Genomic DNA, 121164 nt, shown 5'->3' on the forward strand with positions numbered 1-121164 from the left:
ACAACTATACAATGAACTAAGAACATTTTACAGCCTTTAATCCCATTGAACACGTCGCGCACTCAACTCAATGGTATTAGTTTCCAATAATGTCTATAATATATGTACACGATGGTCATGCAACGTATAAGTAATTAATTGGACTCCAACCCCACTGATTATTAGTAGTTACGTATCTACTATTTTATTTTAAAACAAAACTAAAATCAAATGGGATTAGACTTAAAATACAAAACATTACATACTTAAAAGATTTTTAAATATTCTTCACATCAAAAGATGTTAGTTACAACAACGCTAAATAATTAATAAAGAACTTCCTGCATACAAACCCAATTCAACTAAATACGACGAAATGGGGAGGCAACAAATCACACAACATTACTGTATTTGTTACATTTGTATTTTTGTTTGCGCAGATTTGCACCCAATAAAAGATTTTGAGAGATCGACCAAGTACTAAAATGTTGCACAAGATAATCTACAACGTGTAGCAAGAGCTAATGCCTGATTAGATTGTTCTAAGAGTCGCGGATGACCAAGTGCTGATTAGAAGAATTATGGACAAAACGATGCAGTGGATAAATTAATTAGTAAGTAATACTTCAGATTTTGACATAACCTAGCTACTAGTAAATTTGGAATTTGATCAGTGCAAAACAATTCATACAATTTGATGTTTCCAGATATTATGGTAATTACAAAAATTATATTTAGATTGCAGAATCATATTCTTCATACTTAAAGATTCTTCAGTGAAATGTCTTTAACTTTTTCGTTCCATTTAGAGAACCAGTGTAATTTGAGGTGTTTAAACTTGCCCAGAATGGTTCCAAATATTTTCTTGGAGTTGAGACTTCAGCGGGTGTAATTCCAGAAATTCTTCTGCACTTTAGAGTAATACCAATTAATTCCAGATATTTTCTTACAGTTTAGCGGTTGCCCAATAGGTGTGCTTTTAGTACATCTTATACTTAAAGTTACAACAAATTCTGAAAGAAACTCAAACTTTATTTTTAATTTTTTCTAATAAAGTGAATAAAAAATGCGGTGTAAATATCAGATATACGTTATTTTTTCAATAAAATTTAACCTCAATTAGATTATTATTCAATGATAAAGAGCAAATGAGTGTACACATTAGCATTCGTAAAGTAATCATGTTGCTCCGTCTCGTAAAGTACGCTAGATAAAAATCTGTCGGAAAATCTACCCTATGAAAACAATGCACAGACTAAGGATAATTTCAACAGTAATTACAGATAATAACGTAACATATTCGTGACGGGCACGATGTTTCATAATTGGGGGAACACACACGTGCAAGCGAATTGGGGAAGCGCAAAAGTCACGCTCGAATCATCGCCCGGCGTGCGTTTGTTAACGAGACGTTTGAACTTCTCTCTGTTTAGTCCCAACTTGTGTCTTCACTAAGTAGATTCAAAATATCTCTCGTCTTGAAACTCTTAAAGCTCTTTCTTCTTTCCTTGTACACTCTGATGGATCAAATATACTCATTGTGGAAATTTTCAAATGTTTGAATGGAATCGTTTTAATTCTTGGAATAGCGAATAATTTGTAGCAATCGTGAAAGGAAACTTTAAGATAAGGAGTGTATTGTTTGGTGCAATAACGGTACATATGTCCGGAAAAGATATTGCGTTTGTGTAAACAATAATTTAATTAGTTGTTGGCCTGAACAATACCTATACGTTCAGTGTACGGATTTGTTGCACTTCCATAAGGAACGAGAGAAGAGTTGCGTAATTGGCGCTAACTGTAAACGGCGTCCTCTATAAGAAAACTCGGCGCGGCCGAGAAGGTGTCCTTTCGCGCCGGACCGATTGTAAATTTCACTTTTAACGGCCTCCGTTGGCTCGTTTAGGTGAACGTTCCGATTAGCAAAACCGTCGTCGACGACGCCGCCGCCGCAACCACAGCCGTTTACGCTGGAGTTAATAAAACGTGTCCGACTCAAATATAAAGCAACGAGGAAGTGTGCTCAGGACCTAACTGTAATGTAATTGTGCGGGTTCCAACTACGTAAGTAGACGTACGCGCTCCGCTTCTCTCTCTACTTCTACGCATTTAAATTCGTTTCTCTTCTCTTTTCGGCTCGACGTCTAGGTATTGCAAGTTTGTATGCAAGAACAACCGGTTCAACGCACGCGCCCAACACATACTGATTTAACTACATTAAACATTTTATTCCATTTAAAACATAAACACAATTTTTGTTTGCTTTAGATTTCTGGATGTTAAAGACAATCACATAAACATTTAATTTTTCCTAAAGAAGAAATTATATTTGAAGTGCAAGCTATTCGCAGAATATCTGCAGTGAAAGCAGAAGAATACCAATATGACCAATTGACGAATGTCAAGACATAGCGAGAGTACTTAAAACAGCAAAACCACCAAAATCAAACATAACCGTGAACGAAAAAAGAGCACTACGAACATTGAGGTCTTATATATAATCTAGAGTGCGTATGCCGTTGTCCCCACCACGCCTAAAATGAAGCCAGAACATGGCAACCTATGTTAGATGTACCAACGTAGCGGGAAATTCGAAATTCTTATATATACCTATGCAAGAATTTACATTATTATAAACTGGAAAGGCAGAAAATAATAACCAAAACAAAACATTAATATTTATTGATAAATAATTATTAATTATATGATATTTTAAAAGAACTTAATAATTTTTAGCCATGACTCTCATAATTAACAAACTAAGAAGAAAATATTTAAGGAACAGTCCTTAATAATAAACTTTACTTGAACTTCAATTGAAGGAAGCTTCATTTATCAAGAGAAGGAGCAGAAGGAGTTGTCCCCTTCTTATACCGAGGTCTTCAATTGTTAATTCCAAGTCAACTAACTAGAAACATTTTATGGACTGTTGTAAATAATCGTCCAACTTAGCAAATTATAAAAAACATATGTCAAAACGAAAAGAATTCGAAAACTTTCAACAAAAATCAAATTTTAATAAAAATAACAATATGTTTATGAGAATTGTGAGGTTATAATTGTAGGTACAATAGAGACTTGAAACTATAGCTAAGTTCAGGTCGGTACATCCAACATGTCTGACTTTCTGATTACCCCCACCACCACCACATACGCTCTCTAGATTATATATAAGACCTCAATGACTACGAACGATAGAGGAAAAAACAGAAGTTATTGTCCTACCAGCGGTCAAGGGGAATGCGACCGTGGTTATGGACAGAAATGAATACGATGACAAGATCAGAAACCCTTTTAGACCCAGCCGCCTATAAAAAGATAAAAAAAGACCCAACCGAGAAGGTAGCATGGAAGATAAAAGACCTGGTAAAATCAACAGGAATCCCAGCAGAACTACAGAAAAGCTTATTCGTACAGGCCCCAGTACCCCCAAAAATATATGGATCACCTAAAATCTATAAATCAGAGGTTTCAGTATGCCCTATTGTCAGTGCCATAAATTCTCCCACTTATCGGATAGTAAAACAGCTTGCCAAGATTCTGTCTCCTTCTGCAGGTAAAACAGAGTGATATGTCAGAGATTCCACACATTTTGTAGAATCAATCAGAGTATCAAGCTAGACCCTCAGAATATCCTGGTAAGTTACGACGTGGAATCTCTATTCACCAGAGTCAAAGATGCCGTGGAGGGTGTTAGCCAGAAACTCATTCCGGTGGGTTTTGCCAAAGTATGTTCCAGGACTAGTGGAGTACTGCCTATCGTCGCCATATTTTGGCTGCGACGGAGCGAATTGCGAGGAAAAGTGATATCGTGGTAAGATACGGAACGGTCAGCAAAATACAAAACGCTCTTCCGATAGCCAAAGACAAACTATCCCCATTAAAGGGAGTGGGTATCTATCGGCTATCGTGCAGTAGCGTGAAATATTACGTTGGCCAAACTGGACGTAACAACGAATGCCGCATCAAGGAACACGAGAGGGATGCCCGACTGAGTAAAATCCAACAATCTGCAGTCGCAGAGCATTGCCACAAAGGAGGACACACGATAGAGTTTGACAAAACCAAGGTGCTAGCAAGAAACGGACATGACTTCCAAAGATTGACTTCTCCACACGGATGATGTCGATGAAAAAATTCACAAAAACAACTTAGTTGACAATTAGACACCAATTAGTTATTAACTATCTTTTCATGTATTTATTGTCAAATTTTAACCGATTTCATCTAATCAAAAGTTACGCGATATTACAAGTAATTACTTATTTACGTAAAATACTTTGTTAAATTGAAAATTACACTGAACATTTTAATATATCCAATATCGGGAATGTTCCAAAGCGCAGATTGAAAATATATCCGAGTTAGTGTAAACAAGATGTGCATATACATACTAAGCAAAGAAGAAAAAGGAATATTAATCCTAGATGTCAAGGTTGCACTAATTATTTGATGCAACGAAGAAGATGATAATCAAGGTGAAATTTTTTTAAATCTGAAGATTTTTTTATTTGGCAGATATAACGATCAAAATTAATAATCCCTTCCAAAGCTGATTAGTGAATAAATTAAAACTGAAGGAATAGTTAAAATCCCAAGGCGGCCAATTTACTTTCTTAATGTTCAAAAGCATTATTTCTTTGTATAATATAAACAAACAGGACAACGAACTGTTCAACGTAACTTTCACAAAGCTGATGTTTTTCAAAGCGTTCCGTCTGTATCGCGTGCCAGTTTCTATTTCCTTTTAGCCTTTTTCCGCTAAACTTATTGCCACACGTAATCGGTTAATGTAGCCTCTATATCATACAGGACGTAATTGCATTCTTTAAGCACTGACCAATTTATTGGTCGGTTATTAACAAGAAAACCAAACTCTCAACAACATATTCCAATATTATTTCAGTACATTTATGCTCAATATATTGCGCGGATAACGTAACATTAACTCGGATTTGTTTATAAACATATTAATAATAAACGACAGTACGTAACTTGGTTCAAGATAAATCTATATCCGGTGTCAGGAGAACGAGCACGAGTCGCGGTTATTGTTAACTGTTGTTTTACTTACGTTTCAGTGTAACTGTTAGTAGCAATAAAGGAAGTCATTCGAAGTATTGCAATGGTTCATTTATGTTTATTAGTAATAAGTGTTATTACTATTATTACGATTTGTACATCTCATTTAGAGAAATTAATCTGATTCAATTTAACGTCACTAATATTCGCACATTTATGAAGATACAAATTATAAAGTTATTAAGTACAATTATTTTTTTAATTTTATGGCTATCACTAAACATAACTTTTGTGTGGTATAGAAAGTTAAATTACAATAGAATATGTGTGGCTTTACAGTCACGCTTTATTAGCAAAGAGATAATGTAATAAGTTAATTAGTTTATAAAAAGTCTCGCCGCTCAACCTAATTTAAAGAGAAGTAAAGCGATATAATTTTTTTTCTATCCGAACACTAATAGATCTAATAGACGTATAAATAGAAACTAATTAATATCGTAAAATAATCATCAAACCACTCTTCAAAACTATAATAAGAGCCGCTCCTCATTCATTTCCGCTTCGATAAATCTTTTTTCTATTCATTCGCAATGAGGAAATCGATTTATCTACAATTTTTATTTTAATTTTCCACCAACAAATGAAATTTATCGATAGGAAGTAAAGGTGGAACTTATTTTTACGTCGTCACTGACCCACCAAAGACTTTCTGGGTAACTGTGCGAACCGGCAACCTTAACCTACCATTAAGATGAGATACCTTGACCGCAATCCTCGGTCTGAACCTTAAGCTTCCATATACGGGAGGCCTCAGGATGCCAAAACCGGCCCGTCTCAGTCGGCGAAGAAATTCAATTAATCCAAAAACCGGGACGATGAACAAGAAAAACAGAAATGGTAAAAAAGAAAAATGTAATCCAGGTACCCACCTAATTAACACGTAAACCCAAGAAGGGATTCCTTTCATGAAGTCTTTTTTATACGTCACCATCAGGTAGGAAAAATTCTATTTAAAAATATTCGTTTGTTATTGTCCAAAAACATTTTTAAATAAGAATATGGAATTAAACGATATTTGGGTGCATAATGCCAAATGAACTGAAAGAGGCGAAAGCTATCTAATTATAAATTTAACGCTTTCACGATCTATACAGGAAGTATGAAACATGTTAATAGGTCCTTTGTAGAAAATCGAGGGAGTATTAATTACGTCTGTTTTATTTAAAGTTAATTTTAAATTGCCATCTAATTTCCGAAAAAGATTTTTTTAATGATAATTATCTAAAAAATTCTTATAAAAAATAAAATCTGTAGAAATGTAAAAAAGTAAACAAAATCGCTTACAAACGTCTCACTTACCGATGGTAGGTCTCCGTTAGCGCCGTCGATGGTAGGCGTAAAAGGATAACGAAGAAAAACTACCGCGAGAACGAATCGTAGTCGTCGTCACCGTGGAGTTTGTAGTAGTAGAGAGAACGGAGTAAAGAAAGAGAAAAAAAAAGAAAAAAAATAACAAGGATCGAGAAAATAAAGTTGGTATCAATCCGTTGGACGTCGATAGCGGTCGATCGACAAAAACGAACCCGCGAAAGGATCTGGTAAACACACTGCACGCGACCGACTCAGAGAGACGACGAGACTAACTGAGATATACCTTCACAGGTGAGCCTTGCAAGAAAACTGATCGAGGCAAGGCTGCTGCTGGTCGTCGGTCTGAGACTCCTATCTCCTGCCGAGCTACCGCTTGCTGATGGAGGCACACCGTACATGTCATTCGCGATTTGCTCGCGTTTTCGTCGCGGCCCCTTCTTTCTCCTTTCTTCATCGCAACGATCCGCGAAAGAATCGCCACTCATTGAATCACCCATCATATATCTTAGGCATACACACCATATTATATACTACTATTAAATTAAAAAATTATTCAAACTTTTCAAGTCGCGGAACACTTACGTACGTAAATAGTAATAATGAAAAATATATTTGGTAGATTCACACAATAAACTTTATTGGTATTAATTAAAAAAAATAGTAAATTAATAAATACTTCTACATAATTGGAAAAGACAAACTTTACAAGAACTACAACGGAAATAATATTAATTGTCCTCAAAGTATTAGAACTTACATGCAAATTTTTCACTAAGATATAAACGTTTGTAAGTTGTATATAACACATAAGAAAGAAGATACGAAATAGTTACAATTCAAAGAAAAATAATACATATGTTTCAAAAGAATCACATTAAAAAATCGTAAAATATTTGATTTTATTTATAAAGTAGATAAACATACACTCTAAATAAGCATAAAATACATTATTTAGGTCCCAACATTTGCTCAGGTTTAACCCACTCAGCAAATTGCTGCTCATTGAGATGTCCAAGTTTAATGGCAGCTTCCTTCAAAGTACTCCCATCTTTATGGGCCGTCTTCGCGATTTCAGCAGCCTTGTCGTAACCGACGTGTGGATTAAGTGCTGTGACCAACATAAGACTCCTCTCCATAATCGTTTTAATCGCCTCCGTATTAGCCTTGATTCCACACACGCAATTCTTTGTAAAAGCCATACAACTATCCCCAATCAGTTTCGCCGACCGTAACACGTTCGATACAATTACCGGTTTAAAAACGTTCAATTCGAAATGTCCCGTCGCACCACCGACGGTACATGCCACGTGGTTACCAATAACTTGGGCGCAAACCATCGTGATGGCTTCGCATTGTGTTGGATTTACCTTTCCCGGCATGATACTGCTACCCGGTTCGTTCTCCGGTAAAGATAATTCGCCAAGGCCGCATCGTGGGCCGGAACCCAAGAAACGTATGTCGTTTGCGATTTTCATCAGTGAACAGGCGATTGTATTCAGTTGTCCTGAAACTTCTACCATTGAATCGTGGGCGGCTAAAGCTTCGAATTTGTTTTGGGCTGTTACGAATGGTAAACCTGTTAGTTGAGCAATAACAGCGGCAGATTTTTCCGCAAATCCTTTCCTAGTATTTAAACCAGTTCCAACGGCGGTCCCTCCTAAAGCTAATTCGTATAATCTTGGTAAAGAACTTTCTATTCTATCAACTCCGTAAGCTACTTGTTGAGTATAACCGCTAAATTCTTGTCCTAATGTCAAAGGAACTGCGTCCATTAGATGAGTACGACCTATTTTAATAATTTTATCAAATTCACAAGCTTTTGTTTGTAAAGCGCTTCTTAAAGCCTCTAACCCCGGTAAAGTGCAATGATTTAATTCTTCAGCGACCGCGATATGCATAGCTGCTGGAAAAGTATCATTGCTACTTTGGCTTTTATTAACGTGGTCATTTGGGTGTACAGGAGTTTTAGATCCGAGTTTACCACCCATCTTCTCAATAGCTCTGTTACTAATTACCTCATTAGTATTCATGTTTGTTTGTGTACCAGATCCCGTTTGCCAAATAACTAAAGGAAAATGTTTTTCATATAATTCACCACATATAACCTCATCGCAAACATCGGAAATCGCGTCAGCTATTTTCACATCTAAACCAAACTCCTTATTAACAATAGCCGCAGCTTTTTTTAAAATACCCATTGCTCTAATAACTTGTGGAGGCATTCTTTCCGCATTACCACCGATCGGAAAATTCAATACAGATCGCATCGTTTGACACCCATAGTATTTATCAGCAGGAACTTTAAGCTCACCCATAGTGTCTTTTTCTATTCGAAAATCGCCAGAATAACATCGCTGATACCTTAAAACGCTCCAACACCTATTTAAAATAAATCGTTTGTACAAAACTTTTTTGAAGAACATTTTGATTTTGAAACTTCAACTAATGTCACAAAAGGACAGTTTTTCAGATATTTTTTTGACGTGAATGGACTACTACAAATAACCATCGCTGTTCTACAGCGGAATCTTTATTGGCTGGCATACATTATGTCAATTACCGGAGAGGAAGTGCGGACGTGCGTTAGATGAACGCGGCAGATTATGCGGTGTACATTTCGAGTTCAATAAATCAGTACGCGAGCTGGTAATGTGGAAATCGAGCTTAAATCCTGCTCTCGCATTCGAACGATGCGCTACTCATTAGCTGCTTGGACTCCATGCAATGTGACCTCGAATTACTTATAAGTACATATTTATAGTAACAATATCTTGTAAACTTATCCTTTTACAAAGAACATTATCACTTCTTTAATCTTAAAAAATTCTTCATGACAATTATTCTCTTACAATTAATAAGAAATCTCTTGAAAGATTATAATTTTTAAAATTCGGACCTTGCGCAAAGCACATGGACCCATACATGATGGTACTGGAATGAGGATAATGTATGGATGATACATCTGGAGAAATGCAGGAAGACAGAGGAGTGAAGAGAATTGTAGAATGGACACCACATAGACACGGAGATAGAGGAAGACCAAAGAAGCCCAAAATGTACAGAATACCGTAGTGCTGGGAGAAGAAAAAGAATACATGATTTCGCAGAATGAAGCACAAGGTGTTATTAATGTCATATCAGCTCAAAACTAGTAAACATATATTGCATTGCCTTGGGCACAAGCAAACTCAGCTTAATGCGGCCCATACACGCGCAGGTAAGTGTTAGCACTTGCCTGCACAGGTCGTAACTCACGAGTAAGTGCGTAAGTGTAGGACCTAAAACTGAGAGCGAGTTCAGTTCCGGGCGCGGCTCGAAATAAATCAGATGAGGTTTGATTTTTCGTGCAAGTCCGAAGGTAAGTATGAATGTGTATGTTAATTTATTCGAGTCAAGCATCAGTTTTCTCAACATGTCGCGAAATACATCAAAAAAATATGAGGAGGTTATGAGAGAGTTCATTGACATCTATAAAGAAAATGAATGTATATGGAAATTAAAATCTAAAGATTATACAAATAAAAGCTTAAAAGAAGAAGCTCACAAGAAATTAGTAGAAAAATTAACTGAAGTTGACTCAAACGCAAAAAAAGAAGATGTTATAAAAAAAATAAATTCTTTACTTAGTTGCTTTAGAAAAGAATTTAAGAAAGTTACCGATTCAAAAAAATCTGGGTCTGGTTTTGAACAGGTATATAAGCCAAATCTTTGGTATTACGAGCTCTTATTGTTTTTAAAAGATCAAGAAATCCCAAGGGAATCGGTAGGATTTGATACACCACATTTTTTTGAGGACACTAGCGACGTAAGTTTTGTTTTTCGGTTATATGAAGGTGCTAATGTTTGTTTTTTTTTTAGGGTAAATCAGATGGGAATCGTGATGATCCACAAACATCTAAGTCCGTATCTTCTTGCCATTCATCCAATATCTTCCGCTAAAAGAAGAAGAAATGCTAAAGAAAACGACAATACGGAATCGCTAATAACATTAGTAACCGAAAAGCTTAAAAAAACCGAAGAAGACGAATTTGACATAATTGGCAAAAACGTTGCTGAAAAATTGAGGAAACTTCCTACTAATATAAAGTTATTTTCAGAAAAAATAATAAACGATTGTCTTTTTGAGGCACAATTAGGCACCTTAAACAGGCATGCATATATAGAAATCCCACAACAAGCACAATCATATATTTGTCCTAGCGAAAATTTTACATTAACGGTAACTCATTAGATTTTGAAATATTATATTAAAATTACACGATTTATCATTTCAGAATTTACAACAGCAAAGACAAACCTCTGATGTAACTAATTATATAAATAATTTTCAAGGTTAATACTCAAAGTGTTAAAGGTTTAGTACTTCTGTTTATTTGTTATTATTAAACATTTTTTGTTACACAATATGTTACATTACATAAATAAAAGGAGTGTTTTTGTAAGTTTTTAAAAAATAAACCAATTTATTCATTACTCTTTGATTTAATAAAAAAAATAGTAAACTATAAGCAAAAGTACTATCAGTACAATATTCTGGATGGGTTGCACCAACATTTTTAAGAAACATTTTTTATATTTTAATTCAGTTCAAAAAGTTTACACACTTGACAAAGTAGGATTAATTTTATAAAAAGGGAATATTTATGTTTATTTTATAGCATTTTCTTGCCACGAAACTTTTCCATCAGTCATAAAATATTCCAAAACTGCATTCCTAACTTCTTTGCCTTGGTCCGAAGCATGCCTATTTTGTCCTCGTTTTAAATTTGTAAATCCATGTTCTTCTTCATAAATTAAGGCATCTTCAATATCAGTATAATTGGATCCCAAATAATCTTTGCTTTTTTGTCTAAGAAAATTATGAAGCGCGCAGGTTGCTAATACAACGGATTCGATATTTTTTATTTGCATGTTTATTTCTGTGTGATAAATTCTGAATCTACTAGCTAAAATGCCAAACGCATTTTCAACAACGTTCCTTGCACGCGAAAGACGATAATTGAATATTTTTTTAGGTGTTGAGAGATCTCTTTGGGCAAACGGTTTCAAAAAATCTGTTCGCAAAGAAAATGCCTCATCGCCAATAAAAACAAAAGGTAGCTTAATTGTGTTGTTTGCATTAACAAAAGATGAATTTGGAATATGTAAATTCTTGGATTTTAATTTCTCATAAAAAATTGTGTTTTCAATTACACCGCCATCTGACACACGTCCGTTTATACCAAAATTTATCAGGATAAATTGATAGTTACTATCAACAATAGCTAATAATACTGAACTGAAAAAGCCTTTATAATTAAAAAAATATGATCCACTATTAAGGCTTAACGATTCTGACATGTTTCCCATCAACTGCTCCTAAACAGTTTGGAAAATTCCACCTCCGTTTAAAACCTTCAGATATTATTCTCCAATCATTTTCACTCTGAGGAAACTACAAATGTACATGATTTGAAACAATATTTCAATTAATGATTATACTAAAACTACCTTTACATAGTCTTTTAAAACAATACAAATTGCTTTGCATGTTTCAGGAATTATCCGTCCCAATGCTTGTGCTGATATTATTGTTGTGAACTTCAGATCCTCATAACTTCTTCCTGTGGCTAAAAACCTGAGAGTGGCACTCAATCTCTCATGAGGTGTTATCGCTCTTCTCATTCTTGTGTCCTGATGTTTGATAAGAGGTGTTACTAAATTTAATAATTCAAGATAACTTTCTTCGTCCATTCTTAAATAATTTCTATAGTCGTCGGGCTGCAGTTTTAATTCAGTCAATAAATTAACATGGGAAAATTTGTCACGTTTGGAAAGCCATGCTTTTGTCCACTTAGTACGTTTTGATATCTTTTTCATATTTTGTTTGTTTTTGATAGTAATAAGCAAAAGACCAATTGCAATTAATATTGATTCCTCAGAAATCATCATATGAGAATATTTATGTATAACAAGTAAACCACACTACCACATTAAATCTTCTTCTAAACAATTCCATTAAAACTGAGAATCTGAAGTGAATAATGTATGGCGAAAACTCGCGTTCAGTTTTGCTCGAGAGCTTAACTGTGCGTATTTACTCGCGGACTTACCTGCGTGTGTATGGGCCGTATAATAAACTGAAATCATACATTCAGTCATAAAATTACTATCATATCGATACAGTATGTAAAAATGAATTTTATTCTACTTTTTTTGTATCTAGAGTTGAATTAATTATAAAAAAGTCTGTGACAAAAATGTACGTTCCTTCCAACTAATACAGTTAGAATGACGGTGTTCGCACGAGAATCTGAAGCGAATAGTTCGAGTGAACGGCGGAAGGAGTGTAGTCGCGGAAAACGAAATTAACATTTTGTCACGTTTGGTCATAAGACGTGGCCCGATGGTTACATTGGTTTTTTAGAATGTATACCAACGCTTGATGGTTCTTTTTTACTCGAAGCGTATTGAAACGGATTTAAAGTATATAAGAAATAAAAAAAGTAGTGTCGAACTAGCCCCCGAGCAGATGACGTCGTAAATATGGACGTAAGCTCGCAAATTTCTAGTAATCACGAGCGCGATCTAAATTAATCACGGCGGTTTACGCGCTCGGGTGCGTCTCGAGAGTGTGAATGTTTAGCAGCAGATAGCTTCATGGGTTTTACTCCACGTACCGCCGCCCTTCTAGTTGATCGTCTCTGTCCAGATGGAACGAATACTGAGCTATTATAAAAAAGTTACCACTTAAAACCTCTAATAAAATAACATTTTCATATTTATTAAAAATTCGAAGGAGATATAAGCATGGAGAGTAATTCGGGGTCACGTCCGTATGTAAATTTCGACCATTATTCCCAATGAACAACGTCGCGCGGTTTTAAATGCAAAACTCTTTTGTGTTTTGTAGACGTCAGTGACACTTTTACGCGACAAACACCATTGATCGCTGAACAGGGCACATATCGGCCGTACTCGCACGCTTACGGAATACACGCTGAGTTTGGAAGAAACGGCTGCGAATAAGTAATGAGAATAATCGTCGTCTCTTTCCTTTTATAACAGACCGCCCGTAAACCCGTCACCTTTTCAACCACTAAAAACGGCGCGCTTTGATAAACAAATTGCCAATTAACGCAAGGGGTGAATTTGCAATTATGCGAATCAGAGAATTCCCTGTCAATTCGATCGCTTTTATTAGAACGATCAGGATAAATTATACACTTGTGGTCGTCTTTCACGTTACTACGAATTCACTAGAATCACACAATGATAATTTCTTGGAAATATTTAACTACATTACATCTTAATCTATGAATATTAACGTGTAATACCAATGACAACAACATGTAACATGTAAACCCGAATGATTCTAGTTCTATATATAGAATGATTATTTTTATTTTAATTATGTTTGCCAAAATAAAACATTCATGATGTGAAATTAGTGGAACTTCCGGAAGATTTTACATACAAGTTCCTTGTGAAGATTGGTAAGTATGTGCAACTTGGTGCAACTATACATATAGGAAACTTATAGAAGACTCATTAAATGCAGTTTTGATGGTGACTCGGTGGAAACTTTAAAATGAATTAAGTATTATATACAGGGTGATTCACATAAGAACCGACACAGAGCAGGGACATGTAGAGGACAATAAATTAAGATGATTTAAAGTAACTTACCTCTATACTAAGTTGTACACCTGAGGAGTTATAGGACTTCAAAGTTATTTATAAAATTTGGTTATAAAATTATTTGACAACAAGGTTTTATAACCTATTTGTCAAGTTTGACGTACAATTTCACAGCCGACTACTGAATTTTCGATGATTTTAAGTAGCATTAACGAAATACGTGTCTTTAGTTATTTGAGTTTTTTATGAAAACGACAATGCTTTTTAAAAAATAATAAGAGTAAAAAAAGTTTTAGAATTAAATTCCACATGAAATGAGGCAATAATGTGTTAAATCCACCAAAAGGTTAAAAAAATCTGTCAAAATTTAGGAGACCATCACCCTTAATCAATCCTTTGAAATGCCATAATTGGTCTCAATTTGCTACCAATTAATACCTTCAGTACACTCATAACGTATACCAAATTTGGTTTTTCTAACTTAATGTATTACGAAGATATTCAATGGTTTAAAAATTTAAAACTCAACTTTGAAGGCCTATAACTCCTCAGGGGTACAATTTAGTATAGAGATAAATTGCGTTAAATCATCTTAATTTATTGTCCTCTACATGTCCCTGCTCTGTGTCAATTCTTATGTGAATCACCCTGTATGTTATATGTACAGGGTGTCCCGTTAAGCGTACGGAGCGGCTGTATCTCAATAACGGTAAGGCCTAGAGGTTTGGGAAAAAAATCGTTATAAGCAAAGTGGGCAAGAGAAATAGCTGGAAATTATTTTGAAGTTCGTAATTCGACCGCTAGGGTCGAACAAATAAGAGAGAACAATAATTTTCTTATCTAGAACCTTCTAGAACACTTTATCCAAGCTTAGAACTGCTTCAAAACTACTTTTGAGGCGTGTTGAAAAGCCAACGGATCAATGAAACATCAACAATGATAATAAAACAAAATAAACCGAAACACTTAGAACAACTTCAATTTTTGACAAAAATAGCTCACTAATGTTCGAAATGTCTTACATAAACCTCGATGCATTTATTTAATCTAGTTTCGACGAAAAAAAAGCGCTGCTAAGTCTCTTCCCTGGACACGTTTTTACTGGTATTTAGTGTTTTGTCATATTTTCCCTGGTTATTGGTTTTTCTTGAAAAGTCAGGTCGTTTAGTCTACCCAATAGATAAAGGGGTTTTGCTCGAATCAAGAATGCATATTATGCAAGTTTACATCAGCTTGTGGACAGATGCTTCATGCATCCATAGCATTTGTGATAAAAGGTTTGGATTTGCCCAAATCATATTTGAAAGTCAATGGTAATAGTTCAGTCTGTTATCATAATCGGTATCTGTTAAGGCCTGATGTAAAACAAGGTGGTGGAGATATTATTCTCTTGAGAACTCTTGTGGACAATTGTTTTCGGAGTTCCCAGATTATGTGGGATCACATTGCGCACCAATATGATTTACGAATTCATAGAGACGTCTGAATGGGCTACACGTTGCCAGTTTTCCGTAATCGCTAAGTCAATCTTAAAAACACTTCTAGAGAAAAATGTCTTTCTTTGTCGTAATTGCATTGCACATTTTTGCCATGCAGTTGCATCGTATTCGAAACATTGAAAATAAATCATCATACGCTCTATCATACGCTTCTGCGTTAGTAAATGACATGTTTACAGTTACCATGGTAATGTGATTTGCTTTTCTCGATAAGGTAACTGAATCCGATTGATGGCACTCGAGTTTTTAACATTTTCTTCTATAACTCGAGAACGGGTGGCGATATCGAGATGCGGTTTTCACTAAAATTTAGCAAATTTTAAGGTGACTAAGGGTCTGTGAAGTAAATAGTATCGTTCCATTTAACTTTTCTTCAAAAATCACAAAAATATGTAATCGCTGCAGATAACGTCCTATAGCTCATTTGTTTTAAAGCAGACGGTCTTACTGAAAATATCTTTAAAAAGAGCATAAAATGCTCTTTCAAACAACACCGAAAACATTCAAATCGGTTGAATGGTCTAGGAGATATTAAAATGTAAACATATGAAAACGCATTGGCCTCCCCCTCCCTTATTATGACAGATATGAGAAATATCGCAAAACAAAAGCGATGCGGTATTATCCAAGCTATTAAATGATGTTGTCAAAGTTATAGCTCATCGTCTAAGTTTCTGAGATAGCGGCAACTTTATGTTTCTCAATGGCAGTTACGCCCCCTAGCGGTCGAATTACGAACTTCAAAATAATTTCCAGCTATTTCTCTTGGTCACTTTGCTTATAAGGATTTTTTTCCCAAACCTCTTGGCCTTACCGTTCTAGAGATACAGCCGCTCCGTACGCTTAACGGGACACCCTGTATATAAACAGAATTTAATTTTTTTAAATTTAAGTTATAACAATATATTACAAGTAAAAATAAAAACAAATATTTTATAATTTTGATTTTTATTACAAGCGTAAAAGTTCCCTAAAAATACTCCACTTCCTATTAAAAATTAACACTAATAAGTGGACGATACACACTATTTAGTGACATTTTGTCAATTAATAGAGTAAAATTAGAGCGAATTTTTAATAATTTACACTGATTAGATTAGAAATGTATCTAATTAGAGTCACGACAACATCTAGTTAGATTACATATAATACACTATAATAGAGTAACGATTTTACACTATTTCATAAACACCATCTTCTCACTATTTAGTGTACATTTTTAATCTATTCACCTACACTATATAGTGCAAAAAAATAACTCTAAATAAATTGGACCGATCTGAACCATGTTTTAGAGTTGATTTTTACTCTATATTTTTTCCTGTGTAGGTCTTGTGTTAGTTCTAGTGATAGTTTAATAAAAATATGCAACATAGTTTAATTTATTTACCTTTTGTATTCAATAAAGATTATTAAATTTATTTATACAATACTTTATATTTTTTATGCGTACGATATTTTAATTTAAAAAACGATAATTTTTTCGCATGTACGATAAGTATAATGTTCAAATCTGGCAACACTACTCTCAAGTCTCTCTGTTTCTGAAGAAGTGTTCATCATTTGCCACTCAATAGCTTAAATCTAATTGGTTTCAAAAAATAAAAATGTAAAGGTAATTTGAATGAAATGAAAATGAAAATTCTCGTATCATTTGTACACAACAAAGAATGTATAGTGATTCCGTGAAAACTCGATACAATCTTCATAATACCCTTCATGCATCTACCGAATCATTGTAATTCATGGAAAGCGAGGACAGATGGGGAGATACCCCGAAGATGGATGCATAGAGATGTCCGTAAATACGACGGTTGAAGGCCTATGGGGTTGTGGTTTTTTATAATATTTACGGACCACGTCTTTTGTTCATAGTTCTTCCCATGGTTCCGTAGAAAACCATCTACATTTAGACTGTACGTTGGGTAGATTTTGAGAAAGGATAACGCGGCGTATCGGGTTACGAGATGAAAAATTTACAATTTTGTTTTAAATTTATACTATTCAGGAAAAATTACTTGTTTTTCTCTTTAAGAATATAATCCAAAACGATCGGACCTTAAAACGAGGTGAACGTCTTCATAAAGAGGTAACGTGCCCCCCCGCGATCATCGAGCCCTAACTAACGCCTGTTTACCTCAAATAAACAGGTCGAAAGAACTGCGAAAGCACAACGGACAACGGCGCAATAAATATAGACGAGGGTGCCACCCGTGGTTTGCGAAAAATCGTATATTTTGCACCGCGAGAGGTTTCTTACACACACTCGCGCCTTACAGTTGTTTAATTTAAGCGGGGACACTGACATAAAGGCGCAAACGATACGGTCAGTAAGCCATAAGTACTAGAAATAACCTAACGTGTTTTAGTTACATAATGTAGGTATGTTACACTTCTATTTTCAAGAGAAACGCAAATCTAAAACGTTGTACAAAGTTACTTTGTTATCGGTTTTGTTAGAAAATCAACTTTTATGACACTTGAGTAAAGGGAAAGTGAGTTTAATTTTATAACTTGATCTTCAGAGTTGGTTCTGTGGAAAGATGCCATAAGGTATAAAATATCACAATAAATTGGATAGAACTTTAAACAGTTACCTTGACTATGTGAATCTTTATTTTCAGCATGAACATTTTCCCCTTCTCCCCGCTACTTGAGAAGCGAAAACAGTTTAATTCCTGCTTCAATCTTTCCATAATTTCATGATGGACAGTACAGAAATGATAGATAAAAAAAATGTAAAGACACTTTAAAATTTGAGTTAAAATGTCTGTCCATTTTAATTCAACTAGAAAGTTCCGAGTTTAGTCGTGCGTCTACAGAGTGGATAAATTGCAATAGTAAGAAGCTAAAATAAATATATGTCATAAACAATAGAAATTAAATTCAAATTTTACGAAGTAATGAAAATAACAAAATAAGTATATATTTTCACATTTCTCAACTTTCTATTCAGTCATTTTCAAATAATAGGTAATAAAAAATAGTTTCTATTTAAAATTGCAGTTATCCATAGAGTTTAATATAAATTAATTAAATAGAAACTGTAACTAATCCTTAAGTAGCAAGGAAATATCTGTAAAACACCACAAAACAATTAACCGGCGAGACGATAGCAACAAATCGCTCAGCAACAAACTTTTTCCTTTATATTTCCACCTACTTCTAGGGCCCATATCTTCGTTATCTAGAAAGATAGCGAAAAACTAAAAACTAGCGAAAGAGCAGGAAATTTCCCATAAGTTCAATATAGTTGTAGAGTTTTCTCCCTGTCAAATAGGAAAGTTATTAGTGCAAGCAATATTTGCGTGTTTTTATCGGTAGGGGCTTTTTCAGGTGGGTTTTTCTTACAGACGCTGATAGATATTGGCGGACGAAAACTCGGAATAAGATAGTCCAAGGTCAGCTCTTTCTGAATATATAAGCCATTTATTGAATTTAAATCTGTTAACGGCTGCACAAGGCCGTGAAGTTTGGTAATTTTGAGGTAAATTGAATGCAGCGCGACGTTTCTTATTTTTTCTTGCTCTTATTATCAACATATCGGCGGACGAAAATGGATAAAACGGATAAATTGGTTTAGGATAGAGAAACGACCAAGCTTTCCAACCGTGTGCTTAGTTTTTCGCTATCTTTCTAGATAACCAAAATATTGGCCCGAAAAGTAGACGGAAATACTAGGGAAAAGTTTGTTGCTGGGCTGATAAACGATTGTGCAAACGTGTGATTGAGATGTGTTATATACCGATGAAAAGAGTAGAAAATTTCCCATAAGATGAATATAGTTCTACAGTTTTATCCCCGTCATATAAGAGAGTTATAGACCCAAGCGTGGTTTAGCCGCGGCAAAAATTCATGGCAGCGCGACGTTTCTTATTTTTTTCTTGCTCTCATTATCAACATATTGGCAGACGAAAAGTTGGTTTAAGATAGAGAAACGACCAAGCTTTCCAACCGTGTGCTTAGTTTTCCGCTAGCGTTATAAATAACAAAGATATCCATCCGAAAAGTACATAGATGGAAATACAAAAGTAAAGTTTGTTGCCAACTGTAGGCTCCTTTTCAGGAGCGTTTTTTTTATAGCGCCTACGGATATTGACGGACGAAAACGTCAATACGACGGAATCGGAATAAGATAGTCCAAAGTCAGCTCTTTCCGAATATGTAAACCATTTATTGAATTTCCATCTGGTAACGGCTGCACAAGGCCGTGAAGTTTGGTAATTCTGAGGTAAAATGAATGCAGCGCGACGTTTCTTATTTTTTCTTGCTCTTATTATCAACATATCGGCGGACGATTTATGATAATAATAATAATAATAAACTTTATTGCCCAACAGCGCACCATATTAAGGGCAAAATACAAAAAATATACAAATTATTACAAATTGTACATCAATATAATTACAAGTGAAATTAAAATGCATATAATACATACCTAAATAATAATACAATCAAATAAAAGAGGCAAGAAAAGAGACAGAAAATGCAATGTTTATTCTAGCCTACAACTATCGTTCATGTTCGTGATCATATGTGTTATCGGCGCCCTTTTTTTGACATTTGTTCTGCATAAAGGTGGATAAAAATACAAATGGGACCGAGAATTTATGCGCGGCACCACTATATTCACTCGCGACAACAACCACGCACAGTCGATCTCACCACACATCAACTTTTGCAAGAACGAGGCACTTTGGACCATTCTTCTATCCTGCAGAGAAGGAAGCTTGTGGCGATGCAGTAGATCTAAGTAGTTCACTCCTTTAGGCGGATATTTACCATCCATACGATATGACAAAAATTTGAGAAATCGACGCTGGACTTTCTCAACCATTAGTTGTTGTGACGTGTAAATAGGGTACCATATTACAGAGGCATACTGGAGGCGAGAGATCACCAGAGCCATAAATAGCGTTTTCAGGGTACCAAAATCAGCAAATCGACCCATGATCCTCAGTATGAAACCCAAAGTTCTCCAAGCCTGAGAGCACATCTGCTCAATATAGGGCAAGAAAGAAAGTTCTGAGTCAAACAGCACTCCCAGATCCTTCACCGTAGAGACCCTTGTTAGAGGTATGGAAGCCGCAATATAAACTGTGTCGATTTTATTTAACTTCTTTGTAAATGATATATAAGTACATTTACTGACACTTAAAGAAAGGGCATTGAAATTGCACCACTTCTGAATAATGTCCAGGTTGTTCTGCAGCATCCTAGAGTCATCCAATGATCTGACCTCCACAAAAATTTTCAAATCATCAGCATAAGCAAGCACTGGACAGCGGTAAGCGAGTCTAATAAATCGTTTATATATAGAACAAATAGCAGCGGTCCCAGATTGGATCCTTGAGGAACTCCAGATGTAGGCGAGTAGCCGTCGGAATAAAATCCATTGTAAAAAACACGACATACTCTATCAGCAAGGTACGATTTCATCAAATTTAATGAATTAGAAGACATACCAAAATAGCTCAATTTCTGTAGCAACATACTGTGATCAATGCGATCAAAGGCCTTCTCAAAATCGGTATAAACTACGTCGACTTGTCCACCAACATCCATTACCTCTGCGACGTACTGGGTAAGACAACATAAATTAGTTATTGTCGAGCGTTTAGGCACAAAACCATGTTGGTGAGGCGATACATATGATTGTGTGTGACGATAAATTGTATTAAAAATTATCTGCTCATATACCTTTGCAAAATTAGATAGAATAGCAATTGGTCTATAGTTGGTTACCAAGGACTTGTCACCTTTCTTAAATACGGGCGTGACTCTAGCTGACTTCCATCTCTGAGGGAAAATCGAAGCAGTTATAGAGCGATTAATAATGTACATCAACGGTTTAGCTAACGCAAATCGTACATCACGTACCAGAAAACTAGGTATTTGGTCTTCACCCGCTGTGAGTTTGGAGCTAAAACCCCTCATTACAGCAATTATATCCTCCTCGGTTACCTGATGGATATTAAACGTTGGCAACGTGGGAACTGCGTCAGTAAAATCCCTGGAATTGTCCGAATAAACAAATGAAAAATAGGAATCGAAAGCATTGACTATATCAATCGGAATAGTATATTCATCTACATCATCTCTAACGATCGACGGTATTCTGCTAGTACCTTGCTTTAGTCGAACGAAATTCCAGAAATCACTAGGATCGTGCTTTAAATTATCAGAGGCATGTTGCCAAAAGGAATAGAGGATAGAGAAAAGACCAAGCTTTCCAACCGTGTGCTTAGTTTTTCGCTATCTTTCTAGATAACGAAAATATGGGCCCTAGAAGTAGGTGGAAATATAAAGGAAAAAGTTTGTTGCTGAATGGTTTGTTGTTATCGTCTCGCCGGTAAACAATTATATATAAAATCATTTCAGTTGTGTGGTCGATGTGATCATAAAAAAAGTAAAATTGATATGGAGATTAAGTTAAAATAGTCGTGTAATCTGTATTTATAATGACAAAATATCATTATAGCTCGGTTAATTGAGTTTGACGGTGGTGGTCCTCGATTTTATTATTTATTCGACGATAAATAATAAAATGGCTACGGCCCCCGTCCTCCGCCGGATAGAAGTCGACCCTCTGCCTTCGAGGTGTCGGCCTCGCGGTGACGCGCGTGTGTTATTGCGGGAAATTAATGCGAATGGAATCGAATCCGGAGCCGGTAAATGGGAATCGTTTTGTTCTAGTCGACGTAAAACACGATCGTCCGTTGCGTTCCTCCTGCGGGGCTCGCTTGGGCGTAGGGTGTTAATTATTGTCGCGTTAATGGCCATTCTGGGAGGAGGAGAATCGAACCTCAGTTAACTCTACGTGAAGAAATCGTTGCTAAGGTCCGTATAAGGAAATCAAGAAAAGAAGTTTTTGAAACATTTCTACTCTCACTTTCTTTGTTTTCTATCAACAGATTATTATTTACTATTTATTTACTTTATATTTTATTGCCGCTTTAATTATATGGAATCTAACACACACACAATACTACTTTCATTTCCTGGCACAAACATTCCAAACTGCTCCTCTTCCTTCTAAATACACACCTTCGAATGTTCTTCGTGTTCACCTTATTGTGAATTCTTTAAATTCACTCCCTGGCGCTACGATGGTTCATGTAAATAAGTCAATTAATTTAACTGGTTTAAACTGTTTTAGATTCCGATTCGATTGTTTTAACATGTTGAAATTGGAACCGAAATCGAATGATAATTTCGCGTTTTTTTTTGTTCTTTTGGCGAATTAAAATGATGAAGGCGTTAGAATTTTGGAGGTACGTCTATTGTAAATTAAACATTTTGTGAGTGGGTATTTGGCGTGGTTTTTAAGAGTCTATTGACCTTAGAATTGCGGTACAAACCGCTCGAGGTGAGAAAATACAACGGACCCGCTGACACTATTGGCTATTTATGGGAATTGTTTTTAGATACAGATTACTTAGAAATTGTTCTGTAGCTTTAGGTTTTTTATTATTTTTTGTCTCTCACTTTTGTAATCCCACTGTCAAGACTCTTAATTGGATCGGATAAAACATTATAAATAAATAATGTTATTGGCGCTACGTATTACAAGAGTTGCGTGGAAGGTGGTCTTATGGGTTTTATTTCATGTGTGTTTACAGTTAACTGCAATAAAATGCCTCCAAGCCACCGCATTAACCCGCTTTCCGGCTATAACTTTTCTACCGTTGCTAATTTTAATTAAATTATTAGAACCGTATATACATGGTTTCTCACGTTATAACAATAAATTTTGAGAATAATTAAACAATTAAATTATGCAATTGAATTTCTAGGAATATAACAACGAAATTTTCAGGTTTTCGTAGACAACAAGATAAAAAAATTCCTGGAAATTCAAGGAAGATAAGAAGCAGCTATAAAACTCGCGAATCCTTTGTCTAGAAAGATTTACCAATTGATTGCGCTCTAAATCAACTATTTCGTGAGTTACAAGATTAACCATTAAGTAGACTTCGATTCATTTTTTTCATCCACACCTAATTATGATAAAATTCGAAAATATGAAAATTAGAAGAATTCGTAGTTTCCAAATTGGTTAATAAAAAAAAACGATATTCCGAGCATGATACAGAAAACCTTTTAGAATAAAAGTTGTGGCAAATTTTACCCTTTACACATTACTCACTAACACTTTTACACTCAGATGCATCAATGTCGAGAAAATTCGAAAATATGAAAATTAGAAGAATTCGTAGTTTCACAATTGTTTAACGAAAAAAAAAAACGGCATTCCGAGCATGATGCAGTATACTTTGTAAATAAAATTATTTAATGTTATACAGGGTGACTGGTACATAAACGTGAATATTGAAATACGTTGTTCTAGAGCTCATTTGTAATTGATTAAGCCAAATATGCCTTATACAAAGCTGAATAGTTTAGGAGTTATTTCAATTTTTTGTTTTTTGTACAAGTTCAGTACATACTCTTACAAATCTTAAAATTTAGAGAGTAATAATAGTTTCTTTGGCAATGTATTGACTTTTCTGGATAGATTACACTCTAATACACATTTTAAGTTGAAAAATATTTTAAATATTTCGATGCTTTAAAAATATAGGGTGTGAAATATTCGATTTTTAAGTTAATTTTTATATAATGTGTTTATTTAAAAATTTTGATAATACATTTAGCGTACCAATTATTGTAAAAACTTCTCTGTTTTCTTACATTTCGAATAAGGTATTAAGCATGGAAAAATGTCTTTCTAATTACCCAATAATAAGATAACAAGTGGCGCGAATACAATTTTGACAACCTACCCAATGTTAATGAAAGTCAAAATCGATTACACCTACTATTTATTGTTGCTTATTAGAACTAAAACATAACGTTAATTCAGACAACCATAAAAAATTAAGCAACTAACATTAAAAAAAAATTAACAGAATCATGTGACATAACTTCTAACTCTAACTCAAAAAAACTCAGCGCGAAACACAATTTGGCCCCCCCCTGTTGCAATAAGGAACCAACTGGAAAAAACTTTACCGTCAAGGGAGGTCCAATTACAAGTCTGCTTCAAAAACTGCACCTCTATTCCTAATACATGCTTGAGCCGTTTATCTTATTTCCGACCTTGTTATTTTATTTGTAATTGTAGTTCTTAAAACATTTGCTTCATTTTGGATTCTCTCTATTAATTCATCCCTAGTATTGATTTGTGTTGCATACACTCTTTCCTTCATGTGGCCCCACACATAAAAATCTAGGGGCGTCAAATCAGGACTCCTTGCAGGCCATGGAATTGGACCTCCTCTCCCAATCCAGCGGTTAGGAAATAATTCATTTAATGAATTTCGCACATTTTGCGAATTGTACGCAGGGCATCCATCATGTTGGAAAACCATGTTATTCCTGTTTTCTAAACGTACACGGTCCAGCATTTCTATTAAATTATTATGTAAAAAAATCACCATACGTTGCGCCATTTAAATGATCGGGAAAAAAATGAGGACCAATCAAATTATTTCCAATGAGCCCCATCCACACATTCACATTAAATTTTCTTTGGTTGCTCCTTTCCTTCGTTAGATGTGGATTTTCGTCAGTCCAATAATGTAAATTATGAAGATTTGTTATACCTTCTCTGTTAAACTTCGATTCGTCGTTCCATAAAATCCGTCTCAAGAAATATTCATCCTGAATGTCAGCATTTAAAAGAAACTGGCAAAATTGAATCCTTCGTTCAGGATCGCCGTCTTCAAGTGCCTGGATAGGTGTGTAATGATTGCCCATTTGTCGAAGAGTTGACCAGACTTAACATTGTGATATCCCCAAATTAGCAGCGACGTTTCTTATACTGGATGTGGGTACTTCATCGAATGTTTCCAAAATGTTTTCTTCCACATTAAGTCCTACACGTTCGGCTTTTCTTAAATTGCCAGTCTCAGCTAGACGCCGATAAGTGGCGCCAAATACACTAATATGAGCAATTCGTCGATTTGGATAGCGTTGCTGATATTCTCGATGTCTAAATTCCATGGCTTACTGCCAAAACGTAAAAAAATTGTTTAACCGATGGTTGTTAACCATTAATGAATTGAATTTCAACCGCAGGTGTAATCGATTTTGAATTTTATTCACATTGGGTAGGTTGTCAAAATTGTGTTCGTACCAATTGTTATCTTATTATTGGCTAATTGGAAAGACATTTTTCCATGCTTCATACCTCATTTGAAAGCTAACAAAACAGGGAAGTTTTTACAATAATTTGTATGCTGAATGTATCATCGAAATTTTGAAATAGACGCTCATGAATAAACACTTTGTTTGAAAATTAACTTAAAAACCGAATATTTCACTTCCTGTATTTTTAAACCATCGAAATATTTACAGTATTTCTTGACTTTAAATGTGTATTAGGATGTAATCTATCCAGAGAAGTCGATACATTGCCAAAGAAACTATTATTACTCTCTAAATTTCAAGATTTGTAAGAGTATGTACTGAACTTGTACAAAAAGCAAAAAATTGAAATATTTTCTAAATTATTTACTTTTCTATAAGGCATATTTAGCTTAATCAATTACAAGTGAGCTCTAGAACAACGTATTTCAATATTCACGTTTATGTACCAGTCACCCTGTATAGCAAAGTAAATAAAATTTGAACATAAATAATACATGTAATTCCTTTGACAAATCAGAAAACATTTAACAAGACAGGCTACATAAATCGAGTTTATACACATATGAAAGGAATCGAACGATAATTTTAGATGGAAAAAATAGAGCATTTTAAGTAAGCAAGCAAAAGTGGCGAAGAGCTTCGTGTCGACGTCTCGTCGCTTTCGTTGTCGTCTTGGTCGATGTCGCAACGAACAACATTATGCGCCCGCAGGTTGGTTTACCTACATTTTAAGTGATGCCCTTATTGGGAAGCGCGCAGGTATTTAGGTTGACGGCTGTGATGAAGTGCTCTTTGTCAACGGGCACATTTTCATCGTTGAGAAGAGAAATCACTGCAAATTGAGAGTAAATCGTTTGACCGTTTCATTATTATTAAACGAGAGATAAGAAATAAGAAGAGTTTAATTAACATTTACCTATTAACCAGGTTGGTAGCTGAAGACGAAGAAAAATTTATTAAATAAAATTAAATAAATCATAAGGGGGCGACCCGACCTTGAGAATTTCCAATTGTTTCGCGAATGGAATGCAATCGGGAGGCGAACGCGGCCGAGATGTCGATGGTACACACGGCGAGAGAAAAGTCCATTATTGGCCAAGGCCGGGAACCGTAATTGATTTAATTATTCGCGGGCCGCAATGCGAACTGAAAAAGAAAACGAAAAAATAGAAAAAAATCGGGGCCTGTTATAATTTCCAGTACGCATAGATATTCGAACGCCGCGGACCCGATTAGATAGATATTACTTAGGAGCGGACGCCCGACTGGGGGGTCCACGCGTTCCCCAATCTCTTCACTCTTCTCCACTCCTCTTAAACCCATCACTAATACAGTCCAGGACTCGGCAATTTCAAATCTAATCCTATTCGTCAAGAATTATAATCATCTAAAAATTGTTAGTAATTAAACATTTATTACATTTAAGAAAAAAAATATTTTTACTACTAAAATAAAGTATGTTTTAAGATTAGGCAATAAAAATTAAAAAAAAAAGATTTGTTTTAGTTTAATTTAATTTAATTTAAAAAATTCTGTCACTTGCATTTTTTATTTCATTCAATTATATTAATTTAATAAAAAGTCTGTTTTATAACTGAGTCCGACACTGTTTGGTCAAGTCACAATTACAGAATTGTTGCGTACGACTGCGCACCGGTTATTTCTAATTATTTTAAAAGAAATAAAATATCCACGGATGTTCCTAGAAGCGCGGCATCGGGAGCAGTCGTCTCCTCATACCGCCACAGTGATCCTCTCTCTCAAAGACCAGCTCGCCTTCCCTCTTTAATGCCGTCCATTACCGGACATTACATACGTACGGGCTATCAAGGCACAACTAAAAATGCCTTCCAGCAGAAATACCTCAAGAGCCACCGACGTTTATTTCAGAAAATTATCGGGAAGCGCTCCGTCGTCCTGCGACAACCAGCGCAACTGCTCTCCAATGATATTTCGTCGTCCTGCGAACGTTCAGACGGTCAATGCTACGCACACAACCCGTTCACAACTTCGTCACCGCGCCGTTCAGAAATCCAACCACCACAAAGAAAATCATTATGATTATAAAAATCGAATATGAAATATCAAAAACGAATTTTGAAATGAATAGGTATTGCAAAATTCGCAACAAACTTTTTCCTTTATATTTCCACCCATATCTTCGTTATCTAGAAAGATAGCGAAAAACTAAGCACACGGTTGGAAAGCTTGGTCTTTTCTCTATCATAAATCGTCCGCCGATATGTTGATAATAAGAGCAAGAAAAAATAAGAAACGTCGCGCTGCATTCATTTTACCTCAGAATTACCAAACTTCACGGCCTTGTGCAGCCGTTACCAGATGGAAATTCAATAAATGGTTTACATATTCGGAAAGAGCTGACTTTGGACTATCTTATTCCGAGTTTTCGTCCGTCAATATCCGTCGGCGTCTGTAAAAAAACGCTCCTGAAAAGGAGCCTACAGTTGGCAACAAACTTTACTTTTGTATTTCCATCTATGTACTTTTCGGACGGATATCTTTGTTATTTATAACGCTAGCGGAAAACTAAGCACACGGTTGGAAAGCTTGGTCGTTTCTCTATCTTAAACCAACTTTTCGTCTGCCAATATGTTGATAATGAGAGCAAGAAAAAATAAGAAACGTCGCGCTGCCACGAATTTTTGCCGCGGCTAAACCATGCTTGGGTCAATAACTCTCTTATATGACGGGGAGAAAACTCTAGAACTATATTCATCTTATGGGAAATTTTCTACTCTTTTCATCGGTATATAACACATCTCAATCACACGTTTGCACAATCGTTTATCAGCCCAGCAACAAACTTTTCCCTAGTATTTCCGTCTACTTTTCGGGCAAATATTTTGGTTATCTAGAAAGATAGCGAAAAACTAAGCACACGGTTGGAAAGCTTGGTCGTTTCTCTATCCTAAACCGAGTTTTCGTCCGCCGATATGTTGATAATAAGAGCAAGAAAAAATAAGAAACGTCGCGCTGCATTCAATTTACCTCAAAATTACCAAACTTCACGGCCTTGTTCAGCCGTTAACAGATGGAAATTCAATAAATGGCTTATATATTCGGAAAGAGCTGACCTTGGACTATCTTATTCCGAGTTTTCGTCCGCCAATATCTATCAGCGTCTGTAAGAAAAACCCACCTGAAAAAGCCCCTACCGATAAAAACACGCAAATATTTCTTGCACTAATAACTTTCCTATTTGACAGGGAGAAAACTCTACAACTATATTCAGCTTATGGGAAATTTCCTGCTCTTTCGCTAGTTTTTAGTTTTTCGCTATCTTTCTAGATAACCAAAATATTGGACCGAAAAGTAGACGGAAATACAAGGAGAAAGTTTGTTGCTGGGCTGATAAACGATTGTGCAAACGTGTGATTGAGATGTGTTATATACCGTTGAAAAGAGCAGAAAATTTCCCATAAGATGAATATAGTTCTAGAGTTTTCTCCCCGTCATATAAGAGAGTTATTGACCCAAGCGTGGTTTAGCCGCGGCAAAAATTCGTGGCAGCGCGACGTTTCTTATTTTTTTTTGCTCTTATTATCAACATATCGGCGGAGGAAAATAGCGGTTAGAGAAATGACCAAGCTTTCCAACCGTGTGCTTAGTTTTTCGCTAGCGTTATAAATAACAAAGATATCCGTCCGAAAAGTAGATGGAAATACAAAGGTAAAGTTTGTTGCCAACTGTAGGCTCTTTTTCAGGAGCGGTTTTTTTACAGACGCCGACAGATATTGACGGACGAAAACTCGGAATAAGATAGTCCAAGGTCAGCTCTTTCCGAATATGTAAACCATTTATTGAATTTTCGTCTGGTAACGGCTGCACAAGGCCGTGAAGTTTGGTAATTTTAAGGTAAATTGAATGCAGCGCGACGTTTCTTATTTTTTCTTGCTCTTATTATCAACATATCGGCTTACGAAAACTCGGTTTATGATAGAGAAAAGACCAAGCTTTCCAAGTAGGTGGAAATATAAAGGAAAAAGTTTGTTGCTATCGTCTCGCCGGTCGTTCAAAATAAAATTTGCATTCAAAAATTCAAAAATAAACTATAATAAGTTTGTATTAATTGTATCAACAAATTTATAATTTTTTATCCTCGTTTAAAAAAAAAAATTACAAGGAAAACATGTACAATGAATAAGATCGACAAAAGGAACGGTTAACCTTCACCCAAAACACCTTATTCTGCAGAAAATAATAGGACGTTAAGGATCATGACGCGAAGAAAAAGAAGGAGTAGAAAATAATCCCGTTACAGTTTCGGCTACCTTGACACGAATGAGGGTGTCAGAAGGCACGATGATGACTACGACGAAGAAGAGGAGGTTACACGAAAGCCAAGGAAAAGGAGGCAAACCAGACCCGATCGGGAGCCATCGAGGACCTGCACACAGCGTGAATCATAACTAAACCCGGCCATGTAAGGAGCCAGCGGAGGTTGTCTATAAAAACCGTCCATACACGACCGAGGTTCCACATTCACGCCGCCCGCAAACCAGAAAACGGGATTCCGCCGTTGCCCGAAGTAGTCGATGACGCCTTGGAGAACTTGTCAGCGCATGCTTCGGTGTTGTCGCTCCCGCAAACTTTTCACTTTTTCGGCGACGATTTTATAAGTTTATTTTCATTTTATTTACTTCTTTTTTTTTCTACCGGAACAATGCGAATTCTCGTTTATGTGGATCTCTTCTATGGATAGTAAAGTTTTTGGGGTTGAGCTTACAATACCGAAATAAATTTCAATTAACCGTTTTCCTTTGGCGTTACGCCGCTCCGACCATCATTCGTTCCTTCCATCGTTCGTTGGCTCATTCGTTCGAGCTCAGACGCAACAAGTGAATGAGCCTGCACATGTCACGTCGCATATTATGACCGCGACTTTCTTGCACAATCGCTTGTCACTGACCTACACAATTTCAAGCCATCTGTCCGTGCCGGTTTACCTCGACTTCTCTCCACTGACTACATATAGATACACAATTTTCCATAATAAGATTAAGTACATACACAGTTCTTTTTTTAAGAAAAAAACTTATCCTATAATAAACATAGTTATGATGAGTAACATACTATTATTATGCTTAACATAGATGTAAACTCCTATTTTTCTTTATACAGTGAATTTCACTGAAGATGAGCTAGTTTTAATTGTTATACAGTGCTAGACTGAGAACTAGAATCATTCGGGTTTAGCCGTCTTTAGAGACGTGCGGCTAAACCCAAATGATTCTAGTTCTAGGTATAGTGATAGTTCTACATAGTAACAGTGCTAGTGTAAAACTAAAACTGACACTAGACCTAGAACTAGAAAGTTGCGGGTTTAGCCGTGCGTCTGAAGACTTAATAGCTTTGTTTTGGTTCGGCAAATCTGTAGTTCCGAACGGTTCTGAACCATTCTGCGCATGCGTATTAATAGAAAAGGTGTTTTGGTTCGGGTAGAACTGGTTAAGAACTACTAAATTCTGTGTTTTGGTTCTAAAAACGTTCGTACTCAGGTAGTTCCGAATCGTTCGAACCGATTCCGAACCGTTCAAACAGTAACGGGGCAAAAGTGCGAACTCCTTTTCAGATCAGTAAGTGGAAGTGTTTTGTGAAAACAATTTTTCAAAAAATAATTTTTTTATATTTGGATGGTAAGTAGGTATCTGATAATTCAGCAAACGGATAAATAAAGCTTTTTTAATTACTCCATAGATGTCTGATTCCGAAATTTTTTTGCTATCTTCATCATCGTCTTCTTCTTCTTCTGATGAAGAAAGGATTTCAGTTTGCTTAAACGAAATTTTATATTCTCGTACAAAAAACGAAAATTATTTTGAAACGATTGTCCCTCAATATACGGACCAACAATATCTTGAACATTTTCGGATTTCAAAACATTTAAGTGCAAAATTGTCGACGGAGTTTGAAGCAAGCCACTACTATTCGAAATCTGATACTGGTTTCGATAGAATACCAGCCCAAAAATGCATTGCAATATTTTGCTGGTATGCTGGTCATGAAGCAGCTGGCTTTCGTGATGTTGCTGACCGATTTAATATTAGCATTAGTACACTGCACCAATTAATAGAAAAAGTTGTCTATTTCCTAAGTTATAAATCACCATCCGTTATAAAATGGCCTAATGAAACTGAAAAGCGTGAAAATGAAAAACTCTTCAAAGAAAATGGGTTTTTCGGTGCTATTGGGTGCATTGATGGTACTCACATTAAAATAGATAAGCAATCCGACGATCCCGATTCTTATTTAAATAGGAAGAAGTATTATTCCATTCAAGTAAGTTAATTTCTTTTAGTATAATGTATATTTGGTGGTGTGAAAGAATGAAAGTAACGTTTTGATTCTAGGCACAAGTAGTATGTGATAGTACTAAAAGGATTATTGACGTGTTTATTGGCTATCCTGGATCGGTGCATGATAGCAGAGTTTTTACAACATCACCTTTATACAACAATTTGGCTGAAAAATGTGGGGATTACTATATATTAGGTGACAGTGCATATCCTTGCCTAAAAAGTATAATGACACCATACAGGGATAATGGTCACTTAAATCCTACAGAAAAAAATTATAACTATAAATTTAGTCAATCCCGAATTAGGATAGAACATGTGTTTGGTATTGTAAAGCAGAAATTTCGCCAATTATACCATTTAAAGTTACAAAATATTAACACCATATGTCATTTTATTCGGGCTTGTTTTGTGCTCTATAATTTAAGTTTGGATGATGACGTTAATATAGATGATGTCAATGAGGAATGTAATGGAAATGATAATATGATCATGCACAATGAAGATGATGATGAAAATGAAGGAGACGACGCCGGAAAAAATTTCAGGAACTATATAGCTGCAGTTTTATACAATATTGGAGATTGAAAAAATATTGTGTACATTTTTGTAAAATTTTTTTGTACATGGTATTAATACAATTTTTTTTTATCTTTGTTTAACCTTTAAGGGCCAAGGTTTTCGTAAAACTTGTTGAATAAAAAAAAGATTTTAACTTTATTGGTTTTGTTTTATTGTTTTTGTTCCTTTTACTTAGAATTTGAAAAGTGATATTTGTTTTTTTTTCTTTTTTAGAAAAAAGAGTGGGTACTACATTTACATAAAGTCTTTTAACATAACGTTACCTGACATCCCTTTTTTTTTCTTAATAATGTAAGTACCTGCTCAGGTCATAAAAGTTAATCGTAACAAAGAAAAAGATATGTTTTTAAGGTTTGTTGGTTATAAACTAATATAAACCTTCTCCATTATTAACAGATCTTTATAAAATGTGAGAAAAGTATTTAAAACAACTTTTTTTAGTTGCTTTATTAATTTATTTTCACGGCACCGGTTTCGAGTTTAATAAGATACTCATCATCAGCCGAATGTCAAAATTTAAAAGATATACACTAATGAAACAAAAACTTTATTTATTTTATTTATTTTATAATAAACTTGTCCATTTCAAGTTTTCAATACATTATTTGCAATTGTGTGGTGTTTATGAAAATGTTTTTGTTATATTTTTTAAATTTTGACATTCGGCTGATGATTCTTATTAAACTCGAAACCGGTACCGTGAAAATAAATTAATAAAGCAAGTGTTTTAAATACTTTTCTCACATATTGTTATCTGAACTTGCAACATGGATTCAAACAATTAGATCTTTATAAAACCGAAATTATAGTAAGGGAAAAAACTGAAGGGATTGTTAAAATAATAGATAAGTAAATAAATAATAGATAAGTAACATTTATACACATAAAAATAAATAATAAAAAATAATGTATTGTATACTAAAATATATAAAACAACATAAATACAGAAACATCTCCTACACTAAAATATATATAATCTACTAACTAAATTTAAACTAATTTTTATTATTTTTTTCTCTTTGAAGCGCCAAGTGTTCTTCCAGAATTTCTAATTTTCGTTGTCTATATATTTCTTTTGCTGCCATATACTCAATTTTTTTGTCATAGTACGCTTTTAAGTCGTTTTTCATTTCAAGTAATATGTCATTTCTTTTTCTATAGGTAACTGTTGGTCTAGCTTTTCTTTTCTGTTTTGGTGTTTCGGGAATACTTAACGTTACTGAATTAGGGTCAATTGGGGAACTGTGTTGAATTATTTGCGAGGTAGACGGTGTAATATTTATTATTCTTGATTCCTCGGTAGAGGTGGTTTCACTATGGGGGGCAGTATGTGATTGGGGAAAGGGTTCATTTAGTGGATACTCATTGGCAGCACTGAGTAAAACTTTTGGGTGTATAGATCTCTTCCTTCCTAGGACTTCGTGCATTTCATTTTCGAATTCAAAAATTTTACGCCCCCTACCAGTTTTACGATCATTATCAACTAATTTTTTGTAATTCCTTTCTAAAACTTTCCACCGATTCTGACATTTTACGTCTGTAATAGTTACACCATTTGTACTAAGTTCATTTGCAATTACCACCCACATTTGGTTAATATTCTTTAAATTTGAACTTGTACCAACTTTACTTCTATAAAGCCCATATAGTTTTATGAGCTCCCTTGTATTATTTACATTAAAAAAAAAATCTGAAAGGTATATTTTATTAATTAAGATTTTTTAATTAAAACGTTGCACCCTTACCTTTTTCACTTTCGCAACTCATTATAGAATAAGTATATTTGTTTTATTTAAAAATAAAATCAAAAAATAATAGGAAAAGAATTGAATTAACTTGTTTAAAAATTGCGGTGTTTTACTAACTACATCCACTCACGTTGTGTTACGCTCAAATTTAAGTTAAGAAATCTGGTGCTTTTCGGTTAGTTCGATATCTGACCGCAAAACGGTTCAGAACCGTTCGGAACCGTTCGGAACCATCCGGAATCGACAACGAAAAAGTGAACCAAAACAGAGCTAATAACAATTAAAACTAGAACTAACACTAGACCTAAACGTCACCTTTTTCCAAGCAAAACTTTTCCTTTGCAAAACTACCCAATGCCTCTACTATTAAGCTATGTTACATTTTATGTGGAACAGTGCAGGTGCATAATAGTTTCGTAACTTATATTATGTGTTACTTATAAAATTTGTTTTTTATTTAAATCAATTGTCATTGCCAAATTTTTATAAAAAAACGGTCTGTACCACCCTAGATACCATGTCCTATGACCACGCTTTATAATATTTTCCACTAAATAATAAGTAAGGTTGTGTATATTCTAAACGAAGTTGTCACTGATTGTCACTTTAAAGACGAAGCCACTAATCTCTCGTCACTTGGCTAATATCTACGTTTTGAAATTAAAACTCGTGAGCAATATATTAAGATAACATAATTAAGTGCTATAATTAAAATTTGAATATTGTTTAAAAATCAGAATTACTGGAAGAATCTGAGTCTTCCGCTAGTTGGATGATTACAGAAGGTAAATCAGTTATTAATGAATTTCCCATTAATGTTGTCCAATCTTTTTTAATTAGTTCTTCACAGTGGCGAACACTATTTGCCCACATCTCCGGAGTGTAATGACCAAGAGCTTTTTGCCAAGTCTCCTTGACACGACAGATCTTTTTCTCCGAGCTGGACTGAACATGTTTATTGTAATAAGTTTTTAAGAACGCCCAACATAGTTCAATTGGATTATATTGGCAATTGTATGGAGGAAGGCGAAGAACAGTTTCAATTTCAAAGGATTTTTCAATTTGAGGCTTGTAATAACGGATTATTTCCCATAACGATTTTTTATTTAAGGTTGGTTCAAACTGTATATTATGTTCAGTTAAGCATTTTTTCATATCATTTTTTTTTGTGCAGAAACTTGGAGCTTTCTCGATTTGTTTTGAGTGATATGGAGCATTATCCATTACTACCGCACACTTCGCACCCAAATTATTTAATGCTGGAAGTAATTGATTTTTCACCCATTCCATAAAAATAATTGACGTCATATTTTTATGATAATCTCTGTGCTCCGTGTTGTCACTGAGCAAGAGATCACAATTTGGCAAAAACCCTGACGAAGTGCCTGCGTGCAAGATTGTAAATCTTTTTCCTTCGCCTTGTGCTCTTTGCGGAATACCGAATCTTTCATGTTCATTTACCCGTTGATAAACTTGGGTGCCATTTTCGTAAATCCAAGTTTCGTCAAGAAAAACAAAAGTATACTCTCCGGATTCTAGGTATTGCTTTTTGAAACTATATGTGGTTGTTCAATTAACACTTTTCTATTGCTAATCTTTTTATATTTATATCCCATAGATTTTATAATTTTATGTAATTTTGATCTACCATTAGTAAAATCACATTCATTTCTTGCAAAATTAAGTAAATCATTAAGATTAAAATACTGTTTCTTTTCATGCAACTTTTTGTATTTGTCTTCCTAACTCTTCTTTAATAAAATATAAATTATTATCCGTTTTGTAGTTCATTTTACAACGCCCTTGTGTTTTTGGTTTTTTTACAGTTTGATATTTTTTGTAGATTTGAATAATTTTAAAAACCGTCGTGCTGCGAACCTAATACAATTATGTTGAATATAAATTTAATTTTAAAACTCAAGTGCAATACACATACATCAAAAATACGTGAAGCTTTATCACATATATATTTTAAATTCGTATTTGGTGTCTCCGTCTGTACTTCTTCACAATACCTAATTATAGAGTTTTTTTCGCGTTTAGACAGTTGACATCCCGTTCCACCCTTTCTTAACATTTTTATGGTAGATTTAGCAGCAAAAAAATTATATGAAAATTGTTTTTTAATCAATCTTAACAAATTTGATAGACAGTGGTGGCACACAATTAAAGTAAAAGTCACGACATGCGCTTTTACTTTCAATACCAACTTGACGACACTTTGACAATTGATTTAAATAAAGAACATATTATACACATGTGCCTCTTTTGTTAGTATTCTAAATTGTCAATGAGAAATCATTAAAATCATACAGTTCTCCCATTTTCTTAAGACACAGCTCTACCTCATGGTGAAAACTATCGGCACTCATGTATGTGTGACCCGCCTCAAAATAATGTATTATTAAAGTTTTAGGTTGTATTATATTACATATATGTAAATAGAAAAACATCACTTTATGTAGGTAAAATGATATGATCATCATCATTGTATATAATAAGAGTAGTCAAGAATCACATTTTTTTTGTATATCAGCGATTAAGTAGTCGATTTTAAAAGAACCGCATAAAAAGCAAACGTTCTCTTCGCTACACATATTGAGCTATTAAAAGCGTCGATTTACCAGAAACGACCGCAACGTTCCATCGTATAGGTGGACACGCACAAGTGGGACGGCTGCACGCGTATTGAGCGAAGGAATAAATAAAAATAAAGTCGTAATATAATAATCCCTGCGGAACGCGGTCGCGTACAAGAACATAATATACAAGTGTATCAAGTTTACTAAATTATGGTCATAATACCTGATCCGTTTACATACACCGAATCGTTACCTCATACTACGTTGCATGGTAATTTTAAACAACAAACGCGTTTTACTAGAATCTTTTTGATATCAACACCGACAACAACTTCGTAACAATCGCAAAGAAATCGATGAAAGCCGAAGGTTTTTCATTTGCGGTTAATGCCGAAAGTGATTGTGGATTTAATCGGACCAACCTTTGTTTGGTAGATTTTAATGGCCCAATCTTTATAAGAGGCAGTTAAACAGTCAAAATTGGCGAAGGAACGCCGTGAGGTGTGTATGTATGGTATGAATGAGGAGAACGCCTCGCCCAGTCACGATTTAATCGGAACTTTCGAAAAATTCTTTGATTAATTATCTTTAAGAGTAGTACGATTTTATGTACTATTGGAAATGTATTCGACAATTTTTCTCTATTCTATACTTACAACGCCATCTGTTAAAGATAAATTAAACTGTTATTCAAAGGAACAGATATCATTTTTTAAGAACTTTACATGTTATACAAAACATTGACAACAAATCTTAGTATTAGCCACTAAAATGAATCGCGGTGATGAGTTCTCTTTAAGTTACAAGTCTTTGAAACTCCATAAATGTTATTATTATATTATAAAGAACTAGAGTAACAAATTGTGTTTAACTGCAACATTTTTGAAAAGTGAATTTTTAATGATAAAATTCTTCAAACTAAACATGCTCATCTTGAAAGTAGTAGTAAAAGATAATACTTTTCCGTTGTAAAATTTAATTATTTTAATCATAAAGGCATGGTCGTTTTGTCGTTTCCATCATCTTAAATTAAATCCCAAGCGTTCCTCCACTTGCACGGGTCGTATTTACGATTTGTTATTTACTGTCCTATTAACGGCTAGGGTGATTGTGGCTCATATTGGCACCACCTGGTAAAGCGCCAGAAAAGGATAGTGCTACCGGTACAGCGCTAGTAAATAGTAGTAGCGGAGGCCGAACACAGCGAGGACCGATCTTTTGTTGTTGTCGTACGACAAGAAGTGCGAAGCCGCTTCGCCTTGCGCGGCAGGTGCATTCAGCCGAGTTATTAACTCTGTGATAAATATCAAATTTAATTTTAGAATTAATAAGCAAACAACGCGTTCTTCATTCCGTTCTCTATACATTCTCTACCTACAATATACTTTTAATCAAAAAATCTAATAGGAGTACAACATTCACTTACTATAATTTTATTATTATTATTTTAACCGATACAGTTTCAATATAAACTGTAATTTTAAAATTGAGTAGACTTGTACGAATAATAATAATAATAACAAACGGATTTTCCAATTAATATTATGTTGAATGAAGTTTATAGATTTTCCATTTAATAAGTTCGAGTGCGGATGCAATAGATATCTTGAAATGGACACAAGTGCATTTAAAATAAAAAGGAGATTGTTTAATAGCCAGCGAGAAACGCAATTAATGTTAATTAAACATATAAATTAAATATATACTGTGGGAATATAATCGCAAGTATTGCTCGGATACACCACAACTTAAACAAACGTAAATAATAAAAAGAAAAATTTGTGGGCGATGAATAAAAATAAAGTCGATCCTGCCAGGATTCGAACCTGGAATCTTCTGATCCGTAGTCAGACGCGTTATCCGTTGCGCCACAGGACCTGTGACGTATATTATTTCTAAATACTTTTACAACATTGTAATTAACAATATTTTATAGCGAAAGTGATAAGTGGGAACCTTTAAAATTTCTCTTATGCTTAATTCCTTATTCCTCCTCTTGTACTCTAAATACAATCCCATATATGCCAACTTTCCTAGCTTGTATGATGAACTACTTTATAAGGATTGGTCTTTTCTAAATTTAGCAGGTGAATGCAGATGATGCTTTGCGAGCTTTCTATACAAAATTGAGATTTTGGATTTATTTGTTCCTAATCGCGTCGTAGATCCTCATACCCTCAACCCAACCCCAAAATTAAACGGCTATTAAAGGTGAAAAAGTATTATAGGAAGAAGTGGACGAGAAGCAACCCAGTAAACAAGAAACATCTGTGAAACATTTCAATTTTAACGTACAGTGAATTAAATGAAACATTTTACAAGTACGTTTCATATACCCTGTTTTTCCGCTAGAAGCCGCATTCAATATAAGCCGCGGCTTATTAAATGTTATACATTTTTCATTTTTTCTACATTTTATCCCTACTAAGCCGCACACAAATATAAGCCGCACTCAAATACAAGCCGCTCTCGATTATAAGCCGCACACATTCTGATGTGTTGAGCAGTAACACGTTGGCCACAAATAGAAATTCAATTAAAAAATTGGATAACTGAAAAAAGAAAGGATGGAATACAAGTTACTGGTAAACAAGTTCTGCGACAAGCAACATTAGTAGCCGAGGAGTTAGAAATTAATTTAAAGGATCTCCAAAATGGGTATATAATTTCATGAAAAGAAATGATTTTGTAAGAAGAGTTGCAACATCGGTGGGACAACATTTGCATGCAAATTGGGAGGAAAATTTAATACAATTTCAACATTTCGTAACCGAAAACAAAACAAACATGGACTTACCTAACATTGGGAATATGGATGAAGTTTTGACTTACCATCAAAATTTACTTTTGCGAAAAAAGGCAGTGATGACATAAAAATTGTAACTACTGGACATGAAAAATCTAATTTCACAGTGGCTTTAAGTGTTCTTGCTAGTGGCAAGAAACTGCCACCATATGTAGTATTTAAAAGAAAAACACGCCCAAAAGGAAATTTTCCAAAAAGTGTTATTATTTCGGCTAATGAAAAGGGATGGATGTCTTCGAATGAAATGGAGCTATGGCTAAATGAAATTTGGAATAAACAGCCTGGATCATTTTTTAAAAAGGATAATGGCCTATTAATATTGGACTCCGTACCTGGACATCGCACCGATGCTGTAAAAAATAAATTTAAAAAAAATCAAATAATACCTGTAGTTATACCTGGAGGATTAACGAAACTGTTACAGCCGTTGGATATTTCAGTTAATAAATTTTTTAAAGCAAAACTAAGAGAATTGTGGGAGAAATTTATGATCAATTCTTATAATGCTTATAAAGAAACAGGAAAACCGATAAAGCGAGTGTCTTATGAAGAAATCGTTAATTGGATTGACACAGCATGGCAAAATATTTCTGACGACGTCATTAAAAACGGATTTAGGGAGACTAAAATAAAATTCTACAATGAAGAAATAATTCCAAATGAGCAACTACAAGAAGATGAACCTATAAATGAAGTGGAAGTAAACGATCAGGAAGAAAGCAACGAAATTAATCATGAGGACGATCATTTATTGTATGACTGCCTTTTGTCAGGCTTCGATTCGGATAGACCAGGTCATGAAGAAGACATGGATTTTATGATCTCATAGAATAGTTATCTACCTACATATAGTAGTAGGTACATAATTTGTTTTATTTCTCATAGAATATATCTTTTGTTTTAATGTAGAATATATCATATTGTTTCATTAAAATATATTTGGGTTTTTTTAATTACTTAGATATCTACGTAAATAAACTTTTATTAAAAATAAAAAAGTACTATTTTTGAAATGTTTTGCAACTATTTGCTATATTTTGATATTTAAATTCTAGCCGTCAAAGAAAACCGATCAAAAAAACATTTTTAAAATGAATGACATTTTAAATGGATAAATATAATGTAAATATAATTCTAATAAATACTTAGGTACATTTTGTACATATCTACAAGCCGCAACCTTTTATAAGCCGCATTTCTTTATAAGCCGCGCTTTGAAACCACTTTTTCTTCATACGAAACCGCGGCTTCTAACGGAAAAACAGGGTACGTGACAGAAACGATTGTTACGAAACGTATCTAAAGATATGTATCAAATACATCTCAGTAGGAATATTTATGAAATATCATTAAAATATGTAGCAGAAACGTTTCATTTGAAACATTTCTCTACAAATGTGTCTGAAACATGTCTGAATATCTTCATCAGCGCCTGTGAACGTATGCGCATGTTCCAGGACTCGGTGACTCATCAGCGTCTTGTCACGACTTGTTCTATTGTGTGTTTTGTGCTGTTCAATTCTGTTCTCAGTTCCTTCGAATCGTTTTCTATATATCTGTTCTGTGGCTCGAATATTGGTTTAGAATGGCGCAGGCAAGTTTCTTTATATATCACCACTAGATTTAGTTATTTTTGAATTTATCTAAAAACATTCTTGTTTAAAATGGTGACTTAAATCTTGTGATTGAATTTAACCGAAGAATATTATATTGACACAAAGTTATTCCTTAACCAACGCGATGTATTCGCTGCGACGGCGATTGTTACTCTTGATAATGTTGTCGCCAAGCCGACACAGCGGCAAATGAACATGCACAAACGTGCCCAAACCGACTTTTTCAACTGTCAGGTGACAACGACAAAAACAGTGGTTATTTAAATTTTAGTTAAATTTCTTAGTCTTGAACAATCATAAAAAGATGATGAAAGAGATCCCCAGCTTCTTCAGACTACAAGTAAAGAAGACCTATTTATTTTGTAAAAGTCTTATTGTTATAAGTGAGACCACATGTTGTAAAATTCTTTTTGTAATTCGCGACGGTAATGAAAGCTATAACAGCACTCAAACGGGTGCTGTAATGAGACTCCTTACAGCATCCGATGCTGTAATGAGATTTTAGTAACATTTTATGGAACCAGTTCACGTTGGTGACATTGGGTCATTAATTTTTCTAGTTGTCAATGTGACAATTTTTGTCTATGGATGTTTAAACACGTTCTTAGCATCGAATACAAAGTCCACAATGATGAGGACATTGACTCTGAGCAATTTCTCTTATTTTGGGAGGTGTACATCAAACATTTTTTTCAGGCGAATGTATTTGGTGTTTTGACAGTTTCTAATTGTCAATTCAAAGTTTCTATTTTCAAGTGTTCCGGTGTTACCAACTGCTACATACCTATTTCCCTACATTGCCAAAATTTACTTTATTTTTGTTAAAAAAAAGTATAAAAACGCGAATTACAAAAAATAGCATAAAAAACACGTTTCATAAGACTTAAAGCACTCATTCATTAAAAAACTCGTGGCTTCGCTACTCGTTTTTCAACTTGAATTCGTGCATTTCAAGCGTGTCTTACGAAACTTGTTTTTTAATATACTATTTTATCAAGAAAAATAAACAATTCCAAGACTGTACAGGGTGGGCAAATTTGGGTGTTATTATAGGCTATCTCAGAAACTATAAGAGATACGAAAAAAGTAGGTGCCATGTCCCGGTCTCTTTTTTCGGGACTAACCCAATCCCGCAAACACCAAACCTCTATCTTCTTTTGTTTTTAAGTTATAGCCAAAAAGTCAAATTTTCGTGATTTCAAAAAATGCTCATATTTCGTTTATTTTTGAAATTAGAGAAATGGGGTTGATACGTTCTTAAGACACTTTTTTAAGTAGAATATACTGCCGTTGAAAAATTTTAAAAATATTTGATGATTTTTGAGATACAACACAAAGTTGTATTTTTTTAAATACAAACTATACTTGATTATGATGTTAATGAAAAGAGCATATTTTTAGCTTTTCAATGATGTATCGCATGTATGGTATATTTGCGGAAAATAAGCGTTAATTTTCAATTCCAAAATAGTAAGCGCTAAAGTTCAAAATTTTGATTATAGTAGGCGGGTTCGGAAAGTAATTACTATCTAATTGCTATATCGTTTTGCACGAATATGACAGAAAGTTAAGCTTGTACCATTATGCAGGATTAAGTTGGTTTTGTACCAACAAATAAAAACTTTGAATAGTTGATTTAAATTTCTCAGTGTCTTATCCCTGACTTTGTTCACCAATAAAAAATGATTTGTAGATAAAGTTTGTTTATTAAAAATACAAGCAACGTATTCATTAATGAATAATTAAATATGAACAACAACTTCAGGAACTAAACATTCACAGACTGTGTCATCTTCTTCTACTAAACTTACTGGTTGTAAGGTTAGAACAGTTGGGTATCAATGAATGAAATCTTCGGTAGTATCTTCCCAGTTTTGCCCAACCATGAGATTTAGAAGTTTTTTCATATTCGCAACCTTTTCTTTTGAAATTGGGCAGCGGACTTTCCATTGAAACGATGTTTATATGGGATATGGAGCTTTATCTATCATTTTCAAAGTATCATTTTTTAATTTTTCGCTTTATGTATTTAAAAATAATGAGAAATTTTTAAGCGGGAAACTCCTTTCGAAAAATTCATGAATGAAATGATCAGTAAACTCACGTTACTATAGTAACTAAGTGGCATTTAACGTTTTCTTCGCCTACTATAATTAAAATTTTGAATATTAATCTTTAATATTTTAGAATTAAAAAATAACGCTTATTTTCCCCAAATACACCATGCGTACAATACATCATTGGAAAGCTAAAAATATGCTCTTTTCAGTAAGACCATAATCTATTATAGTTTGTATTTAAAAAAATACAAGTTTGTGTTGTAGCTCAAAAATCATCAAATATTTTTAAAATGTTTCAACGGCAGTATATTCTACTTAAAAAAGTGTCTTAAGAACGCATCAACCCCATTTCTCTAATTTCAAAAATAAACGAAATATGAGCATTTTTTGAAATCACAAAAATTTGATTTTTTGGCTATAACTTAAAAACAAAAGAAGATAGAGGTTTGGTGTTTACGGGATTGGACTAGTCTCGAAAAAAGAGACCGGGACATGGCACCTACTTTTTTCGTATCTCTTATAGTTTCCGAGATAGCCTATAATAACACCCAAATTTGCCCACCCTGTATACATCGTTTGTGGTACATTACTTGTTTTATTGTATTATCTGACATATAAATTGTCATGTAACTGTTTTTGTAAGTTATTTTGTAATACTGATAGTTTCTCTTTACAAAAAGAATTTTACAACATGTGATATCTCCAATAACTAAGATAAAAAAAAAATTTTATATTATTATAATTATTATTATTAAATAATACATTATAGGTATTCTTTACTTGTAGTCTGAAGAAGCTGGGGATCTCTGGCGAAACATCACAAATATATGTGTTTTAATTGAAACAAAGTTTCGTTTGAGAAAAAAAATTCTGTAGGTTATTCATATATAAACAGAAGTAAAAATAATTAAAAATACCACTAATATGATCTAAATTTAACTTTATATTTAAATGACCTACGATGACCTACATAAATTATTGGAATGTTTATGTATTTGTTTACAAATAAGAATTTTATTTTAGTTACCGTTTTAATATATTTTGTATACATATTTACTAAATATATTTAATGCATACCTACTCTTATACTTACTTTATATGTCTTAATCAATGAGAAAACAGAATAGTAGAAATTATTGATTGATAATTCTGAAATTTGGTACAGTAGGCGGTAAGTAACAAGTATCGTACTTCTATTATTATTTTTCCTACCTTAAGGTATGATTTTGTTGCAGCGTCCACCGTCTGCGTCCTGGGTGGTATGCTCAGAAATGCTTCCTCAGCATATGCATATCTTTTGAGGAAGCATGTATGAGCATCTTGTCCAGGATGCAGACGCTATACGTCAACGAAATTATATCTTTACATACATATGTACATCCCTGAAACGTCAACGAAACCTTTCAGAAATTATTTTTAAATGTTTATGATACATACTATTAATGTAATGTAAACGTAAACAAAACATTACAGAAATAATTCAAAACCATTAATGAAACATTTTAGTAGTGTACCGCAATTGTCAGCTGTATGTTGCAGAAACGTTTCAATAGAAACGTTTCAATAAAACATAAAAAGGGTCGGACATTAGCAGTTTCAGACACGTTTCATCTATGTTTCAGAAATATGTCAAAGAAACGTTTCATGTTTCAATAATATGTATCAGAAATGTTTCTGAAACGCAAATTTGTTTACTGGGAATAGTGCTTTCTATTCAGCGGAATATAAAAGCTGAGGAGTTTGACTAAACAGAAAATTTCTGATGCGTATACTTCCTTTAATATTAGTGCTAAACAATCGCTTAGTTCTGATCGCCATAACTTTTGGAGAGATATAAGACAGAAAACAATCCCGTACTAATTACTACACTACACAAACAAGGTGGGATTTGGGTTGAGTTTGTTGATACGGATTCGGGATCAGATTCAGGTTTCGGGTTCCGGTTTGGGTTCGATCTGGGTGTTTGGGGTTGAGTTGCATTGCATAGAATTAGAACTGGATTTCAGATAATTGTATCTCTTTATTTTTCTTATCGTTCGGGAATCAAAGTGAATTTTATACTTATTATTTTATACAATTTTATTTATCACTTGTTTCTTGAGCTATTATTTTTTAAGTATTATTCAAACAACAGAAAGAATTGTTGTGTAATAGTCATAGATCATTAGATAGATTCATTAAGTTTAAAAAGCTTTAATTTTTAACATGTGCATTCTTCTAAATCATCTTATTAATATTACTATATTTTCCGTTAATTTTAATTATTTGTTGATTGAAATGGGGGTTGTCTCCATCCACCAAATTCTCTTTCAATTTCTTCGGCAATTTTAAAGCATAAACGATCCATTTTAAAATTTCCAACCACCTGCAATTTTCAATTTCTTTTATTTTCAATTTCTTTTTCTCTGCGAATACTTACTTGTAACCCAATAGGTAAACCTTTAGAGTCGACCCCAACAGGACAAGAAGTAGCAGGAACACCCAAAGTATTAAAAATCGTTAAATAAGAGGTATCCAAAGTTTTCGAATAAATCTCCGAATGATAATGTGCAACCGTAGGAAATACAGGATACAATAAAACTCCGTTTGATCCAAGTAAATCGCTTATATCATTTCGAAAAGCTTCGATTTCTTTCATAATGTTCTCACGACGTCTTTTGGTAATTAATCGTTGTGCTATTTTATAAACCAACGCAAATAAAATCGTCGTTGGTTGAACATTTGATCGACCGACAAAAGTAAGAATTATTTCTTTAAATAAATTCCTCTTTTGATCATTAAAAACGGTTTGTACACCCGAAATTGATAATAAAGGCAAAAACGCCAAATCAATCGAATCAGACATCCGCTTTAATTTAACCTTTTCTGTTTGATGCCCGTTTAATTTAAACTGTTCAATAACTCTTCTCATTGTTCGAACAATTTCATTTTGAACCACATGAGTCATACAAGCGTTTCCATCAAATTCCATATAATAAATCGTAATAGTTTTTACGGGAACATCTATTTGCGGGAAATTAACTTTCATTTCCGGCTTTAAAATAACATCAAATAACAAATTTAAATCGCAGGCATAACGAGTTAATGGTCCAACTGTGAATGCGATGTTAAATAGAGGGTTTGGTTTATTTGTGTAAGGTATAGTTTCGTTTATTGAAACACAATTTCCGGTTGGTTTATGACCGAAAATTCCGCAAAAATGTGACGGTAATCTTATTGAACCACAAAGATCTGAACCAAGTCCCAATATGGATGATGCAGTTGATAGAAGAACAGCCTAAAAATTGAACTAACATTAGAACTAGAAACATTCTACTTTTGCCGTGTGTCTTTCAAGACTTTCTGGTTTTAGGTCTAGTGTTAATTCTCGTTTTGCTTCAATAAAGTATGCAAAAACCTGGTGGTGAATAGTAACTAAAACTAGAAGCAAAATTAGACCAAGAACCAAAAACATTTGGGTTTAGAAAGGGATACAAAAGTACGCTTATTTTTTAAATTATGTTCTATTTACTTCTCCTCCTGATGATCCACCACAAGTTCTTCTTGTATCATAAGGATTAACTGTAATACCAGTTTGTTTATTACATGTTTCCCAATTTAAACACAATTCCGGTGTATTAGAAACTAATAAAGGAATTCCACCAGCTGTTTTAATTTGTTTAATTGCATCGTTATCGTTTTTAGCAATTTTTAAATGTTTCGTTTTAACCCCACCGTTAAAACTTAAACCTTTTAACCCAACCGTTTCTTTTATTGTTATAGGTAACCCTAAAAGAGGGTAATTACATTTTAATTCATTTTCATTTAACATAGTTTCGCTTAAAAATTTGTCGACATTAATAGCGTCTGTTAAGGCAGCGTCAAATCGTTCTTGTACAATAGCGTTTAATATTGGATTTACTTCTTTTATTCGATTTATATAAGTTTCAATGACATGTTTACTAGATATTTGCTTCGTACGAATTAATTCGCCCAACGTTAATGCTGGTACTAATAATAAATCGTCATTTATTGGTGGGCATTTTTTTGATTTTTTAAAGTATCCAATCCATTTTATGGGATATAAAACAAATCCGAATATTAATGAAGATAACCATAGAAAAACATGTATTATAAAGCGCATTCTTGTTTACGTAAAGTATATAAATTTTCTTTTTCCAAAAATTTTATAGAAGCTTCAACCTATACAAAATTAAACGATTTAACTGTAACTAACGTCTTCTTTACTTTAAATTCGTTCTTTGGGAGAAAGAAATTTAAATGAGACAGTGTAATGAGGTATTTTTTTAAATAAAAAATGTGTTATTGACTTTTAAGAAACCGTAAATGATAGGGTTCTTTATTAAATGTCTACATCAAAGAATTTATTTATAATTTTATTAGGACACATTTTGAGGGATGCAGCTATCGCTAGACAACATCAGCTCTTTTAACAGTGGAAAGTCCTTTACCGCTCTATTTAAAATTCTGTATACTGCACTGGTAATCTCATTACCCGTTCTTTCGTGAAGTGTTTCAGACCAAATTGCACAGTATACAGCCTTAGTATCGTTAAATAATATATGTATGTATGTGCCGTCATGTTAAAGTACGACCAACCCAATATGGACGGTCAAGCATCGCGATCGTTTTGAAAGGTACACTCAGAACCAAAATGTTGTGACGCTTAATTGAAAAGTTTGACATTTATATTTATAATGTGGACAATTGTGAATGCAAGGTTATGAGTGTTGCATTTTAGATTATAAAATAAAGACTTTTTGTTTAGCTATTAATATTTGATTTTATGTCGACATATACAAAACAATATTATACTCTACATATTTATTGATTACATTATAACTTTATAACATAAAATATATTTGTGCTATTTCAAGTTTGTTGAGAAGTAACAATTTATATATGAGAGACATACATTTTTTAAAAACTATTCTAATCTGAATCACTATATGAAATATCACTGTCCGATTCACCTAAATTGATAATAAATCTCTCTTCATTGTCGAATAGCTGATCTTTTGTTATATATTCATTTCTAATTTTCTCTACGTGGTTACATTCTTCTCTCCATAATTCTGGAGTTATTTGATTTACTGCCTCGTGAATTAGATTTTCCATATTTATTAATCCAATATTACGAGAGGCTATTTTTCTCTTCACCATACTCCAAATTAGCTCTATTGGATTCAGGTCACAGTGATACGGAGGAAGGCGTAATACAGTATGACCCTTCGATTTTGCATACTCATCAATTACATACTGTGGTGATGGTTTGTACCTCCTAACGATTTCTAGTAGCTCGCATTTTAACATTTGTGGATGGTATGGTATGTTCATCGATTGTAGCCAACAGACTATATCATTTTTCTTTGATGAAGAAGTAGGAGGCCTATGTATTTGTACTGAATGGTAAGGCGCATTGTCCATAACGATTATTGAATTATCCGGTAAATTTGGTAGCACTTGTGTTTTGAACCATTTTGAAAAGTTCTCAAAATTCATTTCGTCATGATAATCACCACTTTTTGTTTTTGATTTAAATAAAAGGAAACCGTTCTTAATAAAACCCATACTGCCTCCACAATGAGCAATTATCCATCGTTGACCAGTTCCATCTTTTTTCAAAACTCCATGTTCATCAGGACCTTGCCAACATTTCGAAACAGTATAATTTTTATGTACGTAGCTTTCATCCAAATATACAGCAGGTCTCTTATTTTCACCAAGTTCATCATTGGCTTTTAGGAAACGTAAATAACGAGCTCTCCACGCAACAATATCATATCGCTCCATCAAATATTTTCTATTAGACTCACTCTTTTTATATTTAAATCCCATATCAATTAAAATGTTCCGTAACGTCTCTTTCGAACCTTTGAATTGGGTTTCATTTACCATGAAGGCATGTAACACATTTAGAGTTGGGACTGTCTTATCAACTGTATATAAAGAATGAATTTTATTGCGAAGTACACATCTACAACATAAAACAATGATATAATAAATACTCACACAAGTTACCACAAAAAGTTACCTGTCTGTATCATCTAACAAAATCCGAGGTGACCTTTTAACGAAGCTAGTTTTAACAATATCCATCGATGAAGATTGTGCTTCGGCCTGAGGTGGCTCATTTTCCTTATTGCAAAGCGTCAGTTTAATTCGCCGAATTGTTCTCTCGGATTTCCCTGTCATTGCTGCCACACGACTTATAACCTGGTCAACACAAAATGTATATCTTCCTGCCGCCTTTTCATTCTCGCAAAATGTGATAATATTCTGCAGTATTGTGAGCGCTTCGCTCTGCTCGGATTTTCTCTTGGACATGTTTGTAATATACGTATCTAATTGTGAAAATAAATTATATACATACATATCTGACACCTATTAAAATTAACATTACTGACCTGAAAATCAGATGAGAAGGGCTTTTGCTCTGAAAAGAACAGTTAATAGATAAACGAAATAGAACGATAATAGAAAATAAATTCGATAAACTCACAAAACCGTAATCTAACTCAAGCAACGCTGTCAAAGAAATGAAATGTCAGAAATATATCAAATACATATTGTTTTATTTGGTAATTTGACTGTACTACAGCCAAATATGGTCAAGGAGGTGAGGGGTAAGACATTTCCGATAATAGTTCGCATATTTTCCGCCGGCCAAATCCAACTGGTCGCACAATATATACATTTAGCTCATCGTGTCTTCGGAATTCCAATTCCCCAGCCTTTGCAGTCTTCACAGTGCCTTGATGCCTGGTTCCTAACGGACATAGCCTTTCCAATACCCGACTCCCAAATAGTTCTGCTGGATCTTCTTTCGTTTGGACTCGAATGTATCGTTTTTTTCACATTTTTTCATTACCCATTCGTTGAACGTGGTCGTATTTTGGTCTTTCCGTCTGCTCTTCTCAAGAAGTTCACTTTCACTGCCTGTAACCTGTTCTCCAATCGTTTCGCATACATACAGCACCATAGAGATGAAGATGGTGCTATATAATTGCTGTTTTCACTTTTTAGAAATGTTTTTGATCAATGAAGGGAATGATATGTTTTTGCACTTTTGTAGTTGACTTCATATTTCCACCTCACATCTCTGCCGTGATCCATTTTTGTTCCAACGCTTTGGTTACGTTGTTATCGTTGAGGACCAGATCTATTTCTTTTCCGATCAAGCAAAGATATTATGTTTTTGCTCTCTGTTCGTGACATGGCTCCACCAGTCAATGTGGAGCTATTAATTTCCTTGTCATATACTCGTCCTAGACCACTACCTCCAAAGATGTACTTGTTTTCCGTTATTATCCTCTCGTACAGTTTTTTTTTGATTTTATTAATCAGTATGGTTACTCCCTTACTGGCTCTTGCATTTTTAAAAACTCCGTTGTACCGGGTGGCCCGTTACTTAATTAATAAAACTGATTCAATAAATTTAAATAATTTATTTCTTTAAAGATTTTAAAAAAATAATTCGCCCAACGTGGGGCTCGAACCCACGACCCTGAGATTAAGAGTCTCATGCTCTACCGACTGAGCTAGCCGGGCAGATACTTCAAGTTTGGCTCAATTGAAAATCGTAATCTCTTAAAAATAAAAATATAATTGAAATATTAAATTTTAATTATAGTTCGTTTTTTTTCTATAATACTTGTCAATGTAAATTTTTTAGGGTTTCTATTGGTATTATCTTACCTTATTTTTTGTAACATTTTCAGTAACTAAATAGTTGAGGTTAAAATACTAATACATTTTTAGATTAATACGTTTTTAACGAAGTACATATTTATTGTAAAAACGTGCTACAAAGTAATTAAATAGAACCAAATACCTTTTCTAATAAACACCCCACAACATTTTTTATGCACCTTTTCTTTTTGAATAACGAAAACTCAAACGTCAGTGTGACATATCTATTTCAAAATATGATAAAACAAAACTCCCTGTTAATTTTGCCAACTTTACAATAATTTCGCAGGTATTATAGAAAAAAAAATGAACTATACATAATAATTCATTAAAATATAACATGAAACATTATAATCTACAATTGTGATTAAACCTTGAAATTTCAATAATTTTTGCTACAACATTTTTTGACATTTCATTATGACAGAAAAAAGATTTACATTTTTAAGAAAAAAAATGTCTTTTTCCTTGATTTATGTCAAGATAAAAATGGTGTAATCGTATAAAATGGGGAAAGAAAAAGTAACAAAGGTCAGGAGAACGTTATTGGGTAAGAAATAAGCTAAAAAAAATTAAGTGTAGAAACGTAGGGTATTTTTGTAAATTATTCGATTACCACACGGTAAGTATCAATTGATGTATTGTTAAAGTAGGTCACAATGGTGAAAATACGCCCTAAACTCCCCTTTTGTGAGGGGCTTCTCGTTGCAGAGTAAGGAACCGCATGCGCCAATGTACGCGTGAAAGGAACGAAACCAAAATTGGGGTTAGTCGCTAAAACGAGGCCGGCGTGAAAATGTTTGGCTACATTGTCTTCCAATTTAAAAATGTTTCAATTTTTATTTAATAATTATATAAGTATTAGAATTAACAAAATTAGTAACTAAAACATTAGTGGTAGTACAAACAAGAAATCAATCAATTACACAAATAATTAGATTAGGAAGATTATTTTTGGAATATTTCTAAACAGATTCTAAAAATGTTATTTTATTTTATTAAACCATAAATATGGCTAATATCGTTAAGTGTTGCTTTAACCCAACGAATATATCCGATATTGTTGAAACTGTAGTGCAAAAATGTACAGATCCCGGATGTAAGTATGTAAAATTATTTATGAATATATTATATTCCTTTTTCATAAAACTCATTACAATTTATAATAAATCTAAAATAATTCAAATCAGTAAACATTTTCGCGCGATACTTTTAAAATATTCACTCGCACATCAATCGTTAGATGACGCCAGTGTCTCGTCTGCGGCAAAACGTCATTCATTAAAATGAATCTGTCAAGAGTTGATTGTTGAACGGTTCGTTGTTTTTAATTGTTAGCAACAAATAAGATTATATTAACGATGTTTGGTAATTAATTGTTCATTTGTTAACCGAAAACTATACTTTTCCCTTCTAAGTATACGTTTTTGTTTTGTACTTTTAGGTTGTTGCGGTTGCTGCAGTGCCCTTAGGCCTAGATACAAACGATTAGTTGATAATATATTCCCCGCTTCACCTCAAGAAGGGTTAATAAAAGGCAATTTGGAAAAGCTAACGTTCTATTCGTTGAGTTCTCCAGAAAAATTAGATCGTATAGGTGATTATTTATATCAGAAAGCTGCAAGGGATATATCTCGAAAAAGATATGGGTGAGTTTATTTATTAAAAGGCATTTTATGTTACATTTTTGTTAGTTAGTGTTGAATGGATAAAGATTTTTATGATTAATTTGATAAGGTTTATAGAATTAGATAAGTTTGTAAAAGTGTCAATAAAGATTTAAAGATTAATTTAAAATTAGAAAAGAGTACAAGATAATTCTTTCCTTTTATTATTTAGCTTTGTTATTATTGCAATGGAGGCTATGGACCAACTTCTTCACGCCTGTCACTCTCAACAACTTAATTTATTTGTGGAAAGTTATTTAAAAATGATACAAAAACTTTTAGAATCAACCGAACCTGAATTACAAATTTTGGCAACTCTATCAGTAAGAAAAATTAATTGCAGTACACTTTAATATTATTTAACTATAATTTTGTTTTAGTTTGTTAAATTTGCCAACATTGAAGAAGATACCCCATCGTATCATAGAAGATATGACTTTTTTGTTAGTAAATTCTCTTCAATGTGTCACAGTGGGGCTCAAGGGGATAATAGAAATAGAATTCGCGTGGCGGGAATTCAGGGTTTACAGGCTGTGGTTAGAAAAACTGTTTCTGATGATTTAGTGGAAAACATTTGGAAACCAGTTCATATGGACAAAATCGTGCCCAGTTTACTTTTTAATATGCAGGTAATTTTTGTGATTTTCAAGGCCTTTATGCAATTAAAATAACGTTTTAAACGCAAGTTGTGTAATTAAACGTAATTAGGGTCACTTAACTTAAATTGAAACTATAAAATGTAACTTTTTTTTAGGAATCAAGTTTTTATTTAAAGGAACCGAATAGCACCGATATTATCCCTGAAGATCATGCGAATGATCCCCCAATGCTTGCGGAAACTTGCTTACGCGAATTGGTGACACGAGCATCGTTTGGGCATATTCGAGCGGTTTTAAGACCCGTTTTAAAGTAATTGGGGATAAATTTATTTTGTAAATTATGTTCCATTGTTATTTTTATTCCTTTCCAGACATTTTGACTTGCACAAGTTATGGGTTCCAAATCAATTTGCAATCCATACATTTCGAATCATCATATTTTCAATTCAAGTAAGAAATTAAATTTAGGACTAAGTATATGATAGACTGGTGCGAATGCTTTTTATTTTATTTTGGTCATAAAGATAAAAAATTTCATGAGAAGTAGATTATAGTGTGGTATACAGGGTGGTTCAGTTTTTAATCGGGAAACTTTACTAGGACGTAGTACTTGCCAAAATAACACAAGTTTTTTATATAAACATAGGGTCGCAACTCTTTTGTTTTCGAGCTATGAGCGATCAAAGTTGAGCTAAAAATTTACATTTTATTATTTATTTCGGCTATAAGTAAACCGAAGAATTTGAAATTTGGTATGTATTTACTACTGGTTAACATCTTGTTTTCTAGCATACCTTAAGCTTCCCTAGCGCCCTCTAAGGGGATGAAATTCACCACCCCCTTGGTTCTTTTTAGAAGAACTTTTTAACGCAATGCAATATTAACATAGAAAAATATGGGTTGTACAGCTCATTCTTTAGTGGTTCTTTTTTGTCTCTTTAGTTTTTCTCTTAAAATTGATAGTTTTTGCGTAAAAAAATAAAATATGTTACATTGCGCGGCAAAGCGCTACCTACAAATAAAAAACAAAATTTTAAGTTGGCTATGGAAGATGTAAACTTACCAGGATTTTGGGCTAACACAATAACACAAATTATTTACGATTTCGTCTCTTGACTTGTTTTCTCATTAAAGTAATAAAAAATTTAATTAAATTTAAGTTAAAATAATCATTCAAAAGATAAGTAACATTTAATAATAAATTAAATAGTATACTAAAAAAATGGAAATTACAAGAGAAAAATGTTAAAAAACAAACAGAAAACTAATTAAGAATCAAAATGAAACAAATTTATCAAAAAAACTCATTACAAAAATAAACACAATTAATTTAAAAATTGTTCAAACTGCATGCCATTGTTATCAATATTTGAAATATTATTTATTTTGCTAATATTTGAAACGGATTGTTCCTTAAAGTGTTAGCAGCGTCTTTTATTTTTCCCAACAGTTCTTCCCGAGTGTTTATTGGAGCGGCGTAAACTAGATTTTTCATATAGCCCCACACAAAAAAATCTAAAACGTTAAGATCAGGAGACCTTGGTGGCCAGGCAACGGGACCTCGGTTTGCCTCTTGATAATTGACAGGACCTAGTCGTCCTATCCGTCTATGTCCATAACGTGCGTTACACCATGCACGTATCCATCTGAAGCCAATGTTGCTCCAGATCACCTAGAGGAACGTCCGATAAACATTCCGCCAAATCGTTTTGCAAAAAATTTAAAAACATCGTTGCGTTCAAACGAGGTGGCAAAAAATAAGGCCCACAGAGGTTATTATTAATGACACCCATCCACACATTAAAACTAAACTCTGTTTGGTAGGTTTTTGGACGTATTGCATGGGGATTTTCATGCTCCCAACTATGTAAGTTATGGTAATTTACGACACCCCTTCTTGTAAACGTGGCTTCATCTGTCCACAAAATCTTCTTACAAAAATTTTGGCCACCTACAGAAAGTTACTCTTTTAGGACCATCTTCAGGTCTTAAATTTTGTACAGGTTGAAAACGATAGGGTTTCCTGTGGTCCTTCTTCACAGTTCGTAAAATTGTACTTCTTGAGACTCGTAAATTTTGAGCTTGAAGTAGTCTAGCAGCTATGCGACTGCTTAATGTGCTGTCATTATCAAAAAGGTTTAAAATTGCTCTTTGGTTTCTGTTATTTTGATTATTTCGTACTTGCTGGGTATTTAAACCATATTGTCGAAAACGTTGATGTGTATTGATAAATACCTGAGGATCAGGACATCTTCTATTAGGAAACCTTCTAGCGTATTCTCTAGATGCCGCTTCCGCATTTCCATCACAAAAACCATAAATAAAATGAATGTCTGCGTATTCTTCTGTCGAAAATAATCGTGGCATGATCAATTTTTCGTAGTTTTTTAAACAATGATCAACAATAAAAAAATAATGATACTTTTACTTAATAACAATCAAGAAATATTTTCAATAATTGTCAACAATTAAGAGGATTTAACGTAACTAACAGCTCGTCTCAATACAAACATAAATTGTTTTTTGAAAATCAAAGCCAACTTTTAGAGTAATTTTAGCTAAGCATGGCGCACAGTGGTCTAAATGCGAAAAAACCCGAACAAAAATATTTTAACGCAGTTTGGGTTGAGATAATTTTTTGAAACTTGGTATGTGGCTATAGGACTATATGCTAAAGACTTTGTGAACTTTTGGATCAAATATGTCAACCGGAAGTACTAATTTACTTGAGGTCACAGTCTATTTTTTTCATATAATTTAGGTCCTTAGAATTGAATAAATAAAAAATTTTATACAACGCTATTAAATCGTGAAGGATAGCTAAATACAAAATTGTTTAAACTAAATTGGTTATATAGTTTACTTCGATGTAAGGTTTCTATAAATAAATCTTTAACTACAGAGTGTCTCACATATCTGGTTCGTTAGAACTTTTTCAGGTTCCACCATTCGTACAATTTTGAAATTTTGGTAGCATGGGTTGTTCATTCGGAACTTTCAATCTAAAATATTTTCAAGATGGCTGCCACTTCCGGTCTACCGAAATAGACCATAACTTCGTTATTTTAAATGGAATGCTATAGTTTTTATTACACCATTTGATTGTACGTAAAAAATAGGTCAACTTTGATAAAAGTTATTGGTACCTAACGTTTTTTGTTTTCGAGTTATTTTGGTTCTAAACTTTTTTTGGTAAATTTCACCATGCTCTTTAAAACCCCATATCTCAGCCAACGTTCATTCAAAAAAGGTCTAAATTGGTACGATTATTCTTCAAGTGCTGTCAAGTAGATTGTCATTTGTTGTATCGGAGTATCTTATACAGGATGGTCAAAAATTGAATTATTGTTTCTCCATTTTCAATGGCGAGAAAGTAGAAAATTTTAAATGGAACGAACCATGCTTTTTTAGCCAATCAGAAATGGACTTTAATTCTCTATAAATTATCTACGTTGCTTAACAATATGTGTTTCTTCTTGTTCTGTTTCAGACCATTCTTCGTCATCTTCATCTTCGTTGCATCCTGCCTCATATAGCTCTTGTTCTGATTCTTGTTCTTCGTCATATTCATCTTCTTTTTCGCCATCTTTTTCTTCTTCCTGGTCTTCTACCTTGTCTATTATAAGTAATCTTTTAGTCTCGATACTCATCTTTTTATGTTTTCTAGAAATGTGCTGTTGAAAATTACTTATAAATGGATGTGAGCTGGGGGGGGGGGGGGGGGGGTGAAATGGGGCTGAGTAGCAGTCTTTTAAATAGATCTTCATTCGTATCCAATCTACTACATTTCCTTGTGTGGCTCTCTCTAAATTCCGACAACCCTCCAATAGGTAGTAGAGCTTCTTTAATGACTGCAGATCCATGTATTAAAATTTTATGAACGCTGGTTGGCATATAGTACCAACTATAAAATGGACGTACTTTTCGGCAGTTTTGAAACAATATTTATCAAATTCATTGTAATTAATATTGTACCCACTGTTTATTGCAGCCAAAACAACGCCAAATCGCTGTATTAGTTCCTCGTCAATTCTTTAAATGAAGTATAAAGTGATTAGTACATGCGCGCTTACTATAAAATTGTCATAACAGTAATCTCTGATGATAATTTATTAAAACTACGTATCAACTAGTCACCTTCCAAGTTCTAATTTCTAATCTATATGAAATGTGAAGCAGACACACACAAAACCGAATGTATGCATGGAGAACAGACAAACCAAACTTAAAACCTTCTAGCACTACCGTGCATCTGTGAAATTTTTGCTCTGCATAAATAACATTCCATTCCAGATGATTGCTTCAAATTCCAATCAAAGAATTACAGACCTACAACATGTATGAATAATTCAAATAAAGTTTTAAGAAAACGAAGACTTTATACCTTGCCATCCACCATCGTGAAATAAAGAGAAAAGTTAACACTTACACATTTTGAGATATATGGCTGAAGGGAGCTTATTTGGTTTGAAATATATATTTTTCTTCGGTTCTTATAAGAGCGGCATTTTCATGCACCCATTGTAATCTAATCGGTCTACAAAACCGTATAGATTATGGTGTGGGGTTCTTCCACAATACAATATTATTATCATTGTCTTCCAATCGTAATGGGACTAGGAAGACACAAATAGCGAATCATCTTTTCCCTCTGCATTTGTGATGAACTTTTGTTTATAAGTTGAATGACATCCGCTACCATCAAACCCCCACTTACAACGTAATATAGAATTTACATTTACATTTGGATAATTATCGAAACAATTAAAAAAAATTTTTTAAATATTATTTAATAAAACTGGTTCGAAGTGTTTCTGAAGAAGGTTGCAACATGGCATCCGAAACGTCAAACCTTTTCTTAAAAGACGCACGGCAAAACCCGAAAGTTTCTAGTGTTAGTTCTAGTTTTAGTTTTAATTTTAGTTCAATTTACTCCGGCCGTGAAAGCGTTCGTACTTACAAAAAAAGTAGATATTTCAAGTGTTCCAGTTTTTTGCCGCACTGTATCTAACAACCACTTCCGGTTGTTAGATATGCCTGAAACTTTAAGTCTGGTATTCCATTATTGTTATGCAAGTTTACACCAAATATACGAGATTTATCTTTTAAGAAAAAGAATATAAGCATTTTATATGAAAACGGTCAAATAACACACTCAGTCACTGATCATCTTTGATCGTTAATATCTTGGAAAGGAGCAAGTTAAAGCAAGATGTGGTTATCATGTTATATAGAGCACATCTCAAAGAATAAGAATATTCTAGCGACAAAAGTTCTTCTTGCGTCTTCTGCGAGATATATATGTTAAAACATTTGGTTGTAACTTCAAGTAGGTGTTAATTAGCTTTAAAAGAAGTGCTTATTACGTATTTCTGCAAAAATATTTTAAAAATTAGAAAAGTGCCAAATGAAGACCTTTCTATACTGTTCAAGATAACAACAACGCATTGTCTTGAAAAAGTGGAACACAATATATTTTCTTCATCTAAAGTTGTAGCATTTTATGATATTTAATACACAAGAATTGTAGTACTGTTTTATTGCGTACAGTTAGCACTAGAAAGTACATAACACTTTATTCCTTTCACCTCTCAGTCTATTAGGACCTAAAGTACATATAACATGTAAAAAAAAACGAAAAAAAAAATTTCGAAAATTTGATTTTCGTTCACATTTTACCGCTTGTGGACCACTGTGTGGCGGTACATGGCACGACATTCCATTTTTTACACAAAAACTATCAATTTTAGGAAAAAAACTAAAGAGACAAAAAAGTACCATTAAAGAATGAGCTTTATAACCAATATTTTTTTATGTTGATACTCCATGGCGTTAAAAAGTTCTTCTACAAAGAACCAAGGGGGTGGTGAATTTCATCCCCTTAGAGGGCGCTAGGGAAGCTTAAGGTATGCTAGAAAACAAGATGTTAACCAGTAGTAAATACATACCAAATTTCAAATTCTTCGGTTTACTTATAGCCGAAATAAATAATAAAATGTAAATTTTTAGCTCAACTTTGATCGCTCATAGCTCGAAAACAAAAGAGTTGCGACCCTATGTTTATATAAAAAACTTGTGTTATTTTGGCAAGTACTACGTCCTAGTAAAGTTTCTCGATTAAAAACTGAACCACCCTGTATATTGAGGATCTTATTTCTATATGGAAATTATTGGAGTTCACTTCCTCTATCTCTCTTCCCTGCCACATCCATTCCTCCCCCTCTCTTCTCCCCCCCTTTGCAGAACTTCATGATCTTTGTCTTCTTAACGTTTACCTCCAACCATTTTATCTCCTTCATATCCACCGTCTCTCTAGCCATGACCACCACCCCACCATTTGCCCCCTCGCGAGTCTCTCTTCCAAGTCCGTCGTATACATCGCAAACAGTGTGGGATTAAGCGGGCACGCTTGTCTCAATCTTTATCGTCCCGAATACCTCGCTTAATTCTTCCCCCACTTTAACCATAGCCATTGTCTTCCTGTACATCTACTTCACTCTTTCTATCAGCTGTTCTGTGATAGCTCTCCTCCTCATTTCCTCCCACATCTTCCCTCTATCAACCTTATCAAATACCGCCTTCAGGTCTATGAACAATGCATGCAACTTTCCTCCCTTCTTGTTCAAATCCTTATTTGGCAGGTGTTTCAATGTGTACAGGGTGTCCAAATTTCGATGGGTTTACAGGGTATCTCAGTTATTATGAAACATAGAAAGTTGCGGCTTTCGCGAACCTGAGCTACTTTTTTGTGAAACTTACAATGGCGCAAACCAAATTTTCATAGCCCTTTTCGTTTTTGATATACAGGGAGTGTTTGAAATTTACGATTTTCAAACACCTCCTGTATCTCGGCTATCCGGAAACTTAGTAAAAAAGTAAAAACGGGTTCTAATAGATTTTTTCACGTGGAATCCAATGGTGCACGTAGAATTTTTCTAGTCATCACGGTTTTTGAGTTATAAACACAACTCAAATACTAAATACTCAACTTCTAAAATACTTAACTCTTTATAACTCAAAAACCGTGATGACTAGAAAAATTCTACGTGCAGCATTGGATTCTACGTGAAAAAATCTATTAGAACCCGTTTTTACATTTCCGGATAGCCGAGATACAGGAGGTGTCTGAAAATCGTAAATTTTGAAACACACCCTGTATATCAAAAAGGAAGAGGGCTATGAAAATTTGGTTTGCGAAAAAGTTTCATAAAAAAGTAGCTCAGGTTCGCGAAAGCCGCAACTTTCTATCTTTCATAATAACTGAGATACCCTGCAAACCCATCGAAATTTGGACACCCTGTACAGTGTGTCCCAGGATAGATGTTACAAGAGGTATAATGACTTAAAAATGTTTGAATTTTATTTTATGGCTAAGGAATTAAGCCCTGCTTGGTGTGAACAGAATTTTAAGAATATTTTCATATTTTGAAAACAAAGGCGACCTTGACAATGAATCGAAAACTATTTTTAGTTTAGGTAAAGTAATCTTTTTGTTCATGATACGGAAAAATTTTATTAAGAAAAGTTATTCAAAATGAGAAATTATGGTCCTATACAAAATTTCAGAAGGATCTATCTACTTAGGTTGAACCATCACATTTTAGTTTAAATAACATAAATCTTGTATAGTAATTGAAATGTGAACTAAAGCTGAGGTATAATACAATTTATTTGTTAATATTTACTACTTAAGTCATTTTTTTTTTCAAGGCATTTTTCATTGTATTTTTTTTTTCTTCACTCTGATCTAACCTAAAATATGATGGTTTAATCAATGTAGGTAGATCTTTCTGAAATTTTGCAGAGTGTCATAATTTTTCATTCTGAACAACTTTCCTTAATGACATTTTGCCGTATCATGAACAAAAAGCTTACTTTACCGGAACTAAAAACAGTTTAGCTTCACCATCAAGGCCGTGTTGATTTTCAAAACATGGCAATATACGTAAAATTCTCTCCACACCAAGCAGGGCTTAATTCCTCAGCCTTAAAATAAAATTCAAAAATTTTTAAGTCATTATACCTCTTGTAACATCTATCCTGGGACACACTGTATATGTTGTCTCTTCCCTTCCTGAATCCCGTCTGCCCATCCCGCCACAACTCCCCCCTCTCCATTTCCTCTTCCAATCTCCCCAGCAGTACCTTTGCATCCATTTTAAATGTAGTGTCCAACAGGGTGATCCCTCTATAATTGTCCACCACTCTTTTACTCCCCTGCAGGCAAGGACAGTAGAATCTAACAGGACTGCTACATCCATTGTATTTTTGTAGTCCACTACGGATTGGTTGCCCGCACTCTACGTCACACTATTTGCCACGCCTGGTTACTGTCTGTGTTTTTAGAGGTTATATGATAGACATTAATACGTCTAAAAACATAAAACTTCAAAAATAATATAAATAAGTCTAGGATATAACCTCTAAAAACACAGCAAACGCATAGACCATAACAACAGATGGGCGTGGAAAATGATGTGACGTAGTTTGCGGGCTGGTTGTCACAACAATAGATGTAGCAGTCCTGTTAGATTCTACTGTCCTTGCCCTGCGGGCATATTATGCCAATCCTCCACCTGTCTGGATACCCCTCAACTCTCCATACCATCTTATTACCATCCATAACTTCTTCTTCATTGTCTCCGTCGCCTCAAACCATGCCTCATTCTCGACCTTATCCTCTCCTGGCGCCCTTCCCCTCTTTAGTCTCCAAAAAAGATGTATTTGTGAACATAGTTTGTAAACTGAATTGTTTTCTGGTTTATTGACTAGTATTACTCAAACTACCAAATAAGCAATCACATGAAATCAACTCTTAAATACCTTAGCAGCAAGCGACCTCTGCTTAGCTTTGTACAGGTGTCCCAATTTCGATGTCCGCATAGGCTATCTCCGAAACTAAAAGAGATAGAAAAAAAGTAGCTTACATGTCATGATCTCGTTTTTCGAGAAAATGCTAATGCCGAAAACTCCAAACGGCTATCGTCTTTTGTTTTCGCCCTATCGGCAAAAATTGAAAATTTTGCGAAAACGATAATCGCGAATATCTCACTTATTATCAAAGATGGAGTATTATAAATAAAACATTATATGGGCAACTTTTTACGAAGAATTCAGTGGCGTAGGTAGAATTTTTTTCCCATCTTTTATTTTCGAGATTTGAGACATAACTTTATTTTTTTAAATGGAAACCATAGTTGGCTATGACCTAAAATAATTTGTTATTTTCTTCTGATAACAAATATATATAGTTTGTGGGGTATATTTCTTATAGTTATTGAATAATTAACAAAAATTCATTTTGTTCTATGTAAAACTAATGTATGTATTTAAAAGTTAATGTTGCTATGGTGATAACCATACATACTATGATGGAACATAATGTATCAATTTTTTTGTTCTTTCTAAAACTATTGTATGTATTTAAAACTTAATGTTGTTATGGTGATAACCATACCATGATGGAAAACATTGGGTACGTTCAGCAGGTGTCAACAGTTGAATTAAATCAGTCAGCTAGTTGTATGAGCTTTAATACAGCGGAACGAAATCGGCTGAACAAGCAATTGAAAATTAGCAGTTCAGCATAACCTAAAACTATGGCCAACAATAATATTTTTGAAAATATTGTGTTATTACAAGAGATAATGGATGATGATTTTATGGCTCATTTCATTTTATACAGTTCTGTCAGTTTTCAAAATTAAAGGGGAGAAACAAAAAATATTAATCCTAACCTAGAATTTCACAACCGCTGACAAACTAAGCGCAGATTACTTACGCTGAGATATTTACTAAACTGCTGCGTAACAGCACTGACTTAGCGTGTCGTTCAGCCGCGACTGCTAATATAGCAACTCAACAGTTGACACCGGCTGAACGTGCCCATTGTTTCCAATTATTGCCAAAGTTTGTAGTAGTGTTTGAAAATTCACTAACAACTCTGGCATTATGTGCTGGTGCTCCGTCATATTGAAAATATATCATTTGAGACTTATTTAATGGTAAATTGTGGACCAAAGGCACAATGTGCTGCCTTGATATATTGAAGTATTACCTGAGTTTAAGTTTTTATGGTTGATACTATATGCCAACATTCTATTATCTAAAACGGCACACCAAATATTGAACCCCAACCTTCTTTGAACACTCAGAGACTTCATTGGTCCAGATGACATTTTGAACAAACAGCAGATTATTTAATTTTTCTAAATATCATCTACAAAATTCTAACCTTAGATTGACATCTCCGGCACGTAAATAATGAGTGAGCCCCGCTTTGTATGGTTTATACATATTTGTATTTCATATTCGGGAGCAGCGGCTTTTGGGTCAGACGTCTTGTTCAATTTCTCTGCAAGATATTGATGGATTTATCGCAGGTGAAGGCAACACATTGACTTCATCCTCTTGCAGGCCATTTTGGTATGTTTTTGCACGTGGACCAAAAATCTATTAAATTTTCTGCTAACCGGCTGAAGGTTCTTACGTGCGGTTGTCTTCTTTCCGGATACCTTGTGAAATATAATTTCGCGGCTAACGTCGCATTCTTATCTGATAACATATAGCATTCCATCATGTTACATTTTCATAATTTTCAAAATTCATTGTAAAATTTTATTCGGTTTTGTTATACTTTGACACCTAAGATGCTGGTGCATCGTACCAGCTCATAATGCCAGAGTTGTTATCAAATTTTTAAATACAAACTTTGGATAATTATTTGATACATTATGTTCCATTATAGTATGTATGGTTATCACCATAGCAACATTAACTTTTAAATACATACATTAGTTTTAGATAGAACAAAATGAATTTTTATTAATTATTCAATAACTATATCGTCCCCTTTCTCACGTAGTGGCGTATCTGACATGCACACAATTTTACAGGAGATGCAAAAAACTAAAACTCTATAACCATAACTTATTAAAACACAAGTAATAATAAAGATGAGGTTATTAAATTTGGACAACAGGATTTAGAAGGTTGCTATTAAAGATGTCTATGTCAAATGGGAAATATAACCCATAATTTATTCTTTTTTTGTTAAAAATATGCAGTTACGTCAGTACGTGACTTTGCACCAGATTCATTATATCAGATACGCCATAGACTATTTCCCTTTATGAAAATAAATTACACAAATTTATACGAGGTTTTATTGTGAACTAATTCGGAATATGCAAAAATATTTATCTATAATAATAATTAATTATAATTAAAGATTAAAAAATGTTCATTAGATACCTAATTAAAGTTTATTCTAAACAGAAACAAGAATTAATGAAAAACGAACTCAAAAACTCAATTATTTTTTTCATGAGGTAAATTAAAAATAAATTGTTGACATTCTGGAATGCGAACAACTGGATGGTTTCCTCTACATAACGAAACAAGATCATCAAATTTCTTTCTTGAAATATTTATTGGGTGTTTATTCAAAACAGCGACAGGGAAATCCAAAGGGTTCTTGAGTAAACGTTTGAGACGAATGCAGTCGTAAGTATTCTCAAGATGACTAGTTTTAAGAAACAACTTATCAGGTTCAGTTTTTCGCACTTGAATCTCCTTAATATCAGTCCATTTTATGCGTTTACCAGATTCGGATATTTTCACATTTAATATTCGAATTTCTTTCGAAAGAGCTTTGAAATCCTTGAAATCTTTGTATGTCATTGGAATGACGTTATAAGGAGACTTTTTTCGTGCTAACCGAATCACTGGGTGTAACTGTGAAGGCATAAATATACTGCCAGCTGTGGCAATAGCCTTAGAGATTGCACTATGAGCAGAATCGCCTTCGTTCTGACCATGGTTAGTTTCGAAATAGCTTAGAGTAATTTCGGTCAACGCTGAAAATTTGTTAACTGCGTACATCAGCATTGCTGCAATTATAGAGTTTTTATTTTGCCCATAACACCCATCAGAGAAAAGGTTCGCTTTCACTATTTTTTGTTTTTCACTGTATTCTTCTAAAGTCTTGAAAATGCAAGTAGCGATTTCCGAAGAACCCCTTCTACTAGCTGTTTTATCCCAAGAAAAAACAATTACAGTCTTTATTTGCAATATTATAAACAGTAAAATTAAATGTCGATAAGCGGCTTTTATAAAATATGGCACTTTCTTTGGATATGGGGACGTATATAACTTGTTGAAGGTCGAAAACAGCACATAAAATGTACGGATTTTCTTGAGCTTCAGATTTACATACTGCTTTCTTTGCACGAACGGCTGTTTTTTCTGCAGTATGAAGATTATACCTTTCTCTCAGATTCTCTTTCACACTTTCATCACCCTCGTGAAAAGTAAAACATAATGAACATTGGTCTTTTTTAGGGCTACTAAACGATAAATTTTGTTGTTTGAAGACTCTTCGATAAGTAGCATAACTAGGTACTCCATGGTTTCGTCCCTGTTTTTCTAATTCTTCCACAAAGAAGGTGTACATTTTACTCAAACTTAAGTCTGGGTGAAGATATAATTTTGATGTCTTCGCCCTACAGAAATGTGACTCCATCCGTGGAAATTTGTCTATTTGCTGTTTAATCTCAATTAGCATTTTAGATTCTTTTATTTTATGTTCACGTTGTCTTTGCCTTCCTCCTCGTTTTTCGTTTTCTAAAACACCAGTGTCGGTTACTTTATTCAGGGCTGTTCTTTCACATTCTTTCAGATATGCCTAGGGTACTTAAGAACATTTTTTTGCAGACAACGTGAGGCTTCTTATCCATACTCAGTGCGTATTTCAAGGTATATTTTCTACGTGATTCATTTTTCGTTGTTGTTCGAAACTTATTTGAGACCTTAATATGTCTTATTAGAAATTCACGCTGTAGGTGAAGGTTACCAAGTGCAAAAAAATCAGTGAATATGCATTTTCTCTGTTCTTCACTAATTTCGCAACACTCCTTACCCTTTGCTTTACATACTACACTGTCACACCGTGTTTTCATGGTTCTAGCAGGAACTATTTTCTTTGTAGTAGAGCTGATGTACTCCTTACCTGAGAAAGAAATTTAAGAAGGTACTAGTGATATACCGGTAATATTGTTTTTCAAGATATACCTAAATTCCTCTGTTTTTTAGCAAATTTTTGCGCATTACTTCGTTGAGTTCGAGGTGAAACCTCTTCTCTATCCTCTCCTTCAACTACAAATTCCTCTTGGATACATTTTTGCTCTTTGCCATGCTCACAAGAATCTCTCTCCTCAATAAAATGACGGAAACACAAAAGAACTTCGCATCGATGGCATGCCGCAAAAACTTCTCCTGTGCATTTGTGAGCTTCACAGATTCCAAATGGAGGGTCATCATCAGAATCATATATAGGAAATTCACTGATATCATCGCAGCTGTCGATTGGGTTAGTCCTTTCGGTCTCTTTTAAATTTATTGTATTTTGTGTTTGCTTTAGATTAGCTAGTGGTACATCATCTTCTGAATCAAAACTATGTGAATCCTCAGAGACCGTCTGAATGTCCAGAACTTTCCCGTAATACCACTTTTTAACGTAACACATCTTCACCGAACATCCCACTGTTAAATTTTTACAGTTTACGGTTTGTAATTCATTAGCAGCAAACATTTTTACTATTGTCTCGCCACTGTACAAGTACATCCATTTTTTAATTTTATTATCAAAAAACACAGAGCACAATATGAGCGCAAATTACACCGTGAACACAATTGAACACAATATCAACAATCGTATGACAGATACGCCATATTTATGCTGTTGGCCAATTAAGCATGCTAGATTCACACATACCGTCGTAACTGACATAGGTCAGTACGTGAGAAAAAATTAAAAAATATTAACACATACGACAGTACAAGATTAACGAATTCCTAGTATTGTGTTGGGAATTCAGATACGCCACTACGTGAGATGGTGTGGACGCTTTAAACTTACTTACTGCCGGTATATCTCATTTTTTCATTTTTTGCTAGATACGTCACTACGTGAGAAAGGGAACGATATGAAATATACCCTACAAACTATATATATTTGTTATCAGAAGAAAATAACAAATTATTTTAGATCATAGCCAACTATGGTTTCCATTTAAAAAAATAAAGTGACGTCTAAAATCTCGAAAATAAAAGATGGGAAAAAAATTCTACCTACGCCACTGAATTCTTCGTAAAAAGTTGCCCATATAATGTTTTATTTATAATACTCCCTCTTTGATAATAAGTTAGATATTCGCGATTGTCGTTTTCGCAAAATTTTTTGATTTTGCCGATAGGGCGAAAACAAAAGACGATAGCTGTTCGGAGTTTTCGGCATTAGCATTTTCTCGAAAAACGAGCTACTTTTTTTCTATCTCTTTTAGTTTCGGAGATAGCCTATGTGGACATCGAAATTGGGACACCCTGTACAGAAGGTGTTTGTTGTATAATGTGAGCATACACGAATTATTGTACTAGCTAATAAAGCCCAGGAAAGAGTGGTCTTAAATACCAAATAGTGATCTTAGATAATTTAAAGTACCAGAATTATACACCTTTTTGGGAGTAATAAAATATAAGTAATTTTTTGAAACTTTAGGCTCAGTATTCATATACTGTTGTGGAAAGTTTAATGGCTCATCTGGATGAAAACTCGAAATCAAGTCCGAAAATACGAACGAGTATCGTCGATGTTCTTTCAAAAATAATAGCAATAGCGGCAGGGGAAAGTGTTGGTCCTAGCGTCCTGGAAATCATCAATTCTTTACTCAGCCACTTAAAAGATTCCGTTAAAAACCCGATAAGTCAAGCTGAAGAAAAAATGTATCAAGAGGCTTTAATAAACGCGCTGGGTGAATTCGCTAATCATCTACCAGATTATCAAAAAATTGAAATTATGATGTTTATAATGAATAAGATTCCGTTCCCGTTGGTTGAAAATCGATCTCCGGCGGATAACTTATTACAGAGCATTTTATTGAAAAGTTTATTAAAAGTTGGGACGAAATATCAAACGATTCAATTGAATAATACTTTTCCGGTTTCGTTTTTGGAACCTTTGTTGAGAATGTCTTTGGCTCCGGATCCTGAGATGAGATTGTTGGTACAAAAAATTCTTCATACTTTAATTGATCGACATAGTAATTTGGAAAAATTAACTAAACCAATGTAAGTTTTTTATTTTTTTGTAGTCTTTTTAAGTATTTTTAATTAATTAAATCATTTCAGTGTAAACGTTGAAAAAATACAATTAACTATCGAAAAAACTTCAAGACCTGATCTTATTTTTATTAATAAACACGGTCCTGTTATTTATGACGCCCTTTATACAAGTTTACAAATGGATTCGAATGGGGTTGAAAATATTGAAGCGGTGTATACGACTTTAGCTCTGTTATATGTTGAATTATCAAGTACAGAAACGGCTATTGACATATTACAGCTGATTCTTGGGTATGTTGCAACATTTCTATTAATTATTCTAATTAATCTAAATATTTTTTTAGGATCCAAAGTCTCGCATTAAACAGTACAGTTTTAACGAACGATCTAAAACATAATCTACATTCAATCGTGATCAGTTTGTTAGCATTGGTTGCAGATGAATTAGCAATAAAAGAGTTAAAAGATTACTCAAAAAAATTAGTAGCGGCTCGAAAACAGGATGCACCTCATTTACTTCCAGATTTATTAGAACGTTACCCAGCCAATTGCGAATTAGCGAATAAACTTCCACACTTACTAATTGACCAAATGGCAATATGCGAATATTTAAAAGCGGGCGGTTTAGATCCAACCCGATTGGCACAAACGTCACCATATGGTGCTGGGGCACCGGGTACGTCTTCGGGAATGCAAAGACATAGTTGGGTTGAATTAAGTGCTAGAAATAGCGTTGCGGAATTGGGTAATGTTGAGATTGATAGTGCGAATAGTTCACCTGGAGTTCAAAAGGTTAATTGTTTTTTTAATACTAAAATATATCCTAAAAATCCTTCCTCCAAATATAGATGAGAGAAAAACTTTCAAGTTTATGTGATTCCCGAACAAAACCTTGTGATGAATGTGTTTGTTACTTAGCGAATATGTCCGATTTTTGTTCGTCTCCTTTTAAACCTGAACCAAATGACAATTCCCCCACAAAATGTATTACTTGTGTAAGAATTCAAAACTACTACAAAATATTAAAAGAAAATAGTGAATTTTTTTATGTATATATAGAAATTGCCAGAAGAAGCGTTAACTTTTGAAAGTATGAAAAAAGTGTTAACAGAACAAACGGATTCTAAAAAAGAACAGGAAGCAGAACGGCGAGAACAGATAAGTCATACATTTAGGACAGCACCTTTTTCAGAATTGGTTCGAAAAACACAACCAAAAGTAATTATTATTGCTGATTTAATTTAATATTTAAATTTATATTGATTTCTTTCAGCATGATGCTCTTCAAAGTAAATTAAATGAAATTTTTAAATCGTTATCAGTAAACGAAGGTCATAGGAGTCCAACAGATAGAAAGAATAATGTTCCGGTTTATGAACAAAACTTTCCCGAACTGTTTGTGCATTAAAAATAAAAAGCAATAATTAATTAACTAAATTTAATTAATAATTGATATAATACGTAATACTAACAAAATTGAAAAAGCGCCGTTGCGCCGCTTGAAACCTCTTTAAATAATACTGTTTAAAGTATACCATTTAAAAGAGATTTGTTATTTTGTTGTTTTGGGTAGAACGTATGTAACATAAAATACAATAGTTTTATGTTATTTTACTCTTCCTCTCTATTTAAATTTTTCTTTTATATTTTTTATGGAATAATTAGGTATCTTGTTATATATTTATCTATTTTGTGATTGGAAATAAATCTATGTGATATAAAATAAACTGTATTTTATTATAAATTAAAAAAAAAACAGAAATAAGCCATGGGGAAGTGGGCGGAACACACGTTGCCTAAATTTTGTTTACAAATATCAATCAGCTCCGAAAAGAATGTTGGTAAAGTTAGTTTTCTTTTGAAATATCAATTATACGGTGAAGGAATGTTAAGTAAGGTCAGCTTTCTTTTGAAATGTCAATTGTATCGTGAAGGAATGTCAGGTAAGATTAGTTTTGTTTTGAAATGTCAATTATCCCCCGAAATCGGGGCACACCCTGGTAGAACGAATCTCTTAGCTCCGAAAGACAAGAGGTCCGAAAGCTTTTCAACCGGGCCAAGACATTAGGTGAATGGGAGAAATATAAACAAGCTCTAACGAATTACACCAAAAACATACGTAAGGCAAAAAGAGAGTCTTGGAGGAGGTTCTGTGAGGGAGTGAAAGACACACCCAGCAGTGCAAGAATTCACAAGATTCTCGCTAGAGATCCGGCACTACCCCTGGGCTCACTTAGGCGGCCTGACGGTAGTTTTACGGACTCTAGCAGAGCCTCGTTGGAGCTTCTCATGCAGACTCACTTCCCAGGAAGCCTGATGATGAGGGCCGATAATGCCACAGCGGGCTATTCCTGCAAGGCAAAGCGCCCCTCAAATACGGATTGGAGCGTGGCTAGAAAAGTCGTCACTTACACATCCGTGGACCAGGCAATTCAAACGTTTAAGCCGTTCAAATCGCCTGGAGAAGACAATATCTTTCCTGCTTTGTTACAGCAGGGGAGGTCTTTGTTGTTGCCAATTTTGGTAAAAATTTTCAGAGCGAGTGTCGCCTGGAAATATGTGCCGGCAGAATGGACTAAGGTACGGGTATCTTATATACCCAAAGCGGGCCGTTCGGTCCCTACTCCTAATGCCTTTCGACCCATCAGCCTAACGTCATTTCTGCTGAAAACCCTTGAAAAAGTTCTGGAACGGTATATCAGTACGGTGCCATTGGTATCTGGTCCACTGAGTCGCCACCAGTATGCTTATCAAGCGGGAAAATCAGCAAAATTGGCTCTACACAACTTAGGTGGTAGAGTATCCAGGACGCTGCAGGATAAAGAAATCTTGGTTTGTGCGTTTCTGGATATAGAGGGAGCGTTCAATAACGCAATACCACAATCTCTTGAAAGAGCTGCTCTTGACAGGGGAGTGGAAGCAACTATAGCGGGTTGGATCCGCAATATGCTAGATAGTAGAATAGTTTCTACTTCACTCCACGGTGATACGATACGCTTCAGGCCGGGAGGTGGCTGCCCGCAGGGAGGGGTGTTATCTCCCCTGCTTTGGTCCCTCCTAGTTGACGATCTGATTGCGATAGTCGAAGCCGTTGGTGTGGAAATACAAGCTTATGCTGATGACATTGTCGTTATGGTCAAAGGAACCTGTTTGCCGAGGATATCTAAAGTCCTCCAGGTGACCCTAGATACCATTTGCGCTTGGTGTAAGGGAGAGAACCTCTCAATAAACCCGCAAAAGACAATTGTTGTGCCCTTCACCAGGAAGCGAAAGTTGGATGGACTAATCCGCCCAACTATCCAAGGTGAAGAAATTCCTTTCTCAAAGGAAGTCAAATATCTAGGAGTAATCCTAGACAAAACCCTGTCATGGAATGGACATTTGCAGGGAGTTTTGCACAAAGCTAGACTATCCTTGTGGACTTGTCGCAGTCTTACCCCTGAAAGACTGTACTGGCTCTATGTGACTGTGGTTAGACCTATGATCACATACGGAGCAGCAGCCTGGTATAGGAAAGTCCGACAGACTTCAGTTATCAGTAAACTTTCACGAATTCAACGTGTAGCTGGATTGGCAATCTCTGGTGCGGTAGGCACAACGCCAACTCTAGCAATGGAGGTTCTGCTTGGCCTATCTCCTCTGCATTTGCATACAGAGAAAGTGGCTAGAACAACCATTTACAGATTTAAGCAATATGCTCAAAACTGTTCCGACATGTCCTACCAATGGGCTGCGGAAGACATTATAAGCACTGATACTGTGCTATCAATGCCGTCAGATTTGGCGGTATCACTATCAGTGATTAATGCTCGATACCAGATTGTACTGCCTGAGCGGCAGTCTTGGATCGAAAATGAAAATTCTCTGGTTCGGGCAGACATTTGCTTGTACACAGATGGATCAAAAACGCCTGAAGGGGTAGGAGCAGGAGTATACTGCCAGACACTTCGAATTAAGCAAGCCTACAGCCTAGGTACGTACTGTACTGTATTCCAGGCGGAAGTATTTGCTATTGACATGGGTGCTAAAATCCTTCTTGAAAGAGGGGTGAAGAACATGACAGTACGAATTTTCTCAGACAGTCAAGCCGCTCTCCAGGCGCTGCAAGCCGTGAAAACGGTGTCGGCTCTGGTTAATGATTGTAAGAGAACATTAAACACACTGAGTTGTGATAACAGAGTCTCTCTGATCTGGGTCCCGGGTCACTCTGGTGTTGCTGGCAATGAAGCGGCAGATAAGCTAGCACGAGATGGCAGCGCTGAAGCGTTTGTGGGACCGGAACCAGCAGTTGGTGTATCATTTGCGATGGCCAAATATAGGATTGGACTGTGGGCTGAAGAGAGACTTCGCCTACTGTGGACCAGTTCTCCTGGAATGAGACATGCTAAGGTGTTTATTAACATCGCCACTGTCAAACCCGGGAATATTTTAGGACTTGCCCGTAGTAGCATAAAAGTTCTAATGGGTGTTTTTACTGGGCACTGCCGATTAAAAGCACACCTCAACTTGTTGGGTTTAGCCGACGATGTTGAATGCCGACTATGTGCGGAGGAAGCAGAGACGGTTGAGCATGTTTTATGCCACTGCCCTGCCGTTAACCGTATCAGATTCTCGATTTTTGGGTCGCAGTTTATCTCCTCAAAAGATCTGAATGACCTTTCGCCGAGTGAAATTTGATAACGATATCTATCGGGGTACAATAGATCCTTAGGGTCGCGGTGCAAGGTTGGTTGGTCCGCCTACCCGATATGTATTCTATGTAATGTAATGTAATGTATCCCCCGAAAAATGTTAAGCAGGGTCAGTTTTCTTTAGAAATATCATTTGTTCCAGGCAAAGAATGTTAAGGTTAGTTTTCTTTTGAAATGTCAATTACCTTTACCGTGAAGAATATTGAGTAATAGGCCCTATACATCTGCAAACAAATTCCGCAAACTGACGTTGCACAACAGATTATTGTGCAAACAAGGTTACCCATACACTATACACAATTTTATAAAAAAAACTTCCGTTGCTTGTGTTGTGTACGCATGGATACATGCCATCTGACGAAGCAGCCTGTTTAATTATAAAAAACAAGACACAATATTGAAAGAAGCAATATCACCACCTTCTACTAACACATGTGAAAAGAAACTGTCGTTATTGCACAATGTGTCGCACAAACCTCATACACAATGCAATGGGGTGCACAACGAATGGTGTTGCGCAACTAATTTCAAACATTTTTGAATTTCTGCAACATATCAATCAACACTATACACTACACAATTTTCCCAAAACAGCGATTGTTGCGCAATTGTTTGCAGGTGTATGTGGCCTATTATAGACACCATACACCTGCAAAGAAAAGTTGGTTTTATTTATTTGGATCTCAAGTAAAAAATGGTATGTGTGATCGTTGCGCACCGCCACGTAGATTTTCAACAATAACAATGCGTTCTTTCTTCTCAAGTCTATCGTAACCCCTACAAATACAAGGTTGGCCAATTAGTTTCCATTGCAGAAAACCAAGATAGATACAGGGTATCTCAGCGAGACCGGTCATTAGACGTTTATGGGGTCAGACTTAAGTATTATCAATTTCGAACTTTATTTTTTTAAATGGAACACCCTGTATATTTTTACATATTTGGATTTGTCTGTTTTCAAGGTTTATAAATAACTTTACTTTTTGCAATTTGATTCGGCCGTTCTCGAGTTATTCGATTTTTTCTAGAAAAATCTGCTCCAGCAGACATTTGTCCAAAAAATCAGAGAACACTCGATTTTTGGGATATCAATTTAGGATTGAGAACATGCTTAAAAAACATGATGGAGTATGTTTTGGTGCCGAGAACTGCTGTCTAGAACGTTTGGTCACTTTACTATGGCACGTTAACTTTTCAAAATTTGGAAGTACCATAACTTCATTTTTTTAAATGGCACCCCCCATATTTTATTTCTTAGGCGTCTTCGGTGTCTCATTCTACATCTTTTATATCCCATATGTCCCATACCTAATATTAATAGTTTGGGAGATAATTAGGGTTTTTTGAAAAATGCCCACATATCATATGGATATTTAGCCTAGTGTGCCATGAAAAACGAGCCTTCTCAATGAGTTCTAGTCAAAGACTCACTTGTTTACGTCACTTGATGCATGTGAGCTAATAATTATCTGTTATGTCCCTTAATATTAGTACTGAAACGAGTTAAAATCGATAACAATAACGAAAGTAATATTTACACAAGTCAAGAAATTCTTAATTTATTTTTTATGCATGAAAAGCGCGACAAAGTTCGTAGTATGATTCCCAGATCTTCTTTGGCAGCTCGAATTGAGGTGATAGGACTGGGCTCGAAATAAGCCAAGGTATATACCTCTTCCGTTGCATTATATACTACATTTTTTGGTCAGTTTAACACGTGATTAATTCGTCCAAAATGCAAAAAATTTGCTTCTATTCTTCTAAATATACCTTTTGTCATCGGAGATAAATGTGGATAATTTTGATTAAACATTCTGCAAGTTCTACTAAGAACTTTGTCGCACTTTTCGATGATTATGGAAGTATTTAGTGATAGTTCTGAAGAAGTAGAAGGTGTTATAGAAGAAAATGAAAATATTGATGATGATGACGACAATATTTTATCTAGTGAGGAAAACGATATTAGCGATGAAATTGAGGAAGAATTAGATCGTAATATTGAAGTTGCTGGTCGCACATGGAAATACATAGCTCAAAAACAAAGGAAAACAAGAGCAGCAGATTGTATTCGCAAAGAAAAAGGTTTGACAGAGAAAAGCAAGGATATCGAATCGATTCTGGATTGTTTCTTTTTATTTATTTCTGACGAAATTTTTGAAATTATTGTAAAATTTACTAATCAAAGAGCAAAAGAAATTATAAGTAAATATAATGAGACTCATGAAGACAACTTATTCAAATCATGGCAAGACGTAGATGTTACGGAAATACGTGGTTTCTTTGCAATACTAATTTTATCAGGAAGATTTAGAGAAGCAAAAGAAAACCCAGTTAATTTGTGGACTTCAACAAATATATCTTTATCAAGACCAATATATCAAGCTTGTATGAGCCGAAATAGATATTGCGATATTTTACGCTTCCTTCGGTTTGACGACATTTCCACAAGAACAGAGAGAATAAGTCTAGACAAACTTGCTCCAATTCGCGATGTTGTTGATAATTTCACAAAAAACTGCAGAGATTCATATTGCCCATCAGCATTTGGAACAATAGATGAGCAGCTGGTAAGTTATAGAGGCCGTTGTCCATTTAAGGTTTATATACCCAGCAAGCCCGGCAAATATGGGATAAAAATTTGGACATTATGTGATGCGACAACAGTTTACTGCTGTAATTTAGAAGTTTACTTAGGTAAAAAGGGAGGATCAGCTGAACAAAATCAAGGACCTCGCGTAGTAAAGACTTTAGCAAATCATTGGTATGGAAGTGGCCGCAATATAACGACAGATAATTTTTTTACTGATTTAACTCTTGCGGAAGAGCGTCTAAAAGAAAAACTAACTTTAATTGGAACTATGCGCAAAAATAGAAAGGACTTACCAAAGAGTCTTTTGGATATAAAATCACGTGCAGTATATTCGTCTGATTTTCTCTTTACTAGAGACTTAACATTAGTGTCCTATGTTACTAAACCAAAAAAATTTGTAATTTTACTTTCCTCTACCCATCACGAACATGACATTGCTGATGAAAACGAAAAATTTAAACCTGATATCATTCTGGCATATAACAAAACAAAAAGTGGCGTAGATGTTTTGGACAAACTTGTGCGTGAGTATTCATGCAAAAGAAATACGAGAAGATGGCCACTTAGACTATTTCTCAATTTGATTGACATAGCATGTTATAACGCGTTTGTTTTGTGGACAATAAAAAATCCGGAGTGGCACAGTGATTCCTCCATAACATATCGAAGAAAAATATTTCTTCAAGATTTGGGAATGGAACTTGCTAGGACACAAATTGAAAGAAGAGTAAAGAAAATTGAAGAAGATGGTCGGGGTTTTACAAATTTGGTGACCACAGCTATAGAAAGTACTGGAAGAAAAATAAGGAAAACTTGTAAGGATGATACCCCTAGTCAAGGTACTAAAAGAGGACGTTGTCGCATATGTCGTGGAAGTGATAATAAACATTCTAAACGATGCGACAAATGCAATCAATTTGTGTGCTCTCAACACAGCCAGTCTATTACCGTAAAACAGACAACTTGTACTTACTGCGCAAAAGATGAGGATGGGGAACCATCTTAAGGTACAGAAACATTATAATAAGTTGTTGGGATAGTATCATTTTCTTTAGGGTTGAAATAGGGTTGAATGGGATGAAATTATTATTATTATTTTTTTTGATTCCAGGTTCTACCTAACGAAGACTAAGGTTATTTATTTTTTTTTATTTATAAGAATATATCTGTTTTTATTTTTTGTTATTTATTAGAAATATGGATTAAAGTACTAAACACTGTGTTTTATTTAAAAATTCATAGAAAGTAAGGTAAGCTGGGGCAACTGGGCCCAGGGGGTAAGTGGGCCATGAGTCTGTCAATGTCTAACCTGCTGCCACGGAATATTCAAACAGTTGGCAACGTTGTGTCAACCTGTCGACTTGCCGGTACAACGAATATAACCTTGTTTTTCTATGCGGCATGCACGTGAGTGCGTTTTGAATTTAATGCATATATTTTGGTCTGACAACGTGCTGCAGTAGTGCATTTGTGTGGTCCTGATTTGAGCAGTGTAAGTATTGATAAATTAACTTATAGATGTAATAATGAAATACGTTTAAAACGAGTGATTCAGACAATTATTTTTCCGTATTGTAATTCAAGCATGAGTGGCTGGATCCAACTGGATCCTTGGGTTCCAGTTACCCCGAATATTGGAAGTAATTACTTACACTTTTAGAAATAAATTTCCACATGTTTCTTCTTTCTTTTACAGACATTAACGTTTCAACATGGTGAGAACGTACGTTCGAAAAACTGAGAAAGGTGCAGGGTCCGCTTACACGGTAGAAGATTTCCAGCGTGCGATTGATGATGTAAGAAATGGCAACAAAACAACCAGAGGTGCAGCACTGTTCTACAACATACCAAGGAGCACACTGAAACATCATGTGTTAGGAACGAGGGGAAAGGGTTCCACATCAAAGGAAGGCAGAGGAGGCGGAGGTGTAACTTCGTACCTGTCAACTGCCGAAGAAGAAAAAATTGCCAATTGCATCAAGGTAATGGAAAAGCATGGATTTGGTCTGTCGCGAGAAGATGTACTGGATTTAGTACAAATGTACATTAGACAGAATAATTTGCCAACAAGATTCAAAGACCAACAACCTGGAACCGACTGGTTCATCTCTTTCAAGAAAAGGCAACATTTGTCTATCAAAAAACCCCAAAGTATCGAATACGTTCGGTGTGACCAAGTTAACCCTTGGGTCATCTACGACTTTTTTGACAAGTTGGAACACCTCATGAAAGACTTCAAACCTGAAGGAAAGCCAGGACAGATATTCAATTGTGATGAAACGTCATTTTGCCATGACCCTTCTAAAACCAAAATTGTTGGGGCCATTGGTGCGCGATGTCAGCGCAAAACTAGTTCTTCTGGGCGCAAAAATACTTCTGTGTTGCTTTGTTGTTCCGCTGATGGAAGAACCCTTCCATTGCTTTGCGCTTTTAAGGGGAAGTTTGTCATGGAAAATTGGATAAACGAAGAATTGGCCACACAAACTGCTGTTTCAGTAACTGAGCGTGGGTGGATGGAGACAACCTTATTCTACAACTGGTTTAGAGATGTTTTCCTTAGAAATATTGGTAGAGAAAGACCTGTAATTTTAATTTATGATAGGCACGTGACCCACATTTCCGTAAAGTTGATCCAACTAGCACGGGCAAATGAATGATGTCATGAAGCTGCCACCACACACAACACATGTTCTACAACCCCTCGATGTTGCCATTTTTAAAGGCTTGAAAACGGCATGGGACAAGGCATTGTGCAAATAGCAACGGCAGAATCCGCGGAAAAAAATTCCCAAAGCTGAATTCACAACCATCCTAACAAAGCTTAGCGGCGAAATTCCTGAAGAAAGCATAAAAAACGGATTCAAAGCAACACGAATATACGATCCATGCAAAGATGGTCCAAATCGGGAAGCTATTCCGGTTTCAGTTTTTAAACCTGAAGATTTAAAAAAATACAGGAAGAAATCACCTGCGCCGTCAGATACACAAGTTGAAGCCACTTTGTCCACATCTTCCGCACAAGACAGTGAGGTACCAGTGACGTCAACTGAGCAACAAACTAACATAGCTTCTACCTCACATCCACAAGTTCTATTAAATGAACAGCCGAGTACATCCAAGGCTTTTTTTAATGTACCAGCAGAAACACAAAACCATGAAGATGAACAACCGAACACGTACACAAATGAACCAACAAATCTCAGGAATGATGAAAACTCAAAAGAGTTGGAAACACCGATACGAAAAAGTTTTGAAGACGTTCTTCTAGATTTGTTCAAGAAAGACACAAAAGCAAACCCGGAACGAAAACGCAAGAGGCTGGTGACTAATTGTGAGATAATAACAACAGCGGGATATTTGCAGAAGAAGGAACAAGACGAACATGAGAAACAAGAAAATTTGAGGAAGAAGAAACAGAAACAGGTCGAAAGAGGAACTAGAAAAAAACAGAAGATCTTAAGTTTTTGTTGAAGTTGTGTTGAAGTTTATGACTTAATAAAGCATTATTATGACACTTTTTGTTACATTTCTTAGTTAACAAATGATGTTTATCTATTTGCAACACCCCTAAAAAGCCTACCATGAAACAAAATCTGAAATTTTTGATCTGGTACTGAAAATAGACACGTCCTAAAACAGGCCCAGCTACCTCAGATTGAATTGTATTATCTTGTTTATGGAATAGACAGGTGGGGTCCAGTCGCCCCACTCTACGGGGGTAACTGGGCCCAGGAGCGCCAAAAACATAAAATAATTATTTTTCTCGTTGGCATCTTGAATTATCAATGTTAAACATGCGGATATCTTAAAGAAATACTTCTTTAAGATCCGTACGTATTCAGAAGTTCATTTTAACAATTCTTCTTCGAATCAAACGAGTGCAAATTTATGAACGACATTGGCATGTTGTAAAATCATGACCCAGTTGCCCCAGCTTACCTTAGTATTAATACAAAAATATGTATATGTTTTGTATACGACTAAATAATATAAACAGTGGGTCAATGTTGACCCTGTTTTGGTAAGTAAAGTTTTTTAATTATTTTAGTCGGGCGAAGGTTAATATCCATTTTAACTGGTTTTAGACTCACAAACATCAAGCAACGTAAATCAGACTTTGACGTTTATCAATAAGTCATTAAACATTTGTTTTCCATGGCACACTAGGTTAATATCGATATGATATGTGAGCATTTTTCAAAAAAACCCTAATTATTTCTCAAACTATTAATGTTAGGCATAGGACATATGGAATATAAAAGATGTAAAATGAGACGCCGAAGACGACTAAGTAATAAAATATGGGGGGTGCCATTTAAAAAAATAAAGTTATAGTGCTTCCAAATTTCAAAAAGTTAACGTGTCATAGTATAGTGACCAAACGATCTAGACAGCCGTTCTCGGCACCAAAACATACTCCATCATGTTGTTTAAGCATGTTCAGAATCTTAAATTGATATCTCAAAAATTGAGTGTTCTATGATTTTTTGAACAAAATGTCCGCTGGAGCAGATTTTTCTAGAAAAAATCGAATAACTCGAGAACGGCCGAATCAAATTACAAAAAGTAAAGTTATTTATAAACCTTCAAAACAGACATGTAGCGCATCACGCACTCTTATTATTTTTATATAGAAACATCATGTTATATCACCATGGGTTGTTATATCAACATAATGTATTTTCCCATGGCGATTTTGTTATAGTCATAAAATAATAAATAAACTGGTAGACAAACATAAAACAGTCTACCAAATACTCCATTTTAATTTTTAATATTTTATTGTACGATTAATAAATATAGAGTTACAAATAAATATACTCTATATTCATCGTACACTCAAAAATTCCATTGTTGCACGTGGTAGTAGCAACAGGTGGTTTCACGATCTTCCAATAATTTTATTAGGACTCAGATCTTCTTTAAAAGTAGATCTGGGATGTTCTTCTGCTGAACTTGTGTTTGGACAACCGCTTCGTCTTCCAGGCGAATTCTTTCTTAAGTCAAACTCTTCGATAGACACAGATCAACTTCTTATTAGCCTGCGTGAATCTTTTGCAAACTTGAGACCAACTCAGACTAACTTTCATTCAAAATTAAAACCTTTCATACACAAAGAATTGTTTAAATCAAATTTTGTTTTTGTAAAAATTCAAGGAATAAAAAATTCTTTATCATCCAGATTTGAAGGTCCTTTCAAAGTTATTAAGAGAATGGATAAATACTTTGTTATTCTAAAGAATAATCGCCACACTTCAATACATATTGATCATTTACAACCAGCATTCTTGTTGAATGAAACCTTGCATGATATTAATACTGTTAAAGAAAATCCTAAAAAAGTAAAATTTTCCTTTTTATAATTTAAACAAATACTTATTATTTCAATGTATATAATGTCTTTCTTGTGCAGACTAAAGACAATTGTTACCACCCCCTATGGATTTCCTTTTCTTCTTCGTTCTTTTTATTTCTATGTTTGAAACATCGTCATTAATTTAAATTTTTAATTTTTATTGAAGGGGGGCAAGGACAGTAGAAGCTAACAGGACTGCTACATCCATTGTTGTGACAACCTGCCCGCAAACTACGTCACACCATTTTCCACGCCCAACTGTTGTTATGGTCTATACGTTTGCTGTTTATTTTTAGAGGTTATATTGTAGACGTATTCATATTATTTTTGAAGTTTTATGTTTTTATACGTATTAATGTCTATCATATAACCTCTAAAAACACAGACAGTTACCAGGCGTGGCAAATAGCGTGACGTAGAGTGCGGGCAACCAACCCGTAGTGGACTACAAAAATACAATGGATGTAGCAGTCCTGTTAGATTCTACTGTCCTTGGAAGGGGGGAATAATTGTAGCGCATCACGCACTCTTATTATTTTTATATAGAAACATCATGTTATATCACCATGGGTTGTTATATCAACATAATGTATTTTCCCATGGCGATTTTGTTAGTCATAAAATAATAAATAAACTGGTAGACAAACATAAAACAGTCTACCAAATACTCCATTTTAATTTTTAATATTTTATTGTACGATTAATAAATATAGAGTTACAAATAAATATACTCTATAAGACAAATCCAAATATGTAAAAATATACAGGGTGTTCCATTTAAAAAAATAAAGTAGGTGGCGACTTCCGGTATAACCGGAAGTGCTAGAAATCTGAAAATATTTTAGATGAAGAGAACGTAATTGATAATACTTAAGTCTGCATTCTCAAATTTTTTGTTTGGCCAGAACCCCAGAAACGTCTAATGACCGGTCTCGCTGAGACACCCTGTATAGAATGACAAAAGAGGCCATAGAGATCCATCGGCATAGCAACAATATGATTAGAGAATACAGCTGGGAACTTAGCCGCACATAGAAAATGGTAGATAACTTGATGAACTTTGCACTTGAAGACATAGATAATGTTGAGTTCCGCTCAGCATTGAAAATAGGAATTTATATGTATACAACCATAACGTCCTTTGTCCATTCATTTCATCCACATACGTTGATTAATTTCTGCAGCAGCATAACTTTTTCAATTGAAAAATTACGTCTGTGTAAGTTTCACTGCTGTTGATATATTTTTGAGTATATCACCACTTTAATTTATAACTTTTGTATCTATACTTGGAGATAAAAATAAAATCATTAAGCAACGCTGCGAAAATGATAAATTTAGAAATTTATTATTATAAATAATTTAAACCAACGGAATTTATAGATTACTTATGTATTATATATTACAAAATACGTAGCTAATAAGCCCCGATAACTCACCTATTGATTTTAGCATTCGCGTAAATGCCGATAAGATTTAAAAACTGATAAAAATCCCCTCACATGTTAGTTAATTTTGTATCAAAAGTGTTTGTGGACACATTTTTCATTAATTTGTTTTTTGATTTGCAATGGATGAACTAATCGATGACATACCAATAGGTTAGTACTAAAACCTTGTTACATTATAATGTTGCAAGATAAAAAAATTATTTATATCAAACTATTTTTATATCCAGAAATATCAGCGTGCGAATCATTTAAAATTAAATTAGAAAGTAAATTCAATAACAAAATACCTTTGTACAAAGGCACTTTGGATTCTATTGATTCCATATCGTGTCAAGATGTTTCTGAAAATGTAAGTAAACATGTTTAAAAAAAAATGTATTAAAAGGTGTTTAATTAATCTTTCCAGATTAAATTTATCTTATTTTTTTTATAGAAACACATAATTTTATTATATTTACACGTGGATGGAAATGTTTTTTCCGAGGAATTTTGTGCACATCTCAAAAACGAACATTTACTACAAGAAATCGATAAGCACTGTTACTTTTTAGCTTGGGATTTAAATGGTTGTAACGTAAAATCATTATTAAGCTCAGTTAAATGTACTTTGGGGTTTAATACCATTTATAAAAACGTTTCCGAAAAGAAACCATCAATTTATTTTTTAACTCCCATAGAACACGAAATTATCGAAGTCATTGATAAAACATTTCTCGTTAAACATTTTCCTTTTAACCTAAAACGATTAATTAAATCGGTTTGTTCTAACACCGAAGAAGTTGTCCGAGAAGTTGAAAAACAAAGCGATGATATCAGGTTTTAAACGTAAAGTTATTTTATGAAATAGTTTAAAATTATTTTTTCCTTATTTTTAGTTCAGAGAGATTTCAACAAACAATGTATGAATTAATAGGAGACAGAGATTTCGATTCATTTGAATACGATGAACACGATTATTTAAAAAATAAGTTGTATTTTGCAATTTATGGATCACCGGATAGTTGCGAAAAAGATGAAGAAAAAGAACAAGTTTTAAATGACCTTTATGGATTAATACGAAAAACTAATAGTAAAGTTTAAAATTAATGTGGAATTTTTGTGTTAATAATTTCCTTATAATTTTATTAGATGAATATTCAAAATGGAACGACAGAATTGTAATATCGTTTATTTACAATTGTACAGAATCTACGAAGAGCTTTATAGGAAATATGACACCAATTCCGGTTTTTAGTATTAGAAAATGTAAGGGGTCGAAAAACTCGTGCAGAAAATACATTGATTTAGATCTTAGAGTTTATAATTCGTGGAAGCATTATCTCATAAAGAATAAAATGCCAAAGTGCAACATGATCGTACCGAAAAACGGACGATATCAAGGCGATAGCCGAGGAAACGTTCTGCTAGAACATTTTAGATCACCATCTTACACTAACACAGCTTATGCTTTAAGATATATGGATATTATTATGACAATTTTAGGAATTATTGCAGCTATTTTAATGGTCGTTAGTATTGTTTATAATCCCATTATGATTTCTGCAGGAATTTTAGGATTAACATGTGCTATTTATTCCATGACACGAACAGCTTTTCAAATACACGATAGAAGAAAACATAGAATGGTTTTTATTAACTTTAATTGATTTATTATATTTTTTAATCGATCGTTTTTATTAATAGAATATGAGCATAAAAAATCCTGATGCAAGGGGAGCCTATTTAAATATAGCTGCTAATTCTATTGGTTTAATTGGTGGAGCACTAACTCGAACAGTAGCTATTGTAGCCAGTAGGGGAGTAGTTATAGGAAAGGTTTATTTGACAAATAATCACCTAGATACAGGTATCACAAACGTCCGGTAGCACGGTCGATAAAAACAGAACGGAAGCACATAGAAACATGAAATTTGGCATACATTTTATTCAAACGTTACACAGGCCCGCAGACGCTTGGGGAATGCAGCCATCGGGGTGGAGGGCACACTTCAAACTGTCGAAATTCTTATGGGGAGTAGCACACAAAAAATTGAGAAGGTTCAAATCAATGGTGATTTGAGTACCTTAACCTTATGGCGATGAATTCTGTTGAAATACCCATAAACTGGCTCCAAGGAACCACTTCGTTCATCAGAATTTCATCAATGTAGTTGATCTTGACTACCTGATCCACAAAAATCAGCAGTGTTCTGCCGTTTTGGCGGTTGAATTTTTGCTCAATCGTTAATAACTTCTCATCAGTGGAGAAAATATATTTGCCTTCATCTAATTCCATCAAAGTGTGAATCTTTTGCATCTTGGTGTTACGAAGCCTCAAACGATGTTTAACAATCCTGTGCACATATTCACGGATGATATTCAGCTCCTTAGCCATCTTCTGAAACTCCTCTTAGAATTCTGGCAGTCTTTGGTCTTCCACTTGATAACGTCGGATTCAGCATCAAAATTGTGGCACGCAAAGCTAGGCTCCCGGACATTTGTGACGCCTAGTAAAAAAGAAAATCCTATAACTCTTTTTTTCTTTTAGAGTATGTTAATGACTGCGAATGCAATAAATTACGCCGGATTGGCAACAGATTTCGTTGGGATAATGAATTCTTTACATGCAATGAAAACCTCAAAACGACCCGACGCCCTTCAATTTCTTCAATTTTCATTCTCTATTCTTTTCTTTAATAATAGCATCATAAACATAGCGAGAACTCGAGGACAATTAGTGCAAGCAGAAATTTCGTCATCCATCAAAGTCAGTAAATCAACCAAGTACGTTTTTAAATTTAACATTTTCAAAAGACTTTTAATAATAATTTATTTTAGAATTCAAAACCCCAATAATCAAACTGTATCTCATCTTAGAAGTATCCATTCCCAGGATTTAATTAAAGTCTTAGGATCAAGAGGAAATCGTCTTTCGGAAGCGAAATTGATTACGTTTTCGACGGCAAATGGAAAACTTTCACTAAACGACGTTCCTGTAACCGTTTTAAAACAAACAGCGGTTCGGTTTCAAGGAATGTCTTTACCTCCAATGCAATATATAACCGAAGTCATTCAAAAAAAGTATTTAACCGACGAAGAAGATGTGAGATTATACGAAGACGTCCTATTTCATTATCCACATACAACAAAAGAGCATGTTTTTAAAATTGTCGAAAAATTATTGGTTAAATTAAAAGAGGAACAAGTAGAACATAAAAACGCTATAAAGAAAATATTCCCGCAATCGACGTTTACGTGTAAAATTATGGAAATTTCTATACAATTTTTGGAGAGAAAGTTTGAAAATGAATGTGATCTTTGTGACAGTTTAGAAGAAATTAAATCGAAACTTTTTAGAATGATCGAATCTGTTGATTTAAATGAAATCTTAATAGATTTAGTTCAGTTTTATTTGGATTGGTTAACTACGGCTATTTACGAGTTCGAACAGGCGAATGTAAAAAGAGCGAAAAGACGCGAAATGCAAATGAAGTACAAAGAAAAAGTTAATTGTACGATTTGTGGTGGATTTTATTATAAAAATTCCAAATAATCTTGTAATAAACTAAAGTGTACTTTATTAAATAAATATTTGCTTTAATTCTAACATTTTCTAATTAAATTATTTATTGTAAAATAGTATACTGTATTGAGAATTCATGAAATTACCGAGAGATGATACTGTCATAAATCATCTTGTGGGCACTAGAGGCCTACAGGGGGCGGTAAAGGGCGCAGAAAAAATTGGGGGTCCCGAAGCCGTTTAAGAATACGACCGCTGATTTGTCTTTTTCTAATAGCCCATTCTATTGGTGTACTATTTTACAATTTTATATAAAATTGTAGTGCTAATGTAAAACTAGAACCAGGGCCGGCGCGACATAAGCGAAATTTAGGCGGTTGCCTAGGGCGCGGGAATTTGGGGGGCGCAAAATTTTGGCGCACGAGAAAAAAAGCTAAAAGTTTTGCACTTTCTTAAATTAATCTTAATTGGGCCAAATTTTTAACAAAAGCGACCACTGTATTAGGCAACCTTTAACAATTGTACGTATTACATACTCGACCGGACTATAAGGACTATGTATAATATTTTTAATTTTAACGTGGTTTTCAATTAGTGTATTGCCTGATCTTTTTTACATTCTCTAATGGTCTCTAAAGGAAGTAGACATAAATATAACCTTACTTCCTATTGCTTTCACGGGAACCCCGGAATACCAGTGTAATACGTACCACCGTCAACGCAAAAAATGTCACTAGAATTAAATAGCTAACCTATAAAATTTAGCAGTAGTTCTACGTGTAGTCGGATCGCATTTTTCCAAAAAACCTTTATTATTGTGTTGTGATTTAAAACATTTGGTAAGTGTGAAAATATTATGACGTTAAAATTAGTTAAAATATCGACGGATTTTTAAAACATCAGAACATCGTAAACAACACAGAAAATTTCACAAAAATTGTTTTTTAATAACTGTCTTATTTCAATGAAAACTCATTAAACCTCTTGCCCACAAAAAAAACATGCTGTAAGATAAAACAGTTAAAAAATCGATTCTTGTAAATTTTTCTCAATGTCATTTACGGTGTTCTGCGTTCTGTTAAAAACCTATCGATGTCTTCCTCCAAAAGTGTTCTATGAATACCACTTGCAATAGGTGATGTTCGCTTTTCAAGAATAATCAAAGTATTGTACTAGCTGATGCTAGTAAGCCTAAGCGACCTTCTGGGTCGCAAAACCGAAAACGGAAAGAGGAAAAAGAGAAAGAAAGTGCCAAATTAAAAAGATCTGTCCTTGTTTTTCTTCAAAGAGAAGATAAAGAAAATACGGATATTCTAACAGAGACAAGTGAATGCAGTACTTCTACTACGGAGCAGGGAACAGAAGCAGTACACGGTGAAAATTTAAAGGATGAAGGAACATCAAATACATCGGCATACGTTTCCATTGATTATGACGATCCTGGTATCTGGCCTGATTCTATAAATGATCATTTGCGACAAATGATTGTCTCACGCGGCCCTCAACAAAATATTCCAAGTCAGTTTCCCAAAGATAAAAACAACCGTAGGTTTACTACGGTTCACTTCAATAGACAAATGTGTAATGGAGAAAAAATACCAAGGAAATGGTTAGTTTATTCTCCATCAAATAACACAGTTGTATGTTTTTGCTGCAAGTTATTCAAGAACTGCATATACCTCACTGTGCCGAGAAGGAAGTAACGACTGGAAAAGCATGAGCACCATCCTCTCTTCCCATGAGCGCAATGTAAATCACATTGACAATTGTCAAGTTTGGCGAGAATTAGAAGTTCGCCTACGTGAAAATAAAACCATTGACGCCATGCACCAAAAGAAAATTAAACAACAGGAGAGCTATTGGAAACAAATTTTACAACGTTTAATAGCCTTGGTGAGAACTCTGGGTGGACAAAACTTGGCCTTTCGCGGTTCAAAGGATAAATTATATGACCATAATAACGGCAACTATTTAAAATTTATTGAATATCTTGCATTATTCGATCCAGTCATGAATGAACATTTGCAAAAAGTTAAAGATGCTAAATTATTGGTTCATTATCTCGGCAAGGATATTCAGAATGAACTTATACAACTGCTATCACGAGCTATAAGAGCAAAAATTTTGAATAGTGCTAAATTAGCCAAATATTATTCAATCATATTGGATTGTACTCCTGACATCAGTCATACGGAACAAATGACAATTATAATAAGATTTGTTGATGTAATGGATGAAAAAACACAACAACCTGACGTGGTCATGCGGGAGCATTTTCTTGGGTTTGTGCCACTACAAGAAACAATAGGTGCTTTCATATCAAAAACAATCGTCGATGAACTCGAACAAATGGGATTACAAATTGATAACTTACGAGGGCAAGGATACGATAACGGAAGCAACATGAAGGGCAAAATAAATGGAGTGAGCTGTTCCCTAGAGGCTACAAGTTTTTTTAACATTGTACAAAAAATTTATACTTTTTTCGCTGGTTCTACAAAACGTTGGCACATTCTTCAAAAACATGCAGCAAATTTAACTATCAAACCCCTGAGTGATACACGTTGGGAAAGCCGTATCGATGCGTTGAAGCCGCTGCGATTTCAAATTTCGAAAATATATGACGCCCTTATGGATATTTATAATGACCTAAATCCAGCAGGTTACAGTGGAAACATCATGCGCGTGGAAGCAAAAGGAATTGCAGATGGTATAAGTACATTTAAATTTCTAGTGTCACTTATTACGTGGTACAATATTCTTTTCGAAATCAACATTATAAGCAAATTACTGCAAAATAAGAATGCAGACATATTTGTATGTACGAAACAGCTGGAAGTTACAAAGAATTATCTTGTAAGTTGTCGATCAGATGAAAACTTCGAAAAGAATTTATCAGATGCTACACTTCTGGCAAACGAACTCGATATTGATGCAAATTTTCCTAATGCACCTAGTAGGCGAAGGAAAATTAAAAAACAGTTTGATTATGAAGCCGAAGGTGTATCAATACAAGATCCCAAACAAAACTATAAAATATCATTCTATTATATGATTATAGATAATGCAGTAAATGCAATACAGGAAAGATTTAATCAAATGCAAGAGTATTGTGCTTTATTTGGGTTTCTTTACGATATTTTTAACTTAAAGGATAAAAACGAAGCTGATATTCTTATGCAATGCAAAAAGTTTGAAAGTGCCTAATTCCTGTAAAGACATTGATGGAGAAGACTTATGCTGGGAACTTCAAAGTGTGTCTCGAAGACTTCCAAAAGTAATGGGCCCATCTGAAGTTCTTCTTTTCATTTTAAGGCATGATCTCCAGAATAGCGTTCCTAATATTTACGTCGCGTTAAGGATTTTATTAACTCTCCCTGTTTCTGTAGCAAGTGGAGAGCGCAATTTTTCTAGATTGAAATTAATTAAAACGTACTTGCGCTCAACGATGACTGAAGAAAGATTAGTTGGATTAGCGACAATATCAATAGAGCAAGAACTGGCTTACAATCTGGACCTCTGTGAATTAATTTCATTATTTGCACAAGAGAAAGCACGCAAAGTAGCATTTTAATATTGTGGCCTGCCTTCAAAGGGAAATGTGCGGCATCTACAATGTTATGACGTAAATGTTAATATTGTTGGAAGTAACGATACGATTATGTTTTAGTATTAATAAAATATTAGACAATGTTATTCTTTATAACGAGTTTTTAAATTTCTTTTCCTATTCATATTTTACCTATTCATTTATGCTATTAGTTCATTAAATTGGACTACATAGAAAATGATTCTGTATTCTGTGCTGTATATTGTACAAATCAAAGGGCGTGATAGGACAGTTTGGCCTAGGGCGTAAAAAAGGCTCGCGCCGGCCCTGACTAGAACTAATACTATACCTAGAATCATTCGGGTTTAGCCGTCTTTAGAGACGTGCGGCAAAGTTGGGGGCGCTATTTGATTCTCAAAGTGGGCGGTTGAAGAAATTAGTTTAAGAACCTCTGCGCTAAACGATACTGTTTACTGATACCATTTATAGACAGTGGCACGGAATATATCCCCTGCCCCTGAATTAAGCTCCAATAATAGAAAAATGTTTTTTACAGGAGTCTTAAGGAGAATAAAAACAATGGTACTTTTTTCAATTCAAGTTCCTTTTTATTTTATCGGACATTCACAGTTCACATATAACTATCTCCTATCTCAACTCTAAGGCAAAAACTTTTTAACAGAAAAAACCAACTGATATTAGAGATAGAGAATGTTATTACAAGCGCTCATAAAAAAAAGAAAAACAAATTTTTCTTCAAATACTTTTATTATAGGCGTCCAGACGTTCGTCCTAAGGAAGGCGGAAATGCGATGGTGTTCTATCCCCAAAAGGCTATTATTATTATTTAAAAACGGTTTAACCAGAAACAATTAATTATATTCTTAACAAACGTAAAAAAAAAAATAATGAATTAAACACGTTAACTTAATAAATGCAATTAGTAGTATTTATTATTATTTTCACCTTTTAAATTCATTTTAATGGTTTTAATAATGTGTTTGAAAAAATTAAACGTAATGTTATATTGTGACTTGGAGACATTTAAAAATTAATTAATTGCTGGTAGATTCTATTCGACTCGGATCAGTTCAACGTCGAAGATGAGCGTTGAATTCGGCGGGATGATCCCTGGATGGCCCCTGGAACCGTACGCGTAGTCGGGAGAGCAAATCAGTTTCGCTCGTTGACCCACACTCAACTACAAATTGAAATCAATCACCTTTGTATTCATTTAATAAAAATTAAAGCAATCAAAGCTTAAAAACAATCAAGAAGCTTTAACAAAATCAGATTTGTGACCAATTTAACATCTTTTAATCAGAGCGCAAGGATAATTGTATCATCATTTGGAGCAAAATTAAAAAGTTAATTTAAGAAGGAAGGTCGTGAGTTCTTACCTGTGCTACCCCTTCATCCCAACCTTTGATAACTTCTCCTTTTCCGATGTGGAATTTAAAAGGTATCCCTCTATCACGGGAGGAATCAAACTTTGTTCCGTTTTCTAATGTTCCAGTGTAATGTACGACCACCGTTTGGCCTGTTTTGGGGTAGGTTTGGCCTATTTAATTAAAAAAAAATAAAGTAAGTATACAGGGTGATTGACATAAGAACCGACACAGAGCAGGGACATGTAGAGGACAATAAATTAAGATGATTTAACGTAACTTACCTCTATACTAAGTTGTACACCTCAGGAGTTATAGGCCTTCAAAGTTGGCTCTTAAATTTTTAAAAAGTTCAATATCTTCGTAATACATTAAGCTAGAAAAACCAAATTTGGTATACGTTATGAGTGTACCAAGAGTATTAATTGGTAGCAAATTAAACCCAATTGCGGCATTTCATAGGGTTGATTAAGGGTGATGGTACCCTAAATTTTGACAACTTTTTTTTAACCTTTTGGCGGATTTAATACATTACTACTTCATTTCATGTGGAATTTAATTCTAAAACTTTTCTTACTCGTATTATTTTTTAAAAAACTTAAATTTTAAAAACTTTAAACTTAAATTTTTGAGTTATGATCTATTTTAATACCAAAAGTACTCAATTTTGACATTTTGGTGATTTTTTCTTTATCAGTAGAAAATCATTATAACGAAACCAAATCTGTTTATGGATGATGTCTTTTTAGTTCATATTAAACAATTTATTTCAAAAAAACTTATCTCCATCACAATTAATTTTTGAGTAATGATCGATTTTGATAGCAAAAGTACTCAATTTTGACATTATGGGGATTTTCTCTTTATCACTAGAAAATCATTACATCTAAACTAAATTTGTTTATGGATGGTATTTTTTTAGTTCATAATAAACAATTTATTCCTAAAAACCTTTTCTCCATCACCTTTCATCCTTGAGTTATGATCAATTTTAATACCAAAAGTACTCAATTTTGATATTTCGGTGATTTTCTCTTTTTATCATTAGAAAATCATTATAACTAAACCAAATCTGTTTATGAGTATTGTCCTTTTAGTTCATAATAAACAATTTATTTCAAATAAACTTTTCTCCATCACCATTAATTTTTGAGTTATGATCTATTTTAATACCAAAAGTACTCAATTTTGACATTTTGGTGATTTTTTCTTTATCATTAGAAAATCATTATAACGAAACCAAATCTGTTTATGGATGATGTCTTTTTAGTTCATATTAAACAATTTATTTCAAAAAAACTTATCTCCATCACAATTAATTTTTGAGTAATGATCGATTTTGATAACAAAAGTACTCAATTTTGACATTATGGGGATTTTCTCTTTATCACTAGAAAATCATTACATCTAAACAAAATCTGTTTATCAATAATATCTTTTTAGTTCATAATAAACAATTTATTCCTAAAAAACTTTTCGTCAATACCTTTCATTCTTGAGTTATGACCGATTTTAAAACCAAAAGTACTTAATTTTGACATTTTGGGGATTTTCTCTTTATCACTAGAAAATTATTATAACTAAACCAAATCTGTTTATGAGTAATGTTCTTTTAGTCATAATAAACAATTTATTTCAAAAAAACTTATCTCCATCACAATTAATTTCTGAGTAATGATCGATTTTGATAACAAAAGTACTCAATTTTGACATTATGGGGATTTTCTCTTTATCACTAGAAAATCATTACATCTAAACAAAATCTGTTTATCAATAATATCTTTTTAGTTCATAATAAACAATTTATTCCTAAAAAACTTTTCGTCAACACCTTTCATTCTTGAGTTATGACCGATTTTAAAACCAAAAGTACTTAATTTTGACATTTTGGGGATTTTCTCTTTATCACTAGAAAATTATTATAACGAAACCAAATCTGTTTATGGATGATGTCTTTTTAGTTCATATTAAACAATTTATTTCAAAAAAACTTATCTCCATCACAATTAATTTTTGAGTAATGATCGATTTTGATAACAAAAGTACTCAATTTTGACATTATGGGGATTTTCTCTTTATCACTAGAAAATCATTACATCTAAACAAAATCTGTTTATCAATAATATCTTTTTAGTTCATAATAAACAATTTATTCCTAAAAAACTTTTCGTCAACACCTTTCATTCTTGAGTTATGACCGATTTTAAAACCAAAAGTACTTAATTTTGACATTTTGGGGATTTTCTCTTTATCACTAGAAAATCATTATAACGAAACCAAATCTGTTTATGGATGATGTCTTTTTAGTTCATATTAAACAATTTATTTCAAAAAAACTTATCTCCATCACAATTAATTTTTGAGTAATGATCGATTTTGATAACAAAAGTACTCAATTTTGACATTATGGGGATTTTCTCTTTATCACTAGAAAATCATTACATCTAAACAAAATCTGTTTATCAATAATATCTTTTTAGTTCATAATAAACAATTTATTCCTAAAAAACTTTTCGTCAACACCTTTCATTCTTGAGTTATGACCGATTTTAAAACCAAAAGTACTTAATTTTGACATTTTGGGGATTTTCTCTTTATCACTAGAAAATTATTATAACTAAACCAAATCTGTTTATGAGTAATGTTCTTTTAGTCATAATAAACAATTTATTTCAAAAAAACTTATCTCCATCACAATTAATTTTTGAGTAATGATCGATTTTGATAACAAAAGTACTCAATTTTGACATTATGGGGATTTTCTCTTTATCACTAGAAAATCATTACATCTAAACAAAATCTGTTTATCAATAATATCTTTTTAGTTCATAATAAACAATTTATTCCTAAAAAACTTTTCGTCAACACCTTTCATTCTTGAGTTATGACCGATTTTAAAACCAAAAGTACTTAATTTTGACATTTTGGGGATTTTCTCTTTATCACTAGAAAATTATTATGCCTAAACTAAATTTATTTATGGATGATGTCTTTTTAGTTCATATTAAACAATTTATTTCAAAAAAACTTATCTCCATCACAATTAATTTTTGAGTAATGATCGATTTTGATAACAAAAGTACTCAATTTTGACATTATGGGGATTTTCTCTTTATCACTAGAAAATCATTACATCTAAACAAAATCTGTTTATCAATAATATCTTTTTAGTTCATAATAAACAATTTATTCCTAAAAAACTTTTCGTCAACACCTTTCATTCTTGAGTTATGACCGATTTTAAAACCAAAAGTACTTAATTTTGACATTTTGGGGATTTTCTCTTTATCACTAGAAAATTATTATGCCTAAACTAAATTTGTTTATGGATGATGTCTTTTTAGTTCATATTAAACAATTTATTTCAAAAAAACTTATCTCCATCACAATTAATTTTTGAGTAATGATCGATTTTGATAAAAAAAGTACTCAATTTTGACATTATGGGGATTTTCTCTTTATCACTAGAAAATCATTACATCTAAACAAAATCTGTTTATCAATAATATCTTTTTAGTTCATAATAAACAATTTATTCCTAAAAAACTTTTCGTCAACACCTTTCATTCTTGAGTTATGACCGATTTTAAAACCAAAAGTACTTAATTTTGACATTTTGGGGATTTTCTCTTTATCACTAGAAAATTATTATGCCTAAACTAAATTTGTTTATGGATGATGTCTTTTTAGTTCATATTAAACAATTTATTTCAAAAAAACTTATCTCCATCACAATTAATTTTTGAGTAATGATCGATTTTGATAACAAAAGTACTCAATTTTGACATTATGGGGATTTTCTCTTTATCACTAGAAAATCATTACATCTAAACAAAATCTGTTTATCAATAATATCTTTTTAGTTCATAATAAACAATTTATTCCTAAAAAACTTTTCGTCAATACCTTTCATTCTTGAGTTATGACCGATTTTAAAACCAAAAGTACTTAATTTTGACATTTTGGGGATTTTCTCTTTATCACTAGAAAATTATTATAACTAAACCAAATCTGTTTATGAGTAATGTTCTTTTAGTCATAATAAACAATTTATTTCAAAAAAACTTATCTCCATCACAATTAATTTCTGAGTAATGATCGATTTTGATAACAAAAGTACTCAATTTTGACATTATGGGGATTTTCTCTTTATCACTAGAAAATCATTACATCTAAACAAAATCTGTTTATCAATAATATCTTTTTAGTTCATAATAAACAATTTATTCCTAAAAAACTTTTCGTCAACACCTTTCATTCTTGAGTTATGACCGATTTTAAAACCAAAAGTACTTAATTTTGACATTTTGGGGATTTTCTCTTTATCACTAGAAAATTATTATAACGAAACCAAATCTGTTTATGGATGATGTCTTTTTAGTTCATATTAAACAATTTATTTCAAAAAAACTTATCTCCATCACAATTAATTTTTGAGTAATGATCGATTTTGATAACAAAAGTACTCAATTTTGACATTATGGGGATTTTCTCTTTATCACTAGAAAATCATTACATCTAAACAAAATCTGTTTATCAATAATATCTTTTTAGTTCATAATAAACAATTTATTCCTAAAAAACTTTTCGTCAACACCTTTCATTCTTGAGTTATGACCGATTTTAAAACCAAAAGTACTTAATTTTGACATTTTGGGGATTTTCTCTTTATCACTAGAAAATCATTATAACGAAACCAAATCTGTTTATGGATGATGTCTTTTTAGTTCATATTAAACAATTTATTTCAAAAAAACTTATCTCCATCACAATTAATTTTTGAGTAATGATCGATTTTGATAACAAAAGTACTCAATTTTGACATTATGGGGATTTTCTCTTTATCACTAGAAAATCATTACATCTAAACAAAATCTGTTTATCAATAATATCTTTTTAGTTCATAATAAACAATTTATTCCTAAAAAACTTTTCGTCAACACCTTTCATTCTTGAGTTATGACCGATTTTAAAACCAAAAGTACTTAATTTTGACATTTTGGGGATTTTCTCTTTATCACTAGAAAATTATTATAACTAAACCAAATCTGTTTATGAGTAATGTTCTTTTAGTCATAATAAACAATTTATTTCAAAAAAACTTATCTCCATCACAATTAATTTTTGAGTAATGATCGATTTTGATAACAAAAGTACTCAATTTTGACATTATGGGGATTTTCTCTTTATCACTAGAAAATCATTACATCTAAACAAAATCTGTTTATCAATAATATCTTTTTAGTTCATAATAAACAATTTATTCCTAAAAAACTTTTCGTCAACACCTTTCATTCTTGAGTTATGACCGATTTTAAAACCAAAAGTACTTAATTTTGACATTTTGGGGATTTTCTCTTTATCACTAGAAAATTATTATGCCTAAACTAAATTTATTTATGGATGATGTCTTTTTAGTTCATATTAAACAATTTATTTCAAAAAAACTTATCTCCATCACAATTAATTTTTGAGTAATGATCGATTTTGATAACAAAAGTACTCAATTTTGACATTATGGGGATTTTCTCTTTATCACTAGAAAATCATTACATCTAAACAAAATCTGTTTATCAATAATATCTTTTTAGTTCATAATAAACAATTTATTCCTAAAAAACTTTTCGTCAACACCTTTCATTCTTGAGTTATGACCGATTTTAAAACCAAAAGTACTTAATTTTGACATTTTGGGGATTTTCTCTTTATCACTAGAAAATTATTATGCCTAAACTAAATTTATTTATGGATGATGTCTTTTTAGTTCATATTAAACAATTTATTTCAAAAAAACTTATCTCCATCACAATTAATTTTTGAGTAATGATCGATTTTGATAACAAAAGTACTCAATTTTGACATTATGGGGATTTTCTCTTTATCACTAGAAAATCATTACATCTAAACAAAATCTGTTTATCAATAATATCTTTTTAGTTCATAATAAACAATTTATTCCTAAAAAACTTTTCGTCAACACCTTTCATTCTTGAGTTATGACCGATTTTAAAACCAAAAGTACTTAATTTTGACATTTTGGGGATTTTCTCTTTATCACTAGAAAATTATTATGCCTAAACTAAATTTGTTTATGGATGATGTCTTTTTAGTTCATATTAAACAATTTATTTCAAAAAAACTTATCTCCATCACAATTAATTTTTGAGTAATGATCGATTTTGATAACAAAAGTACTCAATTTTGACATTATGGGGATTTTCTCTTTATCACTAGAAAATCATTACATCTAAACAAAATCTGTTTATCAATAATATCTTTTTAGTTCATAATAAACAATTTATTCCTAAAAAACTTTTCGTCAATACCTTTCATTCTTGAGTTATGACCGATTTTAAAACCAAAAGTACTTAATTTTGACATTTTGGGGATTTTCTCTTTATCACTAGAAAATTATTATAACTAAACCAAATCTGTTTATGAGTAATGTTCTTTTAGTCATAATAAACAATTTATTTCAAAAAAACTTATCTCCATCACAATTAATTTCTGAGTAATGATCGATTTTGATAACAAAAGTACTCAATTTTGACATTATGGGGATTTTCTCTTTATCACTAGAAAATCATTACATCTAAACAAAATCTGTTTATCAATAATATCTTTTTAGTTCATAATAAACAATTTATTCCTAAAAAACTTTTCGTCAACACCTTTCATTCTTGAGTTATGACCGATTTTAAAACCAAAAGTACTTAATTTTGACATTTTGGGGATTTTCTCTTTATCACTAGAAAATTATTATAACGAAACCAAATCTGTTTATGGATGATGTCTTTTTAGTTCATATTAAACAATTTATTTCAAAAAAACTTATCTCCATCACAATTAATTTTTGAGTAATGATCGATTTTGATAACAAAAGTACTCAATTTTGACATTATGGGGATTTTCTCTTTATCACTAGAAAATCATTACATCTAAACAAAATCTGTTTATCAATAATATCTTTTTAGTTCATAATAAACAATTTATTCCTAAAAAACTTTTCGTCAACACCTTTCATTCTTGAGTTATGACCGATTTTAAAACCAAAAGTACTTAATTTTGACATTTTGGGGATTTTCTCTTTATCACTAGAAAATCATTATAACGAAACCAAATCTGTTTATGGATGATGTCTTTTTAGTTCATATTAAACAATTTATTTCAAAAAAACTTATCTCCATCACAATTAATTTTTGAGTAATGATCGATTTTGATAACAAAAGTACTCAATTTTGACATTATGGGGATTTTCTCTTTATCACTAGAAAATCATTACATCTAAACAAAATCTGTTTATCAATAATATCTTTTTAGTTCATAATAAACAATTTATTCCTAAAAAACTTTTCGTCAACACCTTTCATTCTTGAGTTATGACCGATTTTAAAACCAAAAGTACTTAATTTTGACATTTTGGGGATTTTCTCTTTATCACTAGAAAATTATTATGCCTAAACTAAATTTATTTATGGATGATGTCTTTTTAGTTCATATTAAACAATTTATTTCAAAAAAACTTATCTCCATCACAATTAATTTTTGAGTAATGATCGATTTTGATAACAAAAGTACTCAATTTTGACATTATGGGGATTTTCTCTTTATCACTAGAAAATCATTACATCTAAACAAAATCTGTTTATCAATAATATCTTTTTAGTTCATAATAAACAATTTATTCCTAAAAAACTTTTCGTCAACACCTTTCATTCTTGAGTTATGACCGATTTTAAAACCAAAAGTACTTAATTTTGACATTTTGGGGATTTTCTCTTTATCACTAGAAAATTATTATGCCTAAACTAAATTTATTTATGGATGATGTCTTTTTAGTTCATATTAAACAATTTATTTCAAAAAAACTTATCTCCATCACAATTAATTTTTGAGTAATGATCGATTTTGATAACAAAAGTACTCAATTTTGACATTATGGGGATTTTCTCTTTATCACTAGAAAATCATTACATCTAAACAAAATCTGTTTATCAATAATATCTTTTTAGTTCATAATAAACAATTTATTCCTAAAAAACTTTTCGTCAACACCTTTCATTCTTGAGTTATGACCGATTTTAAAACCAAAAGTACTTAATTTTGACATTTTGGGGATTTTCTCTTTATCACTAGAAAATTATTATGCCTAAACTAAATTTGTTTATGGATGATGTCTTTTTAGTTCATATTAAACAATTTATTTCAAAAAAACTTATCTCCATCACAATTAATTTTTGAGTAATGATCGATTTTGATAACAAAAGTACTCAATTTTGACATTATGGGGATTTTCTCTTTATCACTAGAAAATCATTACATCTAAACAAAATCTGTTTATCAATAATATCTTTTTAGTTCATAATAAACAATTTATTCCTAAAAAACTTTTCGTCAATACCTTTCATTCTTGAGTTATGACCGATTTTAAAACCAAAAGTACTTAATTTTGACATTTTGGGGATTTTCTCTTTATCACTAGAAAATTATTATAACTAAACCAAATCTGTTTATGAGTAATGTTCTTTTAGTCATAATAAACAATTTATTTCAAAAAAACTTATCTCCATCACAATTAATTTCTGAGTAATGATCGATTTTGATAACAAAAGTACTCAATTTTGACATTATGGGGATTTTCTCTTTATCACTAGAAAATCATTACATCTAAACAAAATCTGTTTATCAATAATATCTTTTTAGTTCATAATAAACAATTTATTCCTAAAAAACTTTTCGTCAACACCTTTCATTCTTGAGTTATGACCGATTTTAAAACCAAAAGTACTTAATTTTGACATTTTGGGGATTTTCTCTTTATCACTAGAAAATTATTATAACGAAACCAAATCTGTTTATGGATGATGTCTTTTTAGTTCATATTAAACAATTTATTTCAAAAAAACTTATCTCCATCACAATTAATTTTTGAGTAATGATCGATTTTGATAACAAAAGTACTCAATTTTGACATTATGGGGATTTTCTCTTTATCACTAGAAAATCATTACATCTAAACAAAATCTGTTTATCAATAATATCTTTTTAGTTCATAATAAACAATTTATTCCTAAAAAACTTTTCGTCAACACCTTTCATTCTTGAGTTATGACCGATTTTAAAACCAAAAGTACTTAATTTTGACATTTTGGGGATTTTCTCTTTATCACTAGAAAATCATTATAACGAAACCAAATCTGTTTATGGATGATGTCTTTTTAGTTCATATTAAACAATTTATTTCAAAAAAACTTATCTCCATCACAATTAATTTTTGAGTAATGATCGATTTTGATAACAAAAGTACTCAATTTTGACATTATGGGGATTTTCTCTTTATCACTAGAAAATCATTACATCTAAACAAAATCTGTTTATCAATAATATCTTTTTAGTTCATAATAAACAATTTATTCCTAAAAAACTTTTCGTCAACACCTTTCATTCTTGAGTTATGACCGATTTTAAAACCAAAAGTACTTAATTTTGACATTTTGGGGATTTTCTCTTTATCACTAGAAAATTATTATAACTAAACCAAATCTGTTTATGAGTAATGTTCTTTTAGTCATAATAAACAATTTATTTCAAAAAAACTTATCTCCATCACAATTAATTTTTGAGTAATGATCGATTTTGATAACAAAAGTACTCAATTTTGACATTATGGGGATTTTCTCTTTATCACTAGAAAATCATTACATCTAAACAAAATCTGTTTATCAATAATATCTTTTTAGTTCATAATAAACAATTTATTCCTAAAAAACTTTTCGTCAACACCTTTCATTCTTGAGTTATGACCGATTTTAAAACCAAAAGTACTTAATTTTGACATTTTGGGGATTTTCTCTTTATCACTAGAAAATTATTATGCCTAAACTAAATTTATTTATGGATGATGTCTTTTTAGTTCATATTAAACAATTTATTTCAAAAAAACTTATCTCCATCACAATTAATTTTTGAGTAATGATCGATTTTGATAACAAAAGTACTCAATTTTGACATTATGGGGATTTTCTCTTTATCACTAGAAAATCATTACATCTAAACAAAATCTGTTTATCAATAATATCTTTTTAGTTCATAATAAACAATTTATTCCTAAAAAACTTTTCGTCAACACCTTTCATTCTTGAGTTATGACCGATTTTAAAACCAAAAGTACTTAATTTTGACATTTTGGGGATTTTCTCTTTATCACTAGAAAATTATTATGCCTAAACTAAATTTGTTTATGGATGATGTCTTTTTAGTTCATATTAAACAATTTATTTCAAAAAAACTTATCTCCATCACAATTAATTTTTGAGTAATGATCGATTTTGATAAAAAAAGTACTCAATTTTGACATTATGGGGATTTTCTCTTTATCACTAGAAAATCATTACATCTAAACAAAATCTGTTTATCAATAATATCTTTTTAGTTCATAATAAACAATTTATTCCTAAAAAACTTTTCGTCAACACCTTTCATTCTTGAGTTATGACCGATTTTAAAACCAAAAGTACTTAATTTTGACATTTTGGGGATTTTCTCTTTATCACTAGAAAATTATTATGCCTAAACTAAATTTGTTTATGGATGATGTCTTTTTAGTTCATATTAAACAATTTATTTCAAAAAAACTTATCTCCATCACAATTAATTTTTGAGTAATGATCGATTTTGATAACAAAAGTACTCAATTTTGACATTATGGGGATTTTCTCTTTATCACTAGAAAATCATTACATCTAAACAAAATCTGTTTATCAATAATATCTTTTTAGTTCATAATAAACAATTTATTCCTAAAAAACTTTTCGTCAATACCTTTCATTCTTGAGTTATGACCGATTTTAAAACCAAAAGTACTTAATTTTGACATTTTGGGGATTTTCTCTTTATCACTAGAAAATTATTATAACTAAACCAAATCTGTTTATGAGTAATGTTCTTTTAGTCATAATAAACAATTTATTTCAAAAAAACTTATCTCCATCACAATTAATTTCTGAGTAATGATCGATTTTGATAACAAAAGTACTCAATTTTGACATTATGGGGATTTTCTCTTTATCACTAGAAAATCATTACATCTAAACAAAATCTGTTTATCAATAATATCTTTTTAGTTCATAATAAACAATTTATTCCTAAAAAACTTTTCGTCAACACCTTTCATTCTTGAGTTATGACCGATTTTAAAACCAAAAGTACTTAATTTTGACATTTTGGGGATTTTCTCTTTATCACTAGAAAATTATTATAACGAAACCAAATCTGTTTATGGATGATGTCTTTTTAGTTCATATTAAACAATTTATTTCAAAAAAACTTATCTCCATCACAATTAATTTTTGAGTAATGATCGATTTTGATAACAAAAGTACTCAATTTTGACATTATGGGGATTTTCTCTTTATCACTAGAAAATCATTACATCTAAACAAAATCTGTTTATCAATAATATCTTTTTAGTTCATAATAAACAATTTATTCCTAAAAAACTTTTCGTCAACACCTTTCATTCTTGAGTTATGACCGATTTTAAAACCAAAAGTACTTAATTTTGACATTTTGGGGATTTTCTCTTTATCACTAGAAAATCATTATAACGAAACCAAATCTGTTTATGGATGATGTCTTTTTAGTTCATATTAAACAATTTATTTCAAAAAAACTTATCTCCATCACAATTAATTTTTGAGTAATGATCGATTTTGATAACAAAAGTACTCAATTTTGACATTATGGGAATTTTCTCTTTATCACTAGAAAATCATTACATCTAAACAAAATCTGTTTATCAATAATATCTTTTTAGTTCATAATAAACAATTTATTCCTAAAAAACTTTTCGTCAACACCTTTCATTCTTGAGTTATGACCGATTTTAAAACCAAAAGTACTTAATTTTGACATTTTGGGGATTTTCTCTTTATCACTAGAAAATTATTATAACGAAACCAAATCTGTTTATGGATGATGTCTTTTTAGTTCATATTAAACAATTTATTTCAAAAAAACTTATCTCCATCACAATTAATTTTTGAGTAATGATCGATTTTGATAACAAAAGTACTCAATTTTGACATTATGGGGATTTTCTCTTTATCACTAGAAAATCATTACATCTAAACAAAATCTGTTTATCAATAATATCTTTTTAGTTCATAATAAACAATTTATTCCTAAAAAACTTTTCGTCAACACCTTTCATTCTTGAGTTATGACCGATTTTAAAACCAAAAGTACTTAATTTTGACATTTTGGGGATTTTCTCTTTATCACTAGAAAATTATTATAACTAAACCAAATCTGTTTATGAGTAATGTTCTTTTAGTCATAATAAACAATTTATTTCAAAAAAACTTATCTCCATCACAATTAATTTTTGAGTAATGATCGATTTTGATAACAAAAGTACTCAATTTTGACATTATGGGGATTTTCTCTTTATCACTAGAAAATCATTACATCTAAACAAAATCTGTTTATCAATAATATCTTTTTAGTTCATAATAAACAATTTATTCCTAAAAAACTTTTCGTCAACACCTTTCATTCTTGAGTTATGACCGATTTTAAAACCAAAAGTACTTAATTTTGACATTTTGGGGATTTTCTCTTTATCACTAGAAAATTATTATGCCTAAACTAAATTTATTTATGGATGATGTCTTTTTAGTTCATATTAAACAATTTATTTCAAAAAAACTTATCTCCATCACAATTAATTTTTGAGTAATGATCGATTTTGATAACAAAAGTACTCAATTTTGACATTATGGGGATTTTCTCTTTATCACTAGAAAATCATTACATCTAAACAAAATCTGTTTATCAATAATATCTTTTTAGTTCATAATAAACAATTTATTCCTAAAAAACTTTTCGTCAACACCTTTCATTCTTGAGTTATGACCGATTTTAAAACCAAAAGTACTTAATTTTGACATTTTGGGGATTTTCTCTTTATCACTAGAAAATTATTATGCCTAAACTAAATTTGTTTATGGATGATGTCTTTTTAGTTCATATTAAACAATTTATTTCAAAAAAACTTATCTCCATCACAATTAATTTTTGAGTAATGATCGATTTTGATAAAAAAAGTACTCAATTTTGACATTATGGGGATTTTCTCTTTATCACTAGAAAATCATTACATCTAAACAAAATCTGTTTATCAATAATATCTTTTTAGTTCATAATAAACAATTTATTCCTAAAAAACTTTTCGTCAACACCTTTCATTCTTGAGTTATGACCGATTTTAAAACCAAAAGTACTTAATTTTGACATTTTGGGGATTTTCTCTTTATCACTAGAAAATTATTATGCCTAAACTAAATTTGTTTATGGATGATGTCTTTTTAGTTCATATTAAACAATTTATTTCAAAAAAACTTATCTCCATCACAATTAATTTTTGAGTAATGATCGATTTTGATAACAAAAGTACTCAATTTTGACATTATGGGGATTTTCTCTTTATCACTAGAAAATCATTACATCTAAACAAAATCTGTTTATCAATAATATCTTTTTAGTTCATAATAAACAATTTATTCCTAAAAAACTTTTCGTCAACACCTTTCATTCTTGAGTTATGACCGATTTTAAAACCAAAAGTACTTAATTTTGACATTTTGGGGATTTTCTCTTTATCACTAGAAAATCATTATAACTAAACCAAATCTGTTTATGAGTAATGTTCTTTTAGTCATAATAAACAATTTATTTCAAAAAAACTTATCTCCATCACAATTAATTTTTGAGTAATGATCGATTTTGATAACAAAAGTACTCAATTTTGACATTATGGGGATTTTCTCTTTATCACTAGAAAATCATTACATCTAAACAAAATCTGTTTATCAATAATATCTTTTTAGTTCATAATAAACAATTTATTCCTAAAAAACTTTTCTCCATCACCTTTCATCCTTGAGTTATGACCGATTTTAAAATCAAAAGTACTTAATTTTGACATTTTGGGGATTTTCTCTTTATCACTAGAAAATTATTATGCCTAAACTAAATTTGTTTATGGATGATGTCTTTTTAGTTCATATTAAACAATTTATTTCAAAAAAACTTATCTCCATCACAATTAATTTTTGAGTAATGATCGATTTTGATAACAAAAGTACTCAATTTTGACATTATGGGGATTTTCTCTTTATCACTAGAAAATCATTACATCTAAACAAAATCTGTTTATCAATAATATCTTTTTAGTTCATAATAAACAATTTATTCCTAAAAAACTTTTCATCAACACCTTTCATTCTTGAGTTATGACCGATTTTAAAACCAAAAGTACTTAATTTTGACATTTTGGGGATTTTCTCTTTATCACTAGAAAATTATTATGCCTAAACTAAATTTGTTTATGGATGATGTCTTTTTAGTTCATATTAAACAATTTATTTCAAAAAACTTTAAACTTATACTTTAACTTTAAATAAAATTAAAATAAACTTTAAATATTATCACTCATAATGTATACCAAATTTGGCTTTTCTAGCTTAATGTATTACGAAGATATTCAATGTTTTTAAAATTTAAGACCCAACTTTGAAAGCCTATAACTCCTGAGAGGTACAACTTGGTATAGAGATAATCATCTTAATTTATTGTCCTTTACATGTCCCTGCTCTGTGTCGGTTCTTATATGAATCACCCTGTATAATAGTAAATTAAAAGTAAATTAATACATCAGGAAACATTTTGCTTAATGCATTTATTAAAATGTTGTTTAATGAAAATTTTTCAAATATTACAAAGTACTTTAATTGAGGGGCTTTAATCATTTAATGTAAACGCTGCTAACTTCACTCTGATAAAATTTAAAAACGAATTTTTTCCAATAAGGTTAAATGACTAATAGCATAGAATTTTCTTCGGGTGACGCATTGATGACCAAATCATTTATGGTATTTTTGAATAAGCTCTCAAAATCTTCCACTGTTATTAAGGAACTATTCGTTGCTATTCATTATTCGATAATTTTTGTTGTTATAAAATATAATTCAAAAATTAGAGATTTCATTAGCGGTGGGATACTAACTCAAAATATTTACTTTTGATTTACCAATAGTGTTCAACAAATATATCTTATAATAGCAAGGAGATATGAGATATCATCCAATAAAACCAGTTATAATTAGTATTTCCCTTTTTTATAATTATGAGCTAAAAATGTACACACTTAAAAATCCCAAAATACAAATACTTTTTTGTGATAACATTCAATTTAAACACCGCTAATAAGCCGCTAATTATCAGCAAACCAAATACCATGAGAATCCCACTTTTTTTATCACATATCTCCACCATAAGATAAGCGGCAACACGTTGAAAATATTATCGAACAGAAAGAAAACCGTTAAAGGAATAATGCAAAAGTTTTTTTATAAGCACATATAATAAAGAAAGAAAGAAATTTTAACTTACCATCTCCAGCGGAGATACCTTCTATTTTTACGCCCATAGTGAACTAAAATAACCTATAAAATAGTGACGTATGTACAGGTTGACGAATTAACACGTTGAAGGAGGGTCCCTCACCTCAATAAACAGATGCAAAAAGCCGGTTGCGACGAGTTCAAGTACTCAGCAGTTAACCAAATGATGATGGAAAATTTCTCCCCGTCTCCCAATGGAAGTAAATGGAACCTCCGAAGTGCTCCGAAGGCACCGATCAATTAATCAATCGTTTCGTAGAATTGGTAGCTAGTAGAATATACCTCTACTAGCTATTTCGTAGAATATTTGAAAAAATTTTATAAATATACTTTTTTAATGCTTTTAACGGTTTTTATATTTCTGCCAACTTCAGTTTTTTGAATAGATACAATCTGATAATAATTGAGTATGTTTCCAAGGTAAAGATTAAAATAATTTTTGAATTAATTGTCAAAAATGACATAGATTATTATTATCAAATTTCTTATTATTGCTGCCGAGCTGAGGGGAGCGGCTCCTCTCGTCACCGCGACCTATAAGATCTATTGTAACTTTAGCCCTCCAAAAGTTTAGGGCAAATGTAGGTCCTTAATAAAGCTTAGTATTGCTCCAAGGTCAGGAAACCTGAGAGCGTCCTTAGATCCCCTTTGCTGAGGCATAAAACCTCTTTGCACTCTACGCTTGTATGTGACCCATTGTAAGGCTACCTTTGAGCCCTCCCAACTGTTGATTACTTGTTTTAGGTGGCTTCTTTGTAGTTCACAACCGGGTTGGGGTCCAAAAAGCAGCAGCAAGACTGGTCATGATTATAGCTTGTTACGGCGATATGATGTTTAATATTTGCGAATTTAGATGGTTTTATTTTAAACAAATAGAATATTAGAAAACAAAATTTATTCTTTAATTTATTCACAAATTTGTACAAAAATACATAAAACTGTATTATAATAATCTAGAAACACACTTATTAATTTTTCTTAATTTATAAAAATCACATCATTAATTGCACAATTATGCAACTACAGAGTACTTAGGTATATTTTATATAACAAAAAGCAATCAGTCATTTAACTTAAAGTTCGACTTTAAGTACTTACAACTCAAAATAATGATCAAAAAAACTAAACATTAAAAAATTGTTCAACATAGACGGTATTCTTTAAGTGTAGAAAAAACTTTTGAATAAGTTTCCCTAGTTCTTATATTCTTTATCATTAAATTCTTTAATAGAATACTGTTTTCAACTTGCATTCTTAAAAAGTTTTTTTTATTTCGCATGATTAACGTGATTCGTGTTATGTTTTTGATGATTCTGATGATGCGGATGATGTTGATTATTTTGTTGCTGTGGCTTCATAAACGTTCTTATCGGGCCCAAATTTAGAACGGAATTTAAACCAATGTTGCCCAAATTATTAGCAACGTTCCTATTACTACCGGATATAACGGGTACCGCAAACGTTGAATCGTTTGCCGCTCCAGGTAACGGAATATAATTATAAATCCCAATGCTGGTTAATTTTTGCATTACTCCAGGCTGCCTTAAGTCTATTAACGGAATTCCAAATTCGGGGAAACCGGCTGTTTTATGGAACCCTTGGCGGTGTTTATTTAAACTTATCAAGTTTGGATACTTTGCTGGACATAGATCGCATTGGAAAGGCAGCACTTTTTGAGCTTGAGGATTTTGCTTTTGTACTTGTTTTTGATGTTGTGGGGGAGATGGAGGAGGATTTGGTTCTGGTAAAGTATCATCAGTTAAATCGACGGTAGGTAATTTTGTTCCGGATGAATTTGAATTTGACGACGGCTGCAAAATTAAAAGAAAAAAGGAATTATTTTTAATTTAATTAAATTATGTTTTAGACTTACTTTTTGGGGTGGTTTGTGCGCTGGTAGAATACTAACAGAACTGTTAAGATTAATTGCAACTGGTGGCGGTGGTGGGGAAATGGGTTTCTTATTAATTGGCGATTCAGGTTTCTTTGGTTTTGGAGCCGCAGTAACCGTAATACCTCTTGTTGCTAAAATATTCGCCACTGCTTTTGCGTCTGACTTCTTAGGACTTGCAGGACGAACTGGCGGGTTCCTCACTGATAATGTTATGGAATCTGATAAATGCATCACGTTGCTATCGTTGGGTTCTGATGCGTTTCCCTGAAAAATAATATACAATTAATAACATTATCAAAAAAAATAAATATTTCATGATAACAATAATTGTATACAGGATGATTTAAAAGTAATGAAACGTATTTATCTTATTATAGTGTACTATTATATTACGAATATGTTACTAAATATGTAACTAATTTAATAAAATAATTTGTCAGAGCGGCAAGTGTTGCGTTTACAAGTTACCACAAGTTTATCATTCTAAATTTATATCAATCCAACAGTTGGTATGCAAATATTAAATTCCAATATAAAAGATAATTTCTTTTATACTGGTAATTTCATATAACTCGCAATATATGAATGCAATAACCATAGTTACAAAACTACTATATTTGCACTGACCCACATAAAACGCAACATACCTTAATAGTACAGGCATTGGATAATTCTGGAAAGAAAAAGTTTTGCTTGGAAAAGGTGACGTCCTTATTATAACTCTACGTTTTCGGCCATCTTAAGAGACGCACGGTTAAACCCGAATGTTTCTGGTTCTAAATCTTGTGTTAGTTCTATTTTTTTTCAATAAAAATATACCACAATCTAACGCTGAATAACAATTAAAACTAGAATTAACACTAGACCTAAAACTAGAAACATTCAGATTTAGCGGCACGTCTCTCAAGAGTTCTAAACCCGAATGGTTCTAGTTCGAGGTCTTGTGTTAGTTCTGGTGATAGTTCTAGTATTAGTTCAATACAAATATACACAGTGTTGTTAAATACCCGGGTATTTATTTTGAAGGGAAAATTCCCTGGATATATACCCGGGGGTATTTACCCAAGATGGGTATTTAGAGGTATTTATAAAATTTGATTTAAATTGAGTTGATGGCAGTTTTGCAAGTAGTTCAAGAATGCGATTATCGATACACCAAACTTATTTATAACATTTACAAGAATGCTACAATGACGGTAAAATTGCATGTAAGTAATGACCGAAAACCCATTGGGCGTGGGGTAAGACAAGGCGATACAATGTTGCACTCAAATTGTTCATCACAGTCCTAGAGTGCATTTAAACAATTAGATTGGACCCAAAAAGGTATAAACATTGTTTGCAATACCTAAGTAATTTGCGCTACGCGAACGATACAGTCCTTATGTCGGATAGCTTTGGAGAGATCAAACTGATGCTGAACGACTTACAGAAGGTGTGCAAAAGTCGGGCTAAAGATCAACGTGGAGAAATCAAAATTTATGACAAATCTTGTTCCCAGCTCTAACATCAACATTGGGGATAATGAGATTGAGGAGGTTAACAGTTATGTATATCTTGGCGATGAGGTTCCTGTATCGAGAGATAATACGGGAAACTTAGAGACATCTTCATGAGCGATATTCCTGTATATTTGAAAAGAAAGGCTTTCAATCAATGCCTGCTTCCTCCTTGGGTTACGACATACGGTTCTGAAACTTTAACATTAACGGTGGCCATTACCAGGAGGCTCAAAGTAACGCAAAGAAAGCTGGAGAGGTCGATGCTGGGTGTAACCCTGTGGGACCACATACGAAATGAAGACCTACGAAGAAGAACTGGTTTAAATGATGTGGTCAACATTGTGGCAAAGCTCAAGTGGAACTGGACGGATCATCGTCGCAAGAATGAAGAATGAGCAGTGGTTGCCTGATTATAATACGTCTTCGATCGTTGACAATTCCTCGTCTTCAACGCCCATTTGATCATCTTCCTCTACATTTTTTCCAAACCTGTTATATTTTTACTTGTATCACTTTTATATGTACTGCTTTGGTATTTACCGTGGACCGGGGTAAATACCCGGATAAATACCCATTTTATAAATACCTACCCGCCGGGTATTTACCCAGCGCCCATCACTGAATATACAACATAGTGATATCTAATGCTAACTACCGCTACCTAACACTGTCACTAGAACTAACATTTGACCGAGAACTAGAAACATTCCGGTTTAGCCGTCTTAAGAGGCGCACGGCTAAATGAAATGTTTCTAGTTCTAGGTCTAGTGCTAGTGTTAGTCTAGTTTTATATGTTATTCAGCTAGATTGTTGTATTTATTTATTGTTGTATTATGTTGCATTTTATGTGGGACTAAGTAGGTACGCCCTAGTTTCTATGGAAATATATTTTTGTATATCGCATCTTAAGTGAAATTCACTGTATATCGGTAATTCTATAGAAACTATCATTTTTGCTGTTACCGGTAACAATTTCGACAAAAAATTACTTTCTACAAATATCGTATTGTTTCTAGAAAAGTATAGACCAGCTATATTGAGTTCTTAAAGAGTTAATGAAATCATACTTATTATTATTAAATTATAGTAAAAAATCATGTCAAAATATCATTCCTCTGGCATGTTATAACTGGAGACGTCTAACATTATGTACATATTAGACAAAAATCTATTAACATTCTTCATTTGTAATTTTACATTTTGATTAAGCAAACCTGAACTTTCAGTAAAACTAATATAAAAATATGTTTCACTTTAAAACTCCCCTCAAAAAGATGATAGAAACTATGTTACCACCTTTAGCGGTCATTCCTCTGGTTCGCAAGAAGTACGTAAATAATATGATGGTAGATGGCGATATGTCTTCGCACGCAACCAGATATGCTTTTCCTAACCTAGTTCTTGCAGAGTGTCAGTAAGCAAATGTTGTCGAACTAAAACAATACGTGTTCTTTTTAACATTTTGTTCCCAAATTGTTAATGTCACACACAGATTGACCATTCCTCTGATAAGTGTATTTACTTTATTTATATTTTTGTTGCATCCATTCCCTCATTTAAATACGAAATAATGAGTTTCCTTTCCGTGGACCAATTTGTAGGTTAGGATGCATCCAATTTCCTAAACTAAAAACTAATAAACGAAGAAGTCGTCATTCCTCTGGCACCATTCCTCTGGATTACTGAGATCCAGAGGACTGATGACAGGCACAGAGGAATGACCAGTTCTAGAGATGCGATAAATGTATTTCTATGCAAATATCATTCCGTGAATACAACCCTAGGGAACGCAGTTACTACTTCAAATGGATGGCAGAAAAATGCACGTATGTTGACAAGACATCACAAAAAGAAAAGCAGGTTAGAAAGACATCAAAGAAGAAAGTTGAATGCCAGGTTTCTGATATTATAGCTGATTTTAAACAAAGTATTATACCATTTCTGAATCACAAAGGCAGATCCTTACATCAGTACAAATAACTCAAAGAACTTAAAGAGAATCTTCGAATTACCGAGGCGGTTATTCACATGGATTTTAATGAAAACTACAACATGAAATATGCAGAAGAGATACAAGCATTCCACTTCGAAGGATCAAGAAAACAGATATCTCTACATACTGTTGTTGTATATACCAAACAAGATGAGGTACAGCAACAATGCTTTTGCACTTTATCAGAATCGCTTCTACATAATGTCCCGGCCATTTGGGCGCATTTAGACCCAATAATAAAGTGCATAACAAACTCTTACCCAACAGTTGATACGCTTCACTTTATTAGTGACTCACCGTCGACTCAATACCGTAATAAAACCATGTTTTATTTCCTAGCAATCGAGTTGCCAAAATTGCACCCAAAAGTAAAAAATTTTACTTGGAACTATTTAGAAGCTGGTTACGGAAAGGGGGCATCTGACGGGATAGGAGGAGTTACTAAAAGGACGTTAGATAGATTGGTTGGTCAAGGAGCAGATATGGTCAAAATAAAAGCTATGTTGAATAACCTGTGCCAAAACATTCAGAACATAACTTACTATCAGATTGATGCAGACAAAATTGATGAAATGTCCCAAAAACTTAAGAATGTTTTGCTACAAACCTTTAGAGGAACAATGAAAGTACACCAAATAAAAAAAGAAGATTATGAAAGTAGCATCAGATTAAACTTTTATGAACTTAGCACTTTCATAAACGGCAATAAAAAATACTTCATTGGTTCCCTTGAATTCAACAAAATTGGGCTTAATGATGAACTATCTTCTAGTGACACGTCTAGTGATGATGAGGACACTCCTTTAAGCAGATATATCAGCGGTTCCATAAAAGTTCAAAACAAGCTACACTTTGAAGACGTTTATTCTGACGAAGATGAAGAAGCTGCTTGTTCAAGTGTAAAACGTTAACGTTTTTTCGTTATTGCATTGAATATTCTTTTGTTTTAAGCAAGTTTGTATTTTAGTTTTCCCTATTCACTGTTTTGGTTTTAACATGCATATTATGCCTAATATTGTATTATTTTGCCGTATCAAATTAAAAAATCATTCCTCTGCTTATCTCGTCATTCCTCTGCATATCGTTTTTACAAAAACAAGTCAATTCTGGCTAGAAAATAATTGAACTGTTTGATCTTGAACGTTGCAAGGTTCATTTTGAATAAAAGTTCGTGTTTGTGTATTAAAAAACAAAATTTGGAACAAAAAACCTATTTTCAAATTACCATGTGAAAAATGATAGTTTCTGTATAATCACCCATATAGTGTATATACAGTAGGTAGGATATTTGTTGAGCTAAAATTCCCAGAATGGAAAAAATTAATAACGTTCGTTCGCTTTAGATATTTGGTCACGTTTGGTGAATATCTCAGAAACTAATTAACGGATTTGCAGCAAGCTTTTGTTGTAAAAAATTAAGTTATAAAAAATATAACGTCAATTTTTTGAAAAAATAACGGAACAAACAAAGAAACTTTTATTGGATTAACCAACCCACAGCTCCTCAAAATCTGATAAATTTTAAAAGTCGTCCTCACTAGAAGTTTCACTATCAGAAGCAGTAATAATTAAACTTTCGGTTGCCACATCAATTCGAACCTCGTTTTCTAAATAATTATTTTCAACTTTAACAACATTTCGACAACACTTCTACCAATCTTATAAATAATAAATAACACATGTCCGTTTTTTTCTAGCAGACGATCGAATTTGTAAACAATGTGTTGTTTATTATGATATTTAATAATATCATACAGCTGAGACTTAAGCAAATTGGGCGAAAAAGGTATATTTTTACTTAGCAACCAGTCTAGCTTTTTTTGAATTGCAAGTAGGTGTTTTATATACTTATACATTATGATAGGGAAGATTAGGAATTAGCTTCTCTGTAAGCCACTTCTCATAATTTTACGAGTTCATGTCGCTATGGTAGTCTCAGCCTTTGGTTCCAGATTTAAAAATCAAGAGAGATTAAGGTATGAAACCCGTTTCACCCCGTTTCAGAGACACACCTGTACCACTTACAACACGTTTTTTTTTGAAAGTCTGTTTTATAATCATTTGGATAAATTGTAATAAATTGATTTCTTTTCATAAGAAATCACTTAATTCCAAGAATCTAACGTAATGGTTTTCTGAGAAATTTGGCTCAACAAATATCATACTGGCTATACATACATTGAATGAAAGTTTATCGGAAACTTTATTAAAATATTTCAATCTTTAAATAAAAGTTTTCAATATCTTAAAACGAAATTAATGTAATTAAATTACCATGTTTTCATGTTGATTGTATTCTCACTTTATATTTTGAAAACTGACGTTTTCTAAAATAACTGTCATTTCACCGTTTTAATTTTTAATTTTGAGGTTAAAATTCTGTTAAAATATCTAATATTAGATCGTTTGACTATTTACGCGGTAAATTTAAAATAAAATTTTCAAATAATATTGCGCAAGATTGATTTTTAGTTTTATTTAAAGCTAAATTCATAATTTACGTTTAGCAAATAATGATATTTGCTAAGTGGACCCATACACTGCGGTGTGTTTGGGTAGTCAATATTTTTTTACCTGTATACTTTGAATTTGCGGCAACCCCGTATTTTTAGGTTGAACGGCAATCACCTCACAATCTGGATCATCATGTTTATCCGGCACCAACATGTCTATCCTTTTCCGTTTCGCCGCTGTCTGTTGCATAGCCGTCATCTGATCGGGACTTCTCTTCGGCATTCTAGGTCCTTGATTCTGTATCGTTTGGTGTTGTTGCTGTTGCGGTCCATTTGTGGATGGTCCGGCCATTCTTGGTCTGATCTGTCGAAATGGCCCGCCGCCTCTTGATCCAATACCACCCCCACGAACTGGAGCTCGCAGGCGTGGTCCCATTGGTCCTCTTGGACCCATTGACCTCACCGATTGCGTCCCACGAACTTGTTGCTGCATTTGTTGTGGTCTGGATTGCATAGGTTGTCTTGGGTTAGGTTGTCGGTATGGGGGAGGTATTTGTTGAGGCGGTTGTTGAGGCATTTGTTGGGGTATCTGTTGAGGCATTTGTGAACGTGGTGGTGGTGGCATATGAGGTGGATACCCCGGACCGGGTGGGTAATACATTGGATTTGGAGGTCTGCAAATAAAATTATAAAAATTGTAAGAAATGTTGATATTTTAATAACTTATTACAAGTAATTTATTGGCTTTATTGGAATGTGGGGTTATGTTAATTTTAGAAACATACCATTTTGAAGGATCATGTTAGGTACCTTGTAATGTAAAAATGTTATTTTAGAAACGAAGTCTTTCATTTCAAGGTACAAATGTCAATTGACGTTTCAAAGTTCATTTTTTTTCTATAATACCTGTCAATTTGTTGTTAAGTTGGCAAAATTAACAGGGAGTTTTGTTTTATCATGTTTTGAAGTAAATATGTCACATTGACGTTTGAGCTTTCGTTATTCAAAAAGAAAAGGTGCATAAAAAGTGTTGTGGGGTGTTTATTTGCTATTTACTTACCTAGAAAAGGTATTTTATTCTATTTAATTACTTTGTAGCACATTTTTATAACAAATATGTACTTCGTCAAAACCGTATTTATCTAAAAATTTATTAGTATTTTAACCTCAACTAATTAGTTACTGACAATGTTACTAAAAATCATGAAAACAACATAAATTTTATAAGGGTCCTAGATAATACCAACAGAAACCCTAAATAATTTACATTGACAAGTATTATAGAAAAAAAACGAACTATAAATCTAAAACATACTTTTACGTCACTTTTCAAGTAAAAAATTCCAAAGTTATTTCAGTGTCCTCTAATGATAGAAATTTGACGTTGTACGTGATGTTTTTTATGACGTTTCAATGTCATTGTAAAGAGAGACTTTAATGATGAAATAACAGCTTAATGTTACCCACGTTTAAATAATAACAATTACAACATAAACTATGCAAATTAACTTACTGATATTGTGGATATTGTGGATGATGATACATTGGTTGCGGTGGTACTCCAGGAGGGTGAGGATACATCGGTGGCGGCTGATATGGGTGTTGAGGTTGCGGAGGTTGTTGAAACTGTTGTATGTTGATGAGTACATTTTGTTGATGCATCCCTGCGTTGTTAGGTTGCAGTCTTGAAACTTGTTCTGCTAATTGCTGCATTGGTAGCCCCGCTAATGTGTTTAATGGATTTTGGGAATTCGAAGATGTAGCTCCTGAGGTGTTGAAGACCTGCTATATGATCCCAATTAAGATTAGTTATATGTACAAATTAAATAATTATTTCAATAACTTACTAATGCTCGGTTCCTATCTTCAAATCTATCAATTGATATAAATTCAGAATCACTAGTGGTAAAACCTAGATCTTTTGCTCGATCGTAATTATTGCTGATTAAACTTGATATGAGGGAACCATCTGAAGCGTGGTTTGTTTCCGAAATCGATAAAGGATCTTCAATAGAAGGCGAGTTCCATCCTTTTTCTCTAGTTGCACGCGATTCGTTGTTATTTCGATTTTTGTTTGAAGCATTTTCTTCTAAATTCTCTTCATCTGTTATTTCCGTTATAGTAACAGTTTCTTTTAGTAACCCAGATTTAATTCGTATCTTAGGATAATCGGGAGATGATTCTGGTAAAGGTGTTGCTTCGGCTCCAGATGTAGCTTCACTTCCATAATCACTAGTTGCATCTTCTTTTTCATCATCATATTCACTACTTTTCATATCATCATCATGATTAATTTCATCATTACGATTAATTTCTTCATTATTCTCATTTATTGTATTATCATTTAGATTTGTTGCAATATCATCCCGATTAATGTCATCATCATTTACATCATCAACAACGTCGTCATCGCCGTTCTCTTCTGTAGATTCCATATTCGCTTCAGTATATTCTATAGGTTCAAGATTCGTTTCATCGCATTCAATAGACCCGGGTTTGGCTTCCTCATCATCTTCGTCTCCAGTAAAACTGGTTGTAAATCTAATATCCGGTTCGTGTGGTTCATCACCTTCTTCAACATCTTCCCGGGTGTTTTCGACTACCGCTTCAACTTTGGGAGCCACTTTGATTTTTTCTTCGTCTTCTTTCGGTTCTTCTTGAGCCGTCTCTGGCTCATCAGTCTGAACGCGGTCGTCTTCCGCCAGGATACTTTTAAAGGGGGGCGAATTCAAATTATACGTTTTCGGTGAAGTCACCACCTCGAAACTACTTGTCTCTTTGTCTTTACACTTGAGGGTGATCTTTATGGGCTCCAGAACTCTGTTCAATTGAACCTTGGGTTGTTTAATGTGGTGCAAAAGATGTGCGTTTAATTGGAAATCGCACGCAAAGGTTATATTGCAGGAAGAACAGCGGAAATTCGGAGCTGTTTTTGCATCTTCTGAAAAAAAAAAAGGACGATATTAAAAAAAATTAATAAGATTACGTTTTGTAATGTTGTTAAAAATTGGATTAGTTGGGTGTTTTAAGTTTAATATTAATTGGGAAAGATTGAAAACATTCCAATGGATTAAAAAAAGCGGGATTATTAGCTTATAATTTACTTAAGTCTTGATGTAATTGTTTTCATCGTTCGACTCACAAGTTAATGTGCAATTTAGTACGTTTGAGAAGATAGGTTGTTTTCTATGCATGTATTAAGGGCATTTAAGTATGCACTTTATGGGTATGGTGTTATTGTTATGACTCCGCTGCGTGCTTTACATGAGGCCCATAAATGCACAACAATGGTTGATTTTATTTTAGTTTGGCCAAATAAAAAGAGCGTTTTAAATCATAATTTTAGTGTAGTAGTTTTAAATTTTTTTTTTTACTCTAATCAGCTAATAACTGAGAATAATGTCCTTAAATTTGACATGAAGTATTGAAAATACTTGTTGATGACTTGTTAATGGTTGCTAATTTGTTTGAAGAATATGAGTGGATTTTATAAACAATAATAACACAATACAGGTTAATGGGATAAAATTTAATAAAGAAAAGTTATCAAAAGTATAAACAAGGTATAAAAGAAGATCATGAAAAAATTAATGCGTTGAGTGATATAAAACAATGTAATAAGCAAGACTTAGAAATTATAGGATCTTAAAAATTATGTAAGAAAGTTTATACATAAATTCGAGGAAATTAATCGTTAACTAACAGATACATTTAAGAGTTTATTATTGACAACGCTGTTAATTTGTAGGTCTGGTTACCAACATTCGGATTTTGTCGTCTTGATAGCCGGGTGACTAAATCCGAATGTTTCTAGTTTTAGGTCTAATTTTAGTTCTAGTGATAGTAGTAGGTAGCGCTAGTTAGCATGAGTGATATCTTACGCTAATGTTATGTTGCATATTTTTAATGAACTAAAACTAGAACCAACACTAGACCTAGAACTAAAAAGTATCAAGTTTAGCGTTTAACATTATCGAACAGCCCCCACCACTTTATTTTTAAAGATAGGGTAAAAAGTGTTTTAACAAAAAAAACTATAATTTATCTCAAATGCATACTTTTTTATAAGTACGAAGGCTTTCACGATCGGTGTGAATTGAACTAAAATTAGAACTAACACTAGAAACTTTCGGGTTTTGCGCGTGTTTGAAGAAAAGGTTTGACGTTTCGGACGCCATGTTGCAACCTTCTTTAGAAACTGGTTCGAACCAGTTTTCTTAAAAGACGCACGGCAAAACCCGAAAGTTTCTAGTGTTAGTTCTAATTTTAGTTCAGCATACTTCTTTATTATGTTAATACGGCGGAATTCCGAAAAATCCCACATTATTTATTCAATATGGCGATTTCGCCCCCTAGTGATCATCTTAGAAACTTGAAAATAATTTCCAGGATTTTCTCTTAGCCACTTTAGTGGTTAAATTTTTTACCGCAAATCTCTACAATGAGTAGTTTCCGAGATACAGAACTTTGCACGCTTATTTGACCACCCCGTACAACATATTCACTTGGCACAAATGATTTTAAAGCGCCCTTAAAGCTTTGTTACAATTATGAAATTATTTGATTATTATTTGATATTATGAATTACTTATTTATTAATTTTAATTCAATCAACTGTATCATTTTTGAATCACTATATATGATATTAAAATCATCTCAATGCAACTTTTGTATCATATTTACATTAATGTTTATGTTCATTTAACCCTGATATCACAATCATTTACCCGGGAATCTGAATTTAGTGGGAAATTAAAATTACCTTGATTATGACAATTTAACAACATGCATTTAGTAAATAGTAGTTGTTTATTACACATTTTTTTTAACAAGTGCGAGGATTTCAAAAACCAATGATGTGCAAAGCTTTTAGGTCTCAATTTACATACCAGAATTTGATCTATCATGCGTGTCAGTCTTTGGGCTGATCATTATCCTGAAACTTAAATTAAAATGAACAATAAAGGAGGAAACTAAAGTGAATGAATAAAACGAAAAATGCTTGATAAAAGTATAAATTAACCTAAAAAATGGAGGGAAGTGTTATATTATGATGGTGCTATATTGGTTGTATAACCTTAAGGGTCAATTCTCGAATATTTTTAATGTAATATCAACTTATACTTGGATTTTAATGTCGTGCTCAATTGTAAATTTCTAAGCTTTAAATATTTTCCAATCTCATTTTCAAAATAAATATAATAATAAGTACTTACAGATACCACAATCATCCCTCTTTACAGTAATCGCTACGTTGGATCTTGAAGAAAGTTGTTTAGACAGTGATAAACGTCCAGTCAAGTCAAATTTGACAATAACAACCGTTATGATTAGTATTTAAATGTTTACTTTTTGATTGAACGATACTTGAGTACGTAAACAAATACAAAGTATAACCGCGTTAGAGAGCGCCAATTCAGGTCGACCAATGATTTCGAGACCGTTAGCAAAACTGGGAACCGGGAAGGGAACGTTGGGGAAACGCTGTGGAAGGATATAAGTTGAAACTTCTCCTCATGGATTTAGGGTGAGAGAACCAACCGGCGCACGGTGTTCGCTTTGGTTTTTGGTGGGGGGAACCATTTCGAACCCATCGGTTAGCGTGGATTAGTGGGGGGAGAACATTCTATACGTATCTTCGTCTTTTCTCTTCATAAATTCTTCCTTCTCTCTCTCACATTTACCGCATCTCTCCTCTCTGAATCTCCCCTCACTAAATTTACTTCCCCCTCCCCTGTGTTGATCCGCCGCTTCTCCATTGTTTCGCGTGTTGAAGTTTTAGTCGGAGTTTCAACAATTATACACGATTTCAGCCCCCCACCAACACGATATATGTTGCGGTGAGGGAAGGCGGGGAATCGTGCAGTGGAACCGAGAAAGATAATAATTAACTGTGCTAATGCCCTCGTTTCCCCTTCTCTCTCATGATGTTTCGTCGAACGGCGCCGTTCTGATTAATTACCGCTATTACCAGCACGGTTATTACCAGTTTTTGTCGGCCGTGGTTTCAACATTTGGCGAGAATGGAAATGGAGGTGTTGTTGACTCATTCTTCATGGATACATTACGTTATCCTGACTCATTTACATACCTAATTAATATTCTTTTAAATTCTAATTAAGCTAACGTTATCAATTGAATAAAGTAAACTTAAAAATATACTTGCTAAAAAAAGAATCGTTTTGGAATTCTATTTATGTGTGGAAAGAATGGAGTAGGATGACTCATTCATATAATCAACATTATTTTATAGGTGTAATTTAATCGTTTGACCTTAGTGTAATATGATACACTTCAAATATTTTTATTAAATAATCTCTCTAATATTCTATTTATATAGAAACTTTGAATACCATTATTATCAGTTGTTTATCATTGATTTACGTATTACCACTGATAAGACTTATCAGGTTTAATGGCTTGGAACTTCAAGTTTGTAATGGAAAGGGAAACGTAAATCAAGTTGGAAGGTATAACTTTTAATGCTTTTATCTTTAATGGGAATTATGACTCACTTCAATCTCGTGTAATTGTTATTAGTTTAATTTTTACGAAAGATGATATAACTTAACTTTTGCTTAGAAAATACTTTTTCAACATTATTTTTTTTGACGACGTTAGGTTTTAACCTTGAGTAACCTGAAAGAAACCTCCAAACGGATTTCTAAAAATAGAACATTGAAGGCCAACGTCCTGTTTATGTAAGCTATTATTGTAGGTACCTACGCGAAGGTTCTTGATACTTAACTTTGGGTTGCAGTTCAGGTAGAGATATTTGTTTGAGTTGGCGTGCTCTTTATTTATGAGTTTCAACCTATTCGTATTCAGTTACACTGTTAGTGTCATCTAAGCAATTACGTAATAATTTATGTTGATTATAAAGCTGATTTAAATT

At 33.1% G+C, this 121164-nt stretch overlaps 12 protein-coding genes, 1 long non-coding RNA gene and 2 other non-coding genes across 21 annotated transcripts; 6 read left to right on the top strand and 9 right to left on the bottom strand.

Annotated features, from left to right (window-relative positions):
* Nucleotides 1–7254: 7254 nt before the first annotated feature.
* Nucleotides 7255–8837, bottom strand: LOC111419432 (fumarate hydratase, mitochondrial-like). The gene has a single exon (XM_023052232.2). It carries the CDS (start codon nucleotides 8793–8795, stop codon nucleotides 7320–7322), a length of 1476 nt encoding a protein of 491 aa, XP_022908000.1. The 5' UTR covers nucleotides 8796–8837; the 3' UTR covers nucleotides 7255–7319.
* A 16-nt stretch (nucleotides 8838–8853) lies between these two features.
* LOC139430428 (uncharacterized) lies at nucleotides 8854–10816 on the top strand. The gene is made up of 2 exons (XM_071197415.1): nucleotides 8854–10591; nucleotides 10647–10816. Exons 1-2 carry the CDS (start codon nucleotides 9737–9739, stop codon nucleotides 10707–10709), a joined length of 918 nt encoding a protein of 305 aa, XP_071053516.1. The 5' UTR covers nucleotides 8854–9736; the 3' UTR covers nucleotides 10710–10816.
* LOC111419433 (uncharacterized) lies at nucleotides 10721–12389 on the bottom strand. The gene is made up of 2 exons (XR_011640922.1): nucleotides 11863–12389; nucleotides 10721–11806 (listed from the first exon to the last, which is right to left on the bottom strand). It is a non-coding gene; the product is annotated as an uncharacterized lncRNA (long non-coding RNA).
* Nucleotides 12390–31351: 18962 nt separating this feature from the next.
* On the top strand, nucleotides 31352–32632 carry LOC139430766 (putative nuclease HARBI1). The gene is made up of 2 exons (XM_071198042.1): nucleotides 31352–31946; nucleotides 32018–32632. The coding sequence occupies exons 1-2, from the start codon at nucleotides 31365–31367 to the stop codon at nucleotides 32549–32551; spliced, it is 1116 nt and encodes a 371-aa protein (XP_071054143.1). The 5' UTR covers nucleotides 31352–31364; the 3' UTR covers nucleotides 32552–32632.
* Nucleotides 32633–33540: 908 nt separating this feature from the next.
* Nucleotides 33541–34312, bottom strand: LOC139430879 (uncharacterized). Its single transcript, XM_071198325.1, has 2 exons — nucleotides 34291–34312; nucleotides 33541–34235 (listed from the first exon to the last, which is right to left on the bottom strand). Exons 1-2 carry the CDS (start codon nucleotides 34310–34312, stop codon nucleotides 33541–33543), a joined length of 717 nt encoding a protein of 238 aa, XP_071054426.1.
* A 4368-nt stretch (nucleotides 34313–38680) lies between these two features.
* TRNAR-ACG (transfer RNA arginine (anticodon ACG)) lies at nucleotides 38681–38753 on the bottom strand. The gene has a single exon. It is a non-coding gene; the product is annotated as a tRNA-Arg (tRNA).
* Nucleotides 38754–45466: 6713 nt separating this feature from the next.
* Nucleotides 45467–47480, bottom strand: LOC111419917 (fatty-acid amide hydrolase 2-B-like). The gene is made up of 3 exons (XM_023052806.2): nucleotides 46869–47480; nucleotides 45777–46634; nucleotides 45467–45722 (listed from the first exon to the last, which is right to left on the bottom strand). Exons 1-3 carry the CDS (start codon nucleotides 47478–47480, stop codon nucleotides 45615–45617), a joined length of 1578 nt encoding a protein of 525 aa, XP_022908574.2. The 3' UTR covers nucleotides 45467–45614.
* Nucleotides 47481–48208: 728 nt separating this feature from the next.
* Nucleotides 48209–49976, bottom strand: LOC139430818 (uncharacterized). 2 transcript variants are annotated; one of them, XM_071198143.1, is made up of 3 exons: nucleotides 49765–49976; nucleotides 49392–49701; nucleotides 48209–49334 (listed from the first exon to the last, which is right to left on the bottom strand). In XM_071198143.1, the coding sequence occupies exons 2-3, from the start codon at nucleotides 49682–49684 to the stop codon at nucleotides 48290–48292; spliced, it is 1338 nt and encodes a 445-aa protein (XP_071054244.1). In that variant the 5' UTR covers nucleotides 49685–49701; nucleotides 49765–49976; the 3' UTR covers nucleotides 48209–48289. The 2 variants fall into 2 exon arrangements, with proteins under 2 accessions (XP_071054244.1, XP_071054243.1); XM_071198142.1 differs by having other exon boundaries at nucleotides 49392–49976.
* Nucleotides 49977–50835: 859 nt separating this feature from the next.
* On the bottom strand, nucleotides 50836–50908 carry TRNAK-CUU (transfer RNA lysine (anticodon CUU)). Its single transcript has one exon. It is a non-coding gene; the product is annotated as a tRNA-Lys (tRNA).
* A 588-nt stretch (nucleotides 50909–51496) lies between these two features.
* On the top strand, nucleotides 51497–70162 carry LOC111419916 (Protein EFR3 homolog stmA). 4 transcript variants are annotated; one of them, XM_071198358.1, is made up of 12 exons: nucleotides 51497–51599; nucleotides 52494–52698; nucleotides 52889–53039; nucleotides 53097–53345; nucleotides 53471–53625; nucleotides 53687–53765; nucleotides 67873–68441; nucleotides 68502–68726; nucleotides 68780–69227; nucleotides 69284–69430; nucleotides 69495–69653; nucleotides 69709–70162. In XM_071198358.1, exons 1-12 carry the CDS (start codon nucleotides 51557–51559, stop codon nucleotides 69841–69843), a joined length of 2565 nt encoding a protein of 854 aa, XP_071054459.1. In that variant the 5' UTR covers nucleotides 51497–51556; the 3' UTR covers nucleotides 69844–70162. The 4 variants fall into 4 exon arrangements, with proteins under 4 accessions (XP_071054459.1, XP_071054458.1, XP_022908570.1 ...); XM_071198357.1 differs by lacking the exon at nucleotides 51497–51599 and adding an exon at nucleotides 51859–52148; XM_071198359.1 differs by lacking the exon at nucleotides 51497–51599 and adding an exon at nucleotides 52312–52417.
* A 4820-nt stretch (nucleotides 70163–74982) lies between these two features.
* Nucleotides 74983–76722, top strand: LOC139430882 (piggyBac transposable element-derived protein 4-like). Its single transcript, XM_071198333.1, has one exon. It carries the CDS (start codon nucleotides 74983–74985, stop codon nucleotides 76720–76722), a length of 1740 nt encoding a protein of 579 aa, XP_071054434.1.
* Nucleotides 76723–82484: 5762 nt separating this feature from the next.
* Nucleotides 82485–86109, top strand: LOC111419914 (uncharacterized). Its single transcript, XM_023052800.2, has 8 exons — nucleotides 82485–82673; nucleotides 82751–82872; nucleotides 82957–83339; nucleotides 83399–83592; nucleotides 83652–84148; nucleotides 84207–84338; nucleotides 85051–85286; nucleotides 85341–86109. Exons 1-8 carry the CDS (start codon nucleotides 82643–82645, stop codon nucleotides 86053–86055), a joined length of 2310 nt encoding a protein of 769 aa, XP_022908568.2. The 5' UTR covers nucleotides 82485–82642; the 3' UTR covers nucleotides 86056–86109.
* Nucleotides 86110–87741: 1632 nt separating this feature from the next.
* On the top strand, nucleotides 87742–89232 carry LOC139430883 (zinc finger MYM-type protein 1-like). The gene has a single exon (XM_071198334.1). The coding sequence runs from the start codon at nucleotides 87742–87744 to the stop codon at nucleotides 89230–89232; it is 1491 nt and encodes a 496-aa protein (XP_071054435.1).
* A 928-nt stretch (nucleotides 89233–90160) lies between these two features.
* Nucleotides 90161–106691, bottom strand: LOC111419915 (peptidyl-prolyl cis-trans isomerase Fkbp12). Its single transcript, XM_071197275.1, has 4 exons — nucleotides 106531–106691; nucleotides 106417–106469; nucleotides 90976–91136; nucleotides 90161–90776 (listed from the first exon to the last, which is right to left on the bottom strand). Exons 2-4 carry the CDS (start codon nucleotides 106451–106453, stop codon nucleotides 90648–90650), a joined length of 327 nt encoding a protein of 108 aa, XP_071053376.1. The 5' UTR covers nucleotides 106454–106469; nucleotides 106531–106691; the 3' UTR covers nucleotides 90161–90647.
* A 614-nt stretch (nucleotides 106692–107305) lies between these two features.
* Nucleotides 107306–119793, bottom strand: LOC111419367 (uncharacterized). 3 transcript variants are annotated; one of them, XM_023052152.2, is made up of 7 exons: nucleotides 119486–119793; nucleotides 119159–119211; nucleotides 116117–117210; nucleotides 115783–116054; nucleotides 114445–114943; nucleotides 108301–108585; nucleotides 107306–108238 (listed from the first exon to the last, which is right to left on the bottom strand). In XM_023052152.2, exons 2-7 carry the CDS (start codon nucleotides 119199–119201, stop codon nucleotides 107696–107698), a joined length of 2736 nt encoding a protein of 911 aa, XP_022907920.2. In that variant the 5' UTR covers nucleotides 119202–119211; nucleotides 119486–119793; the 3' UTR covers nucleotides 107306–107695. The 3 variants fall into 3 exon arrangements, with proteins under 3 accessions (XP_022907920.2, XP_022907917.2, XP_022907918.2); XM_023052149.2 differs by having other exon boundaries at nucleotides 114391–114943; XM_023052150.2 differs by having other exon boundaries at nucleotides 114391–114943; nucleotides 116117–117207; nucleotides 119486–119786.
* Nucleotides 119794–121164: the final 1371 nt, after the last annotated feature.

This window comes from Onthophagus taurus, chromosome 7 (genome assembly GCF_036711975.1).
Source record: "Onthophagus taurus isolate NC chromosome 7, IU_Otau_3.0, whole genome shotgun sequence".
Lineage (NCBI taxonomy): Eukaryota > Metazoa > Arthropoda > Insecta > Coleoptera > Scarabaeidae > Onthophagus > Onthophagus taurus.

Bases quoted from the DNA above. Each gene is read 5' to 3' on its own strand.
- LOC111419432 (XM_023052232.2), bottom strand. From the start codon at position 8,795: ATGTTCTTCAAAAAAGTTTTGTACAAACGATTTATTTTAAATAGGTGT.
- LOC139430428 (XM_071197415.1), top strand. From the start codon at position 9,737: ATGAATGTGTATGTTAATTTATTCGAGTCAAGCATCAGTTTTCTCAAC. The intron at 10,592-10,646 runs GTAACTCATTAG...TTATCATTTCAG, and splicing joins GCGAAAATTTTACATTAACG to AATTTACAACAGCAAAGACA.
- LOC139430766 (XM_071198042.1), top strand. From the start codon at position 31,365: ATGTCTGATTCCGAAATTTTTTTGCTATCTTCATCATCGTCTTCTTCT. The intron at 31,947-32,017 runs GTAAGTTAATTT...TTTTGATTCTAG, and splicing joins AGAAGTATTATTCCATTCAA to GCACAAGTAGTATGTGATAG.
- LOC139430879 (XM_071198325.1), bottom strand. From the start codon at position 34,312: ATGAGTTGCGAAAGTGAAAAAG. The intron at 34,236-34,290 runs GTAAGGGTGCAA...TATACCTTTCAG, and splicing joins GAGTTGCGAAAGTGAAAAAG to ATTTTTTTTTTAATGTAAAT.
- LOC111419917 (XM_023052806.2), bottom strand. From the start codon at position 47,480: ATGCGCTTTATAATACATGTTTTTCTATGGTTATCTTCATTAATATTC. The intron at 46,635-46,868 runs GTAAATAGAACA...TTCAATTTTTAG, and splicing joins GTGGATCATCAGGAGGAGAA to GCTGTTCTTCTATCAACTGC. The intron at 45,723-45,776 runs GTAAGTATTCGC...TGAAAATTGCAG, and splicing joins GTTTACCTATTGGGTTACAA to GTGGTTGGAAATTTTAAAAT.
- LOC139430818 (XM_071198142.1), bottom strand. From the start codon at position 49,732: ATGTATGTATATAATTTATTTTCACAATTAGATACGTATATTACAAAC. The intron at 49,335-49,391 runs GTAACTTTTTGT...TTTATGTTGTAG, and splicing joins TTGTTAGATGATACAGACAG to ATGTGTACTTCGCAATAAAA.
- LOC111419916 (XM_071198357.1), top strand. From the start codon at position 52,061: ATGGCTAATATCGTTAAGTGTTGCTTTAACCCAACGAATATATCCGAT. The intron at 52,149-52,493 runs GTAAGTATGTAA...TTGTACTTTTAG, and splicing joins AAAATGTACAGATCCCGGAT to GTTGTTGCGGTTGCTGCAGT. The intron at 53,040-53,096 runs GTAAGAAAAATT...ATTTTGTTTTAG, and splicing joins AAATTTTGGCAACTCTATCA to TTTGTTAAATTTGCCAACAT.
- LOC139430882 (XM_071198333.1), top strand. From the start codon at position 74,983: ATGGAAGTATTTAGTGATAGTTCTGAAGAAGTAGAAGGTGTTATAGAA.
- LOC111419914 (XM_023052800.2), top strand. From the start codon at position 82,643: ATGGATGAACTAATCGATGACATACCAATAG. The intron at 82,674-82,750 runs GTTAGTACTAAA...TTTTATATCCAG, and splicing joins AATCGATGACATACCAATAG to AAATATCAGCGTGCGAATCA. The intron at 83,593-83,651 runs GTAAAGTTTAAA...TAATTTTATTAG, and splicing joins ATTAATACGAAAAACTAATA to ATGAATATTCAAAATGGAAC.
- LOC139430883 (XM_071198334.1), top strand. From the start codon at position 87,742: ATGAGCACCATCCTCTCTTCCCATGAGCGCAATGTAAATCACATTGAC.
- LOC111419915 (XM_071197275.1), bottom strand. From the start codon at position 106,453: ATGGGCGTAAAAATAGAAGGTATCTCCGCTGGAGATG. The intron at 91,137-106,416 runs GTAAGTTAAAAT...TTAATTAAATAG, and splicing joins AGGTATCTCCGCTGGAGATG to GCCAAACCTACCCCAAAACA. The intron at 90,777-90,975 runs GTAAGAACTCAC...TTCAATTTGTAG, and splicing joins GGGATGAAGGGGTAGCACAG to TTGAGTGTGGGTCAACGAGC.
- LOC111419367 (XM_023052149.2), bottom strand. From the start codon at position 119,201: ATGATCAGCCCAAAGACTGACACGCATGATAGATCAAATTCTG. The intron at 116,055-116,116 runs GTAAGTTATTGA...GGGATCATATAG, and splicing joins AAGATAGGAACCGAGCATTA to CAGGTCTTCAACACCTCAGG. The intron at 114,944-115,782 runs GTAAGTTAATTT...TTTTATTTGCAG, and splicing joins CCACAATATCCACAATATCA to ACCTCCAAATCCAATGTATT.